At 38.5% G+C, this 144179-nt stretch overlaps 1 protein-coding gene across 2 annotated transcripts; it reads right to left on the reverse strand.

The window, feature by feature from the left end:
• Nucleotides 1–786: 786 nt before the first annotated feature.
• On the reverse strand, nucleotides 787–93305 carry LOC129720952 (ecdysone-induced protein 74EF-like). Of its 2 annotated transcripts, XM_055672913.1 has the most exons (5): nucleotides 90510–93305; nucleotides 54565–54819; nucleotides 36422–36562; nucleotides 34483–34938; nucleotides 787–17534 (listed from the first exon to the last, which is right to left on the reverse strand). In XM_055672913.1, the coding sequence occupies exons 1-5, from the start codon at nucleotides 91378–91380 to the stop codon at nucleotides 16831–16833; spliced, it is 2427 nt and encodes an 808-aa protein (XP_055528888.1). In that variant the 5' UTR covers nucleotides 91381–93305; the 3' UTR covers nucleotides 787–16830. The 2 variants fall into 2 exon arrangements, with proteins under 2 accessions (XP_055528888.1, XP_055528890.1); XM_055672915.1 differs by lacking the exon at nucleotides 36422–36562 and having other exon boundaries at nucleotides 90510–93300.
• Between the last annotated feature and the right edge of the window lie 50874 nt (nucleotides 93306–144179).

Consider the following 144179-nt stretch of genomic DNA (forward strand, 5'->3'; position numbering starts at 1 on the left):
ACGAAGCTTGATGCTGGAACTTGGTAAGACTCCTAGAAAGCTTGAAGTATACTGCGTTCGAGTCGGTTCGTGGACAATTTCTGCTGCCTAAATCGGTTCCCAGGGTAATCGCGAAGCTGCGACTGGTTTATGGCCGACCTGAGCAACTGCTTCAAAGTCATCTCGAGAGAGCTCGGAAGCTGCATACGCCGAAAACCGGCCGGGTAGCCAGTTTTATCCCCTTCGGAAATGCAGTAGAGCAGCTCTGTGAGCATTTGGAGACTGCCGAGCTCGGACTGCAGCTTGGAAATCCAATCCTGATTCAGAATTTGGTCAATAAGCTTCCGGATATCATTCACTGCGGAGAAAGATCGCTGGCTGTGTTTGCGTTCCTAGACGAAGGAGTTTCCGTCACGTTGATAGAGACTGAGTTGGCTGATTGTTTGCGGCGAGGTAGAGTGAAAGAACAGCTAGTGCTTAACTGGACGGCGGACGTTTGTCGAGTCAAAAAGAACTCTAAGTGGATGAATCTTTGGACTTTTGCTGCTGATGAGGAGAATGCGGAGAAGACCTCGCTGCGGTCAGTGTATACGGTCGACAAACTGAGACTACCACACCAGACACTCAAGGGTGCAGAGTAAGTTTTATCTCATTTTTTTTCAACAAAGGTAAATCAAACAAGTATGATTTTCTAAAATTTTCACCTAGAGAATGTGATAGAATAATGAGTTGACGTATTTAATATCTAAATGAAAGAGGCCATTTTTCAAGTGAAATTGTAGACACGTGAAAATAAAAGTACACTAGTTTGTTAAGAAGATTAATACTTTATTCATTATTAATATTTTACACGGTGTATGATGTATATTTTTCTTCCTGATAGTTTCTTAATTGTTTCAATTTCATTATCATATATAATAAAGAACATTATTTTCATTAATCATGTGTATCTCATCAGTAGTATAATGTGAATACTAGTCTTGCGTTGGCCCATTCTCTCCGGAGGGGCTGTGTGGTATCGGTTTTTCCTTCGAGTCTCGAGTTTCCCCCCGTGTTTCAACCACAAGAGTGAAATTTTGTGACGGCGTCGACAATTCGTCCCATTGCGCTGAACAAACTGGAGTTTGAGTTTGGGTTAGGGAGCGAAAATTGAAACATTCACTCTATGCTTATGCTTTATAGTATTTCTAAAATTCCTTGCTTACAGTCGTCGTCACTTCATCCCGTCCATTTTCATGCTCAGATTAACAGTCATCAATAAAATTGCGCTTAGAACTTGAAAACTTTTACGGTAGAGTTGAGTTTTTCTTTGAGTTTTAACCTTAAGATATCAAACAAGAATGCATCGTCGGAGCAAACTCATCATCCTATGTATGTGTGTGTATGTGTGGTTTCTTCAGCGATTTTGGTTTTAGCTTAAACATAATTTATCACCTCGTAAATGGTTTCCCTTGGGGAAATTCGGCTACAAACTAACTTACACCTTAGCTGGTTTGGTCTACTATTCCATTGCGAACAAAACTTATCGTTTAACGATGAACATTTTCCTATCTGCAGATATACATATATGATTTGTTTAACTGGATAAATCGGTTCGATATGAAATTATCATCTTTGGTTCGTGAAAAAATTCTTAGAATTATCGCCGTTTTATTGTACTGTGTTAGCAAAGATGTAGTAAATATCGTTTATATTTGTCTATGAAAAAACAAAATTAAAAAAAAAAAAAACAACACGAAATAAGTACTAACAATGTTCACCTTACTAATCAGTTCTCATCGACGTGACACCAACTCTGTGGATTTTTTAAGGAATGTTTCATTTTCAAATTTTACGTTTTGCTTGCAGCATAAGTGTTTTCAATAACGCGTAGGGTATAATTTTAGTTTCAATGTAGTCAAGTCTTTGCTCATTTGCTATATATAAAGGTGTGTAAAATGTTTGCTAGTTTTTCCTTTCATTACTTTATCGTATGTTTTTTTTTTTTAATTTAAATTTATATTTTATAAAAATGCTGTTTTTTGTGCACTATGGCCACTCAAGTGGAAAGGGCTTCCGCTTTTACAATCATGTCTGATGCTAGGCTGCTAATGAGATTATGCTTCAGTATTTCTTACCACACTGGTTGACAGAGAAATAACTTTCTGACGTATGTAATTGCTACACTTTCGTACGATTCTCATAAATCGTCATAGTTTTGATGCGAAAGGTTATGTGCCTGTATAGAATATGGACTGCAAAATTTTCTGAATATGATAAGATGCAATAATTTCTTAAACTCTGCCGCTCTTAACAGACTAACTTGATTTGTGAAACTTCTGATTCTGAGGTAATTTCTTCAAAGATGTACATCGTTTTGTTCGCTTTTGTAAGTTGCTCTTAGCTTTGTTTTTTCCTCTAATATACGAATGTAGTTCTATATTCTTTCGCATGATTGATTATGGTCCAAGAAGTAAAAATTAAACTACTATCATACAGCGTGCCGGATCGGAATACAGACTCACATATCCTTGCACGATACTTCGAAACCTGGGTGTACAAAAAAGGGTCATATATATTTTTTCTTAGCTTTTTAATCGTAAAATAACTAAACATTATAATAGCAGCACTGCTGTTATAAAAATCTTCAATCGACAATAAAATAAGTCATGTAAGACATAACACCAGCACTGGAATCTCCTCCTAAGATTGATACTAATTTGTCACATGAATATCGTTCTCGCCAGAGAGTTTGGAGACATTATCGTTCTGAAACGAAGGCTGAGTATGGCTTAACAGTGCTGATCTTCTATATACTTTTGTTTTCAATATCTGTTAAGTAAATTTCGCTACATCTGATTACTCTATTGGTGAGGTATCATATTTTGTAATATTTTGTGTTGGAATCGTTGCCTGTGTGTACTTTCAAGTTGCAGTTTTGTATGTGTGGGACTCAATTGGACTATATGTTTGTAGTTTTACGTTGGTTGGCTTTTCCGTTTTCTTTTCGCTAGATATATGAAGTTTAAATTTTGCTACACTTTTTGTTCTAAAAACGTTAAGATTCCTTCCAATACTCAAACTCATACAACAAAGGTTAAATATTTGCTACAACTATATAATGAAAAACGAAAAACGACATTCACCGTCGCCTGACGTGGCTTGGTAATGCCGTAGATGTGTACCTATTGCTAGATTTAAAATTTAACAGCACAGAGAGAAAGAGCATCTACCTGAATATGCTACAATGTTTGTTTTACTGTCTAGAGCCCTGATGTCCTACGTGTAAAAAAGTATTTACAAATTGCTTGCGCTCTCATCAACTGTGTAGTGGTGAAACCGCTGTCATAATATTTTTAGCTAATGTGAATGTCATGAATACGGTTGTTGGACCACACTAAATCAATTCTATAACTATCCTTGTATTTTCTTTTATTGCAATGAGTCAATTGCGTATTGGGATGAATAGTGTTTAAAGTTTACCTATGCTTTTTCGACGAGTGTTCGTTTAAGATTATTTTTTTAAGTTGCGGTGTGGAGTTAATTTTTTTGTCTCGATTCAAAACCTGTTGACGTGATTTGGTACAATGAAGAAACGAAGACAAACAAAACTTAGAATGAATTTTGTCTATCCTAAAATTTTGATACCGATATTAAGTCGTACATATCACATTCATTTACCTTGATTTAATCGTTTTGACGTTGCCAGTTTGCTCATATTTTTACCTCACACAGCCAATCGGTTCATATATTAGCGTCTATAAGTAAGCCGTACCCAAATACTGGCTATGCTCTAATGATTTTTGTTTGCTTAATATTTTAGATTTTTTTTTAATTTCAGTCTTATGCCAATCGTGTTGCTTTTCAAAATCCAATACGTCTGCTTCTACCGCTAAACAGAATCCTTTCGAAATTGAATCGAATGAAATGTGCCAATTTTTCCCTGTGTCGCAAAACTAAAACACAAAATACCGAATCAACATTATTTGCGCAAAAAGTTAACTCCAGCACCCGTGGGGAGGTATTTGTGGATTCTTTGCTAGGGACGTTAAATACATAGATTATGTGATATTTGTGTTGCACGTGGAACTTTGTTTTTTTTTTTCTCTTTCTTCATAAAGTTCGAAACACACACACACGATGCTTACCAATTGTTTGATCTAACTAATAAGACTTACAGATGTACGCGCTAGCTGTAACTCGAAAGTGATGTTCTCGGATGAGACGTGAAAAGCTACTTCGGATTACATTCTATATTTACTGTCCGTTTTCACTAAACTATTAAAACTACAGTAAATTTCTAATGGGGCATATTTTTTTTTTCTACAAGAGTTAGCGTTTCGGTTTTTTTTCATGTTTTGCTCAAGTCTTCCAATTTTCTTTCATGCATTTTTCTACGATACGTTTTCAGCCTACGCAGGGACGCCGAGATTTTTTTCCTTGTTTTTGTTGTTGTAATTACTAATTGTAGTCAAGTCTAAATTCGAGAAGTTACTACTAGGCAAGCGAAAATACTTGAATGTATTTAAAAAAGGAAGATTTATAAAAAAACTAGCGTTGTACAATTTATCTATTCTGAATGGATAAAGATAATTTCAGTACTCTACACTTCTTTTCTAGTTAGTTTTAACGGTCGCATACTCTTAGTTAAAACGTAAAGTTTTCAGGAAAAAAATACAAAAACGATAACATTTTTATTAATCATGCTAGCTTCACACGGGTAAAAAATATAAGTTTAACTAAGATCGTGTATTTGAATTGGCTAGAACAGCGGTTCTCAACCTTTTTTTGTCCACGTACCCCTTGACGATATTTTCCAAATCAATTGTACCCCCTGGCTTGGAATGTTCGCGCAGAGTGGGAGAGAGTAGTGGTAGATCATGTTGTTGTAGTCTAGTTTAGGTTTCAAATTGAACTGTGATTGCTTCAGTTGTGTTTTAAGAGGAAGTTTAAACAACAAATAGAGTATTAAAAAAAAAATTGCTTTGTCCGCTATTACTGTTTTTTTCTCTCGCGTACCCCTAGGGGTACGCGTACCCCAGGTTGAGAACCGCTGGGCTAGAAGTTGCAAAAAAAACTATATTATCAGCAATGCAAATAACTCATGCAATAATAATTTGTTAGTATTATATAAACTGTTAACAATTTAGAGGATCAGTTTTGGCATTAACTCATGCAAAGTTGAACTGAGTCATCTTTTTTCAGGTTTGAGTTTAACTTGAATCTGCTTCCTCACAATAATTTAAGCTTTAGTTGCACATTCTGACTGGTTGAGGTTAAACTCTGCAACATTTTCTGGTGCATGCAATGCACGATGTATTTTAAAATGCAGCTGTTGTACACATGTTTTTAGCTAAAATTCATGGTTTTAAAGGACAAAGCAACAAAATATTCCAGCAAACACTTCGCGAATTCTATTGTAATTCGATTTGTAGGTATAAACTGTTACGCAGGATTCCAACTCAAATCAAACTCGAGTGTACTGCACTTTTAGCAGGATTTCTGTACAACCGAGAAATAAATGGTCGGCGTGCGACCAGACCGAACTAAGCGCCATTTTTTGAAAACTGAGTTTTTAACACTAGTGGAAGTTAAAATTGATAATCTATATTTCATGAAGAAACGAAATCATTTCAACAGTTTATAATGGTATTATAACAAAATTTCTCTGCAGCAGCTTGCAGGAAGCATACGGGGTGGGTTAACTTTGATCGCCGATTACTCGAAATAATGTTTTTGGCGCTTGGTTCGGTCTGGTCGCACGCCGACCAAATGTGCAAGTGAATTTAAAACTCTTTTGGATGCGAGTGCACTGTAGACTCTGAACAAATGATGTCAAATTAAAGATCATATATGGAAAATTGCATTTAATTCGGCAATGAATAGATTCTACTGAAAAAATTAAATTTCACTAAAATACATAGTATATAGAGACTATGAGATGAATTCAAATTGAATTTAACTGGAACTGGAAATACTTTTGCTTCGCGTCTATTTTATACTGATGTGCATTATTTCTATCATTTTAGACTGTTTTCCGGGAAAATTGGAAGTCATGGTGGAGCCTTGCAGAGTATGAATGGTTGTTCAACCTTCATAGAAACATTTCTTGCTCTCAAAAATTTCTACATGCCAAATTTGGTTCCATTTGCTTGAATATTTCCCGAGTTATGCAGAAATTTCGGTTTGTTTCGTATAGGAGCCTTCCCTTCCAGAACAGGAAAAAAAGAAAAGGGTAGCGAATAACTATAAAAATGTTTTTGGCTCTCAAAACCATGTCAAAGTTGGTTTCATTTATTTAATTAGGTTGTTCAGCTATTTACGCTCTTAATAGCTGTAATGACAGTTTATACATTACTAGCAAATTTCGAGCAGTATTAATTCCTGATTTGAAAACCGAAGGACAACGATATAAAATTTTTAAAAATCATGTTTTGCTTAGGAAATAGAGCCCTTTTAGATAATACACAAAACTGGTAACCCAATTAGTTCTCGAATTGTGCAGAAATTTTAGTTCCATTTGGATGGGACCCCTCCCTTTCAGAAGAGGGAGTGGCCAGGAACTACTATAATCACATTTTTGGCCCCAAAAACCCCTACATACAAATATTTACGCTGATCGATTTAGTAGTTTTCAAGTCTATATGTGGATCTGACAAACAGATAGATCGGCATTTTTATATGTTTAGATATGCAATTGGGAAGTGTCCAAAAAATCGAATGTTCTTTATGTTGGTAATAATTTTTGGAATTATAGCCGTTCTCTAATGAAAAAGAGACTATATTTTGAGCAAGTTTGTGTTTCGTAATTTTCAACAGAATTCTACGTAATTTTTAGCAATCCACGGGTGACGTTTCACTGCTTGTGCAGTTGTTATTGTTACTGTTTTTCAAGCTGCGAAACCAAAACACGACCAAAACCGAAATCTTTTAATGTCGGCAAAAATATCAAAAGCGATTTTTTTACGCGATACTAGAGCTACCGATTGGATAACATTTGTGTTCCACGCTTCTGGTTCCGGATTGCATCCAAGTTGCAACCGATCTGTGCTTCGTATATCAAAAAAACGATCGTTCAACGGCCGGGGAATTAATTAGGGAACATTAAAAAAAGATGAAGAAAATTTCAATTTCAAATCGCTCTAACTTTCTTCCTATCACTCAGATCTTTATGAAAATTTGTGAACATGTTCTCAATAAGTTGTACTTCAAGATAATGCAAAAACCTTTTTTTTTCGATTTTTTAAAATCTTAGAAGGTATATAACCTCTGAAATGTCCGAATTAGACTATCTGAACCTTGTTGAGCATGGTGGTTTCAACAAGATGGCGCCATAAGCACCCCAGTTGGCGGAACAATGGATATTTCAAGGCATGAATCATTCCTACGGCACTTTTTCACCACCTATAAAATGTTAGTGTAAAATCAAGCTAACGCTCACAGATATTTTCAAATATGCAATAGTTACGAGCAGTTGAAAATAAGTTAAATTTGTTGTTTCTGGCATTCTGCATATAATGAAATATAAATGAATACCCAAAAACCCAAAAACAAAAATGTAAAACTCAGAAATAGATGGATTTAAAAAATGGAAAACTTTGTCTATAGCTCCTAAAGAAATTAAACGATGTAGTAGGGGTAAGCGGGGAAAGACCGCCCCCTTAAGCAATTCTGTTTATAGAAAAAAAAGTTACGGCTGCAATTTCCTTTATTCTTCGTAAGAGGTTCTTTTATTCGATACCCGCGTTTAAAAAATAAGAACTGAAATATTTTTGTTTATTTTCCAGCTCTTTTTCCAATTTTAAAATTTCATTGAAAATGTGCAGATCTTTTTCATGCGGGGTAAGCCCGTCCACCAGCGGGGTAAGATCGCCTACTATTTTATGAGGATAACAAATATTTTTAGGGCCAAAACGGTTGATTTTATCGGTATAGTGACAAAGTTGTAGATGGTTTTTTTGACGTAGAACTACGTTTTTCTTTAGCCTACCACATAGGGATGTAAATAGGAAAACTTTTAACGAAAAGGGGACGAAATATGTCCATTTTTAAATGCTTATAAATCGGTTTGTTTTCAACCGATTTCCTTCATTTTTGCAGCAATTGTTTGGAAAATTATACACGCATCCACCCAAATGTAGAAAATTGTTGATTGATTATGCAAACTATTTTACCATTGATAATTGTCAAGCCTTGTTTAAACGAAAATTACGTCCTCTGATTGGTCGTTATATGATTGCTTCCCAAGCACGGTCGACAGAATCATATACCATGCAATTGAAAACATGCTATTTGGCCTATATAAGAGCCTGTTTCAGCCGAAGCTGCTCATAATAGTTCTGGACAGCGACAAGTTGTCAACAGCAGTCGTCCTTCCTTAGCAGCAGCACTAGCCCTGTGGTTGGTCACCACGTCTCAGGAGCAGCGCTGTTCTTCTCAGCGTGTGTCGCCAGACTGCCATTATTCCCCCGTGTTAGGGCAGCATGAAGATCGTCATCACCAAATCCAATTTTGAACAGCAAAATGCCTTTTTTCAACGCAAATAAACAAGTCATTGAAAGTTAATAATTTTTGACAACTAGCAGTTACATCTGTCGCGGCCGTCTAATATATAGAAGGTGAAATAGCTTCCACAGTGCATGTTGTCCGTGTATCTTAACTCCCCCACTGTTGGGGCAGCACAAAGGTTGCGATCAGCAACCGATTTTGAACAGTAAAATGCCTTTTTCAAGGCAAAAAAAAACAAAAAATTTTGTGAATACTATGGGGATTGATGCCGTGGTGACGATTTGGGATATTGCTTAGTTGAAATGATGGGATAATAGATAAATGGGTTGATGGATATGGGATTTCCCATAACCACGTGAAGGTTCCCGACTACAGACATAAATTTCGTACTCAGCACGGCACAAAATGTGAAAATTGTCTTTTATTCCAAGTAGTGCAGTATTACTTTGTAGTGTTGTATTATTCTCGTACGATAGACTCCCAGCTTTTATTGATAAATCAGTCAAAAGTTTAGTAGTGAAGTAAGATGTCAAAGTATATGAACACCAAAAACAAGCGTGATGCTCGAAAACGCGCGAAGAACCTGCAAGGGGGAAGTGCGTCGAAGAAACCAAGAACCAGTACTGAGCGTTCTCGGTCCCTGCGAGCTAGAGTGGCAGCAGACGGCGGCGAAGCGAGTTCAACCACTGGTTGGGACGCCGGTGGAGGGGCTTCTACTCGAGGTAGGAGGAATGTAACAATTTTTATAAAGCATCAACTTTTATCGAATACTTTTGTGTACTTATACTTGGAAGAACCAAAAAAAAAATCGAATCTGAAAAATCACTTCATTTTCGCATCTTTGTTAAAGTAAAAAATGGTTACGTTTAATATCAGTGGGAGAGAGTAGTGTTAGCTTTTTGTAATCTACGAATGGCATACCATAAATTAATGTCAGGCTTGGCACATTGATTTGATTGCGTTCAACTGTGTCAACCTTAATAATATCGATAACCTTAAATAAAAAGGCATATTGTGGTTTGGATTTACGTCGTATAATATACATACAAAAAATATATGGAATATATTTTTTTGGAATATATGTAATAATATTTTTGGAATATATATGGAATATATTTTTTTGGAATATATGTATGTTCTGAAGAGATATGGATCTACAGAATTTTTCAATTTTTAATAAACAATAAATATATTGTTTCAATATATTTATGAATGAAGAGATCTTGGCGAACACATTAGGGCTGATCTTGCAGTATCATCTTCAATATTGGATTGAGGGAGTAACTTTAAATGTTAACAAAACTAGTGGGAGTTTGTTCTTCTGCACTAGTTTAGTAAATGATAATTCTAACAGTGTTTGTTAACTTTTGCAGTTAGACTCTTTTATGATTATTCTATTGAAATTTCTAAGTAAACAAAAGTGGAATTAAATGAATATTTATAATAATTATTATAATAATAAATATTGATAATGATGAAATAACGAAATATTATTTTTTTGACGTAGAACTACGTTTTTTGACGTAGAACTACGTTTTACTTTAGCATACCACACAGGGATGCAAACTGAAAAACTGGGACGAAATTTGTCCCTTTTCAAATGCTTATAGGTCGGTTGGTTTTCAACCGATTTTCTAATTCTTGCAGCAATCGATTGGAAAATTATACACGCATCTGCCCAAATGCAGAAAAATGTTGTTTGAATCTACGAACTATTGCACTATTGAAAATTGTTAAGCCTTGTTGAAATAAAAATAACGTCCTCTGATTGGTCGCTTGCTTGCTGTGTGTGTGTATGATATGGTATCATGTGTGTATGTGTGTATGCGTGTATAATATGGTATGATGTGTGTGTGTGTCTATGATATGGTATGATATGGTACGATCTGCTAACTGCTGGATCCGGTTCACGAAATTCACAACCCTTCATTAGTAGACATTATAACTCATTACCCAAGTATAAATATTGGTTTAATCAAAGTTTTATAGCGCTCAATACAGCCAAAAAAGCGCTATAAAACTTTAATAAAACAGTTGTGTTACTAGGGTAATGAAACACTCAATGCATTTGTTAATAGTGTACGTAGTTCTACGTCATTTATGCGGTCGTGTCTTGGATACAACCTCCTACTTTTTTTCTTTTTTAAAAATATACACTGTGAAAAATATGAAAAAAATTTTTTTTTCTAAGTTTTAACTTTTTTTGTTTTTTGATTATCCAAGTTCAAATAATTGTTCAGGTAGCTTGTGGTTTTCAAAATTAATAGATTTGTCAGAATTGGGGTTTTTCAAGATAGTCAACTCATAATATACCTGTCTTTAAGCTAAAAATAAAAACTCATTAAACCTGTCTGTATGATTTTTTTGAAGACTTATTATGTATAGAGTAATATTAATAATTATTAATTTTTTCATTCATATTTTCAATTTTTTAAATTTTTTTTTGAAGAACAAAATTACCAACGACTCTGTACATTAAACAAACCGTCCAAAAAAATGTCTTCACAAAATTTGAGCTATTAGCAAAGCAAAGCCTTGGTGCTACATTCCGATTCGGAACTCGACCTTCTGTTTATTTATACACAGACTTCGCAGCCGACTAATTAGTGTACAGGACAATTGCGGGGCTAGTGATACGATCTTACTGACACTAACAGTCTCTCCCGAGCCGAGACTCGAACCTACGACGACTGTTAGGCCAGCATCGTACCTTGATACCATCTGGGTGATCTGGGGAATTTGAGCTATTAATATTTCTATTACTCCGTGATCCAACAACCATCAAATTTTAGCTTACTTTTTGTAGATTTTGCAGGCAAAAACATGGTTTTTTTAAATAAATTTAAAAAAATTTTATATTTAATTCTATTTTTATATCTTTTCTTTAATTTTTTTTACAGTGTATACTTTTTTCGGAGGTAAAAAACTACTATTTTCAACTCTGCCGGAAACGTCATTCCGATCAAACAAACCGTCCTGGCTCTAAAATTATGTTTGTTCATAATTACCATTTTTACACAAGTTTACTTTTTTCAAAAATTAGTCTTAGTATAGTTTTAGTATCCAAGACACGACCGCATAAATGACGTAGATCTACGTACACTATTAACAAATGCATTGAGTGTTTCATTACCCTAGTAACACAACTGGTTTTATTAAAGTTTCATAGCGCTTTTTTGGCTGTATTGAGCGCTATGAAACTTTGATAAAACCAATATTTTTACTTGGGTAATGAGTTATAATGTCTACTAATGAAGGGTCGTGAATTTCGTGAACCGGATTCAGCAGTTAGCAGAACGTGCCAAGTTAAAAACCATACACAGCACACACACACAAATCATACCATATCATAGACACACACTCATCATATCATAACATACAGACACATACACATCATATCATATCATACACACACACACACATCATACCATACACACATCACACCATATCATACACACATCATACCATATCATACACACAGCAAGCAAGCGACCAATCAGAGGACGTTATTTTTATTTCAACAAGGCTTGACAATTTTCAATAGTGCAATAGTTCGTAGATTCAAACAACATTTTTCTGCATTTGGGCAGATGCGTGTATAATTATCCAATCGATTGCTGCAAGAATGAAGAAAATCGCTTGAAAACCAACCGACCTATAAGCATTTGAAAAGGGACAAATTTCGTCCCAGTTTTTCAGTTTGCATCCCTGTGTGGTATGCCAAAGTAAAACGTAGTTCTACGTCAAAAATATTACTAAAAAACCTTCACCCAAATCGAAAATGGTCGATTAACATCGTTGTCTTATGTGGCTTGAAATTTCTTTTCTGATCCTGAAAATATTGCCTTTGTAGTGTCGAGGTGTTTGGGTCTTGAAGTAAAACAACTAACAGTTGTAAAGGTACGTGGCGGCTTTACCCCCAGTGGAATATTTTCATATTTCACCGAAGAAGTAATCAAAATCACAAGACTTCTCACGGCTTTCGATATTTCCGAAAGAAGACAGATTCAGGCAAGTGATTGGACGTATATTCCCGAACAAAACAATAGATTTTTAGACAGAAAAATCACAGGAGGGTTGTGTGCAAAGCCACGACCGCAAGGTTGAAGTAGAATACTTTTACAAGAGAGATAACCCCAAACGGTCATTCGTCCCTAAATAGCGGCTTCGGCTGAAACAGGCTCTTATATAGGCCATATAGCATGTTTTCAATTGCAAGGTATATGATTCTGTCGACCGTGCTTGGGAAGCAATCATATAACGACCAATCAGAGGTCGAATTTTTCATTTTGACAAGGCTTGACTATTTTCAATAGTACAATAGTGTGAGTAATAAAATTACAATTATCTTTTTTTGGGGAGAATCTTAGAAGATTTTCCAATCTATTCCTGCAAGAACGAAGGAAATCCATCGAATACTAATCGATTTATTAGCATTTGAAATTGGACATATTTTTCTCATTTTTTTCGGTTTTAGATTTTCATTTCACATCCCTATGTAGCCGAACTTCCTGAGAGAAGCAATCTACTTCAAAACCTTAAGTCCCGTTACCGCAAAACAATAGCGCATTGACTGGTTGCCAGCTGAAAGGTTGTTTATGATTATTTCTGTGACCGATCGCGCACTATCAAAACAGAGAGGGGTGCAAAATGTTATGTAATTGTACTGTAATAGACACGTTGAAGAAATTATTTGATTATTATATAACTTGGTGTAAAACTACGGTGGGCGGTCTCACCCCGCTGGGCGGACTTACCCTGTTGACCCCTATTTACTTTTGGTTGCATCTCTTAACATTTGGATCTATGCGAACTTAATACGCCATAAAACACCAAAGGAATTACAATACTTGCGTTGAAGAGCCATCATTTTAATGCTGTTTTTCAAAAAGTTTTCCATTAATTTTTGCTCATGTTAAAGCTGATCCAGTGCTTATTTTTTTTTCAAATAAAGTAGAAATCTAGAACAACTTGTAGAATTATATTATTTTTAATTCTCCGTGTTGACTTTGCATTTGAGGGTTCAAAACTCGTTTTTCGCTGGCATATATGCATTCATCTACAGACTAAGCCTATTCCTGCGTTATGTCACATTGCAGCACTCGATACTTCGCGCGAAAAAGACCCTAAAAGTATGCAACCTCACTATCCATCGCCGTTATGTTGCGTTACATTTTTCTTAACGAATTCGTCTATCACATTTGATTTACGTTGCAGCAGTGATGCATTTCCAATTCACTACACGTTCAAAATTAAAAGCACACAAAATTGTAACAGACTGAAGAACGTAAAACAAAAACGAATAATTCAAGAGGGAAGTGGATGAGAGAAGGTGAAAAACCAACCAGAGGGAAGAAATGGCAGAAATAAAGCATAAAGGGACAACTGATTGTTTCAAATTAAATTATATGATTTTTATTTTATTTTTTTCTAGTAGTTTATAATTTTATGTATAAAATTTGCAACATTTAAAGTATAATTAATATACACATAACAAATGATTCTAGAAGATTGTGTTTGTTTCTTTGCCTTCGTTCTGGTTTTTTTGCTTTCTTTCGGTGATCACACTGAAATATAATCTTGCATGATTTTTTCGTTTTCTGTTTTTCCGGTTTCTCCTGTACTCTTGTTTTGCTTGCTTGCTTGTTATATGTTGTGTATAGATGTTTCTTCGTTTTGTTTTTTTTTTTAGTATAAATGTTTACGTCTATGTAAAAACTATAGATTTCTTCTCCTCTCCATCCTAGGGGTGGTCATTCTACACTTTTCATTCTAATTTGTTTTTTTTTTGCTTAATAAGTTGATGTTTGATTGTTCGAAATCATTTTTTTTGCAGCCAAATTTCGAGCAACCGGGTTGAAATGTATGTATGATTTTTCGATTTTCTAAAAATTCGGCTTACTTGCTTGGGTGGTTTTGCGTTATCTTTTCTGCTATTGTTTTGGTTCATTGCACATGTTTGTCCGTTGACAAAAAAATAAAGAATCAATCTATTACGTTAGCATTGAGCGCGTCTCGGCGGGACGCCTGGGGAGGATAGTAATATATAGAACAAAGCAGCATTAAAAATCCAAAGAGGGAACAGGCAGCTGTTTTCTGCGAAGAATATTGCGAAAGCGAACACTTTTTTTTAGGTTGAAAAATGGATACAATCTGTTCCTTCCGCTGCGGCAGCGCAACCAGTCACGGGTCGGTCGATCCTGGGCAAGTACTAGATTCGATCTTACCGCTAGCACTTCGGTTTACTACTTAACATTTCAGTAGAGCGAACGGAGTAAATTTTTGCTAAACTATCGAGCACCAATGGCGGCTTCTCTCTCTCTACGGATTGGCAGTGTCGAATATGAATCGCTTGGTAGGCATCTTGTTTTGGTTTCACACTTTTTGGACTTTGTTCCATCGAATCCAGTGCCCACCAGGGGCTTCCGCCGCGGAGGTTCACTGTCTTGTAGCGGCCCGAAGCCACAGAATCTTATCCATTTTCATCTGTTTTTTTTTTCTTCAATCACATTAGTAGATCACGTAAACAAAAAATTAAAAATGAAACGATGAAGAACTCAAATTTAAAGCCTATTTACACGTGAAGAAACAAAAGTAATTTCGTCAAAACAAAACAAAAAATATCTTTCGTCTGCGTCAGTACAAATAAATTAATGAGATCAAGATTCTAAAGAAACTTCATTTATTCTCGTTTTAAATTCTTGTCGGCTAGCGTCTTGCATTTTTCTGTTTTTTTTTTCTTCTTTTATGCTTATGTATGTGTGGATGTTTGAGTGTGTGTTTTTGAGAGCGTGTTTGCTGTTTCCTTCCGCACTTCCGCATCATTCACAAAAATTATTCTGCTTCTTTCCTAGCTCTTTTTGATTTTCAGTTTCTCACTTTGATTGACAAATTCTTACAAACTTAGGGTCCTTAAAGAGAATAAAAAAAAACAATTGGTTTAACGACTGACGGGGGTGGCGGCAGTGAGCTGTTGTAGTAAATAGAAACAGTAACATTTGATTTTCGCGCAGCAAACTTTCTAAAGTGAATCAGAAACTTGATCTGGTTACCGAGAGAATAAACAAACATAAAAGGAAAAAAGACACTTTAAACTATAAAGTAGAAGAAGATAAAACTCTAAACGCAAAATACTTTTACTTAAAGGAGTAACTTTTACACTTGAATACAGACTTACCGAGCTAGGTATCAAAGGCTACGAAACTAAGGGCTTCTTTTTTTCTTACCTTGCCTTATAATTAAACTTATCTCTAGCGCAGAAAATTTACACAAAAATTTACATCATCGGCGGATTTACTTTCGCTGTGGCGAAACAGAGAAAATCTAAAGAAAACCGCATTCCGAAAGGTACGGACGTACACTAATTTAAAACATATGAAGCAGAAGATGGAACAGAAAAAAAAACTTTAAACTAAACCTACAACGCATTTCGCGGTTAATTACAAGAAAAAAAAATCACCTACTGCTGGCGCGTTCTAGAGGCTGCTCCGTTCACTACGGGCTGCTGCTCTAGTACCGCTAGCGCGAGGTTGAGGGTTTTTGTGTTTTTGTTTGTTTTGATTTGTACTTTTCTTGTTATCCGTTGACCATTATCCTGTCGTCTGATTCATATTGTTGCTGTTGGTTTTTTTCTCCCTTCCTATTGCCCTTCCGTCAGTTAATTCGATTGGTTTTGTTTTCTTATGTGAAACAAATGTAAAATAAAAGAATAGAGACAAAAAAAAAACTCGTCGGCTAAAATCAAATTAAATTACAGCAAAACCTGCAGCACTGCTAGTGAGCCGGTTTTCTGTGTGTTCTGGGTTTTATTGTCTTTTATCATTCTTTCTATTCGTGAGTTTTGTGTTTTGTTGGTCACCTTGGTTACGGCGATTCTAGTACTGCACTTTCGCGGCTGTTCGAACGGAGGATTGCATTCTCCATTCGTTTGCTTTTTTTGTTTGCTTGCGTTGCGCGGGAGGGGGAACTTTAACTTAAATAAATTATGATTTATACAGTGAAATAATTTTACAACTTACTGCCTAGTATGATACACATGGAAAGCCTTAAAAACTAGGAGAAAGGGAAGTGTTTTTTAAATATAAATATCATTTAACGAACAGAAGATCATTAGCACGTGTCTGTACACTCGTAATAACACAAGGAAGGAGTAGATTTCTCAATTTTTTACAAGTTAGACCGCGATGGGGAGACTGCCGCAGTTGGCGGGCAGCCGGAAACCGAACTAGTGTATGTGTGTGTGTGTGTGTTGGGGTGTGTGTTTGTTGATAGTATGCATGTTTGTTTTTCTTTCTACTAGTTTACTTGGTTGTTTGTTGCTAGTCTGCTAGGCTAGGGACGTCCGGTGGGACGCCGAACGTATCCCTATGTGCCAGAGCAATCGATCTCGATGATGTCCTTCGGTACGTCGACAAACTGATACACCAACCTTTGGCCGTCCACCTTGGCCAGGATGCCCCGCTGGTAGTAATACCGCAGCGCTCGGCCCATGGTTTCGTAGTTCATGTCCGGTTTGTTTTTGTGCATTCCCCACAGCTTGGAGACGGCCTTCGAGTCGACCAGTTTGAACACACCCTTTTCCCGGTTTGTCCACTTGATAAATCGGGGACAGTATTCGCGGTCTTGGAGTAGTTTGAGCAGGAACTCCCACAGGTAGGTAGTGGAGCCCTCGCGAGACTTACGTTTGACGCCCATCTCTAGCTTGGGCTTCTTGGGTTTTTTGAGCTTCCGGGGTGGGAAGCCAAGCTCGAGCATGTAGGACAGATCATCCGGACAGCTGGATGAGACGTTCTGCGGGTGATGGTGTAGTCCGTTTACCAAACCGCCGGCCATGACACCCGGGTGACCGCCGCCATTGTTCCCCACCTGGGCTCCCGGATGTTGTCCACCGAGATGTGGATGGTGGGAATGCAGATGATGCTGACCCATTACATTCAGCCCGTTGCCACCGTTCGCCAGCGGATTGCCGGATTGATTCCGGGGTTGCGAGGGCGTCTGGAAGTGTGATGACGTGTAGCCGGCCGCCGCCGCTGCGTTCATCGAGTGCAGGTAGTGGTAATTGTCGGTAACTGTGGATGAGGTAACAGATAGTAGCCGGGTTACAAAACGGAGGTAAGTTCGTTCACTGCAAACGCGAAAACAAAAAGGGGCAGAGAAAATGTTTATGCATAATCGTTATCAGGTGGTGCAATCGGGAAGAGACGCGCGTACAGAATAATCCTTGACGATGACATTGAACTTGGCGGCTGGGAACCGCGCCGTCAACAATGTAATCTACATAATACCCAACCTCGAGCTCACTCAATCCATTCCCGAGGTATTTCTTTTTTTGCTACCTTCGTGTCTCCCGTGGGTTATTCTATTATTATACGCCTTCTCTCCCGTGCAGGACTGTTATCAGAGTGTCAGAGTGTGTGCAAGTTCGTATACAGACACACGGACAAAGCTGGGAGCCCGCATAAGGTATTGTGTAACTTCGCAACACGACCCGCTGTTGATAACGGGAAGCTGCTGTTATCGTTACGAACAGGAAAGGGGGGCTTAACTTGCATATATTCAGAGTGCATCGCTTTTATCGTGCGATAGGTGGGAAACGATCGAAGCAATCAATGAACCCACGCGCCGTCTATCAGAAAGAGTGATTGCCAACAGTGCGCGTTTTGTTTTGACGGAACTGATTATGATAAAAATAGTCACACAAGTCACGTAATATTTTTACTACCCAAAATAGTTATTATTGAGAACTAAGGTTATGCATGGATTCTGTGCTCGTTTCGTGGTGAGATAAGAGCAGCCTCTGTTGTACTCACCACAAAAGCGAAGGTAAGGTTTCCAGCCGCGACCATTGCGAAACAATTGAATCAATTATCAACTTTTTTTTTCGTTTCAGCCTGATAGCAAGCGACTATTTTCGGAAGAGCAATGACGGACGAAAACAAATGACTAAAAGCTACGCTACCGTAAGGAAATTTCGCTGGCTGCGGTTGATTGCGAGCAAGTGTTTCTCTCCTTGATTACGAGCCGTCAATTCGGTGGGTAGTGGGTATATATATATCAAAACAATCAAAAGTAGGGTTTTTCCGAGCTTTTATCGTTGCAGTCGATGTTGCTGATTTACGAATTGATGCACGCACGCTTCTGTGGGTAAGTAGAATCACGTGCTAATTATCGGTAGCGATTGGGGTTGAAAATATTGCATGACTAAACGCTAGACTAAACGTCATATATGATATAAATCCACTAATTTAACATTAATTCAATGATTTAGCAAAAATAAGTTCAACATTTCTAAAACTCAAAAATTTCGTGAGTAAAAATATTAAAACTCTGAAGAGAACATAGATAAACTATTAGGTAAATCCCGAAGAAATCACGTAATAATAGCACTGGTAAAACTCAAACTAGAAAATAAAAAGGGTAATAGCTTTTTAATAATTCTGGAGTACTTTGTGATAAGGTCGTATGTCTATACGTACACAAAACGAGTGAGAGTTATATTCCTTGTACTTCACAAATCATCTCTCACTCGTTTTGTTTATGTTCAGATTTACGACCTTATCACAAAGCACTCCTGAATTCCTGTGAATTTATTTTGTCACCATTATTTGTTTAGGGACATAAATTAGTTTTCTCGGGAACATAACGTTTAAACGATGAACCCGGCGAGTAATTTCTATTCGACATTTTGACATAAGTTTTTTTTCACACTGGCTAGAGGCACCTAATTTCACAGGAGAGGTAAAAAGCTATGATCTTTCTACGGCAACTATTTTGAGTAAAGCTCAAGGCAACAGTTGTTTTCGCTTCTGTCGATTAGTATAATTTAAAAAAAATGGTAAAGAAGTAGCCTTATTCTTGTATTTCGAAAGATAAGAATTTAATTTGGGTAGAATTTGGATGGGATAAAGATAGGATTTGAACACTTTCAGGCGCTATTGAACAGTAAGAAGCAAGATGGGCAAAATAGGAATAGATGAGGGATTATAAGCGAAGAATAAGCCACCAACAAGGGAAGAGCTTGAAAAATCGATTAGTGAGCTGAAAACGGCAAGGCCGCTGGAAAAGATGGTATTCGGGCCGAACTTCTGAAAATGGGAAGCGAGTGGCTATACTATGCGATCCTCCATATCATACTGAGGATCTGGGTGGATGAACCAACGTCGAACGACTGGTTGAAAGGCCTCATATGCCCAATTCACAAGAAGGGTCATCGACTAGATTGATGCAAATATCGAAGTAAAGTGCTCTACAGTATCCTGTTCTTCAGATTGAGACTGTTAACGGAATTCTTCGCCGGCGAATACCATGCTGTTAGGACGCTGATCCTCCCGGCAGCAGAAGCTGGATATCTCTACTTCAATCGACCCTAGACCGGTATACGGTCCGTTTGCCAACAACGTAAATACAGTAGTTGGATAAGATTTGTATTGAATAGGGATTAGGTTGGATTTGGCTCAATTTTGATTGGATTTGGAATTCGAATTGGGTTTGCCTGCCTACTGTATTTGGATTAAATTTGATCAGATTTGAATTGGATTAAATTCGGATAGGATTTGGATTTGGATTGGGATTGAATTTGGATTGGATTTGGAGTGGATTTGGATTGGATTTGGAGTGAATTTGAAGTGGATTTGAAATGGATTTGGTTTGGAATTGAATTCGATTCGGATTTGATTTAGATTGGATTTGGATTGGATTTGTATTAGATTTTGATTGGATTTGTATTGGATTTGGATTGGATTGGGATTGGTTTTAGATTGAATTTTAATTGGAATTCGATTGGATTTGGAATGGATTTGGTTTGGAATTGAATTGGATTCTGACTTGATTTGAATTGAATTCGGATTGGATTTGGATTGAATTTGGATTGTTTTGGATTGAATTTAGATTGGATACGGACTGGATTCGGATTGGATTTGAATTGGTTTTGAATTGAATTTAATTGGAATTAGATTGGATTTGGAATGGATTTGGTTTGGAATTGAATTGGATTCGGACTTGATTTGAATTGAATTCGGATTGGATTTGGATTGGATTTGGATTGTTTTTGGATTGAATTTAGATTGGATACGGACTGGATTTGGATTGGATTTGAATTGGATTTGAATTGGATTTGAATTGGAATTAGATTGGATTTGGAATGGATTTGGTTTGGAATTGAATTCGATTCGGACTTGATTTAGATTGGATTTGAATTGAATTAGGATTGGATTTGGATTGAATTTAAATTGGATTTGGATTGGATTTGGAATGGATTTGGTTTGGAATTGAATTGGATTCTGACTTGATTTGAATTGAATTCGGATTGGATTTGGATTGGATTGTTTTGGATTGAATTTAGATTGGATACGGACTGGATTCGGATTGGATTTGAATTGGTTTTGAATTGAATTTAATTGGAATTAGATTGGATTTGGAATGGATTTGGTTTGGAATTGAATTGGATTCGGACTTGATTTGAATTGAATTCGGATTGGATTTGGATTGGATTTGGATTGTTTTTGGATTGAATTTAGATTGGATACGGACTGGATTTGGATTGAATTTGAATTGGATTTGAATTGAATTTTAATTGGAATTAGATTGGATTTGGAATGGATTTGGTTTGGAATTGAATTCGATTCGGACTTGATTTAGATTTGATTTGAATTGAATTAGGATTGGATTTGGATTGAATTTAAATTGGATTTGGATTGGATTTGGAATGGATTTGGTTTGGAATTGAATTGGATTCGGACTTGATTTAGATTGGATTTGAATTGAATTCGAATTGGATTTGGATTGTATTTGGATTGTATTTGGATAGCATCTGAATTGGATTTGAATTGGATTTGGATTGGATTTGGATTGGATTTGGATTGGATTTAGAATGGATTTGGTTTGGAATTGAATTGGATTCTGACTTGATTTGAATTGAATTCGGATTGGATTTGGATTGGATTGTTTTGGATTGAATTTAGATTGGATACGGACTGGATTCGGATTGGATTTGAATTGGTTTTGAATTGAATTTAATTGGAATTAGATTGGATTTGGAATGGATTTGGTTTGGAATTGAATTGGATTCGGACTTGATTTGAATTGAATTCGGATTGGATTTGGATTGGATTTGGATTGTTTTTGGATTGAATTTAGATTGGATACGGACTGGATTTGGATTTGAATTGGATTTGAATTGGAATTAGATTGGATTTGGAATGGATTTGGTTTGGAATTGAATTCGATTCGGACTTGCTTTAGATTGGATTTGAATTGAATTAGGATTGGATTTGGATTGAATTTAAATTGGATTTGGATTGGATTTGGAATGGATTTGGTTTGGAATTGAATTGGATTCTGACTTGATTTGAATTGAATTCGGATTGGATTTGGATTGAATTTGGATTGTTTTGGATTGAATTTAGATTGGATACGGACTTGATTCGGATTGGATTTGAATTGGTTTCGAATTGAATTTATTGGAATTAGATTGGATTTGGAATGGATTTGGTTTGGAATTGAATTGGATTCGGACTTGATTTGAATTGAATTCGGATTGGATTTGGATTGTTTTTGGATTGAATTTAGATTGGTTACGGACTGGATTTGGATTGAATTTGAATTGGATTTGAATTGAATTTTAATTGGAATTAGATTGGATTTGGAATGGATTTGGTTTGGAATTGAATTCGATTCGGACTTGATTTAGATTTGATTTAAATTGAATTAGGATTGGATTTGGATTGAATTTAAATTGGATTTGGATTGGATTTGGAATGGATTTGGTTTGGAATTGAATTGGATTCGGACTTGATTTAGATTGGATTTGAATTGAATTCGGATTGGATTTGGATTGTATTAGGATTGTATTTGGATAGCATCTGAATTGGATTTGAATTGGTTTTGAATTGGATTTGGATTGGATTTGGATTGGATTTGGATTGGATTTGGATTGGATTTGGATTGGATTGGATTTGGATTGGATTTGGATTGGATTTGGATTGGATTTGGATTGGATTTGGATTGGATTTGGATTGGATTTGGATTGGATTTGGATTGGATTTGGATTGGATTTGGATTGGATTTGGATTGGATTTGGATTGTTTTTGGATTGGATTTGGATAGAATTTGGATTGGATTTGAATTGGATTTGAATTGGATTTGGATTGGATTTGGATTGGATTTAGATTGGATTTGGATTTGATTTGGATTGGATTTGGATTGGATTTGGATTGGATTTGGATTGGATTTGGATTGGATTTGGATTGGATTTGAATTGGATTTGGATTGGATTTGGACTGGATTTGAATTGGATTTGGATTAGATTTGGATTGGATTCGGGTTGATTCTTGAATTGAAATTTGATTGGTTTAGATTTGGATTGGTTTTGATTTGGGTTGGATTTTTCATTGGTAGGTATTAGAATCGATTTGAGTTGAATTTTTATTGAATTTGGAGTAAATTTCATTCGAATGCAAGTTGGATTTGTTACCCTTCCTTTACGCTGAAATCTACAAATGCCTTTGCGTGACTTCCTCTTAACAAAAAATAAGTCCCTCTTATCAATAAAACTGGCCAGAAGGACGCACGACGAAACTTCTCCAGGGGATTATAATTGGTGATGTTTGGCAAGAGGAACGAGTATCGGTATAGTAGAACAGTAAGCGTGTAAGGAAGAGTAACATATTACACACAAGCACTGTTGAACAATAATAATAAGCATGCCACTTCTCAATAGAGGTATTGCTATTAACAGAAGTGCGGGATACAGCAGACACCTGGGCATATCTCACAATAGATCTACGATTCTGGTCGCAGTGAGGAAGCCCATACAGAAAAAAAAAGTTGGATTCGTATTAGGTTTGGATTATATTTGAATTGAATTCAGAATTGGTTTAGTTTTCGATTTGGTTCGCATTTTCATTAATTTCGAAATGAATTTGGATTCGGATTCACGTTGGATGGGATTTTGTTTGAATTTGGACTAAAATTTGATTTTGGTTCATTAAGGCAGACAATGTGTGCAGCAGGAGAAGCGAAATATAAGCGAACTGAGAATATGATACAGATTTAGAAAAAATACCGCATCCAGACGCGTTTTTTTTATTTTGGATTGATTGAAGATTGTATTTGGGTAGGATTAAACTAATTCTGGATAAACTGAACATTGGATTTGGATTAGAACTGCATTGAATTTGGAATAATTTGTTTTGGATTTGAATAAGATTTGCCATGATTTTAATTTGAATTTCAAATAAATTGCGTTTTGTGTTCTTAAAATCTTATTCTACTAGCACTGAGAGCTAATAATTTAATGATTTTGTGTTTTTTCTCAGTCTATTCAGTTTTGGTATTTCCACGATGCGCAAATTAAAATTTATTCGATTCTATTGTTCAGTATCTGGACCGAACGAATAAAACAAATTTGTATGACTTCTTGTGGTCCGCACATAATTGCAGCATCCATTACTTAGGGTTTACCGAATTTTATAGCGAATAAATTGCCCGCAGAAATGCACAATTTTCCATTGTACAATACATAATAAAACTAGTTTTAACGGCTTGAGTAGTCATAAAACATCATCACGAGTTTAGAAAAAAAGTACTCTCAACTAACACCATAAACCTTTACGTGTTGATCAAGCTTTACCATTGTAGTGAATTGAAACAGCAGACAATTGTAATGGCCACTCATAATCGAAAGCTAAATTGGCAAAAGTCAAGCCCAAGTTCAGTAGGCAATCCTTTCGCTTCCAAGCCGAAATTTTCCAACCAATAATTATGTTCATATCTTCAACACAAAAAAATAAAGCACTGCCTGCCACTTCGAAAACATGCAAAAAAACAGACTCCGCAATCCGCACAGTAGGCCGCGGAAAGGATTTAAAAGTATTAATCGCCATTCAGGTGGAACCAATCGTAATCGTCTGCTGCCGTGGTCTCTCTCCCAGCAGCATAACAGCACCGAGATACCACGGAAAAGCTTAACGTCTTAACGTGGTGCAGGTATGACGGCTCTCTAGTGTACACAAAACACCGGAAAGGAAGCAAAGGATAATGAACGAGAAAATTGCCGGTTCGAGTGAATTGCATAAAAATGCATCCCGCGAGTCAGTCAGGAGTAGGCACCTTAAAAACTGCAAGGAACGGAGCACGTAAGAATTAAAAGAAAAAAAAAACCGGTGAGTGCATCAGCCGTTCGTGCCGCGCCTTCGAGTTGCACATCTACACACACACACACACACTCATTCCGTCTCATTTTGTCTGCAGGTCAAAAAGCATCATTAGGATGCAAACATCAAGTGGTGAATCTTCCCAAAGCATAGGAAGGTTCCTGTTCCTGAGGGAGTGGAGGGCCGGGATTCGTATGCACTTATCGGTTTCGCTGAGGCCGACGCGGGCTGGGGCAGAGTGAATTTATTGAGCAAGCCAGACACGAGGACTGCTGCACGGGATCGCTTGGGTCTGTCTCTACACACACCGATACCAGATGCAGTACTGCGGTGGTGCTGCACTGCGCAGCCAATGACCAGGAAACAGACTCCGTCAGGTATGACCTTCAAATGGTTAGGTTTTTGCTCCTTGCTTACAGGTTGAAGTTGCTGCATTTCTTGGCTGACAGTGGCAAAACGTGGAATCCCTCACCGTCGGCCGGAGAGAACTTGGTCATTGTGATCAGCGAACGCTTAATGGCCACCGTTGTTACAGTGTGGCAGTATTTATCGGCTGCGATTGTGGCTTATAAAACCCATTATCTTAATCTGCGTCCTACGGGAGAGGACTGACTGGTTTTTATCTTCGTTGGAGTATTATGAGATTCTGCCACTCGGGAAGATGTTCTATGGAAGCAGCTAAAATGCGCGTTGGATAGTAATTAATCTGTTCTGATTCAGAAGCAGCAGCTGCTACTCTCGATGAATAATCATCCGAGTTTTGCTAACCACGTACCGGAAAGGTAAACAGTCGAAATGGGTTGAAGAATAGAGACGCAGCTCATCGGGGGTAATTGACTTCAATTGGATAATAGTTGCTCCGTAGCGTTGGTCTGCGCGCTGACATCTCTGCCACTGGTGTTAGTGTACCAGTTTGCACTTCTTTTTTTTATTGGTAATATACTGCTAAGGGCTATATCCGTGTGGTTCCTAAAGCTCTAAGGCTAGTGAAGCCCCGCGAATCCCAGCAGGTGACCTTCTAGCGAGCGATCACCCAGCGGATTGTGCCACTAAAAGTACATAAACTAAACAACGGAGTGCCTATTTTCCTCTATCGTCTAAACACATGCACTGAAAGAAATCGACCGGTAGTTTTGCTGTTCAGCGGATGAAATTTATCAATTTATTGCCGTCTATGAACCTGCTATGCACATATTTCTGCATCAATAGTTACGAGCTCGGTGGGGCCGCACCAGAGCGCAGCAAGCAAACTGCATGTGCCCTGCCCGGTGATTATTGTTGTTTTATGTCTTCGCCGTTCTAAGACCTGTGGTCGTATCGGTTGCCGGGGTGCACCGGAAAACCCATCCACGAATACCTACTGCTGCTCTTGGTACATAAATATTCAGCAGCGGCTCCCATCCACTTCGCATCAATCCTCTAATGCCTACATACAAGTGCAGTCGAGGAACGAGGGACAAGTGAGGGACCGGAGATTGCAAATCGTCTTCCTCTTCGTTCAGTTGCAGTCGTCATCAACGTCTAAGCTTTGGCCGCTGTCTACAGCTTGTGAGCCTTAAGCGTGGTACTAAAGAGTGGTTATTTTATGTGGAAATAAACTATTTTTGAAGCCGTCGTTGCCGCTGTTGTAGAGGGGTGCTGCCATCTGACGAAAGAGTGACGCAATTCTGCTGGGGCGCTTTGTGGTTTGCTGCGATGCACGGTTCGGCACGTTCGTAGGTCAGTGTTCTAGGGGGACGATGACGACGCCATTGTTAGAACTTTTCCTATTGGAATCGAAGGCGCACGCGGTTGTGCAAGAGGGCGAGTGCGACAGAGAGAGACGGAGCGCACATATAAGTTTAGGGAAGGCAGAAGCGAACCGTGAGTGTGCGTCAGAGTCGAAGAGGGGAGGAGTTTCGTACTTTCCGCTTTCTAGGTTCTTCGTCCGCTTTGCCTTTAAGGGAGATGGCAAGCGAGAGGGAAAGTCTGTGTGCATTATTTACTTTGCGCCAGGAAAAGTTTTGCTCCATTTCCCACTTTTCTTGTGCAGGTGTAGCTGACTGCATGGTGTCACCTTGAGCTGAGCTTAGTTTCGGGACTCACCGAACAAAGGATATCGCTGCAAGCGAGTTACTGACTTTTTTTGTGTTTTACTCAATTACCGAAAGATTCAAATCACGTAGCTGTACATCGGCAGGAAGCCGGCAAAGGCTAAGAAACTTATCTCGCAAGAGTTTTTCATTTGCATTTTGCTGTTAAAATGGCAGCTAGAAGAAGCGAGAGAAACAGGGCGAGGGTGCTTATCAAATTGCATTTGCAGCAAGATTAGATTTCAGCTGCTCATTCGAGGAACTTGATGATTGTTTTTTATTTCTGTATTATTTTTTTTGTGTAGACTTGTCAATTCATACTTTATCAAATTGATTGTTTGCTTGACGTCACGCGTGATGCAATACGATAGGACGACGCCAGATGGGGTCAACAGTTGATTGTGACAATTTAGATTGACAGCTAGATAGGAACTGCAGTGCGGGGAGGATTTTAAAGTTGGAGTTTGATGTTTGGTGGTTCGATGGAATTATTTCAACGAAAGCGGATCCAGCTGTTTATAAATCGACACAGTTTCAAAGTCCAGTGCGGAATCTTGTTCGAAATCTGGAGACAAAAGGTTTATTGTAAAGCGCTATTTTAGGTGAAAACTTATGACAAAGCCTTCAACGATGGTTCTTAGAGTGTAATATCTTTCCATCGGATAGAGCTTATAGACTTATGAACGAAAGTAAAACTTGAAGATTGCCACTTTTGAAGGCAATCCCTAAAACAATTTTGTCGATTTTCTTGTCCATCGTAGAATCAAAGTTTGTAAATAAGTTAATGTTTAATAAAGAAGAATAATTCTGTTTGCAAGAATATTGCGATTAGAAAATGTTCTGTCTGTGATTTTCATCGTAAACAGTTTGATTGAAATAAAATTGGACTCCGTTCTGAAAATTTTGAACTCCACCTAGTCCAATATCGATCACTAGGCTGAATCATTGTTTTTTATTCAAAAACCGAGTGTAAATAATCCGTCCTCCAGCTTGCGTACATTGCGAAACTCTATTTTGGAGCCCAGCTCCTGATAAGCTCGAAAGTTTACACATTCTATGTTTCGAGCTTGGACGGACCCAAACCGGTTTCTTTGCGCGACTCTTCCTTTTTCCTATCACAGCGAGACCTTTTTTTTGAGAGTTCAGTTCTTGATTGTGTTCATGATCACTTCGACAGCAGCAGCAGCAAAAACAACAACAACAACAACAACAATAACAAGAAAAAAGCAACAACCAGGAGCGAACCCGTTGGTCATCGACACTTTGTCTTTGGTGCATATTTTGAAGGTCACGTCAAAACAAAACGGTACACATGCAGCTGGCTTGCAATGGCTGACTATTTGCTGCCGTACTGTCGTATACCTCTATCGGTATGTGTGGATGTGTATCTGCGCGAATAGCGCGCTGTTGTTTTGCTTTTATTTCGCCTTTGCGCCCACCTTTTGCTTGCTCCCCGCTAATCCACCCAGGGCGCCCAAGAACGGCAAGAACGCAAACGGCTGGCCGTAGGCAGAAACAAGGGAATGCGGCATCTATCGCTAAAATGTATAACAAACAAACAGAATGTGTGAGTTGCCGGTTGTCCGATTTATTGGCTGCCGTTTTGTGTTGTTGTGTGGTGTGGAACGAGAAAAATGAAAGAATTCACCACGTCAGGGTACGGTTCTGGTTTTGATGGAAGAAATCGCGGCCCCCCTTCCTCAACCGTTTGATTAGAACATTGTCGCCTGAAAACTAAGGGAAAGAAAAGGAAGAAATCCGATGCCGAATCGGATGAATCGGAGTGTGTAGGAGCCAGACTGGAAAAGCTTGTTCGTTTCCGCATTGATGAGCGGATTGCCGGTTAACATAACCTCACGAATGGCTTTGCTGTTTTATTTTTTTTTTGCACAACGACGACGGCGACGACGACGACATTCGCAATTACGTGCTGCGTCTAATTGAATTAGGCAGAGCTCCCGAACTAGGAAGCCGGAAATGAGCATTATGCGTCGAGGGTGGTGAGCTAATCTGGTCGGTGTTTATGGTTTCTTTGCACTTGTGTGCCGGTCGATCAAGTAGGCTGCTCTACACGAGACACACAGAACACAATAGAAATGGGTGTTGAAAACGAGAAAAGAAAACATTCCGTTTGCAGGAAGGCGAAAATTGATTTCCCGGAAAGTGATGGATGGTTCGTATAAAGAGGAGGAAAAAACCGTTCTTGCATTGCCGCAGTGGAACGCAATGCGAGACACGCTAAATGGAACTAATTTTTGGCGTTACTAGAATGGCCGCGCCGTGTGTCGTCGTGTAAACAAAGCACGATCGCTTACACGGTGAATTTAATTTCGGGGACAAGGAAGTTTAGACTAGTAAATCATTTACCCGTGGACAGGTTGAAGAATAAGCGTTGACACGCAGGTTAAGTGTACGTTTTCGCTTAAGCAGGGCGTCGCTCGTGTCAGTATCGATATTGTTATTAATTAAATCATGGAATTATTATAATTGCACCGGGTAGAAGTGAGTGGTGAGTACACTAGCTGCTGGCGGTCAAAGGCAAACGATTGATGGGCCGGTTTTATTGACACATTTCGTGGCAAATATGGTGCATGTTAGTTCTCGGTGCATCCATCTTTGGCAACTCGACGAAGTTTTGTGGACAGCAAAGATGGGCTAAGCAGGAAGTCGTAGGTGGCGAAAATGTGTTCGTCTGGTTGCGAGTTGGTAAAATGGCTTCCGTGTGAGTGAGATTTTGGGCCTGTAAAAAATCGTCGACGAAAGAGGATGCATTTTTCTTCCTGATACACGAAAGACAAGAGATCTTCAGCAGATTAAGCGAAAAAAAGACGTTGGCTTCGCGGAAAAAAGAGCTAATTTGAGAAATCGTTAAGGTCCGCCCACACTATCATGTGGCAAACTGGCAAGCGCACTGGTGCACATGTGAGGCAATATTGGTATTAAGTCGCGCGAAAAAAAAAAAAACGCTGCAAGTTGTCTTGCCTTTTTATGACTCTTTCCATTCCCCCTGTTCGAATCTGCTTTCAGTCCTCGACTCACTTTCTGAAAGACGTAAATAAAACTGTCATTTTGGCAATTTTTCGCTTAACTCGCTCTTTATCCCCAGCTGCAGAAGATGCGGTGTTCTTTCTCGCACATAGAACACACACACGCGAACACTGGTCGTAAACTGTTATTAATGGAAACTCCCGACTGCAGCAGCACCGAAGATCATCCAATCTATTTTCTTCGTTTTTTTCCTGCTTCACGAAAGTGTACGGCTTTTGTGATTACTTAATTTGAACCAATTTGGCGATTTTACGGATCGCAAGCCGTCGGTCGCCAGTCGCTTATTCAGCGTCACGGAATAGTCATCGGGAAGGAAGCACGGATTCCGCAGTAGGTTGATGAACCCTATCGAGTGCATAACAGGCGGCGTTTTGTTCTGCGTCGATATGGCGGAAACGTCGCCGGTTAGGGAAAAAATATGGAACGAGAAGCGCCATAAAGAAGAGATGTGCGGTGCATCCTAGAGTTTTTTTTTGTCACCAGCGGAAATCCATATCGGAGTGATGATGCAAGGCGTTGAATTCCTAATGAAGCGCCGCTGTAAATTTGTGTGCGTGTGTCCGTCCGGTGCATTTCACCACGTTCCACGGCACCACGGCTAGGGCTGCCAAAATAGGAAATAAATCAAATTCTTTGTCGTTTCAACCCTTCAACGGTAGCAAACTGAGAGAGGGTCTATTCAAATCGCTTTAACGGCTATTAAAGACATGACAATTTTCTCAACAAAACTCGACACCTGTACAAAAAAAAAGTTGGGAAAGATGATGTCCGCTTCACTCGATGACGGCCCATTCAAATTGTCGAGTACTTCCGCTTCGGTGCACACACCGGCAATCGTGGGCGCGTAGACAAAAGAATCTCTTTCATCATTGTAGTACACGCCGTTTGTTGGCCGGCTACGGGCTCTAGTGATTGCGTAAAACCTGATTTCCCTCAACCGTCATGCTGTGCTCTCTGTGGGTACGGGTTCTACCTACATACCGGACCGAAGCGGGCCTCAAACCGGACCGGAAGAGTTAAGTTTTGCAATAAACTGCACCGCACTTCAGCCCCCATGCGCTCTTCATGTACAGCCGGGAAACCCTTCGTGCCGGTGTGGATGAATTGTCTCTACCGGCTAAACTCGGGCGATCAGCGTTCCACAACACGAGTACCTTTTTGTTTACTAGCCGTCATGAACATGTGCTTTTTTTGCAGGCAGCGATGGTGCATAAACCACATAAAACCATACGACCGCAAACACTAGTTAGTTACTCGGTATTTGCGCGCTGTAGAGTTGACCTTCAGCAAAGGTTCTCTATGCTGCTGCTACTGCTGCTGCTGCTGGCAAAGCGGAAAAAGAGTGCACCGTGAAGAAATAGGTACAACAAATTTGTTGTGTTGCAACATTCTTGATGATTCCGCAAAGAACAATGCCCGCGCTGTGGTTGCTTACTAGCTTTGCAAGGTTAGGTTCTTTCCGTGCAAGGTTGTGCACAGTGTAACCGGGGCTGGGCACCGGGTAAATAAACACTAGGCTGTGCACTTTCTCATTGTCAAGTACTTGTTTGGGGAAATTCGCCATACGCAGCTTCCGCCCCGAAAGTCCGCGGCCAGCTGGTGTTGCGTAAGCATGAAACGTGATAGACTGCAAAAAATGGGCTCCATTGTGGGGTCCTGGCAGGCGACGTTCGACAAACAAAGTAGCGCCGTTATCAGCTAGACGGTGCACTTCCTGATTTGGCACTCTTGCAGCCTAAATAAAGAATAATCATTTGCACATTTTTGCCCTCTCGCCTCGGTAATCCTGTTCTATTTTCGGTAGCGAACCTATACATTAGAGAAATGACAAGACACTCACCGTTAAGGCAACTGTCAACATCAAAACGGATAACGGCAATGCAAAATGATACAACTCGCCCGTTTTGATGTTGACAGTTGCCTTAACGGTGAGTGTCTTGTCATTTCTCTAATGTATAGGTTCGCTAATTTTCGGGGCGGTAGAGTAGGGTGATGTGTCGTGAGTGGACCAATAATATATCACATGGAGCTATAGCAAAAAACATTTCTATCTTTCTAGTTTACAGGAATGAAAATTTAATGGATATTCAATATGACAATGTGTTCCTGGAAAGTAAGATTATTATCATAGACTAGCCCTAAGTATTTAACTTGATCAGACCAATTTGAGGACACACCGTTCATCTTAACAACGTGATTGTTGGTGGGTTCGAGAGACGAAACTCTTGTCCTATCTCCTCTCACGGAAATGTTTTTATCGTCACATAACAGATACCTCACATCCTGGTGGTTAATCAGGAAGATGAGAAGTAAAAATATTATATAAGATTGGGCCTAAAATACTTCTTGAGGTACACCTGCGCTAACAGGCAATCTATCAGATTTACCATTTGAATAGGTAGTTTAGTTTAGTTTGTATATCTAGAAGAGCACTGCCAGTGGAATAGCTTTCAGATTTATTAGTCCGAATTATATTTCGCAAGAGAGAATCTATGATTGATTTACGTTTCGAAATTTTCAAAAATAACTTTCAATGCAGAATCACGAGTTCTTTGATCTTGACGTCTCCGTATGCTCTTCAAACGTATAAGAAGTTGAAGTTCGTTGTCAATATTTGGTGTATTAAATTTCACTCTAGCCTTAGAAACTGATAAGTTCCGTGTATGGAGAATCAAACTGAACAAATCATCTAATGCTCTGTCAATGTCAGCATAATTTTGTAAAACAATATCACAATTCAAGCTTTCTTTGATCGTGGTACGATATCGACCTTAATTGGCCTTGTGATAATTGAACACAGAGTGGAATTTAAAACAGTTTCACGGGATATGGAAGAAGTTATAGGAGGATGATCAGAATCAGAATCCGCATAAATCACTGCATGAATGACTTCGATTTGCTGTGACCAAATGAATTGTAGCACAGTATTTTTCTATTGGAATTGCTTTGAGCATTATTCCAAGAGCAATGAATTTCATAACAATTTCAGTTTGAAGGTTGTGAAAGTCATACCTACTTGAACAGCATCGTACATCAAGTTTAAATTCAACAAAGCGGACATTTACTGCAGTATGGATTGTCGTAGCGTAGGTAGTCCATCTTCTCAGAAGTGAGACTACCCAAATCGCATCTGATTGACTTTTCTGCAAAAAATTTACCATTACTAACGTCGAAATATTTCAGTTGATTCACTACCGAAAATCTGTTTATTTACGTTTTCAAACGTACGTTAGGTTTTGAACGAAAGATTGTTCCACTCATGATACATCACCCTACTTTTTTCGCCACTAATGTGCATCAGTCCGAGTACTAACCGGCGGGCGTCACGTATGCAATTTTTGAGCTTATCGCTTCCCGCTTCTTACTCGCCGAATATTGTTATCAAATTAAATTGTTATCGCGCTCGTTGTAGGTTCTTTTTTTCATTATAATTTGAACAGCAAGTCCGTAAAGCAATGAGGAAGTTAAGCAGGGGCTTGACGACAGCAGAAATGCACTCCGATTTTTTCGGGGGGAAAGAGCTTGAATTCCACACACTTTTTGTGTTGTTCGTTTTGTCCTCTCACCACGCATTAACCGTCATCAGGCGAAAACAACGCAATTTTTCAATAATTCTCGTTTGGCGGAGAGTGCGAAAGAGAGAGGCAGACGAACAAGATTAATCTTCTATTATTGTCAAAATGACGGGATCTTTATTTTCGGGTCCGTATCTTGTATGTGTATCGTTGCTTGTCAGCTTGCTGCGATCGACGCTGCGCGCTGTTTACATTCGGCTTCGGTGAAAACGGTTCCGCCGATCTTGTTGTTGCGCTCCGTTAATGTTTGTCAAATATCCGCCCGAGTCAAATTTCCGCTGCTGCACAGGTTGCTCCTTGCACTCCACAATCGCGTGCGGGGTTAACAACAGTCCGGGATGCGGTTGATGCATTTGACCTGACATGATGCTTTAGCAGCTAGCCACACAGATGCTGCGATGGTATGCTAATAATAATCATCGCTAATGCTGTCATCGCGGGACGCAATTCGTGGCAGAGACAGACGCGGGTTTATTTAGCAGCTGGGATGCGCGCATCGTAATAGAGAGTGTATGTGTGTGAGTAGTAAACAAGAGTGCAATGAATTTTTAAGTACCGGGACGCCTTTCTAGGTTGCCTGTTCAAGGCCAACCGCGGCGTTGGACTTGGGCGATAAAAAGTTTGCAATTTCGCGCGCACTGCGGTTAGATATGGCTGCCTGCCCGAAAATAGAACCACTGCCGCTGCAGCGCCCGGCTTATCAGTCGTGATCGATACCTTGTTAGTTTTTGATGCTTCGTTTGTCTGCCTTGCGGATTTGGTAGACACATGTTCGTCCAGCTGTATTCGGGGGGAGAATTGATAACGCACCAGACTGTAGTGCATTTGAAGCGAAGCGGATGTTTTGGGTTGAACGAAAAAAAGTGTCTGGGTAAACAATGCTGGCTCGATAAAGTCATCGTGATGATATCAATTTTTACCGATTTTGCTGGGAATTTATACTGCTGCTCTACGCATATTTGTCCCATGTTACTTTTGTTGCTTATTTCTGAAAAAAACATATCTATCGTGTTGTCAACTGTTAGATCTTCAAATCAAACAAGAAAAAATTGACTGATCGGTCCCTCTATCCGTTGCACCGACTGATAACTGATTATGCACATATTCCCATAGCCGCAGCAATGATTAGGTTTATTTAGTAACGCAGTGATAAGGTGAGTAGGTACTTACGGGGTACACTCCGCTGGTTCCAGATATTTCTGAGGGGCGGTGAGCTGTGATGGTAGAAGTTAGGTCGCAGGAAAGTTCCCGGCGGTAGATGAGCCTGCTGTAGATGTTGCTGAGTGGCAGCCGCTGCTGCCGCCGCAGCTGAGAGAGCCACCGAGGGGGGAAGAGACGAGCCGGATGACGTCGGCGAAGTTGACGATGACGCATTGATCGGGGGAAGTCCACCGCCTCCTCCGCTGCCACCTCCTCCGCCTGTTCCCCCGCCACCGGTGGAACCTGACAGCAACACGTTGCTGTTGCCAGCGTTACTACTGCTCGAACCATTGTTGTTGTTGTTGTTTGCGTTTAGTGGAATTCCGAGGCGGGCCTTGAGTTCGTCGCTGCAGGCAGGCTGACCACCGCTGCTTGAGCTGTCCACATCGGAAACACCGCTGTCTGCTGGACTTGGAGGTAGTGAGCCTGGACCGAGATTAGGTACGAAAGTGAAAAAAAAGAAAAAAAAAATTAAGTTCCTCAGCCATTATTAAATAAAATAGTTAGAGTTATGATTTCCCCCACCCAAAGAAGCCAACGTTGTTGACATTGACATAACATAAAAGGTGAAAAAACGGCATAATATGGGGTATTTAAAAGTTGAAAACCCTCTGCAAAAACTAGCTACGCTTTGTTCGAATGTCCTGCACTGCAATCTAGATCGCAAATTGCACCAATCTGCAACAGATGAGAAGGAAAAAATTCACAGCATGCGCGGGATCCTGCAGAGGATTAACGAGCCCGTAACTACCAGCGTCGGACACAAAAGTAGCAGCGTTCCTGGCGGAGAATTTCCGCATTAGCGGAGTAAGCGACAATAGCAATTATAACCGACCGGTATGTAATGGGTTTCCTTTATCCTCTCCCAGTCCTATGTGCGCGCTATGAAATGATGTGATCAAGGACAAGGACCCACCGAAGGCTACTGGATTTTGACCCGCATCATCCCGGAGACGAAATAAACAGAGAAGAAAAAGGATTTCACCATTGTTCTCAACTCAACTCAACAGTTTCGCTCCAGATACGATCACAGGATCGCACGACTCCCGTCGCGGCTCGAAGGACCTCGGCAAAGGGTATGCACATAGCATACATACATTGGACAGGTGATATCAGTTTTATATCGAAGAATTGAGCCTCTCTGCACGGTCTGGGGTCGAAGAGGAAAAAAAAAATAACAATTGCAATCGTACGGAGAGTTCTCTCACAAGGATCACAGACCGGATGGGATTGGAATTAGGATTCTTTTTTGGCTTGATGTTTTTTTTCCTCCTGACACACAAAGGAGCTAGGAGCTACTTGATTCAATTCAACGTTCGGTGCGGAATGCGTTTTTATTATTATTCTATTTTTGGTTTCTGAAAGAAGCAGAGGGCAGATGATTGATTTTATTCAGTAGCGAATCGAAGGAATCTGCAATAATATTTTCTTTGGGTGGGTTAGTATGTGAGAGGGATGAGAAAACCCATATTAATTGTGGGTATGCGAAATTAGTTCACCTCGGGTTTTGTGCTTGGTAATGCCATGTGGGAGAAAGGCGAATTTTTCGAAAAAAAAAACTTTATTCAAAAAGCATAAATTTGATCCTTTCTGCATCGTGACTTGACATTTTCTTTGTGGGTGCATAGGGTTTCGTGCATTATAGGGGTCAACATTTCGGCTGGAAAGTTTCCCACAGAACCCTTTATTGTTAGTGCAGTAAGGAAGCAACCGAAAATTGAAACATGTAATTAATTTTCGAACCTCGATTTATGCATCCACAAAAAGTTATCCACCACAAATCAAGCCCGAGATCGGTGATTGTGAATTGTGTGAGATCGGATAGCTCTCGTGTGTGTGTGTGTTGGGAGTGTTTATTTTTTCTTGTGGATTCCCTAGTTGGTTGGTTAAATGGTTTAACGGTACATACTTGTCAACTTGAGGAAGCGGTGTGAGTTTTTGATCTTTTCCACCGACTGTAGATGGAAGATGTTCTCCAGGAAAGTGTCATCGTCCACGTCGGTACCGCCAGCGCCGGAGGACGAAACGTACCGAAGCGTCGCTGGGCAAACTGTTCACGTTTGTTTTTTTTGGTAACGTGCATTGTTTTTTTTTTCAGTGCAGATTGATCGAAATGCGTTTCGTTTTTTTTGGGAAGAGATGAAATAAAGCAGAAATTTGTGTTGGAATCATATCGAGTAGTTTTGATGGATGGGACAGCTTTGAAATAAAGTTGATGATGTGATAGAAAACAAAAACTGTCAAAACTAAGTAGTTTCAGGAAATATCAGTGGATGGAACAGTTAATCTCAAGAGAGTTAATCTCAACCTGCGATTCCACCCGTTCAAATTGGTATGAAGCTCTCTTGCTTACTACACTTAAATTGTTGATTTATGATAGGATAACTCTCATAATATCTATCAATTTGTTTAATACCAATTACGTGTCTTTTATTTCCATTAAAACGGCTCATTTAATGGCTAATGAAGACATACAATAGTTGGAACTGATGGAAAACATAACCTATTCCACAAGTAGCTCTGCCTTATTTCCCATATATGTCTTAAAATTTGTATGATCCTCTATGCTATAAATCCTTGAAATGGGACTTTGTAAATTGGTGCATTTGATAACGGATTTTGATAAAACTGATTGACTTGAACGTTATTCAAGACAAATACAAACCTGCATCACAACGGATTTTTCACGAGAGCATTGAAAATTATGTACAAATCATTTCTGTATTTTTTTTCCGAAAAGTCTAGATAAAGAACTAACTTTTAGAGAATTTTAAAATCGATTAATTGATCTAGAACCGGAAGATTTGAATTTGAGAGAAAAAGTTTAAAACTTACCAGTCATACTTGAACTTTTTTTCACGAAAAAAAATGACTCCGAAATTGCTTTACTACACATTTAATCATGAAAACTAGCTTCGGTAGATAATTCGCATTACTGTATAGCGCATCTGAAAAGTACGAAAATTCGGATAAAATTCATACTTTTCGTGTCTGTCATCCATAATTCATTGTCCAATCGTTATATTTTACAGCAAACTGGAAAAGTGGCTCCAAACCACTGTTTGTTATGTACGAGTTATGATAAGTCATTGTGATTTTGGATTTTCATTATGTATATCCATCAGGAGTGAAGTTCAGTGAAAAGTGGAATCAGCTCGAAATATCGGGAGGCATTCAGAGAGTTTGGTATTACTTTTCGATTGTATGACAGCAATAGAAGCTTTGAAAAATGTATCTTCATCAGAAGATTTGTTGTGGGCTTTTACAATAGATTATATGAAAAATCTTTCGCGTGGTTATAAAAAGAATATAATATAGGTCTGGACAAAGGCCTTTATATGTATGAAGTCGGTACACTAATTCACGTTGAAAATGTTTTATAAAATGAAAAAAAGTTTTTGAGAAGTTTGAAGAGAAAGTTTGAAATATTTTTTTAAAATCAAAATATGTTTTTTAATCAATATTTCGAGGTAGAACTATGTCTTTCGGAATGATTCTGAGAGGGGATGTAAAATAAAAATTTAAAATTGTAGCATACAAACTGTTCTGTCCAATTTCATATGCTTGCGACTCAGTTAGTTTTTCACAGATTTCCTTTTTTTTGCTGCGATCGGTTATAAAATTAGTTACGCGACCACCAAAGTAATAACTTTATGATGTTTACTGTTGTATTATTGTTAAAGTTCGAGCCTCGTTCTGAGCACAGATTTTGACCAAGCTGAGCTGAAAACAAGGTCAAAAACCATCCAATATGAATATTTGGAAACCCGGAACGATATCCATAGGCCTTAAATCGACCACAGACATCATTTTGAATAGCAAAATGGCGCCTTCCGGTTTCTGAAAAAATCAGCCCCAAATGTCGAACACCCAATATTGGTATTCCCAGAATCGAGATGAGGCCCAGAGATCGGAATTTAGCTTTAAAAATTTAAGATGGGGGCTTTCGGTTTTTAGAAAATATGAGCGACGACGAAATATCACCCAATATCTAGTATCAGTATTGGCATGCATTTAAATTTTTTAAAATTCTGTTTCCTGAAATTTTCATCATAATTTCAAAAGCCGAGAAGACGAAATTTTTAAATTAAAGTTAATATTCTGGAGTTTCAATGACTGAAATAAGAATAAAAATATATTGTTTTCTACATAAACTTAGTTTGATCCTAAACTCGAAGTTCGGAGCAGTAATAAAACAGTACACTAAGGTCTGTTTTAAAGCGGGTTTTCAAGCGTTTTTAATGGAATTCTGGGAATTAACGCGGTTTTCCTAGGCGGATTTCGGCGATTGCGAGATTTTCAGCCGGATTTAAGAATTCACGCGTTTTTTACGCTACCCGAGTAAAAAACAACACATATTGTGTTTACTTCTGAGACATCACTTTCATGTGAGTCAAGTTTTCTTTTACGCGGCCTTGTTATGCGGATTTCAGAACTTACGCGGTTTTTTCACGCGAGTTCCGAAATTTACGAGAATTTTAATGCGGAATCCAGATTTAAGAATTTGTGTATTCTCACGTGAAAATAGACACATTTTATGATTACTTCTGAGACATCACTTTCGTGTGGGTTAAGTTCTTTTACGGTATTCTTTTACGAGGGTTTTCAAATTTACATGGTTTTTTATGTGGATTTGATTTAAAAATTTACATGATTTTTCACGAAGATTCGAAATTATCACGTAGTTTTTACACGGATTTCTGAATTTACGTAGTTTTTTTTACGCGCTACGGTTCTTCCCGTAAAAAGACACTTTTTATGTTTACAGTCATACCTCGATATAAGGCAACTTTATTTTTATTTTCGTTACGTTATATCGAAGCACGAAATTTTTTTTTACTGTTATTGATGCAAAATTCTTTATGGTTACTCAAAAGTGCACAAAAACTTATTTCCCTTCACCTAAAAGTATACATAAACCCTTCTAATATCCCTTTAAGACCACGTCACAAAACATTGAAAAAATGAATGTCAATTTTACCCCATTTTACGGTACTTATTGGTTTCAAAACTTACTTAAAACATTTATTCGGAACATTATACACCTCAAAAATAATTGTTGTACTTCAACTTTGGGAAATTGATAAAAGTTTCGTTATATCGAGGTAAAAGTTACGTTATATCGAGGTTACCTTATATCGAGGTATGACTGTACTTCTGAGACTTTGGTGTGAAATGAATTTTTTCCGAAGCCTTTTTACGCGGATTTTTACGCAAATTTCGAAATTATTAGGTGTTTTTTTTACGCGGATTTCGAGATTTACGAGGTTTTCCCGAGCGCTGCGTATTCCCGCGTAAATAAAATTTATGTTTACTTTTGAGACATTACTTTCGTGAAAGTTACGCTTTTTTACGCGGCCTTTGGCATGGATTTCAGAGTTTACGCGGTTTTCTTGAGCGTGGATTTCGAAATTTACACGATTTTTTATTTGGATTTCAGTTTTCGAAACATACGTGTTTTTATACGGATTTCGGAATTAATACGGTTTATTTTGTGCGCTTCGTATTCCCGCGTAAAAAGACACAATTTATGTTTACTTCTGAAACATGAAACACTTTTTCAAACAATTTCGTGTGAATTGAGTTTCAGAATTTTTACACAGATTTCGTAAATTACGCCTTTTTTGACGCGCTGCACATTACCGCGTAAAAAAAACACTTTTTTGTTTACTTCTGAGACATCACTATTATGTGAGTTTTTAACCTGGTCATTTTACGTGGCTTTGTTTTTTCACACGGCTTCCGTAATCCATACGGTTCTCTTGAGCGCTGCGTATTACCGAGTGAAAAAAACACATTTTGTGTTTACTTCTGAGACATCCCTTTCGTGTGAGTAAAGTTTTTTTACGCGGCCTTTTTATGCGGATTTCGGAATTTTCACGTAATTTTTGTTGTTTGATTTTTGAATTACGGCGGTTTGTGCGTAGAAAAGACACATTTTATGTTTACTTCTGAGGCATCACTTTCGTGTAAGTGAAGTTTTTTTTACGCGGCCTTGTTATGCGGTTTTCAAAGTTTACGCGGTTTTCGAAATTTGCGTGGGTTTTACGTGGGTTTTTGATTTAAGAAGTTATGCGGTTTTTACGCTGATTGCGGAATTATCAGGTAGTTTTTTTACACGGCTTTCGGAATTTACGCGTGAAAAATAATTAATGTTTACTTCGGGGACATCACTTTTATGTAAATTGTTTTTTTACGTGGATTTCATATTCCAGAATTACGCGGTTTTTTACGCGGATTTTGGAATTATTACGCAGTTTTTACACAGATTTCGGAATTCATGCGGTTTTTTACGCCATGTGACACATTTTTTGTTTACTTCTGAGATATCATTCTCGTGAGAGTTAAGTTTTTTTTACGCGGCTTTTTTACGTCGATTTGAGAATTTACACAAATTCCGAAATTTACGCGATTTTTTTACGTGGATTTAAGATGTCAGAAATCAAGTGTTTTTAATACGGATTTCGGAATTCACTTGTTTTTTTTATGCACTATGTATTCACAAGTACAAAGTCACATTTCATGTTTACTTGTAAGACACACGGCTTTACGCGGGTTTCGAAATTATGATGTGTTCTTCTACGCGCTACAATACTCCTGCGTAATAAAGACTCAAGTTTTTTACGTGACCTTTTTGCGCGGAATTAGAAATAACGCGTTTTTTTCACGCGGACTTAGGAATTTACGCGTTTTTCACGCGCTACGTAAAAAAACTTTAGAGTGATATGCACATTTTATGTTTACTTCTGAGACTTCACTTTCGTGTGAGTCGAGTCATCAGTAAAACATCGACATTTGAACGGAAACAGAAATCTTTGCTCATAACTAGAAAGTTGAAACCTAACATTGGTCATAATTTAGGTGGTAATATATTTTTTTTTTTATTTCAGAAAATGTACATTTAAACTTAGTTTACCCCTTTTATTCTTCGGACTCCACTTTTAAATAAGTTGGAATATAAAAAAATAGAAAAAATATCTAACTATCGAACGGCATCAGAATTTCTAGCATAACATTTTCGATCTGAACAGTTAAAACCTCACATTAAACGCCACCATCATCACTGTTGAGGAAGGGGAAGAGCCAATTCTTAGCCACATTCTACATCCTGTTTAAAAGGCTACAACAAGCTGTTTGGCAGATTGAACGAAATCTATAATGCATGCGAAAAACAGCTCGAAGCAGCTCAGCCGAAAATATTAATCGAGCTTCTGGCCGTTCCTTCACTTTTTCTGTCGCTCGCTTTTGGTCTGTCGTTACCGTCCTACTGGTTATTTAACAGCAAGCATAGATTTTAGAAATCTGATCAGCTCTTCATAGTGAAAAGTTAAGAAATGCCTTGAAGAATTATCAATCCTGAGTCGTTTAGAAACTGCACTGCACTAAGTTTCACACCGATTCGCCCCCCAGCAAACACCGTCCACAGAACGCAACCTCCTAACAGATTGGGCGCGGATTTGTGGATCCTTCCATTAAAATTTGATTTCTCCAGTGTAAAACAACAGCTTCTCGAACGAACCCCCAAGGCGATTTAACTTTTTCCCATAATGATAATCTTGCTCGCTGCGACGAGAAGAGTTTTAACTCAGCCGTTTCAAGGCCGTCACCGGCGAAGGATTACACTGCTCGAAAGATGATACATCCCGCGCTGTTCGGGGCTCCAATATTGCAGCCAGTCGATGATCCTTTTATTTGAAACCGCGAGCCTTTTTCCCGCTAGGTAGCAGATTTTCTCCGTCGGCCCAGCGAAATGTCGATATCCTGTTTGATTTCTTTTTTTTTTGTTTCTGTTCCTTAGCACACTAACGAGAAAAGGAAAGGATAGAATTTCGCCCCGGCAAACGAACCAAGCCAAAGAAAGGTCATCCTATGAATAAATGATTTCCTCATTTCCCGTCGAGTTCCGATGGCTGGATGGATGGATGGGGCCAAGTTAACGGAGGTGGAAAATTGCTCACGGTCGAGAAAATTTCGACAACCCATGCTGAGCGGCACGGGAAAAAGAGAAAAAAAAAAACGGATGTAGAGAACGGAATGTAAAATTTTATGAAGTTAAAGGCCGATAGGCATCCCGGAAGCGGCACCTTTCCGGGATGTAGCCGAGATGACCGTCGGCAGTTGAGAGCGAAGCGAGTTGCCGCATGCTGACGAAGAGAAACCTGTTTAACTATGTGTGTTTATGTAAATGGGATGGATTCTCGTTCTTCCTATCCAATTTTTTTCTTCGCTTCACTCCAGTTACGATTCTGGTTTTCTAATACCTTATTCTGCGAACACACTGGACGCAACCAGCACGCGGTAAGTTCTTCAAATATTTACCTTAACAGCTTCTGTAGTGCAGAAATCCTTTCGGGAGATAAAATGCGCCCTCCGTCAGCAGCGTCAAGCGAGCGGTTCGGATAAAAGGATTGCCGCTGGGTTCCCAGGTAAAGATTAGCTCTCGACAAAAGTCCAACAACCGCACACATGCTTATTTGCACCTTGTGCTCAGTTCACAAAGTAAACATTCAGATTGAAAGGATTTTCGAAAAAAAAATTCGAAAATCTCGCTTTGCTTGCATCTGCCTCGCCACCTTACAACCCTATTACCGAAGCGTGAATCGAAAATCTGTTCGGTTGGAGTGGCAAAGATTCGAAGTTATTCAATAATTAACCCTTATATTGTGAAACACTCCATTCTTCGGAACTGATCCCTTTTCTGGCTGCTTCCATTGATCCTTCTCTCCCAGTTCGGGTTGATAGCCTGTCTGGTCGTCCCGGTGTCATTCATCGTGTTTGTGCGAAAGCAACTAGGAGAACCCAAAATCATACTGAAAAAACCGGACACAATGGAAAGGATTAAAGCTAAGCTTCCCCTTGTTCGCTTCTTCTATCCGACCGAACAGAAACGGACGAGTGGATCAATGTTGCACCAATCAGACACGTGTTACACCAAATTTGGCTGTATTGAGTCATCAAAAATTTTCAGCAGCTTACCGGTTCAGGGTCACCGGATCAACAATTGGACTGTTTACGCTATCTCCGGTTACAAAAGGGTAAAAGGAGGTCCCTGTCGGTCGGGACTTTTGGCAACATTGTTGTTTGCCTAACAGTGTGGCATCTGGAGGAGGAGGCTGCAGCTTGACTGCAGGCGCACACATGATGAATGGCTAACAATTCGATTTCCGATCGATCCGGCATGTGCCCTAGTAGAGCAATGGGATGCGTTGCGGGTGGATGTGGCAACCATATTTGGTTAATATTGAATGACATGTCGAATTGTTGCACAAAAATTTCAATAAACAGTGACCGCAGCTGCCCACCTCCGCCGGCTGCAGACTGTTGCTGTTGTTGATGTAAGCAGCAAAAGGGGTTTTTGTTTATCCGCGCCGGATGTAGGCAGATGATGGTTTGTGGGTGAAAGAAAGGGTAGGAATTTTCGATTCAACCCGAAGGATTGGGCATCTGCCAAAAGATCCGAGGAATTTGAATAAACATACGCAAAGATTCTGCAATAAAGGGGTTGCAGATTGATGATCCAGTGAGAGGGCTAGGATTCCGGTGGAACTGTGTATGCTATGAAAATTTGCACAATTAATCAACATCACCTAGTAGATTGTGGGACTCGAGCAGATCAAGCTAAATCGAGAGACTCGTTCGCCTGATACGAACCCATCCATTATGCGCAGCAAGCCTGTCAAAAGAGCACATTCGCTGGCTCCCGGATTTATTCATCCCAACGGAAATGGACATCCTCTTTTTCACGCTTGTCTCAATTAAATCCAAGTCAAGCTCATCATCAACCGGTAGCCAGCGGAGGCATTTTTTCCACACCAGCAGCAGCCGCCAGCCGGTTGCACGGAGGCATTCCGACAAAAGATCAACAGGCCCAGCGGAACCGGTTTCCATCGGCGCAATGACAGATGAATCAATTATAGCTCACCTATCGCACAGCGTTCGCGTATCCCTTCGGTGCACCGAAATCCACTTTTTTCTTTATTTCTCTCGCCAATCCTTCCTCACACTTCAAATCATTATTAAAACTGACCATCAACTGCCAACGATGGACAGCAACATTGTAAGGTAAGGCTGAAGGAAACCCAAAGGAGTCCGATGCAAATCAAGCGAAAAGCAATAAATTACGGTGACATTTCTTCCTTCTTCAGGAGAGAAGGAGAGATAATGCCAGCCGCGATGCGATGAGCGCGAGCGTCTTTTTACCTTTCGCGGTGTCCTTTTTCTAATCCTTTTTCCCTGTGCCGCCGAGTTCCGCGGCCGCCGCTAAATAAATAAATCACAAATGAGATGTCCTTCCTTACCGGTCCACTCCGCCCGGGGTTCGGAAGATTTTCGTGAGAAATGAAAATAGATAAATTCATTGACCCCTTCTGGTCAGCCGGCGGAATCGACCGTTGGTTAGGCAACTGCAAAAGCAGCCAGTTGTTTTTCTTGGCCGCGCTCGGCTGGAACTATTATTCTGCTCTAGGATTTCACTTCCTTCTTTTTTTGTGTGTGTATGTTTGGGCTCATCCGCGAGCAAAACTGGGAAGCCACTAGTTAGTCGCCCTAGTTTGTCTAGGCTTGTTGTTGCGGCCGTCGGTGAGATTGCCGAATGGCTAGTAAATGCGGAATTTTAGAGCATATCTTTCGGCGGGAATTGCCCGCGCGCACGCAGCAAAGCGTAGCAAAAAGACACGACAAAAACCAGTCAGTCCATCAAAACCGAGCGATTAGACATGGTTTTCCGATTTCGGTAATTTTTCTGATGGCAAGAACCGAATAAAAATGTTGGTAATAGTCGGTTTGCTTTTTGGCTGACAAGCGTACCGAAAGATGGTATCGTTCCCGGTGGAAGAACTGATGTATTTTATGGCAGTTATTTGTGAAATGAAATTTTATTCATTTCATGCAATTGGTTTGAAAAAAAAAAAAAACATGAGAAATCTATTCAAGTTCTGTGACGTCAGTGGTTCTATCAAACGAGTAGAATTCTACGAGATCCAATTCGAAGGAATTGATATTGTGAAGTTCATCTAGGAAACAGAGAAAGTTTGAATGAAATAAAGTAAATTTTTTTGTTTCCAGCCGAAAATCTGACGAAAATTGAGATGAAGAATACAACAATCGTATTTTACAATTCCAATGTTATCATAAACAAAGAATGCGATAAACATTCTTTTTCATATCAACTAATTTATCTCAAAATTAGTGCAAACGAAGAACAAACTAGAGAAAATGAAGTATTTTTGATGTTCAAAATTGACAATAATTCCGTTATGACCGTCGTTATGTTGTTCAGTTTCTTATATCATTTTCGTGTTACTTTAGGTCTTTTTTATTTCATTGTTGTGTCAGCTTTTGGTTAACATAGAGTCGTAATTATAGTATTCTGCTCAATTTTGAGTCACTATTGATAACCTTGATTTACTTTGGTTTATTGTTTCATCAATATTGGGCAATCATTTCTGATGATTTCTGTGAAAATCGAATATTCCACAATGGCCCTTTTTAATACATTTTCAACCATTTAGTTACAATTCTGTTTGGTGCATTAGGCGAAGTGATACATAATTGCAATAATGTAACATTTTGCGGTGCACAATTGTGGGTCAGTCCATATTTTTATTACTTTTGTAGATAATGCATCACGACTGGGTAAAATAACTTATCATCAAGCTTTTACAACAATAAAATAACTTTTGTAATGGATTCTGACGATTTTATAGACCAATTGATCTTGAATGCCATAAGTGACCCATAAGTGTGTCGTTTGCTATGTATTCATTCATCAGCAGTAGTGAAACTAAATTTTGATCGAAAGTGCACATCAGGACACAGAAACAGACACTCAACCCATAATTGTAGAGGCACTGTATTTGAATCACCTTTGAATCATTTTCGATTCAGTCCAGGACATCTGATTGAATTTTTAATAGCATTTTTGGAGTTCTTACAATTTTTTTTGCTAAGACTAAGTCTAAACAAATCTTAAAAGATTAAAAATAAAAAATACGGCCTATTAGTTCTAACGGTGGATGAAAACGCTACTATGTTTCATGTCCGACGTTTCGGCCTGTAGACTTGGTCTTCCTACAGCCATTTTTGATTTTGATCATTTTCGAAACTGAAACCATTTTTGTTTTTTCAAATTATTTCTGGAATTGTTTTGTTATAACTACTTTAGAATTATCAAGTCTTTTAAATTATTTTCAAGCGTTTATAAATAATTTTTAATAAATTTTAAATTGAAATATTTTGATATCGCTATATTTTTTAAAATTTTTTTGATGTTGTTGTAAAATTTTAGCTGCTTTATTGTTGAATCTTTTCTGGATCATTTTCGATTCGGTCCAGGGCTTATAATTGAATTGTTTACAGCATTTTTGGAATTTTGGTTTAAGATCAAATCTAAACACAATTTAAAAGGTAAAAAATAACCTTTAGGGAAATAACAGTGGATCTAAACACTACTATGTTCCATGTCCGACGTTTCGGTCTGTGGACTTGGTCTTCTTACATATCCTATTCAATATCATTTATCATTTAATAATATTCAAATATTTTTTTCGGGCTAGTTTAGTATAATTAAGGCTAGTTCAGTATAATTAAGTCATTTTTGAACATTTTTCAAATTATTGAAGCATATTTAAACCATTTAAATTAAGTTCAAATCGAAATATTTCTCAAACATTTTGTTATTGTTATATTTCTCATACATTTGGCTATGAAATGTATTTAAAAAGTTTAAAGATAATTTTTCAGCAGCTTTTTATTTATACACTGATAAAAAGCTAATGTTGAACCAATTTTAAACAAAAGGTATGCACTCCTTGCAATTTTAGTAATTTTCTGAATATTTTCAAAGTTTTTATGAACTTGTTTTTAAATATTTGTTGATTTCACCTTGTTGCCTTCACGTATTAGGTTTTTACAATTATTCAAGTATAATATTCGAGTTATTTCAAAGCAATTTTTCATTACTTTGACCTTATTATAATTAATTTCAAATAATTTTGCCCAGGTTGATTGAATGATGAAACAGCGTTTGGGTAATCAAATTGATGGGCTCCTTGGTAACCGGGAACTAAAACTTTTTTCTGTCCCTTCGTTTTTCACCCAAGCTCAGCTCGCCAAAATTATACTGTACTTCTTGATGTTTGTTTATGAAGTGAATCTAGCCGCAACATCGGAAAGAGGAAAGATAGGGCCTTCTTTTGAAAACATCGAAGTTGGTGGCAGAGATGCCAGATGTTTTTGAAAATTGTCTGCAACTGCTCGAAAAACCGGAAAAATCTGCTTGAAATCTGAAAAAATCTATCTGTGATGGAAAAAAATTTCGCTCGCGCAGGCAAAAGTCTGCAAAAATCTGCACACATTTTGATAAAATCTGCGCAAATATAAGGAGACTCTGACAAAAATCTGCGGAACCTATGGAAAATCTGCAAATATCTGCGAAACAATGAAAATCTGCACACAGACCCTAAAAATCTGCGTTTCGCAGACAAATCTGCACATCTGGTTTTCCTGGTTGGTGGTCGCCGTATTAAGTTCGGTCGCCATATTGGATTTTTTACAGAAAAATAAATTTTTGAACATGTATTCACACACCTTTCTTAAAAATTTTGGCTCAATTCGAAAGATTGTGCTTTCTTACATAAAATATGTTTGAATCATTTTTCAAGACGTTTTAGATTTGATAATTTTTGGAACAAAGAAATATTTTTGATTTATTTTATGATTCTGAGATTATTTTAAATTTACTTCTAAATTTGCTAATAGTTGTGTTTTCGTTTTGTTTTGAGTCCCTAGCGTGAAGGAGAATATCATTCACTGCGAAAATAACTGCTCTCACACTGGTGGGAAGAGCGACGCACTTGCTTGAAGAGAGCAGCGAATCGTGTGTATATGAGTTGCTTGGAAAAAAAATAATATTTTCCTAGAGAGATAACAAACTACACAACAGAGCTCACTGCAGTGCTTTTACTTAGTGTTTCTCAAGCATATATCAAATAAGGGGAGGCATCTGGGTTGGAAAGTAGATTGCGATGTTTGCTTTGCATCAAAAAACTGAAAACAAAAATAAATCCAACCGCCCGTCACGTATGTTTGCTCTTCAAATGCTATCGAATTTATCTAAGCAGTGCGTACCGCGGTGTACTTCTGTGTGTTCTCATAAGAGTTATTCACCACTCTTGTTTAACTGTGGTGTAAGCAGTAAAGAAACACAGCACAAAGTTGAATAAAGAAGTTTGGTACAAAAAAAATTTATACGCAGCGCTCATGTTGGGCAAGACGTGACCGGTGAATATTTACTTGCTCTTTCCACATATTGAGGAGAAAAACAAGCCTGTCTGTAACTACTTCGAAATTCAAATGTTTAAATTTTTTTGAGATATATTTTAAATCCTCTGCAACTTATATTGGTACCTTTTTTGGATTATTTTCCGTTCAGTCCTGTATTTGCAATGGATTTTTTTCCAGAATTATTGAAGCCTTTTTAGATTTTTTGTCAGTCATTATTTAAAGTTCATTAAGCAGATAGTATGTGCAGTAGGGAAAGCGAAAAATAAGCGAACTGGAAATATGATACAGATTTGGCAAAATATACCGCATCCCGACGGGACGGGATTATTTAAAGTTTTTTTTTATTACATCATTAACAGAAATCTTCGTGAAATTATTTTTAAATATTTTTCGAACTGAATTTCTATTTTTAACTACGGCTTTCACCCGTTAACACACAAATTCATTAAGCAGACAGTATGAGCAGTAGGGAGAGCGAAAAATAAGCGAACTGGAAATATGATACAGATATGGAAAAATATACCGCAGCCTGACGGGACATGAACCCGCAATCGTCCCGTCGGGATGCGGTATATTTTTCCAAATCTGTATCATATTTCCAGTCCGTTTGTTTTTCGCTTCCCCTACTGCTCATACTGTTTGCTTAATGAACCTATTTTTGAATAATAATAATTATTATTGAAAAATAATAGTAACACCAAATTATTATCGAATCATGTTTGGGTATGCGTGTTTTTTTTTTAAATATTCTCGAGTTAGTTTAGTTTTATAATTTTTTTTGACGTAGAATTACGTCTTGCGGCACATTCTAGGAGTGGGATGTAAAATCAAAACTTCGACAGCGTCACGAAAATTGTCTTGCTCGAAACTCAGTCAGTTTTTAATGGATTTCCTACATTTGAACAGCAATCGATTGGAAAATCCAAAAGTGCAGAATTCGTGATTCTTATGGTGATTACTAATGTAAAGATTTAGAGCCTCATTGAACGTATATTTCGACTAATCAACGCTGAAAACGAAGCCAAATATCAGGTGAAACTCTCTGAAAATGGAGCTTCGAACACTACACAATGCACACTGGGAAAAACGGAACCCGAATTTTCACTACTTAATGCCGCTGGGCTGGCAACCAGAAATTTAGCTTATGTAGAACTGGTCAATAAATCGATTGGTGATGGTTTCATTCTGTGCAGTGCATGGGAAAGGGTCTATTTCCAGAAACACGCAAATATAGGGTGAAAATTCCCGTGTTCTTCACAGGATGAAGTTATCACCAATCGATTTGTTGGCCAATTTTATATTAAAAATGCTATATTCTAGGTTGCCAGCTCAGTGGCAGTCAAGTAGTGGGATTTTTCATTTTGCCCAGGGTGCAATACTAGAGAACCACTAGTTTTACCACTCTTCACCATGTTTTGACGGGTGGCATAAAAATATAAATATATTTGAAATATTATTCATTTAAATAACTTTGGGGCACTCAAAAGTGCCATTGGTATTATTACTACAGGCGAACAGACGTACCAAGTTTTTTTCGAATGTGACTTCCGATTTATTACTGAATCTTGTTCAGATGTACGTGTCTTCTTAAATATTTTCGAGTTAGTTCAGCATTATTGATATTTTAACGTAAATTTACGTCTTACATTATGAGAGAGGGGTGTAAAATGGAAATCATCAAAAGAGGAATAAATTAGAAGTAAACAGGAACTACAATTTCTTTAGAATTTTGTATGTAGTAGTACGTCTGTTTGTGTGTCTTGCTATCTCTGACAGTATTGTCTGCTATATCCAGCATTTTTTTTACGATGAAAAGGTGTGCCAGCAACCTTCAACATAATGCTCAAATGATTTCAAGCCAATTAACACTTGTGTACCTGACCAGAGCCGAATAAATGAAAACTCTGTTACATGCCGTTCCGCAAGATCTAAATTTGATCGAATCTTTTTCAAAAGATCACAAATTTATCATAGTTTTCGGCGCAGCAGGGGACATTTCGAAATTTTTTGTGTTTCGGATTTGTCGTGGGGACCGTGAGGTAAGTACCCTTCCAGAGCTGCGAATTTTTCACTGTCCGCAGCAGAATATCAGTTGAAATTGAAGGCTCTGAATATCGATGTCAGCACGAAAGAGCTGGAAATGAAATTACTTTCAGGTTCAGTCGGTTGATAGCTGGTAATACTGACTACTGCGATTTCGCACGCGCTGCGTTGTTTTAGCGATGTTCATGTGTTTGAGAATATAGATGCCCATTTACTTTATCGGCTTTATGCATTGGATTGGCTCAGATCAAATATATTCAACATGTTTCTAGACAGGTGACACTCAATATCAATCTCAATTTGAGAGAATGAAATTGCTGTTGTGTGATATTTATTTTGTAGTTTCGAAATTTCGCAGCTCTGGACACAGGCTAGATTAAAAGAGGTTGCGGAACCTTGCTTGTGACATATCAAACTTTAAGTTTTCGCAAAACAATAATGTTGGTGATCGGTATTAACGTATATTTTTTTTAATGATTGCCTCCTTAGGGTTACCAATCATTTAGTTAAAGTAAGCTGGAAGAGAATTGTTACCAAAATATACCGCTTAAGACCATCAAATTGATAAACCTCAAGCGAGTTTATTTCTTAACCTATAGCAACAAAACACATTTATTTAAGACAGGCTATTGTAGTTTTACGTTAACGTTGCGGTCATGTCTTATACACAACCTCTTCATTTATTAATATTTCAGTTATCATTTTTAAGCATTTGTGAGTCATTTTTCAATCAATATTAGCTCTTCATTAGTGTATTTATTTTGTTTGAAAATATTTTTTGTTAATTTCGAATTTTTCCTGGTACAATTTTAAATTTTATTTGGAATTTACACACTCATATTAAAGCATTGGTAAACATTTTTGAATCGTTTTTAAGAATTATTATAAAATTATTTTTTAAATATATTTGAGTTGCTTAAAATATTTTTACTTTGAAAGAAAGTTATTACTGAAATTTACTACCCTTCAAACCATCAAATTGATTAGGGGCCACGTGGACAGCTTAGGGGGGAGGGTTGGCTAATTGCCACGGTCCATACAATTTTTTAGAATTTATATGGGCAGTTGTCCACGGAGGGGGACGGGGGGGGGTCAAAATCGTTAAAAATCTGTCCACGTGGTATGTGGATGGCCCCTTAATTCCATTCGACTCTATTCCCTTACCTATGGCAAGATGTACAAGCTGATTGCTTGCTTGTCGGGAGTATTTTAGAGACTGACAGAGAATCACATTTGATGAAAAAAAAAACTCTTCTACGCATATGCCCTAACGTTAACCTTCTCGGAGTCATTCAACTTTGAAGTTTCATGGATACTCTTCCATAAAGTGGCTCTAACGTTGGGGCTTTTCCTTTTAGAGCAATTCTATCAGTTTTATTGGAAAGCTGAGAAAATTTTTTACTTGGCACAGCTTCTACATGTCTAAATGAGTGTAAAAATAACATTTTGGAAGCAAAAATGTTCAGAAGCAGTGCTATTTGAAACGTACTCTGATGTTTTTGTCATAAAAAGTCGATACAAAAATCTTTGACTCAAATTGTTCGTTTTTGTCCAATCTACAGTTCGTTCTTTGATACTAACTCTATATTTGCTTTTGTTTTGGAGAAGTTTCAAATTTAATGCAGCAAATACTTTCTAAAATATTTTCAAGTCATTTTTTTAATAGTGTCGAATCATTTAGGATTACTACGGATCATTTTTAAATTATTTTTCTATCCAATCTTGCATGAGCTTTTCAATTATTTTAAATCCTATTTTTATATATTTTTTTTTTAATCTTATTCAAATTTCTGATTATATTTCGAAATTTCTGTAAAGTTTGATATTTTGAATCTTTTTCAAAACAATCTTGAAATAGTTCTCGAACAGTTTTGGAACTATTTTTGAACGAACTTCAAATCGTTACTAATTATTATTCGTTAAAATTTCATCATTTTGAAATATTTCAATTATTTAATTTTTAGGTTTAATTTTTGTTTCAAATTTCTCCAATGTTTCAACTAATTTATTGAATTTTCATAAAGTTTTTTCGTCAGATTAAGTTTTTTTTTTATTTAAAACCAGTCATAGCCTTTTTCGAAATCATTTCCAGTACGCATGATTTCATCCATTCAACCGAACGCACGCATCTATTCGATTTCCGTGGCTGGAATTAGCAGCCATGAACAAAGACGCTTCAACCGCACAAACAAAAATAAACAAGTCGCTGATACACGGTGTGACACTCTTATCAATTTGCACATCATCGCCAATCGAGTGCAGGTTCCGGCCAGCTGTTTACACACCGAGTCTTAAGTTGTTGCTTAGGAGAAGCAAATATAAAAAAGACTATCTGTCCCGATAGAACGTCCTTTATTGTTTCTCACTGGAGTTCGTTAAAAATTAGAAACAGTTGAAATTGGTCTAATTAAAAAGTACAAGATAACTTCCACACTGAATATTTTAAGCATCCTCGAAACCGGAAAACAACCTACAGAACACAGTTCCGTAGCACATCGCGATAATTTTTATTTCCCATTCCTTCCGTTTCCTTCCTGTACGGAAGGCAACATTTCCCGATGGACAACAAGGATGATACGCACCGTCAAACCCTTTTATTTTTATTTCCTTATATGAAAATAAATAAATTTAACAACCGCATCGCGTCCGTCCCTTCCCCCTCCCGGCTGCTATTCCTAGCATTCCGTTCCGAAATTTTGTCATCCTGCTTGACCGCTCCTCATCATTATCTTGTTCCGCGTATCTCGCCGAATCTGCGCAGCGCAGCGCAACACAACAGCACGGTAGCACAGTTGAAAGCATTACGTAAGCCTCGGATCGCGTTTTCGCCGCGGTCGCTCCTTTCTAATGTTTTCACCGCGCGGCGGACTATCACGTACCTGTGTCGGGATCGGCGAAAACAGGGAGAACCAGCGCGCGCGCCCGGCGTGTTAAAGTGGTTCCTTGCCCGGGAAACCTGTTCACGCGAGGATTAAACCGCATCGCAGCAGCGAGGACCGCGAGGAGGACAGGCTTCCATAATTACAACTCGTCGCATGTAATAATTCCGCATAATAATCAGTCGTTTTTTTTTTGCTTCACCTTAGAGGAAGCAGTCGCGCGGTTCATCATATTCTGCGAGGCAAGGATTGGTTCGAAAATTATCTGGATTTAGGAAGGAGGGGAGAAAGTTGGATGGAAGCTTGTTTTTATTTTTATTGTCCTGAACTGAATCTGGTCTGGACGGCGTTGTTTCGGTGTGGAACGGTGCGTGAAACTTGACGGATGAACGAGAGGTCCTTGCAATGTAATTTTTTACCTCGTCATTGGAAGCATTCTACTTCGCACGACACTGTTTCAGGAAGGGTGCCGATTGCTGTTCGAATAAACGGCTTAGAGTTAACTGTGTCGATGGATGGTCAGTTCGATTTTGTGCTGACGGTCGGACGGTAGAAAAGGGGTCAATTTTGGCCGGGTTCAGGGAATAATCATATTTTTTCTGACAAATATGAATTGCGGGTTGGATGGAATCATTAATTTTAGAGACCAGGTATTTGTCCCCGGAGGCTACTAGCTTCGGGTTTGGTCCGGCTGTGTCCGGGGTTGGAACAACAGCTCAATTATTCATAATCCGAAAATTTTGCTATAAATAAACGGGACACGATGGGAAAGTGTGGTGGCGAGTCCCAGTATGAAAAACGGAAAAAACAAAACCGTGATGAAGTTTACGTTTTGGATGCCACTAACCTGTACTGGACGTGCTGTAGCCCCGGCTGTGGTAGGGCGCCTGAGGTATGTGCGTGCCGCTGAGCAGTCCGTGCAGGAGTGGCCTGTGCTGCTGGGTCGATTGACTGAGACTGCTGGCCAGTAGACTGCCAGCCGTTTGCTGGTGATGGTTACCGCTACTGCTGTGGTGATGATGGTGGAGGTGGGTTTGCGACGATAATCGCTGCTGGGGCGGCGGACTTGGCGTCTGGGGTGGTAGTGGTAGCTCGGTGTCCACTGCAAGACAGAACAAAAAAAAAGGAAGGACATTCCATCAGTCTGGGATGCAGTTACGTGGTCTGGATATAAAGCCAATTGAGTTTTATGATCAGCTAATGGTGCATTATGTTGTGACGGGACAAAACTGGGAGAGAGTGTCAATAAAGACTGGTTCACTGTGAAGGATAGCGATTGTTTATGGCATTCGACATTCCGATGGGACCGCATGTCTGATGTGGCGTTGGACAGTTGTTTTCCAACAATGGATGGAGTAAGTAAATAGTATCAAAACATGAAGATAAACAACAGCTCTGTGTGCATAAAGAACTTTTCTACCAATCTGTTCTGTGTACACGAAAATTCGGAAACACGCCCCTCAATTCATTCGGATAGGATATCTCGGCCTAGACTGGCTAGTGGGTGTGTGAATCTTTTCACTAACGCATCTCGCATTTGTACTGACAATTTCACCTTCCCCTCCTGCGAAGTCTGTCATTATCGTTATCATCAAATTTTATCATCGCCTGGCTGCATCCGTCTTGTGTGTGACACGAAACGACAGCTAGACAACTGCCCGCCGATCGGTCCTTTCGGGTAAGTAAGCCGCAAAAAAAAACGGAAACTGCCCTAGCAAGGAAGGCGTGGGATGGTAGAAGTGGCGTCGGAGGGTGGATCGCCCTTCCTTCCACGCAGTTTATTTGCCGCCATTATATTATTTAGTAATAAAAGCGAACAAGTTCGTGACTTTTTGAGAGCTTTTTTCGCTGTTTCTTCTTCGACGGTGTGGGTGCTTGTTCTAGTTTCACAGGTGGGGTTTCGAGTCCGTCGGGTAATGACTGTGCAGTGGTACGACGATGATGGCACTGACGCGGACGGGGACGATGACGATGACATCCGCTCCCAGTCAGCACAAGCTGGCCAGTGTAATAAAGGAAAATATGAGGGAAAATAAAACGCTTTGAGGGTGAAAAACCCTGGGTCCAACATAATGGCAGCTAAACTTGAAGATTCCTTTTGAAGAAGGAAGGCAATTCCGGCGGAGTACAATTGGTTCACAATTAGCAAGATAATTGGGGATCATTTGACCCACGTCATTATTGAAATTAAGTAAGACACAACGGAGCTCCACCCATCATTCAGAAAACATCCTTCCTAACCATGCTGTGTTTTTGGCCAGTGAACTGCGAAGAAAAAAAAAACGTCAAGCGGGATGCAAATTTATCTCCACAGTGGTTACAGTCGCGCCCGGTGGATCGCATAATTTTCCACCCGCCGGCACAATGTGACAAATTTTAATTGCCATCCAGATTCGGTCAATTTTTCTTCCCCACAATGTTTGCCTGCCCCGCCGCTGCTGCCGGTCAACTTTCTCGGGGTCTGCGTTCCACATTTTTCCAAGAGCCTTTTCCCGCTTCGGCGCGGCCAGAACGACGATGATCGGTGGGTCATGAATATGGAAATATGTTTCGCAACCGAGCGAGCGTCTAGCGACGTCTTTATCGGAACACATGGGAACTGGTAACGGTTTGCCAAAGAGTGAGAGTAAAAAATGGCGCAGCATAAATAATATTATTGCGGTGACGGCGGCGGTGGGGGTGCAGTAGGTTTGGTTCGGCTTTGGGTCGCTGCCCTGATAAAGCGTGTGTTTTTTTTCGCTCGTCGGAAATGTTTTCAGGACACAGGTGAAAAAAAAGAAAAGTCACCTCCGCAAACTATGTGGTGCGATAAATAGCCGCCACCTCAAGTGGAAATTGACGGCCATCAATTTCGATGTCCTCAGCCGGCGGCGGACAGATGCGGGCACGATAGGGATTTCAGCAGAACCGCTAGGCTAGACTGGTTGTGTGGAAAATCGATAACTTCATCATTTCCTTTTTCCTGCTCACGTCGGAAAGAGTTGCCCTGATGTATTGTCAATTGAATTGACGGTTCCATGGCGGTGGCTTTTGGCTTTGAAGTCGAAGTTGGTCCCTCGTGCGACTCCGGGAAAATTTGTCACAGCTTTTTTTTAATGGCCCCGAAGCAACAGTCCATTCTCTAAGTGCTGTTTGTTGATCAGTTCAGTAGAAAAAAAAAAAAAAAACAGTAATTGTTTTGGTGACAGCTCACTCTGGTTGTGACACTAATTAGACTTATTAACATTCTTGCGGCACCCGGCGGAGAGCGGGTTATTTTGACTGGTGCAGAATGGTACCCTAAGGTATTCGTTTTTTTTTTGATAAAATCATTACCGGAGTGCTTTTTCTTTCGTTCTTTAGTTACTAGTCATTCGAAACTAAACTCCATTCCACACGACTTCATTCAGACCTTTCCGACCGTGGGAGGATCAAACGAATCGCAACATTGAATTCTGACAGGTGGCAGACAGGCTGAAAGAGGGAACGATATGCTTTTCCAAACTTGGATTCCCACCCTTGAACACAAGCAAGGTGTGTGCAGCGGAGCAGTAGTAAAGTTTTCCACATAACAATAGCAACAACGCGCGTGCTAGCGAAACGAGTTTTCCATCGTCGTTGTCGTCATGCTCGCCGTAGTGGGTGGGTGTGGGTGGTGATGATGGGTGGCATTTGTAGTGAAAGTGAAAATACTTTCTCCCTCGGCTTTGATCCGTCGGGCTTGTTAGTGGCAGTTTAGAGGTGGTAGTGTAGTGGCATTAGTAGTTGTTACTACTATTAGTAGTAGTAGGTAGTAGAGCCGAGCGAGAGCAGCAAGAGAAAAGTGAAAATCCTTTTGGTTTTGGGAAAGCCACCGCGGTACTGTGTGTTCGTTCAGTGGGCCATCTGAAACACGGGTTCGGAACGGAGAACGGATCAATATGGCTAGACTGTGCAGCAGTGGTGACGACGGCGTCAACGGCGTCTCCATTGACAGTGCGAAACATTTACAACGCTGGAGTAGTTCTGGTCTCGAAAGCAATCTGACAGACCACTGGACGGACAACCCATGCGACAAAGCATTATGTATCGCCGCATACACACACACATTTTGAGGGTTATTCCGTTTATTGTTATACGAAAGAAGCTTTTACTGAATGGGAGTAACTTTTCGATGTTTAGCTCAGAGCTGAAGTGATTGACTGGACGGCTTAACCGCACAAGCGAATCGTGTAATTTGTTGATTGATGATAAGTGGAAGGATTTATCCTGAAACGGAACAAGATATCGTCGCCTTTATTTGCGGTGGAACCCATCATCTTCGACTTGAAACTCGATGCAAAACGAAAATTAAGTTTAATCGAGCTTTATGACGCTGCGTTCTTTCCGGAACTCGAGGTGATAATCCGATGGTTTATGGCCGCATTAACCTCGGTTAGTTATGCGGTAGCAAGCAAACTTATAAAAACACTGACTCCCCTGGTAAGCATAAACGTTGGTGCTGTTTTGTTGTATTTATTTGTTTTAGACTGTATCACCCTTTAAATGGTGTAGCATCCTAACCCGGGTTGACTTTTGACAACGGGGCACTCAGATCTTCGATTAACCTAAAGATGAGCGATGGTTTGACTTTTTACTACTGTTCGATCAAACATTCCTGTGAATATTGCTCAGCAGTTTCATAGAAAGTTTTAAGTTGCAGTATTTACACGTTTGAGAGTTAAGTATAGTTTTTATATGTTTAGGTATAGAATTATAGGGAAACATCACCTTTTCGATCAGTTTTTTTCCTTCCCTGCCTTAGCTCCTTAACAGCAAAAGGATGGTATGAACAACTTAAAAGTTTACACTCACAGATCCAATTTGTTACTATCAAGGAGTGTATTATTGATCAGACATTGCTAGAAATCTCCGTTTTGTCATTAAAAATTTAGTGTTTACTTGGAAAATTTTTCGATGGACTTTTTTAACTCGGTTTGCAATTCATTCTAAATCCGAAATAAGTCGATACAATTTTTGCTTTTTTTCTCAAACTCATCCGGTTGGAAGCACTCCCTATATAATAATTTTTCCTTGCGTTATTCTACTTCACTAACTGCCAATCAGATGTATTAAAATGTCTATAGGAAGGCTTTGCACCACGTTTCTTTTCTCTACCAGAAACAGTCTTGGCGTAAACAAGAAGAGCGAAAATCTACGGAAAGCCAATAATTTTTTTCCTGAACAATATGAGATTTTAAGTCAAACATCTTTTTGATGTTCTGTGGCAGAAATCCAGGCAAGCAATGAATATTAAAATTTCTGCCAAAGTTGATATTATTTAGCATCAAAACCTGTGAGAAACCTATTTTTTATGTTACAATTAATAATTAAGAATGAAGTTTCTAATAATTTTAAACGATTTTCTGACACTTGAGTAACTTTTTTTTACTTTTTGTGTCTTATGACCACGCATCAGACAAAAAACTAGCAAACTAAAAGTAACCAAAATAGCAGGAGGTTGAATCCAAGACACGACCGCATAACTGACGTAGAACTCCGCGCACTATTAAAAACTGAATAGGTTTTCCTTAATGAATCATATAGTCTACCATTGCATGCTCAAATCAAGAAACTCTGCCTTACTTGTTCGGTTACTTTGATTTGGTTACTGATTACAACTAGTGAACCTGTATATTGGAGAAATGACAAGGCACCGTTAAGGAAACTGTCAACATCAAAACGGGCGAGCTTTTGATGTTGACAGTTGTTGCCTCAACGGTGAGTGTCTCTGCGTCTCTCTGGTGTACAGGCTCCCTTATTACAACCTTTGTGGGGATATAAGGCACTCTGACAACACACACTCAAAAATACCGCGCTGCTACTGAGACATGTGACCAACCGGGCAAGCGATTTGTTCAAGCCGAAAGCAAATACGGAAAGCCAGCTGGTACTGGCTCAACCTGATACGCTACTATCAATATAGAACCGTCCGTACGTCTCACCTTTCACCAAAAGAATGTAACTAATTCGACCAGAAGCATTTATTTTTTTGCAGTCGAAGGGTGCGCTAATATAGGCTCCACCTTTTTGTGAATTTTCACGTCATTCTCTCATCTTCTCTAGACGAAAGATTCCATAATTCGCATTTAATTTTTGTAGCCAGCAGAAAAAGACCGATCGATTGCGCTTTCACACACACATACAACGATTTAACTCGTATCGTGTAGTGGCCCGGAACTTACAAGCGATTTCTTCTGTTCGCTGTTGCGTGTTGCATCATGTAGCGACTGTGCAGCTGAAAGATGACAAAATTCCGTTCATGCTGATTGATGAGTCGAGTTGAAATTATTACTGGAAGTGGAACTAACCGCCTTTGTCAAGACGTTTCAGCATTTTAAATGAAGTGTAATATTTTCGAATTTTCGTACAAATAAGTAGCTGTTGGAAGGCTATCGGCATTTAGTTTGCACAGGAAAATACGACATCACAGTTTGAACAGAATAAAGGCTCGAGACCTTTCTAAAAAATGATGAATCTTTGATAACTTATTTACTTGCCTTGAGAAGGGCAGTTTGCTGTTCAAAAAGGGGGGGGGGGGGTAATAAAAGCGGGGGATTAAGAACTAACAACACACTGCTGTAAAAGCTGCTTAGTAAATTAGATGACCGCGATAGATTTTGATTGCTAGAATCCTGCTCAAAATGCTCGCTTGTGCTGTTGCTAAAATAAAGCAAAGCTGCATCGCGGTGAAGAAAGTCGGAGCCCTCAACCAGCAAATCGAAACTCTTGCTGCTACCATGCTGCTGCTGAGATATGTGAACAACCGGCAAATGATTCGTTTTAGCCGAAAGCAAATGCGGAAAGCCAGCCAACCCATTGCTGCTACTACCGCTGTGCTGCTACGCTACGCATAACTAGGTATACTGTTCTGTCAATCACCAGCAAGCGATCAATCAGAGGACGTAAATTTCGTTTCAACAAGGCTTGACAATTTGCAATAGTACAATAGTTCGCATAATGAAACATTTTTCTGCATTTGGACGGACGTAAGTATAATTTTACAGTCGATTGCTACAAGAATGAAGGAAATCGGTTGAAAACAAACCGACTTATAAGCATTTAAAAAGGGACAAATTCGTCCCCTTTTCGTTAAAGGATTTTCAATTTACACCCCTTTGTGACAGGCTAAAGTAAAAACGTAGTTCTACGTCAAAAATATACCTAGCAGTATTTGTCACACTTTTTCAACACTCCGTAATATGTGTAAAATTTTCGGCAATATCTGTTGTGACTTGACTGGAGATGAAAATTATTGCTTTCAAAGTAACAAATTTGTTATGAAAAGTAGAATTTTCCGTCATTGCTTTTAGTAGTTCTATGTCAAAAAATATAGTACCGCACTTGTATGTGTTTGTGCAGAAGAACAACTGAGAGCCACCAATGTATGTGCTAGTAAGACTTGACTCGCTACATTTCTATTAAGGTAACGAACAGGTTCATTTCAGTTATTGTTTTTATCAGAATCTCTCCCGTACCGTACTAGCCTCAAATGTCTTATTGGAACGCCACTGTTTTGTACTCTAGCGCAGTGAAAAGTTATCACTTTAGTCTCCTAGATTGGCACGGACAGGTTCAAATGAGTCTTTTTGGCGGTTAACACGATGAACTTCAGGGAGAATCGAATCTAAAGGGGAAAAATTATAGAGGCGGAACCTCGAATCCGTTTGGTTTTCATATTACGATGAGTGGGTTTTTAGCATGGATTGAATGAGAGCTTGCAAAAAAGTGTTTGCTCAAACGCGCCTTACAAATCGTGATGTTATTTAAAAAAGCGTGTAAAGGCTTCGCAATCATCAACATTTGAATACTGAAGGATGAAGAGAAAAAAGATTTTCTGGCAGCTCTTGTTACTTTTTCTCCACTTTGCATGCGTACGACAAACAAACTAATACGTGCACACCAGATGAATTGGAGATAGAAGAAACCAGTAACTAGACTAGAAATGTTTTTCCATACAATTTTGAGGTTTGTTTTTGTTTGACGACTTTGAACGTAAAAATCTCAGCTTTTGCCTTAGAAATAGCAGGGGGTTAGGGTTACTTTATTTCTACGGTTCGTTTCAATGCATTATGATCGGCAATTTTCATTGAACAACAATTGTCCTTTGAAGGACAGAATAAATAAATGATAGAAAATTTGATATTTTCTCGTTTTGCGCTAGAATTAAAAGCGAAATATTATCTATGTCTGCAATTAACGGTTGAAATTTATTTAACTAAGAGCCGGATTTAGGATCCGCAGCACTCAAACTCCTCATTTGCAGAACAGTACAGTTCATTCAAAATGTCAAACGAGAAAAAGATAGATTAAATTAAATTGAAATTTCAAGTTTTAAATTCAAATTTTTTGAAGACAAGTTTGTTAATAACTTAAGTAATTGTTAGCAGCTAATTGTTTTATGTGGCCAATCACAAATGGTGACTTCTCAACACTATTAGAAATGTGTAATTGTAAGGTTTCGTTTGCTTTCGAGATTACGACTTTTCATTTTATGGATTTAAACCTACTTGTCAATCATAGACCTGAAAATTTCAACTTATCAGTAGATAATTCAAAAGGTGATTGTGTGCTTTGTTGTGAAAAACCTTTATCCGTCCTTGATCTCACTATTATTTTGATACAGAATTCACGCCCCTTCCAAGCAATATACAATGATCACACGTAGTAAAAGTGAGGTTAGGTGTTGTAATATTTTTACGACACCATTTGTTAGTTTTCGTTCTTCCTCAGGTTATGAGGTGACCTCCAAGAGTCAAAAAAATAAAACTAAAATGCAGTTTCTAAACAAGCTGCCAACTACATAAAATGCATGTTTCAGCTTAGGAACATGTTCCTCCCCTGGTGGAGCCGGAGAAGCCGGAGAAAGAAAAACCCACAAAAAGTCATCGCCCCATAACGCTGATTAAACTGATGATGAGAAGCCGAACTGATTATGGTGCTTTGTTTACGCCACTTTGGCAGCATAAAGCGGAATATCCTGCGGAAAATCCTTTCCTTTCGTCACTGGATAGGGAAGCTCTCGCAGCAGCAGCAGCCGTGGAGGGCTGAGAGCAGGAATCGGTGTTTACTTTAATTATTTATTCAGTGTTTAATTAAGCAGACGTGTATGCGCCAGCTCTTCTTTCTTCTGGCGCTGGTAACCGGAGTGGCTGCCGTGCGCCATTTTGTTTGCGATTTTATTAGAGAGTAAACGAACTCCAAATTTTCGACGGGCTTTCGGTTCGGGGACACGTCAAAAAAGCGTGACGAGACGTGACGAGTCGAAGAATGGTGGTTGTGGGGGTGCTCGAAGGGAAGAAGGGTAAAGCTCCCTCCACCCGGGGTAGTAAATTGAAATTGAAATGAGAAGTTGAACTGCGAAATTAATTAATGTTTGATTTGTTTGCGGGATTTGGCCGCACTTACCGTCTGTGAACCCTGTGCCAGGGTGTGTGTGTGTGCGTTTAATGTGGGGGTAGAAAAATCATTTTGTAGGTTTGAACGACTTCTCAGAAAAAACTATGTTTTTTCGATTTGAAGCAAAGGAATCAAAACGGATGTCAAGCATTCGGAAAAATCCAAACAAAATCAAGCGTGTTGTGTAATCGAGAACAGAGTTTTAGGCCAAGGACGCGGTAGACAGATATTTTTACTTTTTCACTTTTTCCTCATTCGATAAGTGAGCTTGTTTGTTTTTTTTAAGGGCCACGTGGACCACGCGTTTTCCGTGTGACTGACGTGTTTTGATGGTGTTGTGAAACTGTCAAATTTGTGAAATAGATAACATAACAGGTGGCATGTTTTTAGAAACACTAGCAGCTCGAAATCCTCCACACGAGAGATTAACAAATGGGATCTATTATTTATAAACATGTGACCGTTTGAATCTCCTTCCAACAATGTCATGCGTGTTTACATTTCCGCCCCAGCTAGAACTATGCACAACTCATCATCGTCGTCGGAAGGACAACTGATGGGTTCCTTCGGGCCCCGGCAGCAACGTGTTAACCAATGTAATGGTGACAAATAGCTGTATTATTCATCAAGGAAACTGTAGCGGCTATGCATCGCGTCGGGACATAACAACTGAAGGCAACTAAATATACTAGCCGCGATGCAAATTCGATGTGAGACGACGTGACCACGGCGGCAGTGGTAACGAAACAAGTTTCGACATCGATTGCTGTTCCCCTCTTTCCCCCTTCCTGGTCGAGGTAACGGCGGTCGGTCGGTCAACGATGTGGCGTGATTCGGCGGTAGTAGGATTTTCCGCTGTTTCGTCATCCGCAGCCACAGACAAACAGGGGGCTCACGGTTGAGCTGAGCGCGGTCAGTACCGTGGCCAGCCAGTAGCCAGTTGCACGATGGCGGCTGTTTCTCACCCGGTACTTCCTCTATGTGTGTGATTTGCCGAAGACCGAAGATCGCGTTTATGGGCATTTAAGCAAAACAAAACGACACAAAAAGAGTCGCCCGAAATCACGACCAGCTGTTTGTCCGTCGGGCAAGAGGTGGGGAACCGTCGTCTGATTAAATTACATCAAAAACGCTGCTGATGAATATGAATGCGAAACAAACCGAAAAAAAGCTGTGAGTGTTGATGCGATACTGACGAAGCGCGAAGCCGGGCAATGAAGAAAACAACAGTCAATCATCGAAGTTGCTGGCGGTGCTGGCTGGTGGTGGCGACGGCGACGGGAGTTGCACGGAGAGTTAGATGATGGTGCAATGGCGGCGGCGCGGGCGGCTCTGTGTTGCGGTAGGCAAGCTTATTCACTGTGAGCGAGCGCAAGAGAAGCGAGTATCAGCCGCCACCATCGTCGCCGTCGCCGTCGTCGTCGTCGCACACACAACCGCCGCACGAGTTCGAGCCTACAAAGTGGGTCAAGGCTTATTGTATTACAGCAAGATATACATAAATAATAGCAGTGAGAGAGATAGAGAGAAAGATAGTGGTGGAGCCAGGCGGTTGCAGGGAATGATCGGGCTTGCGGAACAGGTTGCGGCGAGGCGGCTGAATTGTAATAATAGCATTGAATCGATGAGAGATTCGAGATTCGGAAAAATCGTAAGTGTGTAAAACAGTTTGTTGTGGGATGGATTGTTGGTTGCGTAGGGGTGAGGGCTGGGGGTGAGAATGGTGCTTTCTTTTCCGCGTGATTGAAGCACCGCCATCGAAGTCGAAGTGACACATTCCGCACGTTGATCAGCGGCGGTGGCGGCAATGCAGCCATGATCCACAAAAAGCCGCGGCGGAGTCGGGCCTTGAGTATTGCTGGGCGCACTTTGTTGATGTTTATTCAATCTACAGAAATGAGGATAATCGTCAACTGGAGCGAAGGAGACAGTAGCCTTTTGATTGGTTGCATCCATTACGATAATGGCTGTGATTTTTCTCTGCACTCCCTGTTGCCTGGCGATGCAACGAACGAACGAGCGAGCCAACGAACGTCAAAGTCTCCGGCAGTCTGCGGCGACCAAGTCGAGCGGTGAAAGAGTGAAAAGCTAACCTAATGCAAAGGAAAAGTGCACACTCAGAAAGGCAGCCCGCGTCGTCAACCTCGGGACTGGGTTAGCTTAAAGTAGCATTAAATTATATGTTTTCACTTCTATGGTTTTATCGGTGACCAACTGTGACTCGGAAGAGAAAAGGAAAGTTGCACTGCAATGGATGCACCTTGCTAGTGCACGGTAGGCTCGCAATTTCCGATGTAAACAGTCCTCTAGGCGACTGTCAAAACATGCTTTGACCTATATTCGCGGAGAGCAACTAGACCGTGAAAAAGCCCCGATCGGTGATAGCGAAGCTGATAGTGGCCGTGACGGCAGCTTATGTTTCAGCGTAAGCGAAAGTGAATACCAACGCTAGCTAACAAACGGGTCCCAGTCGCAAAGCTACTTGAGAGACGTCCGGGATATTAAAAGTGTATTCTCCCGCACTCAATCACTCGGCCATAATCACCTGACTGACGGGTTGTTCCTGTTTACGACCCGGGGGGATAAAGAATGTCACTTTGGGTAGTAATATTTTGACTTGCTTGCATTAGCGCGCATGAAGCAGGACCGTTGAACTCAGAACAATAGACGTCGAATCGCGTTGCAGTTCGTCAGTCAGAGTTTGACAGTATTTTGTAAACAAATTTACACCGTTGTCCGCATTGTTGCTGCGGTTTCCGCTGCAGTTGTGTGACAGAGGTGATTAATACCTAAGTCGTTCAACTCGCCTGCAGAATGCGGGCAGTCCCGTAAAGTCGGATGTCGTCAGCGCCATTGTGGCACTTTAATAAACCTATCGTCAGCATCACAGCGCACCGGTGAGTAATAAAATTAATTTTCCCCGCTCTCCATCAGCTGGTCGTTTGTAACTAGGCAGCGTTTCAACAAGCTAGTGCTTGAGTAAGTAGGTACTTGTTTTGAAAATGCCATCGCACCGGATCTGCGCGGATGGAGGCAGAAGCGATTTTTAGAACTTTGCTCCACTTGAGCGACCGGCCGAAGTGTCAACGTGGAATGGATCTTTGTCTGCGACAAACTTTGTCTGCGACAAAGACTGCGGCGGCGATCATCACAACCCACATTGCATCTCGCATCGATTGAATCAACTTATCGCGGTATGCCGCTACGGGTCAAGTCTATCTGAAAATGGTTGATTCGTTGACCCTGAGACCAGAGCATACAGGCGTGATGGCATGCCGTGTGGCGCCATTAGAAAACCTGTTGCCAGGTGGTTGTGCGCTGAATGTCACTTTCATCCGCGCGAAAGTGAAATTCTCCGACAAGAGTGCGAAGCTGCTCTTCCTGCGGGTCTGGCAGTGCAATGTGCTTTTCGTCACACGACCGATGCCTGTGTATATAAAACCCCTAATAAAATATGCAGTGCAAACTCTCGTCACTAGTGGCGGTGGTGGAGGCGACGGCGACGATGGTGCACAGTGGAATCAATTGTGAGAAAAGGCAGTCAAAATTCTTTCCTGACATTTTAGTGTGTACATACCTACTTAAATTATCTCGGCAATCTTCCCAACAGCTGATCGGCTGTAAATCGACCCCAGATGGCATTTTGAATCATTTCTGGGCCCTTCGTTTATTTTTTGAACGGTGAAGAGGTACCGACAATTATATTTCAGCAACCTTCAACAACGCTCCTCCTTGAAACAGAATTAATACCGAAATTTACAGATTCAGACCATCAAATTCAAATTAACTTTTTTCGAGTGTATTTCCCAACCTGTTGCAAGAAATACAATGACATAAGACAGGCTGGCGTAATTCAACTTTAACCATGCGACAAGTCTCATACACAACTTCTTACACTTTTTGAAATATCTGTTAAGTAATATTCTACCATCTCTAAGAAATCAACCCGAACAAAGAAGCAAAATTAGTATGGACATTTGATTTTCTCTTGTGTTCGGATAAAATATCGATCAATATTAATTTTTGAATCCTAAAACTGAAAAAGTTGAAGAGGTTGTGTATGAGACACGACCACAATGTTAACGTAATAAATTACCTCTCCGAAATTAAGGTGGCAGTCTCCGGATATCATCCCCGTTATTTACGGTATTCATATTAAATGATGCAGTCATACCTTGATATTAGACAACTTAATTTTTTTTCTCGGTACGTTATATGGAGTTACATTACATCAAAGCAAACAAATCCCAATGACACCAAATTGTACGTCTATATTACACGAAAATTTATAGAAAACAGTATTTACGAACCTTTTATATGCTCATTTAAGACAATTCTCGTAGACAAACATAATCAATTTAAAGTAGAGAAAAAGGTCAGAAAAAAATCAACGTTCATTTTGTAGTCAGAGCTGCTAAATTTCGAAACTAAAAAATAAAAACCACACAACAACAGTTCATTCTCTCAAGTTGAAACTTATATTGAGTGTCACCCGTGTCAATTCTCACTGAAAGTCATGTCAGTGAAAAAAATGATATTGTCTAGAAACATATTGAATTTATTTGATCTGGGCCAATCCAATGCATAAAGTCGATGAGGTAAATAAGCATATATATTCTCAAACACTTAAACATCGCTGAAACAACACAGCTCGTGCAGTAGTCAGTATTACCACTCTCAACTGGTTGAAGCTGTAAGTAATTTCATTTTCAGTTCGTTCGCGCTGGAATTGAAAACCACAGCTTTCAATATCAACTGATATTCTGTTGCTGACAGTGAAAATTCGCAGCTCTAGTAGCTGTAGTGACAGACTGACTGTTTATAACTTTTATGGTCTAGTAGTGACATTAACACATCATTGTGGTCTAATTTGCCACTAGTCAATTAGCGGAATTGTGCTCACCTAAATTAGTCAAATAGTTGCGATTCAACTTTGTTCGTCTTACTTCATTCCCAAATGGAAATTCCTCTAAATTTTGCTCTTGAAACATGTTCGAGGTTAGGTTGAAAGTTCAAAAAATATCGGGATAGTATTAAATAGAAAGACCGCCTAAAAATATCAGCTTGAAGACAAACGTATGTCATAAGGGTATTGGTTGTGAACTATAATACAAAATAAAAAACTCAGGTAGAAATTACACAATTCATTTCTAGAAATTTTTCAATTTCAAGTATTTACCAATTTGTCAACAACTTTCGAATGCATTCGACGTATTTAAGTAATTTTCGGAAACCATATTGGAAATAAAATGGCGTCTGGGGTCGAAAACTAGCCTTGGAATAGCATATCAGTTCCGAAAATACCCACATTGGAAGGTATTTGGCCTTGTTTTTAAATCAAGGATCTACACTTTTCAATGGTACAATCGTTAGCATCATAAAATCACAAAGTTACAGTTGCGATCAGCTGATTTCAGTCTGTTTTCAACTTATGACAGCTCTATGTATGTTCGATCGGTGCAACTTGGATGCGATCCGGGTCCAGAAGCGTGAAAAATAAATGTTCTCCGATCGGTAGCTCTAGTATCGCGAGTGCCAATCCTAAATACAACAATAAAAATTACTTTTGATATTATTGCCGACATTAAAAGACTTCGGGTTTGGTCGTGTTTTCGTTTTGCTGCTTGAAAAACAGCAACAATAACAAACGTACAAGCAGTGGAACGTCACCCGTGGATTGCATTATACTGTGCATCAGAACAGTATTATATACAAGAGGCAAGACACTATTGATATATTGCGAACTATTTTCAATATTCAATATTACAAAGTATCTATCAAATTTGAAAATATTTTTTGAGCGCCTTACTAGGTACCAGTCCACATAGGCACTGCTGATAAATATAAGTAATATTCGAAATACGTATTCGTACGGACTAGTAACATTTTCAATATTTACTTCTCAAATTTATGGTAGAGTTTATTGGAAACAAAATTCTTTTTTTCTGAAGTATTTATCGTTGCATTTTTGGGCACGCCTTTATCCTTATCATAGCTCATTGGTGTTACATTTTCGGTGGATGGATGTCAATTGACAAATAAATGATAAATATCAGAATATAGACGTCTTGATAAAGACGGGTTGTTTATCGATTTAATAGCAGGAAGTTGTTGTGTTGGGTAATTGAGGGTACTACAGTCTACAGGGAGCGCGACAAATTTTTGAAGTAAATTTCCAATAGCAATTTCTCATGCTTGCGAAACAGGATAAATCTGGCAGCACTGGATAGCTTATACTGTTAGATGTCTGATGTAAACAAATATTGTTGAGTAAATGTTAAAATTTCGAAGCAAGAGAGTAATGGATCAGCTGGCTGCAGCTGGCCGTCATTTTGTCTTCCAATAAGACAGAGCACCTGCTCACAATGCCAAGAAAACACTTGGCATTGTGAGAAACACTTGGCTTGCTAGAAATGTTCCTGAGTTTTACGAGAAAAAAATTTGGCCCACTAGCAGTCCCGATATCAATCCTTTGAAATATTTTGAGAATGGCGATGTCTCATATTTTACGTAAAAAGTGGTCGTCTCCTTTCCCGATTTGTCAACACGAAAGAGGGATTGATTGTTCAATGAGCACACTCTTGTTATGTAAGAAAATAGCAGATTTCCGACGGTGCGTTAATGAAATTATTGGGCTATTGAATTGGTTGAATTTTGCCAAATTGTTAAATTTTCTCTCGACTTTTCATAAGTTTACTGTTAGAAATACATTCATATTATTATAGTATGACGTTACCGAAAACTTCGATGAAGATATTGGTGTTTAAAATCCGTTCAGCGGCATTAAGATTAGATTAGATTAGATATTCTATAACGAAAAATAATTCAAAAAACCAAGAAGTTTTGACTAATTTTTGAAGTAAACTAAGCGATAACAAAAACTTTGTAAAATATTCCAAATTGATTGGATAAGATGTTTAGTGTCTAGATACTTAGTGACTTAATAATAATTTTAACATTTGCCGTATGGGGAAATGGCTTAGATTGTCTTTTTTCTTATGACAGCTCCCACTGTGCGGCGTCGTTCGCTGGTGCAATTGCATTGGCTCCCTGGCTCGTAGCACCCTCGCCGCTGCTTCGAGCTCGGGGTGGTGAACTGTGAGGATATGCACATGGTGCACGGCAACACACACCCGACAATCGCGCACGTTTATTTTTAATGCAACTAATGCATCATGTCCTACTTACCTCATTTTATTTACTATTATATTCACTAAATTCGCTTCCCCCCTTTTTCTTACACGCTAAAGTTCAGCGCGGATCGGATGGAGTTTGTTCGCGTGTTATTACCACGGTCCAACTAATGAATGAACTTGTATATTGGGCTTTGGATAGCATTTCGTAACAGTGCGATCAGTCAGTGGTAGCGGTAGCTCAGAAACCTTTTCCCACATGAGATGTAATCGTTTTTCGTTACATCCTCTGTACGCGGTGGTTTTGGGTGCCGAAATGAATGGCACCCTTCCGCTGGCTCCCGGGTCGATAAACGAGACAGACGAGTGAAACGAGATTTTATCTGCTGCAGACAACGACAGCGACGACAACGACGATGGCAATGATGACGGTCCATTCATTCGGCAGTTACGTCACGTCCGAACTTACCGACCGTCGTCGATGCGATGCACGCACCCGAAAAAAATGTCGAAATGATAATAACTTCTGGTGAAACCGAAAACCGTACCAAAACAAAACGGAAAAGAGTGGTTAAAGAGCGCGGCTTGAATTATTATTATGTCAGCTCATTTGGGGCGGCGGCGCGTCCCTCGAAACACCGCTCTGCTCGATCGCTGTCTGCTGTGAACGCGGCCCGCACAGCTGGGTGCTCTCCGAACGGACTCTCGAATTTACTATTGATCAATCGTTTATTAAAGTGTTGGCAATTTCAACTTTCATTACGTCGATTACCGAATTGCTGCTCATTTCCTTTTTTCTATTGAAAAAGAAGAAACATTAAATCATTCGCTCGCTCTGTGTGCGCTTCAATCCGCATCACGCGACGAGACGACGCACGGTCGGCACCACCACAGCGATACTGACCCAGAAAGTGGAAATATATTAAAATATGATTTAGTACCATATGCAGTGTTGCTGTTTTTTTGTCGCCGCCTGCGCTGATCATCATCGAGGCGTGCATTGCGTGCGAATGCGCCGCCGGTGTGACGCATGACCGTCGTCGTCGGGTTGTTTGAGTGTGTTCGTAGATAAGTTCACGCAGTGCATCAATCAAACCGAAGAACGCACTCCACTGTTATCACACGCCCACGTGATTCGGAGGGCACCGGAGATCCAGATCCAGGTCCTACTGATACCCGCCCGAGAGGGGTTGTTTTGCAAACTGGACAGATCGTTATGGTGGCTTTGGATTATGTAAAAAAAAAACAGTTTACGCTTCATGTTCGCGGTACGTGTGAAAAGAGTTACGAAAACTTGTGGGTCTCTCCTTTTGTGTGTCGATGTTTCGCGCACGTTTTGACCGTGACTGACAACTAGCTGGCGGCAGCAAGTGGTCCCCCCGTCCCGTATGCCCATTACTACACACAATTGGGCGCATTTTTGTGATGGACCGTTACGTAAGCTTTCTTCGCGGGCACAATCTGGGTTGAAGGGGTGCGTCCACACAGCTATTGTTGATGAGCACCGAAGCGCCCGGAGCGGAAATCACCACGAATAATGAGTACCCTTATCGAGTGGCAAGGCAACCCTCCACCACTGTCGCCGCTCAATTGGCTGACACAAGTATGGTGCAAATTTCCGCTCCAACACACAGACAGACAGACAGACGGACAGACGAACGGACGGACGCAAGCCGCTGAACCGGACCGGATTCAAGCCCAACAAGTAGATGTAGATTTATCCGGTATGCTGTGCTGCAGCGGGCCGTCGTAGTCGCACTGTCGGTCTGTGTTTCGATCATGCATTGATTTTGCGCAATCGACGACCGCTGGCGACTGAACTCGGTCGGCTCTGTGTGTAGAACACGCACGGACGGACAGTTTCAGCTCAGTGATTCATTCGGGTTGCCGTAATCGAATTGCCCCGGATTGTCGCAGCTGCTCGGCGGAAGAGTGCGAAATTTGCTGAGGGGGGAACAGCGAGCACTCTTAGGCAACATCGTGGTTTATGCGGTTTGATCGCTATGGAAGTGGAATCATTCTATTCATCCGCCGTCCGATTGGGGTTTTCCGTGAGAGTTGGCGCTGACTAATGAAATCGAATGCCGACTTTGAACTAACATGTTTGAAGTTTATTCGATCTTTAATTCAGTACCATTTCCAGCGACAATCGTTGGTTCGAAATTGATTTCCCATTCTTCGGCAAACAAATTATCGTCAAGGTCGTAAAACAGCCGACGAGGACCTCCTCGAATCTACTCACGTCTTCTAGCCTAGCTGATCGTAAAAACTAGGTTACCGTGACGCAACGCCGTGTGGCTCCTTTTACGACCTATCATATTTTACGTGATTTGCCGGTAGCCACAACAAGCGCATACATATATCGATCCGGAGGCTACGTTTCCGTAACGGAAGAGAAAAGGATCCGGCTGGTATCGTTAGAAAAAGTCGTAAAACTTTCCGATTGCCGCTTGCCTTTCTCGGTTCTGGTGATCATAGAGTCGGGTGGATTGTTAAAAAATAAGAAAACAATGAAACGCTTGAAGTGCCGTGAGAAATCTAGAGGAAAAGTTTGAAACAGCCGTCAGCAGAATAGAATGTGTTAATTGTTTTGCGATGGGGTTCCACGGGTGAATTTGTAACGGATTTTTTTTTTCTTCAGGATAATCCCGGCAGGAAAATTTACCAATGGGATCCAATCTGGTTGGTTTGGCCGCGAAGAAAGCTCTTGGTGCTTGCATGGAGAAAGAGCATTTTATGACTAAATATTTAATATTTATGACTTTGTTTCTTCTGCCATCAGACCTTTTTCGTGGGACGCGGTACTGGAAGGGCAATGTTTCCGCCGCGCGCTGTATTGCGAAAGGCTCACCCGCCGCTGGCCGGTTTCGACGAACGACAGACAGCGAGCGAAACCATGGAAACAAGTCAGACTAAAATAACAAATATTTTTATGTTTTTATTATGCTTAAGGATGTTCGAGATGTGCTGCCTGCCTGCCTGCGGTCCGGCGACTCGGAACAGAAGCAAGCGCTGACGGATGCGAAGAAAAAAGTGAATAATGAAATCAGTAGCGTAAGGATCCGGCCACAGCAGTGCCAGAAGCGGGGCAGACCGACCGACGAAGCGGAAAGAACAAGAAAAGTTTACCGTTTTTTTTTTTGGTTTTTTTTTCTTCTGTTGGTAAAATACATTTTTCATAGCTTTTTGATAACGGCGAATCTGGCCGTGAAGATTGCGGTGCGGCTCGAGCGGATGGACGAGGATATAACAAAGATTTAGAGACTTCCTCCTTTGGGAACAAAAGTTTATCAAAGCGACATGATATGTTGTAGGTACGTACAGGTTTAGCCCACGGGCTAACGTGACTGTAGTTACTTATTGAATGGAATGGATTGCCACCGCAGGAATTTTGCCTACCGCCAGCGGAGAGGTAGAGGCGGATAGAGCGGATGAAAATTGAATTACAACAAGTTAAGACGGGCGGCGTAGGATCTTTTGGTTTACTCGTCGCTGTTTCCTCTGCGGATGTATGCAAATGACGGAACCAGAATGAGCAGTTGATTCAATGTACGTTGTTGCTAAATGCATTCAAACCCTCAGCCAAGGCACAACGATAGTAGTTTGAGCTACGACTGGTCAAAATCGAAAGCGGAAGACCGCACTCGCGAGACGTGAATGTCTGCAACTGCAAGCGCAGCCTTTCTACACTGTGCAAAAGGGGGTGAATTCGCAGTAGTTAGTGTAGTCATTAGCGGAGTTGAGAAGAGGTGCAGGCTAGTAGCGGGAGAGAGAGAGCGAGAGTGAGACGTACTTGGAGGCCTCTGAGTGTGCAAAATAAGTGAGTAAACTTTTTTGCCCTGCTGCTGTCGTCGCTAAGCTGTGCCGAGGCGCACTCGATAGTACACAGTGTGATGTTTATATAAAAGTTAAACAACCTTGTCCTGGATTGTTTTTATTAGCGTGAAAAGCTAGTAGAATATGGTTATATAATGACACTGAGGAGTCGCTGCTCGCACGAGACACAAACAAAACGCAGCCTCTCTTGGCGATGACTGATGGCGCCTCCTTACTCCCCTCTAACCCCCCCCCCCTCCTTACGGCACGCAAAGTTATTATAATGGAACGCAACAGTTTATACTGGCGTCTTCTCTGGATTTCACCGGAATCAAAGCTGCAGAGCAGATTCCACCGTAGCCGGTTGAGTAGCATTGAATACCAGGAAAAAATTCTCAAGTGTCACACTCCCTTCACTTCGCGGCGGTGCGATTCCGCTAGCGATGAAAAACTTTCACCGCAGGTTTTCCAGAGAAAAATCAACAGCGTCGTCGGCTGGTGCGCTCAAGCCCGCCATTATTGAAACGAAAATTAGGTAAAGTGACTTGGGAAGAAGCAAACACACAGGACCCGATGATAGCATTTACAATTCATGAAACGTACAGCCTTCCCGGCGTATCCATCCAATCCTGCTGTTTTCGGTTGGTTTCGGCTTTGAGAGAGTGATATGTTTTTACGATTACTTTATCTTACTTTCTTTCATTTTAATGCCATTTCAAATGCGCAACGCAACGCAACCCCGTCGGAAGCTGCAAAAGTGATGTCATTCAACAGCTTCTTGCGTCTTCTTGTCGCGCCAGCCTAATTCCGGGTATTCGACAATTGGAGCGAGATTATTTCGCGGAAATCGCACGGAAATTCCTTTATACAGTGCTTATCCTGGTTTCAGTTCGCTGAATCGCGTGGAGTTTGATGCGATGCGATGCGACAAACAAAATGTTTACGAGATTGAATTGGAATCCTGTACTGCAAATTGAATTTAAAGTTTACGGAACCGGGAAGTGGACAGTTAAATTGTAGAGTGCTTGTCGTAGCACTCTGAATAAAAGCATGGAATGAAAAAAAATCTTTTGAAAAGTATAATGAATAGAAAAAAAGCGAACCTCCGAAGATGATCATAATTATGTCCACAAGAGTATGAAGTTTGATGATAGGATTCTCTTAGTATGATGATTCTATGGTACTTTGAGACAATAACTGGGATTTTTTCGGTGAATACGAACGCTACATGATTGAAACATACAAAGTATACAAGCATTTTGATGCGAGATAGATAAAAATCGAAGCAGTAGAATTCCGACTCCACATTTTGTACATCCACCGCAGTTGTTACATATATTTTCTGAATATTTTTCAGTACTTTTTGCTTTTCGTTAAAAAAACCCTATCTTCCTCAGATTATGGCCACAAATACATAATATCTACAAGTATCCTGATACTGAACTTTTTTGTCAAATCAATATATTTTGATTTCAAGTTTGATAATTTTATCGTATTTCTGAGAAAATTTTACATAAAAAATACTTATTACTCAAAGGTATTATGAGCAAAACTCATGTTACAGCTTTTAAAGAAATAACGATTGATTTTATCTAAAAAAAGCAAAAGCACCAAGGCGCATCATTACGATTAGGAATTCTATCTTCTGTTTATTTTACACAGACTTCGCAGCCAACTGCTTGAGGCTAGCGCTACGATTCTACTGACACTAACAGTCTCTCCCGAGCCGAGACTTGAACCTACGACAACTGGCTTGTTGGGCCAGGATCGTACCTCGAGACCAGATGGGAGACTTATTTTATTAATTTCATGTATTTTCCCAAAAATATGGTAATATTTATATTTTAATTTTTGAAAATATGAGTAAATATAATGTTCAAATATGATAGAAATTGTATCAATTTCACATATTTTGTATGTAAAAGCACACAAACTACTTTTTTGGTATTTTCTCTTAAAACTAAAAATACCTACCTACAATTTGATCCGAAAATCTTGAAAATCGATCAACTGGATCAAAAGTTATGATTTCTTGAAAATTAAATGCATCGTGTGAAGCCGTTTTTTGTGGTCACCCCATTTTGGAACTTGTCCCGCAAAGCGCTCTAAGTGTGCTCAAAATTGCGTGAATAGATATTCTTCGAAAATATTCAAACGCATATTATTCCGTTGAGTCTTTAGGGTAACCAGCTCCGAAATAGGGTGACCATTGAAAACGGCTTTATGAGATGTATTTTCATTCCAAAAAACATAAAAAACATTTGTGTTTTACATACAAAATATATGAAATCATTACAATTTTTGTCATGTTTTCAAATTGAATTTACTCAAATATCAAAAAATTAAATATTTTTGGAAATTTCTGTGCCTTTTAAATTGGGATCAAGAGATATTCTTTATGTTCCCTCAAAAAGAAAGACAAACAAATGAAAAAGGCATATTTTTTAAGAAAAACTTTAATAACTTCGAGTAGAATCGAGATAACCACGATGTCAGCATTGCAAATTGTTTCTCTTGAAAAGCCCTCAAAGTCAGTTTTGAGGTGAAAATTGAAATAAAAAAGTTAGAACGAAAAATGTGTTTTTTCAATCTAAATCGGTTATTTTCTAAGATAGAAAAGAAAATTTTCCACCAAATTGCTTGAAATATCGGAGCCATAACATTGTAGAACAACTGTTTTTTCAATCCACAAAGTTAAAAAAGTTAGATACTTGTTTTTATCGAAAAAATTGGGTTACCCCATTGTTTGATAATTTTTCAATAAACACTTACACTCGTATTTAACAACTTTTTAGAAGAAAGTTCCTCTTTAAAATATTGCTATCGAGCTCTAGACCAAATTTCCCCCCAAAATTCAGTTTCTGGACCATTGTACATTGTATTGTTGTATATTAATATCTTTGAGGTAGAGAATCTCTTGCTACAACCAATTTTACCAGCAAAAAAACCTTTCTTTGTGATTTAAACATAACATATAACTTAAAAATTACAATTAAAACAACAAATTTTCCAAGCAACTGGCAACACTTTATATATTTTTCCTGTATTTTTGGTTGATTACCTATAAATTAAATCATCAAGAATGTCTATGATCAAAAGAGTTCCAGAGATATTGGTGAAATAGGTATAGAAAATGTGAGTAAATCAGAGGAGATTCAATTTTACTTTCTCAGAATTACGATGAAATTATCAAATTTGAAATCACATTATACATACTGATTTATCGGAAAATGCAAAATAACATATTTGACAACACTGCTGCCCAAATTTGTTTTTCAATTCATTGTCTTAGTTTCTTCAAAATTTCTGAAATGTGTCTAGAAGAAACTTGGGAAAATTCGACTTTATGTCTTAAAAACAGTGTAACTCAAAATTTGCTCATAATACATAAGGATGATGAGTGTTTTTCGAGTAAATTTTTTACAGAAACATGATAAAATTATTAAATTTAGAATCAATTTACAATTTATCATTGACCGGAAAATGCTGTTCCATTGTTCAAATGCAAAAATAGTATATATGGCAACAGTGTCACTCAAATTTTTATGTTTTTGGTTTTTTATTTATTTTCTTCAAAATTTAATTTCTAGAATGTTTAATTTTAAGATATGAAAAACAATAGAAAAAAAAACTTAAAAACTAGAAAAAATTGAACTTGAAAATGCTGTAACTCGAGTTTTGTTCATTATACTTGAGGATAACAAATGTTTTTCGTGTGAAATTTTCCTGGGAACACGATAATGTTATTAAATTGGATATCATTATTTGCTGATTTACAAAAATACGCTGCTTATTTTTTTTTATCAAATTTGAAATCCAAATATACTCATTTGTCCCAAAATGCAACCTAATTTTTTCATTTTTTCAAAATTTGATGTTTCTTTGAATTATTCGTTTATTTTCTAGAATGAACAAAACTTCTAGAATGACCATTGATATATTATATCCGGGGATAAAGAAGAAACTTTAAAACTAAAAAAATAGAGAAAAAATTTCTTCTTGTTCTTCTTTGCTCATAATACCGAAGGACAATAAATGTTTTAGTGCAAAATATTGTCAAAAACACAATAAAATTATTGAATTTGAAATCAAAATTTGCTTATTTACTAGAAAACGATATTGAAATTTTTAATTACAAACATGGCGTATTTGGTAACACTGCCGCGCAAACTTGATTTGTTTTTTTTTTTGCATTTTTTATTTATTTTAATAATACCCGGTGATATAGGAAAAACTCTCTTGAAATTTCTTGAAACTAGAGAAAATCTAACTTTATTTTTGAAAATGCTGTAACTCGAGTTTCGCTTAGAACATGTGAGGATGATGACTGTTTTTCGTGTAAAATTTCTCGGATATACCACGAAATTATTAAGGGGCCATAAAACAACTAACAAAAATTGTTAAAACCAGAGAAAATCTGACTTTATTTCTTGAGAATGTTACAACTCGAGTTTAACTAATAATACTTAAGGATTATAAGTTTTTTTTTGTGACAAATTTTCTCAGGAACACGATGAAATTATCAAATTTGAATTCAAGTTACACTCATTTGCCGAAAAACGCTATTAAATTTTTCAAATGCAAAAAGAACATATCTGGAAACACTGCCGTTTAAATGTGATTTTTTTATTCTTTTGTCTAATTGTCTTCAAAATACAAATTTTAGAATGCCCATTGATATATCATTTGTGGAGATATAAAAGAAAAATGCTTAAAACCAAAGCAAATTTGGCTTTATTTTTTAAAGATGCTGTAGCTCGAGCTTTGCTCATAATTCCTAGAGTGTTTTTTTTTTGTAAAATCTCTTTAGGAACCCGATGAAATCATTAAATTTGAAATCAAAACATACCCATTTGCTGAAAAATGCTATTTAAGTTTTATCTGGCAACACTGCCACTTGAAATTTATATTTTTTTGATTTTTTTGATTAAATTTTCTTTAGTTTATTTCTAGACATTTAATCTTTGTAGCCATCATTGAAAGAAAAAAAGGGCTTTCGAAGGAAAAGGGCACTTCTATCGAGAATGGTAAGCAGGAGGGGGAAGGCTAGAGAGCGCGGGATGTTCCACTAGGAATTTTGAATAAAACTAGTTCCAAATTTGTACACATCCTAATCCGGTGATTTTATTAGCCTTTAGGCTCGTTTAACGATGCTGTTGAGGCAGGAAACAGGCTTAGCATTAGGCTTTTAATTTATAATATATGTTAAGATGTATTCGATAAGTTATTCATAATAACTTATAGAAAGCACCTTATTTGGCAGCTTGGTACCTTAAACTAGAAACTGAAACTGTTATGAGCGTTTTAAATCGAACATAGGCATTTTCTGGTGTTTTTTTTTCGAAGGACAGAGTTAAAAAAATCTAAGACGCACATTAAAGACCCGGATACGCTACTTTCACTGTTTTCAGCTTCCAACCGAGAGAGAGGATATCGATACCGTTATCGCGGCCCGTTACGGAAGCACGATCTTTTGACAGCTTTGGGTAGGATTTTCTGTCCGGCACAAACACGGATTGCGGTTATTATTTTTTTTTTTCTTCTTCTCAAACTCACAGCTCGAATTACATCAACATCGACAGCTCAGCGCTCTATTGTGCTGTGAGAAGATTTCATGCACCGGCTGTCACACAGTTTGGAAGCGACAGAAAAAAAAAACGTGAAAATAGGATCTATCTTAGGAAAGGTGAAATCGTTCAAAATTGTGTGCTGGGCTGGGAGATCAAACGAATCTAATCTGATTATCGGTATTTGCACCTAGAAGGGATCTAAGTTGGGAAGCGGTCAAGAATGAGCGCGACGGAAGTAGTGTAAACAAAGCCGGAGAAAACGCCTTGGGTGCGCCGCAAACATCACGTTCGAAAATTTCTCATTTGTCGTCGGCCTTGTCTATTTTTCCACTAATTTACTTGCTGCTGTAGATGCCGCCATATTTTGTTGGGTTTGACACGAAAAAAAAGAGTCGTCAGTCAACTTTTACGACTTGGGTGTGTGCACCGGGCGGAGGCAGGCAGTAACTCACGTGCCATTTTATCGTGATGGTAAATTGCAACCGTGGCTTCTTTGTTGGTTGGTTGATTAATCAGTTTGAACACGTAGAAAGAAATTGATATTCGTACGGAACGGGGTGTCTAAAAAGTCGATAATACGAAAATAAAAGAGCAACACTGACAGGCGTGAGAGGGAAAATGAAGGAAACAAAACCAAAACAGCTTCAATGACAGCAGAGTAGCGAGCGGTGGGCAAGGAGAGCACACAATAATTATCGAAAACGGTCAAAACCGACGGTCGCCGCGGTGCGGGACGCTGAAAAGGTAGGTCATGGTCGGCAAGTTGATGCATTTAATTTGTGTGTTACGTATTCAGATTCGCCGTTTTGTTTCTCTTTTTTGATTCTCTTCGTCCGGTGTTACGGAAGACTCGGACGGGGTGGTTGGCAACACTCACATTGTTTGACGTATCGATTGATTATCTCATACTGTGAGACTAGCGCGTAGGATGAGTTGAGAAATTGCTTCCTACTTTCTTCCATGAAATCTTTCCCATTCATTTCGAATTCTAAATCATCCATCTCGAAAGCTTGGATCATCAAGACGCCAGTTATTTGCCACTGGTGCAAGAGTACAGCACACTTCTTCGCTCAACATCTGGCGCAAAGAAAAAAAAAACCCACTTTCGAGGGGCGTCGTCAGCGAGCGCAAAAGTGCCAACTTCCAGCGAATAAATAAATTAGATAGCTTCGAAAAACGCAACCGTACGTGCTGCTGCCGGCGGCGGCGACGTGCAAGAAGAAGCGGCCGCTCGAGTTGAAACAAAAACAAATTCCAGAATTGGAGCGAATAAATAATAATGAAATGAAAACATCATTTACACAAGCAGCTCTCCTCCTGTTGCTGCTCCTCGTAAGGGGGGTTCGCCCTCGCAACGGTGTAGTGTTTTCCTGTTCAGCTTGTTCCCGGGGGGCTTTTGAACTTGAGTGATTCCATGTGATATGGTGATTTTTTTCAATTTGAAAAAATGTACAGCGATCAATAATAAAATCACAAAATAAATGCCCACGTGATTTATATTAAGATGTCTACTCCTACAGTGTCGGTGCTTCTAGTCCGAGAAGCCAAAGGCTTTCGTTATTGAGCATGTGTTTGAATGACGCCGTATCATGAATTTCCGGAAATAAATTGAATGATTGAAGGAAAAAAAACCCGATCCAGGATGTTCTCTCAAGTAGTACACCGCCAAAGGTAGGATTCACTGGAAGACGGATTCATCTGAAATAAGCGCACTGTGGTTGCATCTAAGCGCACAGCAGCTCGGGTGCAATTTTCATCCACCCGTCCGCGATGAATGTTGGTAATTATAGTATTTCTCCGACATTCTTTTGTTTTGCAGGCGCTTGCGAAGGAAGAGAGAGAGATAAAAAAACTGCAAGCGATACCTACCAACAAATGACGGTTTCGCTTAGTGAGGGAATCTGATAGTAAGATTACTCACCCGGGCGTAAACGGGCGGTTTAGCCGAGCGCGAAGTGAAGAAAATTCCGACATGCAATACGTGAATTGTTTCGAAGGAAGGTTGCTGTACGGTTGCTGGCCACACTGTGCCAGTACTGTGTGGCTGGAGAGAAGTTGGGGGGGAGGTGAGTAATTTGTGAAATTAATAATCGAATGGGATGTTTGCTTTAAGAGGGAATGTGTGAAAAAACATCACCTCTCTCACTTTTGCCGTTGTTTACCGCGCTTCTTGGACGGTCCATTATTCAACTTTCCAAACCGATCTGGCCGTTTGGGGTGGCTTTGTTGTCAAAAAAGAACGTTAGGTAACTGGTTAAAAATAGGTATCCGGTGTGCAGTAAGAGAAATTATGAAGAATATTGGCACGACCAGTAGCGCGGATTTTGACAAAACCGCGCGTCTTTCCGGCGGTCATTAGCAGGTAGTCGCTTGAGAAGTAATGAAATTCCCGGTTTTGTGTACATACGTTTGTCCACTACGCAACGCAAAATGACACCAGCCAAGAAGGAAGAAACCGAAGAGGCAAACAAACAAGTATTTATTACTTGGTGTGCGCCTCCTTCCCCGGGGCTAAGCCACTACCACCAGCACCACCGCAGCCGACAAACGAGCATCCGTCGTCCCATTGGTCAAGTCCCGGTCCCAGTAGGCGAAACCCGCAACGTAAAGGTGCTTGACGGCTTGCTCAGTCGACTCGTTCGCATCGCATTGGCGTGCATTTGTGTATGGGTGCAAAGGCAGGCCGAGTCTTCCTGTCTTCCCGGTTCTATGGTTGCCCGTTTGTTCAGCTCTGGTTGCTTGACGCACAAAGACGATGGTTGGGGTGGCGAAGAAGGTGGTGGCGTCGTCCACGACTTTTTCCTTTCACGCCCCCTTTGCTCCGGCAATCTGCACCAACCACATCTTGCGAACAAGCCGCTAGCGATAGTGTTATTGTAATGAAAAAGACCTTGAACTTGAAATGACGGCACAATCTCTCCCCGTATACGTTCACAACGACACGGACACCGAGACACCGAGGCAGAGGAGGCTTTCTCGCTGTCTCGGACTGTTGACTTTGGGGCGCGCGCGTTGCTCAACCAGCGAAGAGAGGCGAATTTGTCGAAACAATACGGGAACAAGTTTTGGGTGGTGGGATGTGCGAGAATGGGGGAATTGGTCGAGGCGGTAGTTAGTGTGTTTAGAAGCTGTTCTTGCGCGATTGCAAAGGGAGAAGAAAAAAAGGAAGGACGTGAACAGAGCAGCAGCGGGTGGAAACGAGAAAATGGCAACACATTTATGGCTACCGGGGCGCGCGCGGTGGTGGAACGACAGACGGATGCAAATCCAAAGAAGACGGACAAGTTTTTGCAGTCTTCTACGATGATGACGGGCCTTACTCCTAGGAAGGTTGAATGCAGTGGTGCATTCGATGGGCAAATCGGAGTGGAGCAGGAAATGTCAGAATCGAAGGAAGAAAAGCGCTTTAAATGGACGTCTCGACGGATGAGGATTGGGATTGGTTGTTGCACAACCTGCTGTGGGTTTGCAGCAGAGTGCACGAAGGAAAATTCGGCAGGTTTTGTACGGCCTGCTTCGAGAGTTTTTTCTCGAATTTACTGCACCATCAAATGTTCGTTAATCGATTTTTTTTTCGCTAAGTTGAGTTAAAAAAGGAGTGAAAGAAATGCACAAAGGATGAGCGTTTTCAGTTTTCTGTATGTATGTATTTGATGCAATGGATAGATTAACGTATTCCAGTAAAAGCTCTTGATTCGTACGATTTTAACACGGCTTATTGCAGGGTTCTTATCTAATGTATCCGCGAGACTTAATCGTCTGATGACTGCGCGGTCATACCAGGAAAAACCTAATTTGATTAAAGCGTACCTGTGGTAAGCGACAGGCAGGCGACAAGTGCTATAACTCAGGTATTTACCAGGAGTTTGAAAGAAACTGAGTTGTTCTTTGTGCTTTGGAATGTTTATTCGTTGTTTGGAAATTTTAGATTTTAAGTTTTGGAAACTGAAAATCGTAATTTGGGGATACGGTTTCTATATTGAGAATAAATATGCAATTCGAGACTTAAGACTGGAATTTTTAGTTTTGGTATTTGGAACAAGGGATATTGAGAATCAAATTTTTCCTAACAGTATTTAGAATTTTAATTTGTGGCGTTAATTTCGACTTTTGTACTTTGAATCAAAGTTTTAATGATCTTAGATTTACGATTTGTGAATATTGGAGTAGGAATTTGAGATTTTTTGAATTATCTAGGATTTATTATTTGAAGTGAAAGTTGAGTAATTGAGGTTTATGATTTGGGGATCTGACAATTGAAAAATTGGCTAAAAAATTGTGATTAGGTGTGGAATGTTTGGTATAAAACTTGGCAAATAATGACACTTTTAAAATTGTAAATATATTTAGAATTTGGAGTTATGGATTTGAGATTGTGAACTTTTTGGGGACTAGTGATAAAAAATATTAGCAGTATAAAAAATGAAAAAATCGCGGATATTAGACTACATGTTATAACGTGAAAAAAAATACGAATAAAAAACAACATTTAAAACTTACTGTACTCCTACATACTTTTCGGGTTCGATAAATTGAAGCGTGGATTTAATTTTAAATCTAGAATACTTATGTTTAAAGATCCATCTTAGATTTTAAAACCTGAAAATTTTACAAAAAAAGTTTTGAGATATAAGCTTAGGCGTCGTAAACAAATTACACAACGCATGAAGGGGGGGGGGGAGGGGGGTTGAGTCTGCGTTACTTATTGTTACATAGGGGGAGGGGGGGGGTTAGTAGGGACAACTACGTAACTACGATGTCGATGTACGATGGTCACGTTGTTCAGCGTTACGTATTTTTAGAGGAGGGGGGAGTCATATCGAACGTTACATAGGGGAGGAAGGGGGTCTGAAATCCAGACTTTTAGTGTTACGTAACTTGTGTACGAAGCCTCATGGGATATGAAATATGAATAACATATTTTATGTAAGATATTCGAAATTTGTAATTTACCATTACAAAATTTGAGTTTGTGGTTTAGATTCGGCAAGCGCAATTTAAAAATTGAAATTAGATATTGGAGTGGAAAACCACTAGGTTTTCATATTTAAAACTATGGATTCCATGTTTTGGATTGCTAGTTTACAATGTGTGATTTGGAGTTTGATATTTAATATTGAACGGATATTCTGAACTCTGGATTCTGGAGAGTTAAAACTTGAGTTCAGATTTGATTTGATGTTCAAGCATGGAAATTAAGACATAAACTGTTATTTCTTCGCATTTGGAGGCCCGGATTTGGTGTTTTAACTTGTTTTTTTAATGATATGTAAATCGCGAGCTTAAAATTTGAAATTTGACATGAAAAATTAGAATTCGTGTTTGGAATTTGCTAGTTTTGGAATTTGGGATTTGGGATATTAAATCCGGTAAAAGATTTATGATATTCTAATGAACCTTAGGTTATGGAATCTCCGATTTGGAATTGTTGGCAAGGATTTTAGGATGAAAAATGTCAATCTTTTCAATTATTGGTTTAAGATATTGAACTCCTGGGAGTTAGAATTAATTGTTTTCGATCTCGCATTATTTTGGGATTTTAGATATAAACATTTTCTTTTTTAATACCCGCAATTTCGAAATTGCAATTATTTCTTAAATTAAAGTTCGGTCTTAGACAGGCCCAAAGATTATGTTTAGGAGTTTGAAATTTTTTAATTCAAGTTTTTGGAATTTGAAAAGTAAATAACATATTTTATGTATGATATTTGAAAAGTATGGCTTGCTTCTAATGTTGAAAGATTTTGTGTTCTGTTCATTTATAATGAGTGATTATGGGTTTGATATTCAAAATTCAACAATTATTTTTAATTTTGGATATAAAATAACGGATTCGGAATTCGAAACCTAAAGATCTTGGATGGGGATTTAAGATTTCCAGGTTGAATTTGTTGTTGAACAACGATATTGAGTATTTAATGTTTGAAATTAGGATTTATGATAACAGAACATTGAAGTATTGGATTCTGATAGTAGGTAATAAAACTTGAGATTAGAACCTGGGACTTGGATCTCGAGTTCGGAATTGTTGGAATATAATTTAGAACATATAGTTTTATGTTAGGAATTTGCAGCTGAGCAACTCTCTCTGAAACCGTCCCACTGGTGACATGAGGTCTTTAAAAAAGGATATTTTTATATCTAAATGATTGAAAGTAGCGAAAAAATGAGAAAAACACTTCGGTTAGTTCATATTGATGGACCCCTCGGCCACAAATCGGTAAAACGGTTTTTACAAAAATTGATTTTTAAGCAATTCTTGACCTTATTGATTTATTTCTCTTGAATTTGTCATTGAACCCCCTGCAACCAATACATCGTTTTCAAGAGGAATGATAGAGCTTTCATTTGAAGTAGAAAAAAATTGGCCGCCATCTTGGATCTCGCCGCGAACTTGAATTTTATCAAAACAATGAGTTTTTGAGCAAATTCGCAACCACCGATTTTAAATTTGATATCACCATTGGAAAACTGAGAAAAAATGCTTCAAGTTACATTCAAAACATTAGGTGAGCATTGAGTTTACCTTGTCATTCTGGTCACTTTTCAAAATCAAGCTTCAAACAATTCAACGCATGACGCGCGGCCAATATCAAATAAACGCAATATGCTGAGCCTGTGGTGTGTTTCTGTGTGTAGTGTATATTAGGGGCCATCTATGTTCATTGTGGACAGATTTTTAAAGATATGTTTAGGACAGTTTTCGCGTGTTTAGTAATTAAACAAATTAATATTAGATTTTGTTTTTGCTACTGTTATATACTGTTGTTTTCATGCATTAAACTACTATCAACAAACTTAGGTATGGTATACCAAAGTATAGTATGAATCAAGTATATCCCGGATAATCTGGAGGAGATTTGCGTATGCCAGCGTAAATAAAGTGAAAGTAGAATCATCACTTTTTTGATCTCTAGCAAATTCTTATCGACGAAAAGGGTACGTTTGCTACATAACGAAATTCAGCCAATTGATAAAAGGCTATTCAAAAATTACGGTGCGTGGATGCACTTACTACCTGTGAACTAGGAATATTGACTGTCTACATCATACGCACACCACAGGCTCAGTATATTGCGTTGATTTGATATTGGACGCGCGTCATGCGTTGAACTGTTTGAAGCTCGATTTTGAAAAGTGACCAGAATGACAAGATAACCTCAATGCTCACTTAATATTTTGAATGTATCTTAAAGCATTTTTTCTCAGCTTTCCAATGGTGATATCAAATTTAAAATCGGTGGTTGCGAACTTGCTCAAAAACACATTTTTCTGATAAATTTCAAAATGGCAGCGAGATCCAAGATGACGGCCAATTTTTTTCTACTTCAAATGAAAGCTCTATCATTCCTCTTGAAAACGATGTGTTGGTTGCAGGGGATTCAATGACAAATTCAAGAGAAATAAATCAATAAAAAGGTCAAGAATTGCTCAAAAATCAATTTTTGTAAAAACCGTTTAACCGATTTGTGGCCGAGGGGTCCATCAATATGAACTAACCAAAGTGGTTTTCTCATTTTTTCGCTACTTTCAATCATTTAGACATAAAAATATCCTTTTTAATAGTTCAAGATTTGAAATTCGCTTGGATCTGTAATTTTTTTAAACTCTTGAAGGTGATGTTTGAGAACTCAGAATTTTTAATTGTGGATTTTGATTCCAGCTTGCTGGAGATTGGGATTCAATGAATCCGGATTTTATGTTGGATCATGAATGCAGATTTCAGATTTATATTTTTGAGTCGATATGAATACATATATATTGCGAAGAAAATCAAGTGTGTCCATAAACCATATGATAAGAGTCAAGATTTTTAAAATTATAATTCGAAATATAAATTTCTAAAACCGAAAGTTGCGGATCCCAAATTTCAAATTCTTTTGAGCAATTCCACCCTACTTCGCAAATTGATCCCGATCGATCATTTCCGATTCAGCTGAAACTTTGCACAGTTGTTCCTTTTTGATGAAGAGGTCATTCTGTAATATCAGTTCTTCATGTAGATTCACGACTGCTGTTTCAAAGGGGCCTATCCAAAACTGTGACTGATGCATAAAATATTTTATATCTGAAAAAAGGGCTTGTTTAATTGAAATGTATTTTTGCCAAATTTTCCAAATTGTCACAAATATTAAATATCTTCATCTATTTATATACATTCAAAACAACAATGTTTGCTACAATCTGTCGAAATTCGGTGATGGTAAAATGTGAAATAAAAAAGTTAAGAATTTCAAACAAAAAATTATTTTTAATTGAGCCTAAATGGTTCGTATGACTTCAGAAAAGTTGTAGATAGCATTTTTGTCGTTCCAGAACAAATATATACCGTAAGAAAGTAAATATTTCTGTTTAAGAATAAGTGAAAAGAATCTTCATAAATTGGATATCTGCAAAAAAATCTGAAATATTGTTCTCAAAAACTACACATTATTGTCTATACATTGATGCTTTTGGATCATGGTAGAATGAAAATTAAAAAGATTAGATATTTTGGAAATAACGTATTTATTTTTACAGTATATATATTTTTTTGGAGGATGAAATTATTATATACAACATCGTCGAAGACACTTTACCGATTAAACACACTGTTTAAACGCTAAACATATTTTTTTTTATCAATAATAGGCATTAAGCGCAGGCGGTTTTCCCATAACTTGATGTCCCGGGTTTTGTGATGACATAAATGGAACTTTGGGAACATCTGTGCAAAGTTTCAGCAAAATCACAAATGATAGATCAGGATCGATTTGCGAAGTAGCGTGGGCTTGCTCCCTAAACCTTTGTATTTGGTGTTTGAAACTATGGATTTAGTGTTTCAACCCTCTAGTGCCCAAGCTAATTCCTAGATGGGCTTCAGTAAAATCAATATGAATCATTATAAACACTTTTTAAGTATTTAATGAAGCTATTTAGAGCTTTGACTGAAGCCCGCCAAAGGGCGGCATTGGGTACTAGAGGGTTGGTTCAGGCTTTGTGATTCATTGTTTGAGAGGATTTGGAGTTTGTTAAAAATTAAAAATTTGTAGTTTTGAATTTTTAATCTGTAGTTTGGGATTTGAGATTGACAATTCGATGATTGCGTATGAAGTAGGGAATCCTCCGGAATTAAAAAAAAAGAAGATCAGTGTTTTGTGGTTCTGGTTACAGGATTTTTGATTCAGTGTTCAAGGTTGAAATTTTCAGAAGAAGTCTGAGTTTTTGACATTTGAATGTGAAATTTAAGTACTCAGAATCTTTACTTGTGGTTTTGGATTCGAGCTTGTTGGAGGTTGCTATTCAATGATCCTGGATTTTATTTTGGATCGTGGATGCAGATTCGAGAATAACAATTTGAGTGTATATGACTCCATACACGTATTAATACTGAGGAAACCAAGAGACTGTCGTAGAAAATGCATTTTCCATTGAAAAAATCCATCTTTATTCATAAGATAAGAGACAAAATCTTTGAAAATTCATTTCGAAACATCAATTCCCAAACCAAAAGTTTCGGACCACAAATCTCAAATTTTAAGTCAATTCTAAGTTCAAATTTAGAAATCTTAAATTCGAATCCTGCAGAACGAAATCCCACAACTTAATTACTCTTCCTGAAATCTAAAAACCAGAATCTGAAAATTCGAATGAATTTTGACTTACGAACTCAGAATTTTTTATTGAGTTTGTTGGATATAGCAATTCGGAGAATCTGGATTTTATTTTTGGATTGAGAATGTAGGTTTGAGATATATAAATTGAGTGTAATATGTTACTCTCCATACGATAAAAACATTTTTTGTATTGAACCAGCTAAATACTTTGTAAATTGGAATAATTGAACATTGACAGGGTAAAATTATCGAATCGATTGCCTCAAAGTAATAGACAAAAGTTTACCAACTTGAAATCCCACTTACCACTTGAGAATGCTGATTCCCAGAGGGATCATGCTTGAAATCGTTCTGGTTTTTCGATGTTTGAATGTAATGTTATCTTCTGGCACATAAAAACTGATTGTAAAAAATTGAACTGTAACTTTCTACCAATTCAATTTCCTACCAAATGCCATCCTTCAACGCGCGAATCACGACTCCACAACAACGCGGAGGACGTTTTCCGCGAGCTTCAAATTTCAAATCAACGCACGAATTATGCTACAAGCAACAAGCTCCAGCGTGAAATTTGGCGTGACCTCCGGGAGAATGCAACCTCGAGACAACTTCCCATGGATTTCATCCGACTCCATACCCCAGCAGACAGAGGCAGCATAATTATGCCATCAAAGGGCATCAATTATGCAAATTCCATCTCATCAATTACCCATTCGTCGTTGTCGTCGTCGTCGTTCATCGATTGATTGATCCGGACCGGTAGTTCGAACCTTCTAACAAGGCAGTTCAAACTTTCGAGAAAGCAATACCAAAGAGAGGAAAAACAACCCTTTTTGACTTTCAGTTGCAGTTGAACGTTTTTTTTCTTTGACCTAATTCTAAGCGTGCGAAAAAAACTTGTTCCGAGTTTAGCTTCTGCTACCAATTAACGTTTTCAGCACAGTTATTAGTTTACAACCCGCAGAATTCTCCTGCACAGCAGGGTGGTAGCGTGCCACACTTGAAAGAAGAAAAAAAATCAAGAGGGCAGTAAAGTTCTACACTTTTTACCCCCGTCGCAATAAAAAGCGGAGATCAAACCCAAATGTTTGCGATTTCTTTGTGCCAGCGCCGCCGGACTGTCTAGCGAGGCATTTTTTCAGCCCCCTTCGGGGCTGTCTGCTACTCGAACCTATCGATGACGTTTCGGGGTGTGTCGGTTCTCACCGCCGTCGACAGAATTGGGTCATCTCAAATTTCACGGTTTATAGCAAGAGACAAAAGAAAAAAAACATGACTTACGGTATCGCTTCATCAGACTTTTCTTATATGCGGCCCGCCCCTGACCGCGCGGGTGTCCCTCCGAGTCCGGTCCGGCCGAATCGTCGGAATCGCTACCGCCCGAATCGTGCCTAGTGCGCCGTTTGATCTTCATCGACAGATCCAGCGGACGGTCGTCGTCACCTAGTTCTTCCTCTTCCGACTTCGGGTAGTGATCGGTATCGCCACTGACGGCACCACCTGCCTGACTGTCACTGTAATCCGAGTCGGGATCGTCACGTCGTTCCGACAGAAGCCGTCGACGGTGATAGCGATTTTCCGGATCCTCCGGATATTGATACCGATCGGAACCACGAGCATCGTCGTCTGTGGATCGCCTCTCGGCGCAGTCTTCGTCCTCTTCGGTGCGCTGGTGTTGCTCGGGATGATAACGATAGTACCCGGGGACTGTAGTTACCTGTTGATCTTCTTCGATCGAGGTACGACGCACCGGACGTTCTTCCTTGATGTAACGGATTACATTTTCGGTACGCTCTTGAATTACCGAAGTGATCCGATGTGGATGCTGGTGTGGAAGTGGTGGCGTGGCTGGTGGAGTCCTCGAGCGGGCCCGGTACTGTGGTTCCGGATACGACTCGGACGGAGCATAGTGGGTAAAGGTGGCCGTTGGAGTTCCAGGGCGTGAGTTCGGTTCACGTTTGTATCTGTAGTGATGCTCGTCGTCCGACGGAGGCAGCGACGATCGACGGATGATGATTCGAGACGGTTGCTGCTCAATGGCCGGCGACGGCGACGGACTGTGGGCTGGTGGCGACGGAGTTCCCGGCGGTGACGGCCCCGGAGGTTCCGTTTGCCCCACAAAGTGGGGTGACATATGCTGCAGCATCATCATTGCAGCTTTCCTGTTTTGGTGATGATTTTCCTTTCCGATTTCACACGCACTTAACACTTGTTTGTTCTGTCCCAAATTTTCCTATCTTGTTTTTTTTGGGGTAGTTTGTAGTTTGTAAATAGTTTATAATTCTCTTTCTTGCTTTCTTACGGTTTGAACTCTGACACTTTGCACTATTGTTTTCAACAACTTGTGATTTTCCAACGAAGTATAAATTTTCACTAGAGGCTTCAATAATTGGCTACAACATTCTTCTTGCTTAACTACAAACACTATTTAGGTTATACTTTTCTAGGGGGGTGATTAAAGCTGTTCATTTTTCTATAAGTTTAATTACGCATTGCCTGGTTATTATGTCAAGTCGATAAATTTCCAATTAGGCGCTTGCATTTTCAGCAAATTGCACCGCAGTAATTTGTGCGCACGGTGCAGACTGAAAGTTTACCGTTCACGGCTTAAGCTTTCTTGTTTCCAATAACATTACTTATTGATGACGAACCGTCGAGCTTCGGCAGCACTTTTTGGTTGTGTCATTTTTTCCGCGTTTTCCGCGTTGTGTATGCTTACTATTTCAACAATCCCTGAGTCACAACACAAGCACAGCATTTTTCGTTCCCACGTCCCGCGGCTGCCGTACTACGGACTGTACGGAAAATGTAACATTTATCGATAAAAATTCGCCTTCAAAAGGACCATCCTAAAACTCACACACGCACGCACACCGCAAAGGAGACACATGGGAAAGGCCTTCACCCAGAATAGGCCGTCCGAAAGGACGATAATCCTTTTTCCGTGTTTCTACACTTTTCCACGAAAACACACCACTCGCACTCGCTGACAGTCTGGGAGTCAGACAGAACCCGGGTCTCGCCCGGCTGCCCGTCGTCGAGTTTTTCTTCCCAAGTTTTCACTTTCAACTTGGCGCTCCTGTACGCGGCAAGCCAAGGACTAACGGCGGATGAGATTCGGCTTCCAACGAGCTTTTCTCGAGTATCACCCGAAAATACGAACCCCACTCAGCTTCCTCCCCGTTCGCTGCCGGTTAGGATCTGGAAAATGGGAACGGGAAAACTGTCTAGGGTGTGCTCAGCTTCTGTGTGTGGTCGTATGCGAGAGTGTGGGTTAGACTCGTCGTCTGATGAAGACTCTATTCACTTTTCCTTTCGGGACACTTGCCTCGTTACCGAACGTCTGTCTCTGTCTGTGCTCTGGAGCCACTACTTTCCACGGGAGGAAAATTTCACTTTTCACTGTGTTCTTCTTCCTTCACTCGGCAAGCATTGGGAACGGGGGCGGTGTCTGCTCCGCACGACAGTGTGTCTCACAGGGCTTGCCGCTATCGACTGACTTATGGGTTTACTTCAAAGGGAAAATCTAATTTTCTGATTTGTTTGATGGCTAGTTTGGTTACACTTACACGGGTTGGTTTTTTTTTTCTTCTTAAAAAATTCCGACGCTCTGCTTTTCTGAGGTAGACTCTTTGTAGCTTGTTGTTCTTTTTTTACATTTTAAGAAACCACTAATTTTCTCGCCGATGCTCGCACTTACAACCGTGGCACTACTTGCACAAATAATCGAGAACAAAAACACAACACAAAGCGACACACACGGTCACGGTATTTTCACTAAAATTTTTCCTAAACATTCCTCGAATAAAAGTTTTTGTGTATTTACGTTATATGGTTTAACATTTTTCCTAAAACAAACCGAAGAGGAAAACTATAGTCCTATGTATAAAAATCGTTTTGAACAACGATATAAAACAAAACGCGTATTCACACGATCCGTTCTTGAATCGGAATGACGAAACGGTACAAGAAATGACAGCTCTGTGCTCCGACCTTCCTCTACTTTTCCAAAGCGGCAGCATGAATGCGCGAGAGAACAAATCGCCACCCAACCGACCGACTAAAGTTAAAGCGACACAGTCGCAAACCCGAACGCCGAAGGAAAACCCCGTGGATGGGAGAGCCAGCCAGCCAGCCAACCACGCAGAGTAGGTATGAGAGCGAGAGCGTAGCTCTCAGTGCGTCGCGTCTTGTGTGTGTAGTGTAGCGGTATGCAATTTGCAATCCACCCATTCTTATCGCGTCCGTCGTCTGCATCGACGAGAAGTGCAATCATCGCGACGCGATGCAGACCTTCCGCTGGTGTTGGTGTATTAAAAGCGAAACTTTCCGTGTATGTACACGGAAAATTTGCATTCTTTTTGTCGCTTTGCTTCTGCCTCCCCGCCTGCTATAGGTACCGTGTGGTGCAGCCTTTGTGCGGGAGAGTGGGTAAACGAAATCGAAAACTGGCGCACGCAATCCGTGCCACTTCGGCTCGACGCTCGGTGTTCGTTGTGTGAGTGGTCGTTGCTGTGGGAGAGTGCATATCGAGAGAGTGAGAGAAAAACGAGGCGTACAATCGCACAAAGCGGAAAAGCGAAAAACCATGATCTCCGTCACAGCACCCCCTGTTTTCCGAGGCTTTCCGTCGCCGTCGGCGTTTGATGCTGGACGCACGAGTGCATTGATGTACCACACAGGGTAGATTTCATGTAGGTACATATTCTACATTCACCCAAGGGGGTTTTGCGTGTATGTATAGTCGTGCTTCTGGCTGTGCTTGCTCTCTTGTTGAAAAGGTATCTCCCTTGGTGTGGTTTGTAAACATATGATTCTGCTCTCGTGCTTTGGCAGTAGTACCCAGCGTTGCCAGGTATCCAGATTTTGCTGGATTATCCAGATTTTTGGACATGTATCCAGGTAAACAGCTTTGATGTCAAATTATCCAGATTTTTCATGGATGATCCAGATTTTATCCAGATTTTATTTTCTCTGTTCCGCAAAAAGGTCATCACTTCAATTTTGGCGCGGAATTTTGCAATTTTGTCACCTCAAATTTTGCGTACACCAAGACTTTTATCCGAAAAATTAACCTTTCACCCCACGAAATGACTGCCAGATTTTTTCCAGATTTTTATTTTGCCTTTTCCAGATTTTTTAAAAAATGACCTGGCAACGCTGGTAGTACCCAAACTTTAGCCGAAACGAAGAGAGAGAACAGTGGCGCTATCGATGAGATTTTATTTGCTTGTGTAGAGTGGAAGAAGGAACTTCGATTGATTGGGGGGTCGACCGAAAATGAAGGCACAATCTGGTGATGGAATGTTTGTAATTTATGAAATTTATGAAAATTAGATCAAAGTTGTTGGTTCTCAAACGCTCTCGCTAAACATTAGGTTTGAACAAAATGAGGATGCAAACATGTTTTCTGGTGAATAATGGTTAAACCTTGGATAATTTTTTTAACTCTTTCTGTTCTTTACATGCATCTCGAATTTATAATTTCTGTACCTGTTGAAAACTTGGTACGATTATTTCAGTATAGGATAATTTTAGTTCATTGAATAGGGTTTTCGTCGGTTTTGAGCTCCGTGTTCCTATAGATGATTTCATTAATTGGGAGCTTAAAAAAATATATTTAAAATTATGAGAACATCTCTTCCTATGTCTTAGGAAACGTTTTTTCGATTTCTTCAAGGCACCTCAGAATATTTTTTTTTAGTTTCCGTTTTGTTCTTCAGAAGTGTTTATAAGTTTGAGAGTTTAGGATTCTTCGTATTTTTCGACAATTTTCTATTCTGGATATTTTAACCCTTTATATGGTCTTCAGTTAAACCTCTGAAAAGCTTCAATCAATACTTAAACAAAGTTTATAATATTTCAAAGTGATATTCTCGAAGTCGGTCTGAAAATTAATTTGGGCACTAGAGGGTTAACATTAAAGATTTTGTTTGTTAATTTATTTTGCAATTTTGTAGAAAGTTTTACTGATCTCAACGTGATTTGAAACAATAATCTGAATCAGTAAAGAAAAAAATCTATTCTAAGATCGCACATTATTTTTTTCTTACAGCGGTTGCTAGAAAACATTACTATTTGTTGCTTTTTTATATTTGAAGGATTATTACTTTCAGACACGGGGCTACTTTCTATATTTTTTTACTTTAGAATCATCTTTAGATAGTTTAGATAGTCTTGTTCAGGATGTCTAGTGAACTTAAAAAATAAAATTTCATAATTAGAGGATTTTTTTCCCACTGAACCACTGCGACCATTTTTTGATCCATTGAGGTAATAATTAAAGGATTTTCAGTACATTATTTTCCTATCCAGAACCAAAAGTACAGTAATACATTTTTCCAAAAATTCATCAAGATTTTCTGTTACATAATTTCAAATATATTGGAAGGAAATAGAAAACGTTTAAAGGTCCCAATTAAAAATAAATCAGAACATGCCTTTGTAACGATTTGTAATTCAACTAAATTTAAATGGCATAGCAGAAATGCATTTTTCTATATTGTCGTTTTCGTTTTCGCGGTGTAGCTACTCTTTTCCCGCGCTATACTTTGCAGCTTCAAAAAAAAAAAAAAACATTTTCAGTGTCGTTGCATTGGTATGCGTAATAATGGGATAGCTGTCAATTTGTTTTGTTTTGGTCATTATCGCATTCGTCATTTTGTCTCGTTTCCATTTCATATGTCCATCTCGCAATTGTGCTGAAAAAAATCTACCTGACGCTCCACCACGTGGAACGAGAACCTAAACAAACCAGTTTTGACACATACGTGTGAATGAAGAAGGGTAGTCCGAAAAGTCAAATAAAACATTTACGGTGTCAAAAGTGTCGTTTGAGTGTAACTACACCGCGAAAACGAAAACGACATATGCCTTGTCAAAAAAGTCATGGATGATAAAAGCTTTATCCAAAATAGGTTTACTTAGGAGCAACTTCACAAAAAATATCCCAGTTCCAATATTTTTTTTAGTGTCATTTTCGATTTGACTGATATTTTGCCTAGATGTTGTGCCTTTGTTTATTTTTTTTAATCACGACACATTTTTGAGAAGCTATGTAAAAAAGGTATTGACGATTACAAATATTTTTAGAACCAAAATCGTTTGTTTGATCGGTATGATGTCTTCGGCAAAGTTTTAGATAGAAATTTTCGTCCTGTTGAATAAATATACACTTAAAAAAAATTCTTTTTGAAAAGGAATTAAAACAAATATTAAAACTAAATATCTCAAAAAGAATTTTTTAAAAAACTATTTTTTCAATAAAAAATACAAAAGATAAGCTATGCATTGATGGCTGTCCAATCAAGGAAAAATAAGTAACAGAAAAGTTAAAATTTTCTATAAAAACGAAAAAATAAATAAAGCTAGAACGTTCGATTTGATTGGTAAGACGTCTTCAGTAAAGTTACAGAGAGTAATTTCGTTCTTCCAGAAAAAAAATACACCGTAAAAAAATGCATTTTTTAAACTCACTTTTGTGGAACTGCTCTTAGGCTTGTTGTCGTTTTGAAATACTCATCGTGAACCAGTAAAATTATAAAATGTAATCATTAGATTACCGAATCAACAGCTAAAAGTTGACTTACAAGCATACTTATCATCATCAGAAGAGAGTACAGAAGTTAGTGAATTTAGTGAATTGAGAGAAAAATGCTTTTCGAACAGTGAAAATTCACTAATTGGGCTAAACATACTCTGACTTTTCTATCCAGATAAAAAATACATTCCCTGATAACTCTCAGTTTTGTAGGTTTTCAGACGCTGTTATTGTATTTTGTTCTATAAACATTATTCTTGGAAAATGCTAGGAATATTTGTATGATGCCCTTAATATTTTTTTTTCAAAAACTAATATAATTGCAATTAGACTGTTTAGGTATTAACTAGCTCACCAGTTTAGTTTACAGAGTTTCTGATATCAATTTGTCGTACTGCTTTAAGTAAAATTATACCCTAATTGAAAAAAGGCAAAAAATTATATTCGATACAGATTTTGCGATACTGGAAAGTCTTGTGTTCAGGTTCATTAAGGCAACAATGTGTGCAGCAGGGAAAGCGAAAAATAAGCGAACTGAAAATATGATACAGATTTGGAAAAATACACCGCATCTCGACGGGATGTGTGTTCAGGTAATCTCTTTCAGAAAAATATTCTTTTTGAATCACTGTGCAGCAAATTGAAGTTGATTGCTACCAGCTTTTACATTGTTAATGCCTAAATAGTTATGTCATTTACTGGAATATCTTATTTTTTCGCACGCCTTTTTTGAATTACAATGAAGTTTGTTTCATTTAGACAGTTGAACCGTCAGATTGATTGAACTGTGACATCATAATAGTTCATGCAATTTTGTTCTTATTTACTTTTTGGCAAACATTCACTCGCAAAAAAAAAACAAATGATTAGCTCTACTTAGTTCTTAAAAAAGGGGAATAAATAGTTGTTCATTTCTTTCCACGTGCTTAAACGCAAATACTGAGTTCTACTAAATTATTCCTGGTAGATTGTCTCATAATTCTTTCTATTTAGCCTCAATCACTGGTAAAATTTTAAGATTGTAAAATTGATTGTAGTTTTTTCTGACTCATTTATTTCTCAATCCTTTCCGATTACTGATTTCCTCCCTATTTTAAAAAACAGTTCTTTCCCTTCCTATTTTAGAGAACTGTGACCTTTGGTAACTATTGTAACACCGCCTGTAACACAATTAAAGACCAGGCATTGTACGCTATTTTTAAATTATGTTGTGATGAAAATATATACAAAAACGTTGAGGCACGGGAGCAAATAGAAGAATACATTTCTAACATTGACCGCGATTATCCAATGAACACTATGGATAATTAAATTTAAATCACCTATTTATTCCACCATGAATAATAAATTTCTGTCAATTCATGGTTCTGATGAAAAAACCTAATTTTGACCTAGATTTTACTCAGAAAAAAAATACATACAACATTCTCTTTTGTGTATAACTTTATATTGCATAAATTAATAATTGATTAAGTTTTGGGTTGAATTATTTAGGAGTGTTTAGAGTTCACATGTAGGAAATCGAGATGGCTTCCAAGCAAGAAGTGCTTCAACAGAATATTAGGTGTGGTCATGGAAAATCCAGGCCAGAACCACAGGTGGATCGCGAAACTGTTAGGAGTCGACCATATTCACTGTGGTAAAGTCATTCAAGGTGACCCAGACGACTTAACGGCAAGCTGACAGCGAAAAAAAAACGAAGACGATTGACCTTGTGGAAGCAAGGAAGCTGAGGGATCGTTGAACTTAATTCGAACCTTTTGACTCGGACCGTGGCCGGAAAATTAACTCTTCCGTGTAGTTCTTCCAGCAGGATAGTCTTCGAGATAGTGAAGGTGCACCGAATCTATAAACAAAATATGGTGGCCAATGTCCGCGCCTAGAAACTGTACCGCGAGTGGTTGCAGCAGCCGAAATGCATCGTGGATGACGAAACGTACATGAGAGCGGACGCGTAGTAAAATTCGCTTCTCACTGTTAAGTGGATTAATCACAAAATTGCAACTCCTAATAAATAGAAAATAATTAATGGATCAACTTTCCTGAAGGCACTATGGCTCTAAAATCAATGTTTTTGGGTCAAACTAATTTTGATCTCGTTTTTGCAGCTTTGGAAACTGTGTGCATCGGCTAGTCCCGCTTCGATATTCAATAGAAAGATTCCAGAAGTCCAGAAATCAGGAAGGACCAGGATTTGTAGAAAGAGTGAGTGAAATTGTGTATGAAAGATGGTGCGAGTGTTGGACAGGATTTGATTGTTTGCGCCATGTTCAAGGTGCAAGTATTCAGCCTAGCAGAGGAACCAACTTTGCAAAACCATAGCAAATATGGTAGTTCCAAAAATACTCGATTTAAAATTAATTTTTGCTTGTTTGGTGAGTACAAAAAGACTATAAAAAACCTAACGATTGTCCGCAATTTGAGGATCGATACGACAAGTGATTTTGCTTCACGACAGTACCAGGCCTTATGTTGCAAAAGTCATTGAAATTGAATTAGAAATGCTTAAGCGGGACAGCACCATGCATCTTTCCAGTGTGGTAACATTTTCGTAATAAATCATGAAACAATGTAAAAACTGCTAACTTCTCTATGGACGCTCCACAGAGCAATTCGAAGACTGTGCCAGGGTTTACCACTTCGGGGTATAGGTAGATACCGTGTGTGTTATTTTATTTCCAATAAGATGCAGACAATTCTTCGACTGGTTGTGGGCAATCGGTTCTTGCTCTCCCTCTCCGAGTTTTGCTCGACGGATGCAGCTTCGTTCGTATATGCGAGACGACGACGACGACGGTCTCTCGTTTTGGGGTACCGCAAGCAAACGCATTCTCTACTACCGCCGCCGTCGACGACGGATTTGACACCCCTATACAGAGAGACATGTGGGAACGAGTGAGAGGGCATGATTTCTAGTAATCCATCGCACAGGAGAACATTGAAAGTGGAATGCAACCGTTCGGTTGATAGGTTGGAAGGAAGGACGGTAGGACAGTGCATCTGGTAGGCTGGCGGAAAGAAGGCGGATACTGCCACTGCTGCCGTCACCACTCTCTACCATGCCTTCAGGCCAGCCCAGGCTAGGTACCAATCGATCCACTATCGGCTTGGTAGCAGCAACAGCGAAAGGGAAGCGCGCTTGCAGTTTTCGCTCTTGCCTGTCTCCGGCTTTGCGTTTTGCACTGCTGCTGCTGCTGCTGCTGCTGTGTGCGACGGTGATGATGTTTCGCTTGTAGGTTGTTGCGTAAAAGCAACATGCGTTCACTGTGCGAACTGCGGATAGAGATAGGCGTTCGCGCTTTGTGCACCTTCTGCGACCGAAATCGAGAGGAAAACAGATTTTGTGATAAATGAATCATGTTCGGCGTACAACGTTTAATGTTATCCGCTTATCGGAATCTTTTCGATTATTCCGCGGTGGCGTTTGGGAAAAAGGTGGTAGTAAAACGATTGAGTATGTATTGAAGTATGAAGGCTGATTGTCGAATTATAAGTTGGGGTTAGTAATTAAACTTCACCCATACTTTGCTAATTTCTCAGTGCCTTATTTGTTTCCGTGTCGATAGCACGTCAGGTAATTTGTTTAATTCATGAGCTCTGAATTGAAGTTATGGCGAATTAGGCCGAGTAAAAATGAATTATATTACCGAGGACTAAACAAATTATACTTATTTTCGGCTGGGTTTTGTAGTGGGTGCCTTATTCCGGTCTGTATACATCCGAACCTGGTACTTACATATCGCTATTTGCACGAAACAAAAGTTTAACATACCTGAAATAGAAAAGAAAAATAGCACTTTATTATTCATCTTCCCATCTGCTTAAAGTAATAGTTTGGTTTTAAACAATAACAAACATCGAATTTTGTGAACGCAACCCAAACTCAGCATCTCATGCTGAGAATTTCATTTCCCCCTATCGGAAAACCATGGCTGTTGGTTCATGTTCGATTGCGAGCATTTTTTACCGTCCTTTCGGTTTCACTTTTGGGCTTTTCGGCCGCCTACCGCTGATGATGATGATGATGATGATGATGACCTTGAAACCGGAACACCCACCCCTGATATGGCTGGGGTTTTCCAGCTGTATAGTAGAGTGGGTGGATAGGCTCTGTCTGGTCAGGTTCGGTGGAATCGCTCGAGAGTAAAATGGTAACAATTTGGCAATCATTGTAAAAGAGTGGAAACATTTTTGTTACCTTGTTACCTAATTATGAAATGCATATGAATGATAAATGCGGTCAACGGTGTCGGATTTTTGTCAACAGCAAATTGATGAAAGTAATAATTGATAAATTGCGTAGACGACTGACAATATAAAGCGCTGAGCTGCCTTCCCTTCGATAATAAGTGAAAATGAGTCTTGTCAACACAATGTTGTCTCAGTTTACGCAGAACATACCAAGCATGGCAACGGCAGACTCGGAAAGTTTTTCTCTCGACAGTGTAGTGTTTATTTGATAAGCCATTCAGCTGTTTTGATTTGATCTTGAGAAATCATTTTTATCTCAAGTTGAATTCAGCCGGATTAGCAAAATAAAGAGATCATACATTTCTTATTTTCCAATCATTACTATACTAATAAGGTTACATCATGTGCTACAAGAAGTAGTATCGCCTCATATCAAAAGAGTTCAAAAATAAAAAGATTGTGTGCAAAGCCACCATCACAAGATTGACGTAGGACTATATAAGGTTGTTTGTTACATGTTGGCATCTGGGCCTTATTGTGGTCCTAGAAATACACAGTTGTGTGGTTTTCAGCCAGTTGGGCTGTTTTTCTAGATATTATCCCGGTCCGAAAAATTCCTATATTAGACGGTATTGGAACTTGTTTTTAGTTCTGCTTGGTCAATATCTGCATTCAACAATTTGAATATCTGCAAGGCTTAACAATTTTCAACAGTACATAACAGTTAACATAAAATGAAGGACATGCGTTGAATACTAACTGAGTTATAAGCATTTGATATTAAACAAAAATAATCACATGTTCGGATTTAAAATATTTTAAAGTCTATCAAAAGCTGTAGTTCTACGTTTGGAAAGTCAAATATGTTACGAGAAAGACAGGAGAAAGAATAGTCGGAACAGATGGATCAAACGTAATTGAGTAGACTGAAAAGGTAGACAAAGGAAAAATAAGTTAGACTACGGCAAACATAGACTGATGAAACCGGACAGACACCTAGATGGGATAGACAGAGGCGTTGCAGACAGTCAAGCAGTCGGGACAGAAACAGCATCCTGCGGTGTAGTCAACCAAATGAAAGTGACACATATAAATCAGACAGACAGACAGACGGAAACGACTAGATAAAGGAAAAAACGAGAGTTCGAAAGACCGAAAGAGGGTAGACAGAAAAATAAAAAAACTCAAATATAGATAAAAGACAGAAAAAACCCGAAAAAGTAGATCAGATAGAGGGGAAGACAAAACTACGGAACGACACAGAAATAGCAAAAGACACAATACCAGAAACAAAGAAAAACAGAGCGACAGAACTAAAGAAAGACATAAAAAAACATGAAAGAACGAAAGACGAAAGAAAAAGAAACAGAGGCAGTTGAAAAAATAAAAAAAAAACAAAAGAACAGGAAGGCGAAAAGACAGAAAGTTAGGAAATTAGAAAGAAAGAAAGACAGAATGATAGAAAAACAGGAAGACAGAAAATAAAGAGACAGAAAGATGCTGATGCTAAAAGCAGCATAGAGACAGGAATACAAAAAAAAAATAAAAAGGAAGGAAGACATGAAGAAATATAAGTCGGACTCGATTATATAGAGTCTCGATTATATATTGACTCGATTGTATATGATTCTATTATATATAATTTTAGACTCGATTATACTGCCCTTCCAAGCATAGTTGTCCCAGTTTGCATAAGGTTTGTGTAGAACACTGATTGGAACGGCAGTATAAATACAGTAGCAAAAAAATTTTTTTGAATTTTATATATGACTTATCTAGAGCTAATATACCGTAAGAGGATATCCATGAAATACAATACGCTTAATGGAAAGAAAAAAAAATAAAAAAATCAAAAATTTAAAAAAAAATTCATTATAAACAAATAAAAATATCTAAATAAATAAAATTTCAAAAATACCAAAAAAAATTAAAACCATTGAAAAAAACATAGAAAAAAATAAATTTTTAAAAATTTAAGAAATTAAATATAAAAAACGAGTTGATAAATCAAGAATATATACAGATTAAAATTTTTCTACATATTTGACTGTAATTACATCAGGAATAACTATAAGATATGTATTTTCTTTGTAAGAAATGTATTTTCTGACTTTTAGAAGGATGAGTCAAAAATAAAATTCTTATTTATTTGAAAACAACGAGTCATTTATGTCGAATAAATAAATAAATTTTTTTTTCTGACTCGGTTATATATAAAATTCGATTATATATGGTGAAAAAAAATCGGAGACTATATATAATCAAGGTCCAACCTGTATAAATATTGAAAAATTGATAGGAGGCAGAAAGATGAAAAAAGATAAAAAATAACAAGAGAGAAAGAAAAGTAGGTAGAAACAGAATTACAGTAAGACAAAAATCAAGAAAAACAGAAACAGACGGAGGACATAAAGACGTAGGGGCGGAAAGACGCAGAGACAAAGAGACAGTAAAACAGGAAAACGAAAAACCAAAATTATAGGATGATTGAAAGACAGATGCACAATAAAAAAGAAAAATAGTAGAACAGAGAACGAATGGAACCGATAGGTAGAAACACAGGCGGAGAGGAAGACATAACAATTGAATGACTCAGAAACAAAATAAGTGAAAAAACAAAAAAAGAAAGACAAAAACAATAGAATCACGAAAAAAAGCCAAACACAATAATAGAAAAACAAAAACAGAGACGTAATGACAGAAAGACAGAAAAACAGAAAGACAGCAAGACATTCAAGCAGAAAGACAGAAAAACAAGAAGAGAGAAAGACAGTAGGAAAAAAACAGAAAAACAGAAGAACAAAAAACCGGAAAAAACACAAGACAGAAAGATAGAAAGACGAAAAACGAAAAACGAAAAACAGAAAGATAGAAAAATTGGAAAATAGAAGACGAACATAGAGAAAAACACTGAAAGAAAAAAAAACAGAGAGATGTATCAACGGAAAGACAGAAAGACAGAAAGATTGAAAGACAAAAAGACTGAAAGACAAGAAGACTGGAGACAGAAAAACAAGAAAGACAGGAAGACGAAAAACGGAAAACATAGAGATTGAAAGAATAAAACAAAAAAGAAACAGATATTGAAAGACAGAAAGACAAAAAGGCTGAGAGACTGAGAGATAGCAAGACAGAAAGGCAAAAACACAGAAAGATTTAAAAAACAGAAACACAGTAGTATAGGAAGACAGAAAGACGAAAATACAGAATGACACAGACTCTCCTGTACGGAGAGCAAGAAAAAGAGACAGGAAGTAAGAAGACATAATGACACAGAGACAGGTAGAGAGTAAAATAGAAAAAACGAGAAAATACAGGAAGATAGAAAGGTAGAAAAACAAAAGGACAATTAAACAGAGAAATAGGAAAACAAAGAGAGAGTGAAAGTAAAATCGATAGGGAGAAACACAGAAGGATAGTAACACATGAAAATTGAATGAAACAGGAACATAATAAGGAAAAAAGTCAGAAACAACAGTAACACGAGGAAGAGATAAACAGAATGACAGAAAAACAGAAAGAAAAAAAATAAAAAAAGATAGACAGGAAGACCAAGAGACAGAAAGACCGAAACAAGAAAAATACAATATCAGAAAAACAGAAATACAGGAAGCCAGAGAGGCAAAAAATAGAAAGACAGACAAACAAAACTATCGTCAAAAATACAGAAAAAATAATGGAAAAATAGCAATAGAACTTTAGATAATAGAAGAGAAAAAGACGGGAAGACACAGTGACAAAAAGATATTCGAAAAGACAGAAAGACAAAACAGAACAAAACAAAAAAAGACAGGAAGATAATAAAGCAATCAGACAGGAAGTCCAAAAAACACCGAAAAATGAAAAAAATTAAATGAACAATGAAAACCGAAACGAAAATGATAGACAAAAAATAGATAAAGATAGAATACATAATAATGGAATTAAAAAAAAGAGACCAAAAATAAAAATGAAGAGAGAAACAAACGAAGGTAGAAAGACAAAATAACAGCAAGACAAAAATATATAAAAACAGAAAAACGACGAAAATACAGAAAACCAGAAAGCGAAAAGGCAGAAAAGAGCAAGAAAAAGAGACAGAAAGACAGAAGACATAGAGACAGAAAGACACAGTAACAGAAAGATAGTATAACAGAAAAACAAAAATACAGGAAAATTAAATGGAAAGAAAGAATTGAATAGAAAAATAGAAAGACAGAACAGAAATACATAAAAATAGAAAACAGATAGGGATAATAAAAACGGAAGGTAGAACAGAGGGGCAAGAAGACGGAAATATTTAATGTCACAGAGACAAAAAAAGGATAAACAAAAAATAATAATAGAGGCAGAAACAAGAAAAATAGATAGACAGAATGACAAGAATAAACAAAAAAAGATCAAACCGAAAGACTGAAAGATGAAAAGACGGAAAGACAGGAAGACAGAAAGACAGAAAGACAGAAAGACAGAAAGACAGAAAGGCAGAAAGACAGAAAGACAGAAAGACAGAAAGACAGAAAGACAGAAAGACAGAAAGACAGAGATACAGAAAAACAGAAAAAAAGAATGACAGAAAGACAGAAAGACAGGAAGACAGAAAGACAGAAAGAATGAAAGACAGAAAGACAGAATGACAGAAAGGCAGAAAGACAGAAAGACAGAAAGACAGAAAGACAGAAAGACAGAATGACAGAAAGGCAGAAAGACAGAAAGACAGAAAGACAGAACGACAGAAAGACAGAAAGACAGAAAGACAGAAAGACAGAAAGACAGAAAGACAGAAAGACAGAAAGACAGAAAGACAGAAAGACAGAAAGACAGAAAGACAGAAAGACAGAAAGACAGAAAGACAGAAAGACAGAAAGACAGAAAGACAGAAAGACAGAAAGACAGAAAGACAGAAAGACAGGAAGAGAGAAAGACAGAAAGAAAAAAAAGACTGGAAGACAGAAAGGCAGAAAGACAAAAACACAAAAAAGAACACAAAGACTGAAAGATATAAAACAAAAAGACTAGAAGACAGAAAGGCGAAAAAACAGAAAGACATAAAGGTAGAAAGACAGAAACATAACGACAGAGAGACGAGAAAAGGAAAGACAGAAAGATAGAAAGACAGACAGATGGAGAGATAGAAAACGGAACGACAGAAACAAGGAAAGGCAGAACGATGAAAATACAGAAAGACCACAGGCAGAAATATAGAAGGACAGAGAGATAGAAAGTTCGAAAAATGATGAAGATTTAAGGACAGAAATGTAAAGAGCTAGAAAGGTAAAAAATCAAAAGACAACAGAAAGACAGGGAGGCCAAAAATAAAGAGACAAACAGAGTGAACAGTGTTAATATAGAAGAAGAATGAGGCAGAATAGCAGAAAACAGAAAGAGAAAAACACAGAACAACACATTGACAGAAAGATAGAAGAAGAAGACAGAAAGAAAACAATCAGGAAAATAGAATGACAGAAAAATAATAATGCAAACAGAGAGTAACTGTTAGTGCGTGACCTGACAAAACGCTATTTTATGTTTGCTGCGGTGAAGCAAATATAAAATAACGTTTTCACAGGGAACGCATTATCTATTTCCGAGTCTTATGCTTCTAAAAATTCGAAGTGGTGGCTCGAATTCAGCTGTTTGTGGCTTCAATACCGTTTCACCTTAGGACAAATGGAACAGACGAGCAAGCGAAATACTCTAATACCTTTTTTAACTAATTAACTAATCTAATATCCGCTTTATTATATCAGTTGAATAGTAAATTTGTGAAGAAATCTCGCTACAATGAGCTTGCAGCGCACTATAAGTGCGTGCCGATAATCTCTCACCAATGACCTCGAAAGCTCCGTTGGATTAAAATCGCTCGCTTCCTTTGTAGTCCCAGTCAGTTTGTGATTGAGTTTCCCTAACAGCAGCAAACACGTATACCCCAAACTAACCCACAGGAATTTGACATTTAAGAATCGCTTGGCTTCATGGTGCAACCGCGCTAGACGTCGGCTGTCAAGACGATAGATTTTTCTATACTTCCACGGCAGGTCTATGCTATGACCGGAATGACCCCTGAAACAATGCAGCAGAACTTGTCGGCAGTGCAGCAGCTTGCAGCGACGAGAGAGCGCAAAAAAGAACACGGAGGTTGACATTTATGTATTATATGGAAAAATATGAGCACTGCAGAAGACCTTGTTCAGAAGCGTGCTTTTGATTTGTGTCAATAAGCGCGCGAGAAAATATTCCAAAGCTCCCCTTTCATCACTTCCAGTCGTCCCGCAAGTTGCTGCAATAGGAGAAGCATGTGCAATTCTGCATACTGCAGTTGAATAATCACACGTTTCTATCGTCAAAGGGGCAAAAGCAATCTATGTCCAAAGGCGTTTTTTTTTATTCCAGAATGACACCCGGTAGGAAATTTTAATTCTCATCTTGGCAATAGCATCGCCTTACCCGGAAGCGGGTTTCAATTTTGACTAGAGAAACACTAACATTCTGGGAGCGATAATTTACACCGCACGATCTGCCAGGTATACGAACCTGTTGAACAAGCCGGTTCCCGGTGGGGGATTATCCCCTCTTGTGCACCCCGCTTTCCGCACTGTGTTCTCTGTGTTTACACTTCATCCCCATCAACGGACGGGAACGGGAGACTCGTGTTCCCGTGTATGATTGGGTAAACAAACACTGACTGCCGTGGCTTAATCATACCTCGCTCTGCACCTGCGATTCCACCGGCGACGCCGACTGATGATGTAGTATATTTGTAGTACTACCATATTATAAACATACCGGACGCCTGCACAGAGCACACACACACACATTCCATACCGCTAAGCGTTTCCCGCTGGATCGAGAAAAAAAATATCCCGCAAGACACCTAAGGGATTGTTTATCTTTTCCGCCGGCAAAACGTGTAAGCAGTTTATAACTGTCAAAGGTGGCGATATAGCAGCTTAGCACGCGGTATAGCGTTCCACCCAGGAAACAATTGAGCCACTAATTAAGTGCTGCGATTATCGATATTGACTCACGTGAACAAATCCTCCCGGTGTTGCAGGCGCGAAAACTGAACGCAGGCATACTCTTCAGAATACAACAGGCCAAGAATAGCTCACACACTTAGGCCGAAATAAAAACACATATAGAAAGATATCTAGCGCAATATCGAGTTGCAAGAGCAAGTTCAAAGTCTTGTTTGTTGCACAAATGCCGCGGTTACCCCTTCCCCATTTTTCCCTCCGTCATGCAGGCTCCTACTTATACTGCTTAGCAACACATTCGCAATATCTGGAGCGCAAAGTTTCTCGCACGGTCGCGTTAGAATGTAATTAAAAACAATTTCCGCCCCACTGCAGCGACGACGTCTTAGTCGGGCGCAAAAAACGCCGGCCTCCGTTCCCCGGAACCAACGTGGCAACGCACTTTCATCTTTGGCGATTTTCACACTCTGCTCTGCCATGAGCGATACAGTATTCGATCTAGAAAAAGTGACAACTCCAATAAAACGGACGAAATTTAGGAGTTAAATTTAGCGAAAATGAGGGAAACTTTTGAAGTTGTTGTTGCTGCCACTTTGTCCTTAGGATGCCAACCGAAGTGATCGCGATAGTTTGTTGGATATCTTTCAGCACGGGGACGTGATTATGCTGTCAGCGCCAGTTTAGAGCAGCCGCGCGATCTCTGCCCCGGAATTGCGAACCGTCTTGGTTACGTAAGCGAACGCTGTTTTGGTCAGCCGAAGCGGAACCGTGAAACTTGGGCTGTGAGCCCAATGCTAAACAAGGCTCCGACGCGGTGGCGTTGCAAAACGTCAACCGTAAACAGCGTAAATATTTACAGTTTTTGTGTGGTGTTTACAGCGCCTTGTGAATGAATCTTTGAAGGTAAAATACGACAGTAATGGCACGATTCGCTATTGTTTTCTGCATAGATGCACTCTTCTGTGCGGGATGGTTGATCCTCAATTCCAATTTAATTCCAGTGAGCAGAAGTTTTTTTAGACAACATACGTTGGGATGGACTCACTTGGATGATTACACTGGTCGAAAAAAGCAAAAAAAAAAAAACTGCCTTATATTTCAACTAAATTGCACTAAAGAGATAATAGTTTTTTAACCATTCCTGTGAACTTTGGTTTCACTAATAAATGCAGAAGTGCGTCAAAAGGCCGCAGAATAATTGCTCGCCAGGTTCGATGCTTCTACGTTTGCTAACGGAAAAACTCACTAAGGAAAATGTTATTCACAGGAATGGTTATAAGCTATAATCGCCCATTTTTGTTTCAGTTTGAGTTCTAGAGTAAAGCTTGTTTTTACCAGTGTTATATCTAGGTATTTTTGAAAAATTCCCTGCAAAAGCGATACTGTTTACTGTCAGCTATTTTTGTACGAAGTAGTCTTAACCCGAAAAGTTTTTCATTAAATTTGGAAGGCTCCGAATAAAGAGATTAGTCGGTGATGCTATGAAAGCAAATAAGTCAAGGCAGCGTCCGTGATACAAGGTTTTGAAATGTTAAGATAAATGTTGTCTGTTCTCCTTGTTGTAATTATTCAGAATAGTGGATTTTTGAACAAGCTCCCACCCACCTACTTTAGAAACTCTTACGCCATTCGAAAGCTTATGTCGACATAAGCAAGCGACTCATTCGATCGCAGCGTTTCACAGCAGACGAATTATCCGGCGCGCGCGCAAAAACGTGTTCGAAATAATGTTGACTATAAAAATGATTTTAGAGACGTAGTGTCTTCAGCAGAGTGGTTCCATTAATTCCAGTAGAGTTGTTCCTAATAATGAACAATGAAAAACGAGTTTTACTTTTCTCATTTTGGAATATGAAAATCCACATTGTTCGGCGAAGATGTAGCACATTGTTAAAGAAACAACTTGGTTGAAGACAGTGTTGCTAGTCTCGCTCGTAAGCAACATGCAACACCTCATGTGAGGTTCTCGGTGCTGCCGCTTTCACACAGTAGAGAATTCTCCATTCAAGCTATTTCTCGTTCTTTTTTGCTTTCTTTCTTGCTCGCATTTATTCCCGGGATCTTATGCACACACTCCCGTCTACTTTCTCGTGTGTACTCGTGTGTACCTACTTCCTAGCTCGCGAGAACGACCAGCCGAAGACAATTGTTTCAAGATGCTTTGCGATGGTTGCAGAGGGACAAAAAAAATGATAGGGTATCGGACTACTTCGGCAGCGGTTTGCTTTGGCTGGTTTTGCATTAAACTACTGCAAAAAAAAAACTTACCGAAGCAGTCCGATACCCAAAACGTTGCCCCGCTGTCGGCTGCTGGTGCATGAAACAAAACCGGGTAGAAAGCATTTTGGTTTTCGAACACAGTTTTTCGAACACTCCTGCTAGTCGAGCAATTTTAGTCGAGTGCTCCTACTCGCAAGCATGAACTCGCGTACTCTTCTACAGTCGCTGAGTAGCAATACGAGGTTTGTGTGTGTCGGTGCGCGCTTGTTGATACTCAGGAGAATGCATGAAGAAGAAATAGTATCTTCAAAGCGTATGGGCAAAAGACTTGAGAAGCGTAGTATATGTCTCGTTCGTAAGCAGAAAGGAGTTCTTGCTTAAGGAGTTTTGCTTCTCGCTCGATTTGCAACGCTAGTTGAAGACATCAGACTTTTACCTATCTATTCAAATGGATTTTTGTGAAGTTTTCTATAGATTACCCCTGAGAATCACTTATTTTCAATTTAACCTTTTATAGTAATCTTCTAAAATTTTTCAATGTTCTACAATATTGTTAGTTATAACGAAATAAACAAATTCTTTGAAGAAAGTTTTTCCGCTGAGATCCATCTTGAATAAGTCTCTTAAACATGCGATGTTTCCGGAGAGGTCCATTCTATCATATTTCCGGTGTTTAAAAAGGAGATAAACGTGATGTATCGAACTACCGCAGTGTAACTTCGCTAAGCGTGGGATCCAAATTGTTCGAGATCCTTGTTAGACTGTTTCGGGCAGCTGAATCATATGAATCGCAAGAACAACATATTTAATTTTTGGTAAGAGCGACAGCAACGAATTTGGTGCAATTTGCTTCGTTATGTATAGAATAAACGCGACCGTGAGCTTGGATAGGCACAGTCTACACTGACCTAATATCAGCATTTGAGAAAGTAAATCATCGGGTTCTTCTGGTAAAAATGAACCGTCCAGGTATGGTGACGAATGTCTCTGGACGGATAGAATCATATCTGACCAATCGATAATTGAACAACAAACTAGAAACTTTAGAATCTTATCCGTTCGGAAACTTCTCTGGTGTACCCCAAGGAAGTAACCTGGGACCATTCTCGTTATTCTTCAACGACGTTTGTCATATTATTCTACAAGGGTGCTGGTTAGTTTACTCCGATGACTTCAAAATTTACTGGCTGCAAAGTTATTGCTCGCCAGGCTCTCGCTTCTACATTTGCTTGCAGGAAAACATCGCTTAAGTTTTTAAAGACTTTTGGCACTTCGCGCTGGCAAGGGCACAGAAATTCACAGAAATGGTTACAAAGCTAAACTAACATCCGACCGAGCGCCTCACTCTGAACATTTGCACCGCATCTCTTCTAATATGGAATAAAATTGATTTTTCGTCAGGTAGCATTCTAGAGTGGGTCACAGTTATATGGAAAAAATGAAACTTAATAGTACATAGCCAGAATCAATTTTGTTTTACTCCACTTGGGGCCCCAAACAGTTCTAAATTTATTGGAAGTCGATCGGGATGTAGTGTTGGCAGAAAAAGTGAATTTTAGTATTAAAGATTATTTGGCCCCAAATGGAAAAAAATTGGTTCTCGAATATCGATCACCTCCTTGCCCCACCCTTAAATATATGGAATCGTTTTTGATATTTGCGTTATGTTACTCAATATATCGAATGAAAAATGTGCGGGAATATTCGAATTTTATTCAATCGGGTTGCTCTTCAATACAACTCTTTCCTAGTTTACTGTTGAAAAATATGGCAGTTAAAAGTTTGGTGAACCTTTATATTATTGATCGAGACTTCCGTAAAACTCGTTTAGTTTTAAGAAGGTTATATGCATTTGAAAACGACGCTTTTTCGCTACAGTTTTCACAACATGCAACTCTACTAAAATAAAATTTAATGCTGCACCAAGAACAAACCAGAAATCCTTGGAATAATCGATAATTAGTGGGCAAACAATCGACAGATGCTAGCCTCCCCCGCTGACATCTTCGATCATGACCGCACGGAAATCATCCATCATTCAGCAACAACTTCGTGACCGCGGAAGATATGTGCAGCACCCGCTCACTCAGCGTCGACGAGCGGCCCGGCGATCGACCCAGAACCCATACCAATTGGATGGCGTTGGCGGTCATCGACCAGTTGCAGCAGCGGTCACCGAATCAGCGAAACCGCTTTTCACTTCCTTCCATCGCTTGAGAACCTTGAAAAGCGGTAAATAATCACGTTTTCCTATTCGATTGGAGGTTCTTGGCCTCTTGGTGGAATCCTAAACATCAACCCCTCGCTCTCGCTTCACCCTATGACCACACTTCCAGTTGAAACCAATCAGCAAACATCACCTACTTTAGACCGCGCCGCTACTGGCTGCTCGCGCATTGCCGGGTCGAAATCTACGTCACCGCTGCTGGAGCAGGTCGCGCTGTGGTGTACCTACAAGCAGCTAGGCTATACGCTCTGCGCGGTTGTTGTTCAAACAAAGTCGGTTCGCGAAAAAATAAAACGCGTACCCACTGGTTTACCGCATCATCTTTTGCAAGGTGGGGGGTACGTACGAAGTGACACACGGTGGTGACGGTGCGCGGGTTCGCTAACCCTTTGTTTGTTTTCCCTGCTTGGCTGGTCGCGACTGTGTGCCGGCGTTCGTACATATTTGTGAAAACATTAACGAAAATAATTAAACAGCGTGAAAATGCCACAACGATTTGCGCACACTTCCTGCTTCGCTCCCTGGGTCATAATTCTGCCGATCGGCAGTAGTTTTTTTTTTTTCGCGAAGAAGAATGTGCGATCGTTTCGGCACGCTTGAACGTGATATAATTTCATCGTGGCGGTGAAGTTCAACAAGATCGTAAAGAGTTGGCTGTGCCGAAAATCATAACAATAAGTAAACCAAACTGCAAGGTGGATTGATTCAGTAATTTTCTGCCCCTCGTACCCGCACTTTTATTTTCGGCCAGTTGATTCACGAACTCCGGCTGGTTTTGCGTCATTGCTTCGCAACCATAAGCACAACTCTTCCTCCCCGCGACACGCGCTCGGAACAAACGGAAGAGGAGGGCTTCAAGAGAGTAGGTGAACATTCCTGAGGCGAAAACGGAAAGATGTCTGGCGCGGAAAAAATATGCCACTTCCTGATTACACTCTTCGTCCATCCATGTACAGGCTCCATCTTCTGATCCCGCTGGTGTCGTTTGCGGTTGACAGCTCTCATGTGTGTCCCACCCGGGAGAAAGCGAAAGTGGCGCTTTTTTTTTCGTTTCTTTTTTTTACTTTTCCATCGCCGCAGGCAGCCGGATGACAGATTTTCCACGCTCTCGTTCGCAAATGAGCCCCGGGTTTCAAAGACAGATGAAGGATTTCCGCTGCGGCTGCTGCTGTTGTTACCGTTATTTTGTAACTGCTACTGATGTTGCAGTCAGTCACAGGAAGAAGAGACCGAAGTCGAACAAAAATGCGTTCTGCTTTTAGAAATTATTTTCTGTGTGTGTGGAATGATTCAATAATAAAGGCGCTAAAATTAACAACCTGAAGTATTCGCCGAATGTCCGTACGGAATTTGGTTGATTACCAATTGAAAAATTCTCATCTGTGTGCCGAAATTGTTGACATAAATTCTAATTAAAGCGCACCGCATCAGGCTGGGTGGCTGGGCGGTCGTGTTTTGACCGCTGCCATTCCGAAAATGTTGCAAATTTTCCATTGAAAACGCTCGCGAGCTTGGGTGCGAGTGGAGAATGAATGGTAAAATATATTTTGTCTTGGGTAATTTTCTACTTGTCGACTTAGGATTATAAATCAAAATTGCAATAATCTAAATCCAAGTATAGTATGTTTTTCGTGTTAAGTAGAATAAGATAAAATGACCAAACTTGTGAAATTTTTGAATCATTCGATAAAATAATAACCAACAAACAATCCAATAGTGAAATGGTAGCAGAAGACCAGATTCAATTACCCATCGCGACAGTTCTAGGCTTGGTGGCAAAAAAAAAACGAATATCAAATGCATTGCAAAATCTAGGTATTTGAAAAAACTAAAACAAAACAAACAAGTAAGGGATTGCATCTGAGACTCGTCCGAATTACTGATGTATAACTATACAAATGGTTATTATATTATTGTTGCTATCAAATTCTTAAGTGATATTTGTAGTGGCCTAGAAAATGACCGTTTTTTGGTTACTTACTTTACTTTACTTTACCGTTTTTTTTTTGGTTCATGCGAACGAAAATATTATATACACAATTCTAATTCAATTTCAGCCGATATTGGCTTTTTCTCAATGCATTCAGGACTGAATTGAATTAAAAGTTATTCCGATAACAGTGCGTACACATTTGCGATTTCGCTCCTTATTCAGAGAACAGGCTACGATCCCCCTTCTGACACCACAAATATAGTGTTCTTCTTAGTTACCAGGAAACTTAGTCTATAAAGAGAAAGCCATAGTTTTCGCCTAGGCGGGCGATTCGGCATTCGCGGATTAACGTAATCAAAGGTTTTTACTCACTACGAATTTTGATTTTTTTTTTTTTTTTTAGAAAAAGGAAGCCGCCATCACTGAGTCACCATCTTGAGTCTAAATTTGGCGTCTTACACCATTATTTGGTCTTTAGACGTTAGGGGTCATCCACATACCACGTGGAAAGCTTTTGGGTGTAACGTCCACGGTCCAGACAAATTTTTTAGAATTTATATGAGCACTGAATTTATACGACACTGATATAAACTCGTTGGGTTGCGTATTTTGGTACAAATAGGGTTGAACGTTTGTGTTTTATGGCATACTGTCATGTTGCTTTATCTGGTCAAGGCAGATAGCTTCCATCACCATGGTGTTTTCGAGGAAATAGATTCAAAATTTTCTACGAACATCTGTTTTGATACACATATTGATTGAGAGCCAAACAACTGGGCCTGAACCATGATTTAGATAGAAGGAATGAAGTCCGCTTTTGACCAATACTTCCACTGCCTTGTTGGTGAATTATTGTTGGGGTTTGCAGGAAAATAAAACCAATCGAAATCGAAAATTTTCGCTTTAAAACAGTCCACCGTGAACTTTCTATTTTTGTGCGGCTTAGTTAGAACTGTACAATGCGCTTGTGTAATGCCTCTAGTTTCGACGCCATTTTGAACAAAACTGAGCATAAATAAAAACACAACAAACTAGTATGTAGAGGAGAGAGATCTGATGTAAACATACTCTCATTTCTCTCTGAGCGTGTTTGTTGTGGAGTAAGAGAGCCTTAAATCAATTCCAAAATTTTAGTTGTTACCTGTTATGTCGGTCATGGTTTCATGTTTATTGAATTCTAAAAATTATAATTTCTATTTTGCGGCTGACTTGGATGCACTGACCGTGTGCAAATTTTTCTTTCACACAGTAAGCGGCAACAAATATCAAATAAATTCCTTAATGAGCGTCTTATTGGAATGGAATTGAATATTGAGAATAGGTTATTTTTTTTTGTTCACACAACATTTATTTGACACGGCACAATACAAATTAATGTTTTACGGAGCCAAGTAAATCTAATGCCTTATGGTCTAGAATATCTTATAATCTTAAGGTAAATTCTTTACCCTCGCTGCCGACTACGAGCTGAAACTAAATCTAATACTAAAACTAACATGTTTTTTTTTTGTTTCGCTGTTAAATTGGCACCTTGATGCTCTTCAAGTAGCTATAAACATGTAGCATGTATGGCAAGTTTCGCTGAGCGAGAATATCACGAACTGGCACATAGGGCTGTATTCCTCGGGCCCTGAGGGTATCCAAAAGTAGAGATCTGGCGCCGCAGAATTCAGCACACACCCAAACCACGTGTTCAATGTCTTGATACCCCAATCCACAAACGCAATGATTACTGCTCGCCAGCCCAATACGCAAGAGATGTGCATCTAGCCCGTAGTGGTTGGACATAATCCGAGACATCATGCGAATGAAATCTCGTCCTACATCCAACCCCCGAAACCAAGGTTTGGTGAAAACCTTGGGGATGATGCTGTGTAGCCACCTCCCCAGTTCTCCCTTATTCCACGAGGCCTGCCAGTTGACAAGTGTACTCTGACGTGAAAGTTTTAAAAATTCATTGTAGGCAATTGGTCTGTTATAAATATCACCGTTTGTTGCGCCCACCTTAGCCAAAGTGTCCGCTTTCTCATTGCCCGGAATGGAACAATGAGAAGGGACCCACACTAAGGTAATCTGAGAAGATTTTTCGGATAAAGCACTCAGATGTTCCCGTATTTTCCACAGGAAATACGGAGAGTGCCTTACATCCTTCATCGATCGGAGAGCCTCAATAGAACTGAGACTGTCCGTAAAGATGAAGTAATGGTCCGTGGGCATTTTTTCAATAATCCCTAAGGTATACTGAATTGCAGCCAATTCTGCGACGTTAACAGAAGCAGGATTATCGAGCTTGTAGGAGGCGGTAAAATTATTGTTGAAGATACCGAAGCCAATGGACCCGTTTAGAAGTGATCCATCAGTATAAAACGCATTGTCGCAGTTGATGTTTTTATATTTGTTATAAAATATTTTAGGGATCTGCTGCACGCGTAAATGATCCGGGATTCCACGAGCTTCTTCCATCATGGATGTATCGAAAAACACAGTAGAAACAGAAGTATCTAATAAGTTGACACGATTGGAGGTGTATGAGGAAGGATTTATACTTTGAGACATGTGATTGAAATACACAGTCATGAAACGGGTTTGAGAATTGAGTTCAACTAGCCAATCGAAATTTTCAATTACCAAGGGGTTCAAAACCTCACATTTGATGAGAATACGAGTAGTCAGATCCCAAAAGCGGTCTTTTAATGGGAGAACGCCCGCCAAAACTTCTAAACTCATCGTATGGGTCGAATGCATGCAACCTAAGGCAATACGCAAACAACGATACTGCAATCGTTCCAGCTTGAATAAATGGGTGTTTGCAGCGAAGCGGAAGCAGAAACACCCGTACTCAAGCACCGACAATATCGTTGTTTGGTAAAGCCTTATGAGGTCTCCTGGGTGGGCGCCCCACCATGATCCAGTAATTGTCCGGAGAAAATTCACTCTTTGTTGACATTTTTTCATCAAATACCGAACGTGACATCCCCAGGTGCCTTTCGAATCGAACCAGACACCAAGATGTTTAGATACCAAAACCTGAGAAATCATTTCACCCATTAACTTCCTAGAAAAAAACTACTATCTCAGTCTTCTCCGGAGAGAATTCGATACCTAGCTGTAAAGCCCAAGCAGACAAATTGTCCAAGGTATCTTGCAATGGTCCTTGCAAATCGGCAGCTTTGGCTCCTGTAACAGAGACCACGCTATCATCTGCAAGTTGTCTTACCGTGCATAAATTTGCCAGACATGCGTCAATGTCATTCACATTAAAATTGTAAAGAAGGGGGCTTAAACATGAGCCCTGGGGAAGACCCATGTAGCTAAAACGAAAAGTTGCCAAATCGCCATGCGTAAAATGCATATGCTTTTCGGACAACAAATTATGCAAAAAATTGTTCAAAATTGGTGAAAAACCTTGTCGGTGAAGTTTGCCCGAAAGAATGTCAATAGAAACGGAATCGAAAGCCCCCTTAATGTCCAAGAACACAGATGCCATTTGTTCTTTGCGAGCATAGGCTAGCTGAATATCTGTAGAAAGCAACGCAAGACAGTCATTCGTTCCTTTGGCACGGCGGAAGCCAAATTGAGTATCTGATAGTAGACCATTTGATTCGACCCAATGGTCTAAACGACGGAGTATCATGTTTTCCATCAATTTCCGGATACAGGATAGAATTGCAATCGGCCTATAAGAGTTGTGATCAGAAGCTGGTTTCCCTGGTTTTTGGATGGCGATCACCTTCACTTGCCTCCAATCCTCTGCGGTACTATGTTTTGCTCCAGGAACTTATTGAACAAGTTCAACAAGCGCCTCTTGGCATTGCCGGGTAGATTCTTCAACAAGTTGAATTTGATTCTATCTAACCCAGGCGCGTTATTGTTACAGGATAGGAGGGCAACTGAAAATTCTGCCATCGTAAAAGGTGATTCTATCGCATCGTGGCCCGGAGACGTATCGCGAACAAAGTTTTGCGCAGGAACAGAGTCCGGACATACTTTCCTGGCAAAATCAAATATCCACCGACTTGAAGACTCCTCGCTTTCGTTGGCCGTTATACGATTTCGCATTCTTCGGGCTGTGGTCTAAAGAGTGCTCATCGATGTCTCCCTCGACGTTTCGTTTACGAACCGGCGCCAATATCCACGTTTCTTTGCTCGGACCAAGCTTTTGAACTTGGTCTCAAGCTCCAAATACCGTTTAAAGTCGTCGGGTTGACCTTTCACCCAAAAGAAGGCCTTAAACGCGTCGGATTTTTTCGTGTAGACATCGGAGCACTCTTTGTCCCACCACGGAGTGGAAGGCCGTTCTTTGATCGTCACGCCGGGATATTTCTTCGTTTGGGCTTGCAACGCTGCGTCGAGAATCAAGCCCGCGAGGAGGTTGTATTCTTCAAGTGGTGGGTGATGTTGAATCGACTCGACAGCTTCTGATATCATTTCCTCGTATAATTTCCAATCGATATTCCGTGTGAGGTCATACGGAATATCAACTGATCGCGTGCGAGTTGAACCATTATCAATTGAAATTTGAATAGGCAAATGATCGCTACCGTGGGGATCAAGGACTACCTTCCATATGCAATCCAACCGTAGCGATGTTGAACATAAAGATAAATCTAAAGCACTGGGGCGCGCTGGAGGTTTCGGAACGCGTGTCATATCCCCGTTGTTTAATATTGTCATGTCGAAGTCGTCGCAGAGGTTATAGATCAAAGAGGAACGGTTATCATTAGAAGGGGAACCCCAAGCCACGCCGTGAGAGTTAAAATCTCCCAAAATCAAACGTGGCGAGGGAAGAAGTTCTATTAAATCAAAGAGCAGCCGTTGCCCAACCTGTGCTCTGGGAGGAATATATATTGAGGCAATACAAAGCTCTTTACCTTGTATTGTCATTTGACATGCGACAGCTTCGACGCCTGGGACCGTGGGGAGGTTAATACGATAGAAGGAATAGCACTTCCTAATCCCTAGAAGTACTCCTCCGTAAGGGGTGTCTCGGTCGAGGCGAATTATATTAAAATCATGGAAGCTAAGATATACATTTGAAGTGAGCCAAGTTTCACAGAGGGAAAATGCATCGCATTTATGCTTATTAATCAAAACTTTAAATGAATCAATTTTGGGGATGATACTTCTACAATTCCACTGTAAAATAGAGATAGAATCCTTCATCTCAGCCGATGAATTAGCCATCGAAGGAGAGAATAGGTTATGTTTCCATTTAAAAATCGAATACCGTCCGCAGATACGTATTTCGTGAACAGTCCATATAAGTACTGATGATGGTTGCATGTAGCAATTGAAATACGTATCTGCGGACGGTATTCGATTGAAGGGTACTCGATTTTTTATAGTAGAATTAAATGGAAACATAACCTAATCTCAATATTCAACAAATATCAAATTCTCGACAATCGTGTATACATCTTACACATCTGCAGAAATGAAATCACTGGCATTAATTTACTATGGAGCACGAGGAACTGTTGGCGTAGGTGTTTTTTTTTATTTTTACAATTAAAGAAGCTCTGTTTTATTTGTCGCATTTTTTTCAAAATACAGTTAATAAGATGGAGAGTAGAAATATATGATGAAAATTGAAAGAAGAAGTTCGACTACTTACTTAACCATGGAAATTGTAAACATAACAACTGCTTAGACTGACGAGAACTGATCAAATACGCTAAAAATATTTTATTCATGTAATTCTATATAAAACTAATAAATATTATAAATTAACTAAATTACCACGAACTATTAGAAAAAAAAACAGAAAGAAAGCTAAAATAAAGAAAAAGTAGGAGGGTGGTATTCAAGACACGACCGCATGACGTTGACTACCGTATTCTTAAAAAAAAATTATTCCATTGAAGCAAATAGTAGAGGGAATTGCAACGCTTTTTTTACAAAACTTCTGTAACAAAATTTCGAGGCTCCAAAAGGTACCAGTTTCCGATTATTCTCGTCCAGAATTCCAGCCATTTTAGTATTTTGCAGTAGCCATTTATTACTAACAGCCACCAGCATAACGGGTAAAACCGGCACGAGATGACCGGTACTATTTTGTCTTTCCTCCTTTCAGCTGCTAACACCTAGCGCTGTCGTGAAATTAACTTCAACATAAACATGCATTTTTGCAAGGTTTTTTTCCGCTAGCAACAGCAATTGTAAAACATAAAATTCAACTAACCGCTTCTATTATAAAACTGCGAGGCACCAAAAGGTGCCAGTTGCCGATTTCTTGTTTACTGGTTTCCGTCCAGAATTCCAGCCATTTTAGTATTTTGCAGTAGCCACCAGCATCACGGGTCAAACCGGCACGAGATGACCGGTACTATTTTGTTATTCCTCCTTTTAGCTGCTAACACCGAGCGTCCGTATGTACCCGGTACGGTTTAATAATGAAACTGGTGGGATGAAATGTTCGAACGATACGTTTTATACCAAGGCTTCGTCAGATAATTAGAAAGAGGGATGGGCTACATAGATGATGGAATGGTAGAGACAAATGTTTCTTGAAAGCTGCGCCGGCCGCTGTCATAATATTAACACCAACACAAACATGCATTTAAGCAAGGTTTTTTCCGCTAGCAGCAGCATTTGGTAAAACAGAAAATTCAATTAGCCGCTTCTGTACCAAAATTCCGAGGCAACAAAAGGGGCCAGTTGCCGATTATAGTTTCCTGGTTAGTCCGTCCAGAATTCCAGCCATTTAAGTGTTTTGCAGTAGCCATTTACTACTAAAGCCACCAGCATAACGGGTGAAACCGGCACGAGATGACCGGTACTATTTTGTATTTCCTCCTTTCAGCTGCTATCACCTAGCGTCCGCATGTCACTAGTGCGGTTTTGGAATCAGAATGATGGGGCGCCGGCCGCTGTCGTAAAATTAACACCAACAAAAAGATGCATATTTGCAAGGTTTTTTCCGCTAGCAGCAGCATAAACATCGGAAACAGAAAGTGACAACAACAATAACAACAAAGTCAGATCGATTGTATCCGTTAGTGTCGACTGTGCTTGGGAAGAGAGGTAGTGATTGGCTGCGCGGTATGATTTAGACAATCGATATTAATTACCAATTTTTCAATAGTGTATCTCAAACAATAGTTTGTTTTTGTTACATAAATTTAACCGTAAAAGAATTTCTGATCGATTGATGCCAAAACCTCGAAAACCTGATTATAGATGACTGCAAAATAAGCGCTCAAAACCTGACCACTTTTCTCTGGTTTTCCCTGGTTGAATTACTAGATTTTCAAATTCAGGGGCCTAACTTCGATATAGACGTTAGTCAACGTCAAAAGGTTACGATAAATTATGTAAAACATAGGTACGATATTGGAGCACAATGAGACCTAATTTTATGAAATATATGGACCAAAATAAGATAGAATATGTACAAATATTAGCTGGACATGGTTTCTATTACCTATAGCTTTGTTGGTTATTTTGGCCTATTTTTTAAAGTTGGGTTTTCGTTCATTTTGAAATTTATTCCAGTGATTTCCATCTTAAATAATTTCCCTATTCATTATAAAATTTATAAAGTTTTCACCCCAAACAAATGGAAGAGATTTTGTTGCTTTTGAGTAACTTTATATTACTTACGACCGTGCATGAGACACGACCGCAATGTTAACGTAGAAATATGATATTTCGTCTTAAGTCAATGCATATCATGAAATAGGTTTAGGAATACACTTGATTTGAGTTAACTTAACCTAATAAAGGTTAGAACCGGTAAATTTTAGTGATAATTCTTTTTCAATTTTCCTTCTTCTAATGATTGGTAAACCACAGTAATGATTGGTAAACCATAGTCATAGTAAGAATTATGGTTCCCACCTGGTTTCCACCGTGGAATGTAACAAATTAAAAGTTACAAAATAAATGAGAGTTACACGTGCCGCAAAGCGCCGTTAGTGAGACCTCATTCGTAGTATTAGTATTCGTAGACTTTTTTCCTAGAGCTCTCTTTGTTTTTGAGATACAACGCTTTATAACAGACTAGTCTTTGAAATCAGATTGTTTCAAGTGTCTGAAAAACTGTAGCATGTAAAAGGCAACAATGTTCAGCACATATTTGTACAACTGAGATGGTTGCATGACTTAGTTCGTACCTTCGTGGTCGCAAAACTGCCGTTAAACTGGGCACGTCGCAATATAGCTGGTTCTGTAGCAATTACGGAGTGCCCCAAGGCAGTGTTTTAGGACCTCTGCTGTTTTCACTATTTATAAACGATATTACCCGACTATTGCCTCCAGGCACGAGACTATTGTATGCCGATGATACTAAAATCTACAAGCTCATTCAAACTCGTGACGACTGCGCCAGACTCCAAGAGCTAATTGATTTTTTCGCTGATTGGTTAGTTATATGTCGATATCCCTAAGTGTTCCGTAATCAGCTTTAACAGAAAAAAACATCCACTGGTTTACGATTACCGCATTGCTGGAATGAACCTAACGCGCTGCGACGTTGTTACTGATCTTGGTGTTATACTCGACACTAAACTTACGTTTAGGCCACATTATACCTCGATTGTCAATAAAGCCAAACGACAACTTTGCCTAGTTATGAGAATTGGTAAGGAATTTGATGATCATGGTACCATGAGAACCCTCTATTGTTCACTGGTACGCTCCATTTTGGAATCAGCCTGTGCCGTGTGGGACCCATATTACGAGTTTTGGGCCCAACGCATCGAACGTGTACAAAAGCTTTTCGTCCGAAGGATTTGCCGCACCCTGCCTTGGAGAAATCCTGACATGCTTCGGCCCTATGAGGATCTCTGCGCGCTGGTTGCCATAGCACCATTAGAACGGCGACGGAAGGACATCATTATTAAAACTGCACATAAAATCCTAACTGGCATCTATGATTGCCCCAAAATACTGTCGTTACTTCAACTGCATTGCCCCTCTCGCCCTCAGCGACTCCTGCAGCTACCTCCGCAACGTACTGATTATGGCCTGCATGAACCCATCCGTCGTCTCGCAGAGGAGTACAATTTAAATGGACAAAATTTTAATTTTTAGCTCTTGACTATTGTTTGTATGTTTAAAATCATTGTATTGAAAAGTATTGTCATATGTTTGTAATCTTCCTGTTATCAAGATGCTGGGTTTTTATGCCGCTTTGAAATCCGCTACTGCTTTTTCCCGGCCGCCTTTTCCCAGCCACCAATTCATTAAGACCCTGTGTCGGATGAATTTTAAAGAAGAATAAATAAATACTAAATAAATACTAATATTTGTGTATCCTCAAAAGATATTTAATATATAAAAAGCCATACCACGTGGACAGATTTTTAACGATTTTACCGCCTTCCCCCCTCCCCGTGGACAAATGTCCATATAAATTGTTTTTTTTTATAGGGACCGTGGACATTACACAACCACCCCCCCAAGCTGTCTACGTGGTGCCCCCCCCCCCCACGTGGACAATTGCCCATATAAATTCTTTTTTTTGTAGGGACCGTGGACATTACACAACCCCCCCCCCCAAGCTGTCTACGTGGTATATCAACAAACACAACAACAAATTTTCGTTTGACATTCCGCCGCTAGTGTCACTGCAATATCTAACTTTTCAGTCTTACATTATAGAGAGATGATGTCTTCAGCAAAGTAGTATTTTTCACAAAAATGTTTGGTTTCGATGAGCGATGAGTTTTTGTTTTAAACATGACTTGCACCAGCTTGCAAAGAAGGAAATGTTTGTGTTTTTCTCTAATGGATAGAGTTTACAGATCGTTATATGTTTTCAAGCAGCATAGAAGGTTTTGGAATCATCAACATTTGTATACTTTGTACTCACAGTATACAAATACTGTATAGTATTTGCCATTTTTACTTACAAATACTTACAAATACTGTATATTATTACCATTTTTCACAACCCTTCCATATCCATCTCAAGACTTGAATCACTGTTCAATTATTCATCTCACGACGCCCCGATATTCATCACACTGTTAATCATGAATGAATCACACTGTCATGAATGAGCGTAGCCGCAGCCCGTCGTATTAGGTTACCTAGATATCCGTTGTAGTTGTTTACGTGCAAAATTGGTAATCTAGGTAACCACTGCAATGCTGTCGATTTATGTCAATTATGTCGAAATAGTTTAACATTTTCAGTATGATTTTTTCGTATCAACAGAAACTGATTTGGAAACTTTTGATTGTTTTCAACACAGTGAAAACAGATGAAGTTACATACAGTTGAAATTTAGCAATTGTAGAAATTCATCTCATATATTCCTGCTAATTCAAGCTTGTTTTTGAAAATTTGAGGTGAACATATCAAATATTGAAGTATTCTTAGTGTAGTGAGTGATATTGTTTAGTGATTAAAATAAAAAATGGTCCGCTAGTGATGAAAAAAACTTTGGTTGGCTGCTGAACGACTCCCGTGGTAGCCGTATAGAATAATGCGCGGATTTTGTTTTCTGAGGTAGGTGATTGAATTAAATGAGTTTTCGAGTGCTGATGCCCGACTATAATATCAAATTTAGTGCTTTTAAGTGAGTTTTTGAGGATTCTACTTTATGAGAAATCTGAAGTGAACTAAGAAGAATGCATTCCATGGATTAGCAGATTGGTTTAGTTAGAAAATATGCGTTTTTACCTGTTTTCAATTGTGTTTTCATGTTGTATGAGATGAATATATGGGCCGAGATGAATAATGGAGCAGTTCCCCTACTTGATTTGTTTTAACAAATCAAGTAGGGGAACTGCTCCATTATTCATACAAATTTTACAAAAAAGAAAATTTTTCGTTTTATTTTCAACAAATGAAATATTTGCGTGTTGTAAGTTCTAAATTTGATATTATTATATCACTATTTCAAATATTATTTTTCGACTATTCAATCCCGTGAAAATTATAAAAACTGTCATAAAAATCAAATTTTCGAAGTTTGACTCGAGACACGTGCACGTGCAAGACTCTAGGTCTGCATCATGGCCACAAGGTTTTGACTAGCGGGGGTCCCTTCAATTTTTAGTAGAACCAGGTCATTTGATGCCAAATGTCGGAGCATGTGTTTATTCTCAGGGAGGCTGAATGCTACAATAACTCGTTGACTTTCTATGTGCTTCTCATAAAGTTTAAAATATCTCCAGGAAATTATAATGTAATACCTCCAGTTAATAGCAGGATTGAGGCTTGGTATTGTAGAGCATCTATACTCTTCAATGTGTCAAATCTCATTCTCCAGCAAAGAATGGGTAACAAACAGCAGAAAGTTAGACTTTGTAAAAAAAAAGGTTCTAAGATACTTCTTTGTGGCACATCATGAATGCTTCAGAACAGTTTGGAACATGTATTCCACGAACTTTTACTAGGGACTTTGATTTTTGATCTATGTGGACAGCTATGGTGAAATCATTTGAGTAAGTAGTGGAAAACCTAGTTTTTATTTTGATTAGGTATTTTAATCTGTAGGTCTTTTTTTTCTAAATATTTAGTTTCAACGATAGTCGTAGAATCAAGACTTGCTGTACTACAAACAAACAGAAACCTCACTATGCGGTCCTCTATTGAACAAAATTTGCTTAGCCACAGCAGCTCTCGCACTCGAAGCTGCTGTCTGACATATGACAATTACAGCACCGCCCTGCCGCGTGCAGCGGACAACGGTCGACTGTTGCTGTACCCAAGCTGCAAGCTGCAAACCGTGCGAGAGACACGACGGGGGTTATTCAGGCAGGCGTCAATGGTGAAAACCGAGACGTCGATGCGACGACTTTCAACTTGAACCACAACCCGTTCTAATTATGCGCGGAAAACGCGTGTCAAGTGTACACTCGCGAAGCCAGTATGAAGAAGACATTTATTTATATAAATATTTCCACTGATGCTGTTTGCAGAATTTCCTCCTTTTGCATGCTCCCGAAAAGGTTGGGACGCTCGAAATAAGCACATAAAGTTGATGATTTATTCGCCCCAAGAGCACGCACCAGACGTAGAACGACACCAGCGCGCGGCGGAGTAGGGCACATGGTAAATGATAAATCTGTACTCATTTTGTCGCCATGCCCTTAGGGTCCCTCCATCTGTTTGATGCTTTGGTACAGCAGAGGTCCAGGTCTTTCGACGCCGTATAGAAGTGACGGTAACGTTTGATTATGTCAAATTTTCTCGTTAAAGTGACTCGATGTCCGTTCGGTTTAGTTTTTGCATACTGTCCTCGTTTCGGTGCTGTTGTTGTTTTTTTTTTTCAAGCGAATACTCACATGAAACATTTGGCCATGATTTACGAGCATTCAAAGAATCGCAGCTTTTGGCCTACATTTTGAGTTGGTGAGCTGCCGAATCACCCAAAGGCAATCAAAGCTATGGAATGTCAGACACCGACTTTAGGTGGATTTACTTACCGGCGTTAAGAATGATGCTTTTCTTTCGTTTAATATTTTTCCTGCTAATTGGACGAATATCTAGGTTAGATATCTGTCATTTACAGCGGACAGAACACGACACGGTAGTGCTGCTTCCTCGTCGCCCAGCAAGTTGCAGACCGCGTCAATGAAGCGCAAAACTGCGTTGGTAAAGTTTTCGCCAAACGTCAGAGTAGCGCTTCTATTAATTTGATTTATGTCTACCGCTTTCAATTGAATTTTATGATCCCGCTAGATTTAGTCCCCCGGGTGTTCCGCCTCTCCACAGGAAGGAGGGCGCTGCTTGAGTGAATGACTAACGATCGAATATCGCGCATTGCTTCGACACTTAGCGCATTCGAACGTTAATGTCAGAACGGGTGCTGTCTGCTCATGAGCACATTTTATAGAATGTAAATTATATGATCCTCGATCTAAACACAGTTATAAACTTTTGCTGATAGATATTTTGATATTCCTGAAGCCGACAGTGCGGACATCAAACCACTGTAAGTCGCGGTGGAAGTTGTCGCGATGTGATAGAATTACCTATCTCAAGTGATAACACGTGTAAGCCCAGGCCCCTCTGTCATCATCATCATCATTGCCGTCGTCGTCGTCGTCGGATCCGCCATATCATAAATAGAACGGGAACAGAACAGGTGTCTCGCCGGACGATTGCACACTATGGGACAACGTTAACAAGATTAGGCCAAATTTATCAAATAATTTATATCTGTCTAATTAACATTTATCAACCGGTGAGTGAAAAGCACGAATTATGCAAAACTTTTGTCGAAAACTTCCGCCACCTCGATCCGCTGTGTTGTGCCGTGAGCTTCGCCATCGTAATCACATGGGATGGAACCGGCCGGCGTTTGTTATGAGGAAACTTTTAAGAATGATTACGGTGACTTCCGCATGTTCACGGTTTGTGCGTCAATGTGTAACTGAGTACGGGATTTCACACCGAACAGGTTGGTACGATTTTGGTGATCTACTTGTTTGATGCTGCAGATGTTTTCGTACAATTTTTGTGCAAAATAAAATCAAAACCTGTGCAAATGGGAAGAACGTAATAATTATTAACAAACAGACAAAATTCATTTTCTCAAAACGAAAACATGTCCGCTTATTTTTTTTTTCGACAGTTGAGAAGAATGTTTACAGTCCTTGAATGTTGAAAAATCGCAAATTGTCGGATTGTCACGGATGCAGCGACACGATATGCACTTGTCTCTGTCTCCGAAAGTGAAAAAGTGATCGATGGACTGTCGCATTTCGTTTTGCTACAACAATTTGTCGACCAACCGTTGGCTGGTTGGACGAGTTGTGGGTTGTGGCACGTGCCTTCTATACAGCAGCATGCTGCTCAAACCATTGCAGCGTAATTTTTGAGAAAAGTTTAATTTACTGTTTGTCTTGCTCGAACAAAAAAAAAAAAATGCTTCCAAAAAAATCATAATTTGCAATCGCATCATTCGATTGGGGGCACCCATAAATGAGCTTTTCGCTGGAAATTCCACTCACGACAATGGCCAGCCAAAGTGCACCGAATTGCTATCTAAGAATAGCGTAATTTGAGGAGAGGAAACGACACTGAGATAAGGTGTGAATACGTGTGCATTGTGTGTATGAAGGAGCTGACAAAGAAGCAACCGGAAAACAGGTCCATCGTCTGCTGGTTGCGTTATCAATGCCTGATGTTACTTCATTAAATCACTTGTTCTTTCACTGTTAGTACAATAGCAATATTTAGGGTGTAACAACAGTGTGAATCTGTGAGATCGATGAGTTCGATAAATGCACACGCCCGATCCGATTGTTGTTGATAGCAAACCGGAAGAAAGTACTTCTGATAAAAAAAGAGTGTGCACTTGTACCAAATAGATTAGAAACGTCGGAGACCTTACATGGAATGTGTTGAATTTATTTAGGCTTCAAAACAAACGACAACAAACAAACTTAAATCAAAATCAACTAACTCTTTGAGGAGGTCTAATTTCCGATGAATTGATTACTATAATCAACCGAACATAATACATTTTTCTCACAGTACAGCACTTGCTGGAGAAAAAAAATCGCACCGATTTGGTACGCCAGTTTACGCAAGATGTACAAAACGGGGCGGCTGCCATGTCGAGAAAGGTCACAATCAATGGCTATCGGGGCGGATAAGAAACGCTATACAAACGCCAACGTAATCCACACTTCTCGGTCGGAGCCGACATATTCAAACGCGGTAGCGCTGTTATTTTCGATACCAACTACAGGAGGCAACCTGACTGGCGATCACGATTAAGTAAAAAAAAAAAAAACAACCTGCCAAGTGCGTGCAGTGTGAGGCGCTTCGGGGCATCGCATATCGGCGGTAGGTTGCTAGAGCCGCTATTTGGCACCTCTTGCAGCACTGCATTAGTGAGCGATCGACATGCTAAATCACCTTAACGCTAGTGAATGGCGGAGAGCGGGGTGGAGGTGTACGAAGAGTTAGGATTATTAAATTTAATTTACCTAGATGCATGTACTTAGTTTGGAGTTGTGCGTACGTGCCAGGAAGAAGTGTCACAGCAAGGAAAGTTTTCAAGGGGTCTTATTAGAGTCAAATTTGTGACTGTTTCTATTTATATTCAATTTCTTATGTAATAGTTTTTTTAAAATATTATTTATTATTAAACTTTGAAATGAAAAATAGGGAAAATTAGAAAAAGAAAAACAAAATTCAGTTTTTACTGATCTTCCGATACGATGTAGGTATCGGAAGGTATCAGCTTAAGATCGATATTTTTTATTTCGCCATCAACGCCCCTGCTCTAATCAAACTACAAACTTGATCCACTTACATTGTTCTTGTCGATAATCTGAAATAACATTCTTTTGTAATCATTAAGGTTAGCAGTGAAATTAATTTTGCAAAATTTATATACAGAATCAGAGTTGAGAGGGCACCTAACCAGATATATATATAAATATATTGGAAATAATGAAAAATGTGACACCAGTTGACAAAATATCGATACCTAACTTAACTATTTGATATAACACGTAGTTTTATGAACGATCAGAATTGTTTAATAATTTAAATCATTATCCCTTTGATCATAGTTTTGTTATATTTCATTCAAAATCGAAAATTGAAGCAAAATGTTGAACTTATTCACCATTTTTAGACATAAATAATAAATTTTTAATTTATTTAATTTTTTAATGTTTGAAGTATTATTTGGCATCTGAATATTGAATTGAAGGATCCCAAAAATTGACAAACAATTATGAAATCGATGAAATTTAAAAAAATTTATGTATTTTAATGTAAATGTTTTTTGAAAAATAAAAAAAGAACTTCATTAACTGAAAAATACTGAATAAAATTGGAAGGAGCTGAGAATAAATTTAAGCTCTTATAATCAACCATGAGTAATGCAGAAAAATCCTGAAAAAAAATATTATCATAATTTGATTTCTGGGAAGTTTCAAAGAGAATTTAAAACTCGACGCCTAGTTGAGCCAGTAGCATCGGAATATTACATTCAATGCAGTCAGTATTTATGCGGAGGATGCGTGGCGCGCTGAAAAAAACGTATGAATTCCGAAATACGCTTTAAAAAGTAATTTATAGAAAGATTCTTATAATGTCTCATTACTCATTAAATACTCTCGAAAAATAAATTTCTTTTTTGAGCGTCTTAGTAGAATGGAATTGGACAGTCAACATAAGCACTGATGATGGTTGTATGTAGCAACCGAAATACGTATCTGGTATTCGATTAAAAGGTATTCGATTTTTTGTAGTAGAATTCAATGGAAACATAACCTATTCTCAATACTCTCGAAAAAGATTAGGAACCGAAGTGAATGAAAATTAATCAAAAAGTAAGAGAAAAGAATTAGTGAAACTAGTCAAAGATTCTAAAAATCAGAAAAATCAGTAAGAACATATCACTTAAAATCCGACTGGTTCTGGTCATTCTGCGTAAATAATAAAATAATGCGTATAAATATAATAAAATAATAATAATAATCATTTGAAAAGTACTAAAATGCCCAAATAATTCTGGAAAGTTCATACACGATATAAACAAAACATTTAAAAAAAAAGTTCTGGAGAAGACTGCAGATCTTTTTTAGAATCTATATATTTGAATTGATTCTATGGAATCATGCAATCCTAGTATTTTTACTAACCCTAAAGAATTACTAAAGAAATTCACGAAATCAAAACTATAAACAGAAAAGTGAAGTATAAATTTACTTTAAAGGATCCTTAAAAATCCAAATAAATCCAGAGCTATACAATGAAATTAAAAGGAGCTTCCTGATTTTGAGAGTACCTGAAAGAATTCCAGAAGAGCTTGAAAGAATACAAATGACTCCAAACGGATCCAAAGGATTCCAAAGAATTCAAAGAATCCCAAAGTATTTAGAAGAATTTGAAAGAATGCGAAAGAGTCTTTAAGGAATCCAAAAAATTCAAAAGAATCCATAGGAATTCAAAAAAAAAATTAATTTCATAACATAACATAATTCATAACAATCCAAAGGAATCTAAAGGAATCCAGATAAATATAGTGAAAACATTCCACAGATATTCAAAATAATTCAAACGATTCCAAAAGAATACAAAGTAATCCAAAAGAATTCAAAAGAATTCAGAGAAATTTGAAAACATTCAGAAGAATTCAAAAGCATCTAAGAGAATACAAAAGATTCCAAGGAATCCAAAAAATCTATAGGAATCCAAATGTATATAAAAAAAATAAAAAAACATTAGGTGGCTAATGTCCACGGTCCATACAGTTTTTTTAGAATTTATATGGGCAGTTGTCCACGGAGGGGGAACGGGGGTTCAAAATCGTTAAAAATTTGTCCACGTGGTATGTGGATGGCCCCTAAAAAAATTAAAGAATCTGAAATAATACGAAAGAATCCAAAAGAAATCCAGAAGAATTTAAAAGGATCTAAGAGAATACAGAATAATCCAAAAGAAATCATTCGGAAGAATTCCGAGGAAAAAATCGACGAAATCCAAATAAAATTCAAAGGATTCCAAAGAAGTTCAAAGAATCTAAAGCAATAAAACTTAAAAAGAAGCTTTAGGAATCATAAAAACTTAACGAAATACGATGAAATCAAGAAGAACTTCAAAAAATTAAAAAATACTTTTCAAATGAAGCTCTTCGAGAGTTTGTAGCTTTGAGATTTGGATTTTGTATTACTCAAGAATTTAAAATAATACAAATGGATAGCAAAAAAAATCCCAAAAAACCTGAAGAATTTAAAAGGATCCTAAAAAATAAGAAAGATTCCAAGGAATCCAGAAGAATTCGAAAGAATCCATAGGAATCCTATATGTGTCCCAGATAGTCTCGAGGTACGATACTGGCCCAAAAAGCCAGTCGTCGTAGGCTTGAGTCTCGGCTCGGAAGAGACTGTTAGTGTCAGTGGGATCGTAGCGCTAGCTCCGCAATTGTCGTGTACACTAAATAGTAGGCTGCGAAGTCTATGTATAAATAAACAAAGGGTCAAAATCCAGACGAATTCAACGAATCTGAGAAAATGAAAAAATCAAAATAATCTAAAGGAATCCAAAGATTATTAGAGAAATACAAAAGAATTCAAAAAAATCTAAACGAATTTTATAGAATCCGAAAAAATTCAAAAGAATCCCGATGAATTCGGGAAAATCCATGGGAGTTCAAAGAAAACAAAAAAAATCTGAAAGAATCCGGGGAATTCCAAGGAATCCAGAGGAGTCCTGAAGATCCAAAACAATCCAAAAGAACGAAAGTAATTCAAAAGCTAAAAAAATAGAAACGAATCCGAAAGTAGATCCGAAGAGTTCGAAAGAATCTAGAATACACTAAGGTCGCTTTTTACGCGGTTTTTATGCGGGTTTTTTACGCGGCTTTTCTACGCGGATTCCGGAATTTACGCGGTATTTTTTTGTGCGGATTTCGATTTCTCTCCACTCGGATTGCAGACTTAACGCTGTTTTTTTTACGCGGTTTTCTACGCGGATTCCGGAATTTACGCGGTTTTTTAACGCGGATTCCGGAATTTACGCGACTTTAGTGTAATTCTAAATAAATTAAAAATATTGCAGATATACAAAAGAATCTGAATACAAATAGGGTATCGGCTCTATTAGCGTCAGGTTTTACCTATTATCGTCCGGGGGGTTAATGAAGACATAGAGAACTTTTCTTTTGCGGAAAGTAGCTCTGCATTATAAAGAATCATGATGCAAAAAATTAACGCTCTAGTGCATCATTTACCCCCAAAACGATAATAGATAAAACCTGACGATAATTGAGCCGATACCCTAATTCCAAAAAAACCCAGAAAAATTCAAAGTAATGCAAAGAAATCTAAAGAAATGGAAAAAAAATGTAAGAATCTAAAATAATTCACAAAATCTAAAAGAATCCAGGTGAATCCTGGGTAGAAATTCGAAAAAATCCAAAGGAATTCAAAGAAATTCAAAAGAGAATACAAGAGATTTTGAGAAATCCAAAAATTTAGAAGAATCCAAGAGAAGGCAAAAAGCCCAGAAAGATTCAATAAACCCAGAGGAATCCAACAGAATCTGAAAGGATGTAAACAAGTTCCAAAAATATCCAAAATGCCTGAAATGATTCTAGAGCATTCCACAAATTCAAAGAAATGCAAAAGAATTTTAAAAAATCCGAAAAAATGTTAAAAAATCCAAAAGGAATCCAAAAGGTTTTGAAAAAATCCAAAACAATTCGAAGGAATCCAAGAGAATCTGACGATTCCAAGGAATCTAAGAAAGTCAAAAGGATCTTAAGAAATCAAAAGGAAAGAAAATAATTCAAAAGCTGAATGAATAGCGAGAATCTAGAATAATTCCAAATCCAAAGAGTCTAAAGCAATCGAAAAAAAAAAATTAAAACAATCTGAAAGAGTACAAAAGGAATCCAAAAGAAATTCAAAAGAATCCTGAGGAAAATCGAAAAAACACAAAGGAATTCATAGGAATCCTGAGAAATCCAGATGAGTTCAAAGGAATCCAACAAAATCTTATAAAAAAAAAACAAAAGATTCCAAGGAATCTAAATGATTTCAAAGAGTCTGAAGGAATTCAAAAGAATTAAAAAAATTCAGTGGAATTCGAGAAAAACACAATAGAATTCAAAAGAATCCAAAGTAATTAACAGCAAACCAAACGAATCTGTAAGAACATAAAATTTTTTGAAGACACCCAAATAACTAAAACAATTCCAAAACATTCCAAAAAATCTAAAGAAATCCAAAAGAATTCAAATGAACCAGAAAAAAATACAAGAGAAACCAACAGAAATCCAACAGAAGAATTCATAAGAATCCAGAAAAATTCGGAAAAATCTGATTGATTAAAAGAAACTCGGAGAATCCAGAGGAATTTAAAGAAATACAAAAGAGTTTTGAAGAATACAAAAGAATTTAAAAGAAGAGTTTTTTAACCCAAAAGAATCCAAACAAATAAAAAAATTCGAACTAATCAAGGAATGTTAAAGAATTCAATTGAATCCAAAATAATTCAAAAAAAATCTGAAAAGAATTAAAAACTATATTTGTTAATTTTTAAAAATCTGGAATAAAAATTAAGTAAAATAAGAATTCGAAAAATCCATGAGAATCTAGAAAAAGGCGAATAATTACGTAAAATAGACAAAATCAAAAGAAGCTACAAGGACCCAAAATAGTCATGAACCTAGAGAACAAAATGTAAACCAAATTATAACAATATTTATAAATCTTAAAGCTTCCGCATAACCCAGGATAACAAACTAGCACATGAAAAATGTAGAACAATTTTAAAAAATTACGTGAATTGTTGTAAATTTTAAGAGAACTCAAATTTTGGTTGTTTATTTTAAACTGTCTTCAGGATGATCAAGAATTTAAAGAAATGTTGAATTATCGATTTCTGAACCACCCTAATAATGACGAACCGCCCTAAGGAAAGGTGGCAGGACTCAACAATAGCATGACAAATTGTATAGCCGAGTTGCGCGCTGTATAGGCCTGTACAGAGGAGATGCGTAGCAGCACTTGGAACAATGATATTGTGTTTCACTTTAGCAAACGTTATCGGACCATGTAAGATATTTAGATATAAGAGACTAAGTTACACTGAATATATTACTTTTGGAATCAAACAGAACTAAAGGTATTAATTTATTTAGTATGTCAATTTAACAAGAAAAAGATCCTTTTGTTATGTACGAAATCCTAATTGTTTTTATTACTGTATAATGTTCACCAATTTCAAATTACAAAATATATGTTGAATTAGAAAAATCTCAAAGAATTCAAAAAAAAAAAAGAAAAAAAAACTCAAAATATACTAGGATATTTTGAAGAGGCTAACACAATTGAAACCCATTTAACAAAACTCAGGATTAAAAGAAAATTAGAATGATTCAGAAGAAATTGGAAAAATTCAAAATAAACTATAAGAATTCATAAAATCCCAAGAAAGACGATAAAATCCCACAGAGCATCATAAAATTAAAAGTGTTTTGAAAGAATTCGAAGGAATCGCCCTAGAGAATCCAAAATAATTCAAAAGAACTCTGAAAATCAAAATGAATCTAAAGAGGAGTAGCGTAGCGATTACACAATCCGATTCGTCAAGCGGAAAGTCGTGGGTTAAAATCTTAGTAGAACCAGTCCATTCAATGTCAAAAAGGACTTTAGAATGGGCTTATTCACAGGGTCCCACACTTCTTTCTATACTACTACTACTATCACGCAAAATAAAATAAATTAGGATTTCAAAAAACTTAGCCATAATAATTAGAAATTAGAAAATATAAATCCAAAAAGAAATAGAAGAAATTGAGGAATGCAAAAAGTCTATAAGAATCCAGAAAAATCCGATGGTATTCAGAAAGAATTCCATAGATTTCAATGCGTTCGAAAATCCGAATCAGTTCCAAATAACTTAAAAGAATACGAATAAAATTAGAAGAATCAAAAAGAATCCCAACGATTTTAAACGCGTCCAAAAGGAATGCAAGACAGCCTTAGAAAATTAAAAGAATTCAAATCTAGAAAAAGTTGTAAAAATCGAAACGAATATAAATCAGTTCTCAAGAATCTCAACTGAAAGAAAAGCCTGATTCTAGAGTGCTGTATCTAAATTGGTGTATTATTCACCTTATTGTAATGTATGGTATAGCACTGATGAATGCTTTAAATCGTACGCAACCGTAGAACACACTGAGTGTTATTTTAGAGAACTTTTAACGAAAAAAATAAAAAAATTGCGACAAGAATCAAAGTCGGTGGATGTGATTCCTCAGTTTCAATCCTAAATGGAATTATCTCTCTAAGGGCTGGTGATTAGAATCCATTAGGTTTCTAATTTTAAGGAATATTATAATAATTGAATTATTATTCTAAACAATCTCGAAGCATTCAGATCAAAACAATTACTTAAGAAAACTGAATTATATTCTAGTGCATCATACCAAGAGGGGCAGTCCCTTGCTACTCTTTCACTTGCAATGCAAACTGTTTTCAAATGCGCAGCAATAAATGTAAAACGTACGAGTTTGCTATGCTACACTGGTGAAACGGAAGGGAGGGGGGAAGAGTTGGGAAAATTCGTATCTGATCTCATGGACGTTCTTTGCAGGACGTTTGATTTGTTCGAAATCGTGACTAATTATAATTCGTATTCCCTCGAGCCACCGCGGTGGCTGCCACAAGAGCCACTCAAGGCTTCACTGGAATGCGAGTGTCTTTTTCTTTAATGCAACATAGATCGCACCATTTTATGGAGTATTTCGGAATTGGCGTTAATAGATAGCCGATTCTCGAAAAGTTTCAAAATCCACCCAAAGCCATTCTTGTTTTTATTCGGACCAAAAATTAGCAAAACAAGCATAGCTGTCAAAAATGTGCCGCTTAATCTGTGCTCATTATTTACATTTTATCCGCCAAATATTTCATCAAACCGCACAAAACTACAATATTTTCACCAAAGCAATAAAAAACAACCTCATTATGAAGAGATATTTTCCCCCGTACCTTTACCGTCGGCTTTTTCGTCTCACTAAAGTTCATCGGACTCGAAGTCGAGCCGCGATGCTGCGACGACGCTTACTTAGTCAGAACGAGTCCCAAACGCGATGTTACCGCACACGGGCGGAAAAATTTTCCAACGAATTTTCTGCTCCTGGCCCGGCACCGCACCGCACCAGCCCAGCATCCTGTCGGATAGTGTTGTTGTGAGATTCGCTAATCGGTAAATTATTTTGCGGCTCATCTTAAAATAACTTGGCGTTGATTGTTTTTTTTTTGCTTCTGTTGCTTGTTGCTCCGAGGAATCAGTGACACATTCCGCTTTTCCTGTTCCTGTTTTTGCAAAATAGTCCCATGTGCTTGGGTTTGCGCTTCGCTGCTTAGTGGCGCGACAACAGGATGGAATGGGGTTTAAAAATAGTTTGCTAACTTATGTAATCTGTCGCGTTGTTTTGGATTAGCAATCAGACACGTGTATGGAAGCGTATTATTTCGGAAATATTTTGCTTGTTTTGATTGCCGAAGAAGAAGGCAAACTGGTTCGATTTCATTTCCGAGAAGGCGTCAACATTTGTTTTTCGCGGAAATCCTATTATTAAACGGATTATGGCATCAAACAACGTGGACGAACGGCAATTAACCCTGTTGACAGGAACAGACAGGGACGGACGGATGGTCGGATAGACGGAGAGACAAAAAACCGTAGTACGAGAATAGACAGTTGTAGACAAACAGTTCAGATCTACGCCGTACTTTAGGTGTGAAAATTTCTTCTGCTCATCAATTGCCCGGAAGACAGTTTATACGAGCTGCGTGGGCGCGGCGAAAGCGAAAAATTAGAAAATTCATTCAGGAAAATTCCACGCACTTAAACTGGCTTGGGATACGGGTGGGATGCGGATCTGTGTGGATATGGGATTTGATTTTTAACATCCGATGCGATGCGAGGTGGTAAACAAGTTACTCATTGCTGGTGTCGTGTGAATGCTCTGGAGGGGTTTAATATAGGAAATGAATGGAACAACTCCCATATAAAAAGTACCAATTTGTACTTCAACGTTGTATCCAGTGAATAATTGGCCATGATAGTACCAATTTTGAAATGTACAGAAACGCTTTAGGTAACTGAATTGACTATAAAAAAAATTGAGTTTAAAGTTATCTGAGGTGACAGTATTTTTAAAATACATACTATTTGTTTTTAAAAAAACAAAATTTTCAAGGTAGATTTTTAAATTCTATTTTTATGCTGAGTATTCAAATAATTTCCCAAAAGGCGCCCCTTGACAACATTTTCCTATCTCTCGTTCTTATTCACACATATCGATTTAAAAATTCGGCCCTTTTTAAATGTTAGTGACTTTTGAAACATGAAGAAGACAAAGTGGGTTATGATAAAATAGTAAGGCCATAAACACGCACAAAGTTTTCTTGAATTTTGAGAGGGTGTTGTCAACATCTGGAATGCGTCGTTTCTGAAGTTTGATTTCCTGAAATTTTGTTTTGTTTTAGGTACAATTTTCGACCAATTTTGTTGACAATTTCTCAATATTGTAGTTGTTGTATCCTGATCATATGTGAGTTTATTTATAATTCTTTATTTTGTTCGAATATCTTATTAATTTTATCTTATTTTTATCATTCGCTTTAGATTTCCATCCTATTCTCAATTTTGTACAAAATTCTCGAAAATATTTATCACAATATCATGCCTATATTTAGACAGAGGCAACTTGATACCTGTATGACACTTTTGAAATATGCGACATTTTTTGATATTTATAGCTTTTTTGTTGCTCTATCTTTTGTCATGTGTTTAAGATTTTGAGTGGTTTCGCAGTTTTTATAACATTTATGAACTTTTCCTCATTTTTACCATTTACAACAGCTTTGACATTTTTATAAATTTTAATCATTTTTGACATTGTTGACACTTTTTTACAATTTTACAATTATGACATTAAAAAAGTTTTTGGTTTGAAACCATCGTAGAGTAGAGCAGGGCTGGTTGGTCATTTTTGGTCAAAGTGCTCTGTAACTTTTTGTAGGTAATATAATGGCAAAAACTCATTACATGGGAATATTGTGTTAAGTCTATAGCATCTAGAAAAAATATAAACTGTACAGAATAGTTCATGATTTTGCGGATATTCTATGTTTTTTTGAGTGGATGTCAAATTGGCCAACTAGCCCCTCAGGTGGGGTAAGTTGGTTAGGGTGTGGGGTAAATTGACCGTTTAAATTTCGGAAGGACAATTCAGTTTTCCTTCCTCACTGCATTTGCGGCAGCCTGTAGCGTCTCAGCGGAGGTCGAACCGTATCCGGTTTTTTGTTTATACGTTTGCTTACCGAAATCCCAAACCATGAGAAAAGTAACTCAAAATTGCATGAAAAAAATCGTGTTACTCTTTCATACTTGACGAGAAGTATACGTTGAGATTTCTCTAATAGTTTGGTTGGGAACTAAATTCAAGATTCGCATCTGTAATCAGAAGCACAAAACTATAGCTAAATTAATTTTTTTTTTGTTGAAAGCTTGCTTTCGCCGAAATTTTCATCAGGTACAAGGCATTTGTCGGTGCATTAGTGTACGTTATAGTTATTTTAGATCAAGGACTAAGCATTTATATTGTGCAATACGATATTCATCGAAATGACGATGAAATGGAGATGATTTTTATCAAATAGTTTAGCGCTTCAAATTAATGGTTTTGCTGAACAAAGCAAATGCTGTTTTCGCTTGGATTAAGTTTGAATCATAAAATGCACTGTTCCACTGCTACCATTAGTTAGATATATTGTGGTATATTTACTTGGTTACTAGAATTCATTTATGATGTGCATATAACCAACCAGCCCCGCTAGTATGTGACCAACTAGCCCCTAATTTATTAAATATGTAAATTACTTGAACTATATGAAAATAAAATGTTGGCGAAAGTTTGCTATACTCAACTTAAAACTAACGAAAATGACTTTCATAATACGTTGAGCCTTGTTCATTTCAATTTGGCTAGCTTTGTTGAGACAAAAAAATTCATATTAAAAATCGAGTAGAATTGATGGCCAATTTGGCACCAACCTGTATTTATTATTCGTCCTAATTAAAACTGTACTTCATTTTGTCATTTAGTTTCTCTGGTTATCTACTAAGTATCACCCATACAACACGATTTTTTAGATACGTAGATTCGAAGATATTCTCATTGACCAACTTACCCCGTAACCATTTAGCCCCGCTCTACCCTACCGTCAATACAAAAGAGAGGGTATTATAAATTTAATTTGAAATGATAAATTAAATGAACAAATGATATCTTCCATCCCAAGCAATTCGAGAGACATCTCCTCAAGATGCTTTCGTTTCATTAGGTAAGGGGAGATGCAGCACCACAAGCGTAGCTGATTTCGAGCCGGCCGGTGACTATCGACAGTATAAACCAGCAGTTTTCCACCTTTTTGTCCGCGTACCCCTTGGTGATATTTTTCAAACCAATTCTACGCCCTGGCTTGGTTTTTTTTCGTAGTGGTAGATCATTTTGTGGTAGCCTAGTTTATTTTATTTTCACAAGGCTTTCATAAGGCCTTCGCTCACCCGTAAGGGCACGCGTACCCCAGGTTCAGAACCGCTGGTATGGAGGAAAGTAAGTTTATGTGCGAAGTCGAACAGTCTTCACTCTTATCTTATCTAAGAAGGTGACCTAGTTTATTTGCATCTATGGTTATTGTTCTAATTGAACGTACCAAAGATTGTCGGATAATATTGACAGTGAATGGATGAAGTCACAGCGCGCACAGGTCTAAAACTTTTCTGTATTATGTTATTTAACTCTTTTTTGATATTATTTTGAAATTTTTGACGATATTTATGACATTTTTGATATTCTAGACATTTTAAATATTTTTGTCACTTTTGACATACATATTTTGAAATTTTTGCCATTTTTGACTTTTTTGACATTTTTGCCACTTCCGACATTTTGACATTTGAGTGAGATTTTCGACAATTTTGACATTTATGGCATTTTTTGACATTTTTGTTATTTTCGACATTTTAAACATTTATGAAATTTTTTGACATTTTTGATATTAGTGACATTTTTGACATTAGTGACATTTTTGTCATTTTTGTCATTTTTGATATTTTTGACACTTATGGCTTTTTTGACATTTTTGACATTTTCGTCATTTATGAGATTTTCGACATTTTTGCCATTTTTGACATTTATGACATTTTTGCCATTTTTGACATTTTTGCCATTTTTGACATTTTTGACATTTATGACATTTTTGACATTCATAACAATTATGACATTTATGACACTTATGACATTTATGACATATATGACATTTATGACATTTATGACATTTATGAAATTTATGACATTTATGACATTTATGACATTTTTGTCATTTATGACATTTATGACATTTATGAAATTTATGATATTTATGACATTTATGACATTTATGACATTTATGACATTTATGACATTTAAGACATTTATGACATTTATGACATTTATGACATTTATGACATTTATGACATTTATGACATTTATGACATTTATGACATTTATGACATTTATGACATTTATGACATTCATGACATTTATGACATTTATGACATTTATGACATTTATGACATTTATGACATTTATAACATTTATGACATTCATGACATTCATGACATTTATGACATTTATGACATTTATGACATTTATGACATTTATGACATTTATGACATTTATGACATTTATGACATTCATGACATTTATGACATTTATGACATTTATGACATTTATGACATTTATGACATTTATGACATTTACGACATTTATGACATTTATGACATTTATGACATTTATGACATTTATGACATTTATGACATATATGACATTTATGACATTTATGACATTTATGACATTTATGACATTTATGACATTTATGACATTTATGACATTTATGACATTTATGGCATTTATGACATTTATGACATTTATGACATTTATGACATTTATGACATTTATGACATTTATAACATTTATGACATTTATGACATTCATGACATTTATGACATTTATGACATTTATGACATTTATGACATTTATGACATTTATGACATTTATGACATTTATGACATTTATGACATTTATGACATTTATGACACTTATGACATTTATGACATTTATGACATTTATGACATCTATGACATTTATGACATTTATGACATTTATGACATTTATGACATTTATGACAATTATGACATTTATGACATTTATGACATTTATGACATTTATGACATTTATGACATTTATGACATTTATGACATTTATGACATTTATGACATTTATGACATATATGACATTTATGACATTTATGACATTTATGACATTTATGATATTTATGACATTTGTGCCATTTATGACATTTATGACATATATGACATTTATAACATGGATGATATATACAGGTGTATGACATTTAATGAGTATCTCGTGTTCAAAATCCTAATGCTATATGGCGTCATTTGTTCAGTAAATAATTTAAAACCCATGATTTTCTCGACCGCAGTGCAGTTCTAACATGAAGATATATTACCGTGTAAATTGTGTTACCAAAATTATTACAATAATGATTGTCATTACTGGCAAATCTTGTCGTGTCTTGCTGTGTCAGTGGTACCGCAATGTCAGTGGTACCACAATGTCAGTGGTACCGCTATAAAATTTGGTAACACGACTGTTATATCGGATTTGACGTTTATAGCATAGACCTGGACATATATGACATTTATGACATATATGACATTTAAAACATTTATGACATTTATGACATTTATGACATTTATGACATTTATGACATTTATGACATTTATGACATTTATGACATTTATGATATTTCGGACATTTATGACATTCAAGACATTCATGACATTTTTGACATTTATGACAGTAATGGCATAACGACATTTATGGTATAATGACATTAATGAAATTTATGACATATATGACATTAATGATATATATGGAATTCATGACATTCAGGACATCCGTGACACTTATAACACATATGACATTTTTTAAATTTGTGACATTTTTGACAGTTTAAAATTTATGATACTTTGACGATTTTGAAATTTCGAACATTTTATGCATTTTTGTCTTTTGAGAATGCTACTTTTCTCAGTTTATTTAAAGAAAACGGCGGCTGAAGCTGCTCGGTTTGTCAGGATTAGTTCCGTTGCCGTAAAGACGGTTATTTGATATCGATGATTGCGCGTGAAGGAAGCACAAAACCCTCCGATGACGCTGAGTTTGAGGAATCGCTAGATGATGATCCTTGCAAAACGCAGGGACTGCTTGCTTCGGTATTGGTAGTAATCCGGCAAATCTTTCCCGATCGATTGCATGATTTTTCTAAATAAAGTTGAATTTTTAATTAAAAACAATTAGTGCGAATTTATTTACGCACTAAACTAATTTTTGACGTTTTAGTGTGTGATATTTTGAACAGTTTTGGAATTTTCAAAATTTTTTACATTACCGACATATTTGACTCCTCCTTTGTTATGATTATACTCCACAGATTTTGATGTCAAAACTATAGAATGTACCCAAAATCTTCCCAATTAGTGTTGACGATAAACTTTGTAGAGCATCTGAACAAGGAACGAGCAAGATATATGTAAGTCACAGACACCATAGCCACAGACAGTTAGCTATACTGAATTTATTGGTAACCAGTTTATTACGTAAAAAACCTCTTATTGGAAATAAATCATCACAGTTTTCCCTGGAGATGTCACTGTGATGTGACGAAACGACGAACAGTATAAGAAAAGTCGTTTTACTTTTTCGTGACTGCTCAGTCGAAAGTATAACCAACGTATTTGAAATTTTGTCTTATTTTTATAGTCTTGACATTACTTGATGTTATTTGATAAATCTTATAACTTTTTTGAAAATGGTCATATGTTTGCCATTTCTGGTAAATTTTTTATATACATTACATTAGGGTAAGGAAGATATTTTAAGCAGTTTCAGCCCTCGAAGTGGCGCATGAATGGCTGGAATTTTGGCAGACTTTTTTCGATTGATGTTTATTCAAAGATTTTTCTGTTTGGAACGGTATTCTATGTATTCGTAAGACAGCCAGGTAATCGAAGTGTTCGTTCAAGACATTGAATTTGTCGATAATAACAAAAATTCAGGTGCGTTTTTTCGACTGATTGAAATAGGCGCCACTGCTTAAGCCATTCCCAACCCTATATAAAATGTTTACATTTTTTATAGATATTGAAATCAGATGTTTACATTTTGCTTGACTTTTTAATATTTTGGAAATTTTCACGATTTTTTTTCATTAATTTTTTTTAAAGATTTTGCCCCAGTAAGTGGAAAGCAAATTAAAATAATATAGGTAATGGAACATGAGAGGACAGACATAAAAGTTTCGAACATACTTTG

Source organism: Wyeomyia smithii, chromosome 2, assembly GCF_029784165.1.
Source record: "Wyeomyia smithii strain HCP4-BCI-WySm-NY-G18 chromosome 2, ASM2978416v1, whole genome shotgun sequence".
Classification (NCBI taxonomy): Eukaryota; Metazoa; Arthropoda; class Insecta; order Diptera; family Culicidae; genus Wyeomyia; species Wyeomyia smithii.

Excerpts from the sequence above, each read along its gene's own strand:
- LOC129720952 (XM_055672913.1), bottom strand. The coding sequence starts at position 91,380 with ATGATGATGCTGCAGCATATGTCACCCCACTTTGTGGGGCAAACGGAA. Across the intron at positions 54,820-90,509 it reads AAGTCTGATGAAGCGATACC|TGGACACCGAGCTACCACTA; the intron begins GTAAGTCATGTT and ends TCTGTCTTGCAG. Across the intron at positions 36,563-54,564 it reads CTACAGCACGTCCAGTACAG|TTTGCCCAGCGACGCTTCGG; the intron begins GTTAGTGGCATC and ends AAACGTGAACAG.